Genomic DNA, 144,179 nt, shown 5'->3' with positions numbered 1-144,179 from the left:
GTACAGCTCTCCTGCTCCAGACACACAGAGCCCTGCCCCCAAGGAGTACAGCTCTCCTGCTCCAGACACACAGAGCCCTGCCCCCAAGGAGTACAGCTCTCCTGCTCCAGACACACAGAGCCCCGCCCCCAGTGTACAGCTCTCCTGCTCCAGACACACAGAGCCCCGCCCCAGTGTACAGCTCTCCTGCTCCAGACACACAGAGCCCCGCCCCAGTGTACAGCTCTCCTGCTCCAGACACACAGAGCCCTGCCCCCAAGGACTACAGCTCTCCTGCTCCAGACACACAGAGCCCCGCCCCAGTGTACAGCTCTCCTGCTCCAGACACACAGAGCCCTGCCCCCAAGGAGTACAGCTCTCCTGCTCCAGACACACAGAGCCCTGCCCCCAAGGAGTACAGCTCTCCTGCTCCAGACACACAGAGCCCCGCCCCAGTGTACAGCTCTCCTGCTCCAGACACACAGAGCCCTGCCCCCAAGGAGTACAGCTCTCCTGCTCCAGACACACAGAGCCCTGCCCCCAAGGAGTACAGCTCTCCTGCTCCAGACACACAGAGCCCTGCCCCCAAGGAGTACAGCTCTCCTGCTCCAGACACACAGAGCCCTGCCCCCAAGGAGTACAGCTCTCCTGCTCCAGACACACAGAGCCCCGCCCCAGTGTACAGCTCTCCTGCTCCAGACACACAGAGCCCTGCCCCCAAGGAGTACAGCTCTCCTGCTCCAGACACACAGAGCCCCGCCCCAGTGTACAGCTCTCCTGCTCCAGACACACAGAGCCCCGCCCCAGTGTACAGCTCTCCTGCTCCAGACACACAGAGCCCCGCCCCAGTGTACAGCTCTCCTGCTCCAGACACACAGAGCCCCGCCCCAGTGTACAGCTCTCCTGCTCCAGACACACAGAGCCCTGCCCCCAAGGAGTACAGCTCTCCTGCTCCAGACACACAGAGCCCCGCCCCAGTGTACAGCTCTCCTGCTCCAGACACACAGAGCCCCGCCCCAGTGTACAGCTCTCCTGCTCCAGACACACAGAGCCCTGCCCCCAAGGAGTACAGCTCTCCTGCTCCAGACACACAGAGCCCTGCCCCCAAGGAGTACAGCTCTCCTGCTCCAGACACACAGAGCCCCGCCCCCAGTGTACAGCTCTCCTGCTCCAGACACACAGAGCCCCGCCCCAGTGTACAGCTCTCCTGCTCCAGACACACAGAGCCCCGCCCCAGTGTACAGCTCTCCTGCTCCAGACACACAGAGCCCTGCCCCCAAGGAGTACAGCATTCTTTCTGCTCCAGACACACAGAGCCCCGCCCCAGTGTACAGCTCTCCTGCTCCAGACACACAGAGCCCTGCCCCCAAGGAGTACAGCTCTCCTGCTCCAGACACACAGAGCCCTGCCCCCAAGGAGTACAGCTCTCCTGCTCCAGACACACAGAGCCCCGCCCCAGTGTACAGCTCTCCTGCTCCAGACACACAGAGCCCTGCCCCCAAGGAGTACAGCTCTCCTGCTCCAGACACACAGAGCCCCGCCCCAGTGTACAGCTCTCCTGCTCCAGACACACAGAGCCCTGCCCCCAAGGAGTACAGCTCTCCTGCTCCAGACACACAGAGCCCTGCCCCCAAGGAGTACAGCTCTCCTGCTCCAGACACACAGAGCCCTGCCCCCAAGGAGTACAGCTCTCCTGCTCCAGACACACAGAGCCCCGCCCCAGTGTACAGCTCTCCTGCTCCAGACACACAGAGCCCTGCCCCCAAGGAGTACAGCTCTCCTGCTCCAGACACACAGAGCCCCGCCCCAGTGTACAGCTCTCCTGCTCCAGACACACAGAGCCCCGCCCCAGTGTACAGCTCTCCTGCTCCAGACACACAGAGCCCCGCCCCAGTGTACAGCTCTCCTGCTCCAGACACACAGAGCCCCGCCCCAGTGTACAGCTCTCCTGCTCCAGACACACAGAGCCCTGCCCCCAAGGAGTACAGCTCTCCTGCTAAATAGGACCCTGTCTATGCCATTCCCAATCACTAATGGGACGCGTCAGGGATGTCCTCTTTCCCCCTTTTTATTTCTGTTAGTGATGGAACCTTTTGGAGAAATGATTAGAATGTCAAGTGACGTTAGAGGAATTCCGACTGGTCATAGACAGCATAAAATAGGTCTCTGCGGATGATGTAATTTTGACTCTCTCAGATCCCCTAACATCCCTGAGAACAGCTATGAGCATTATCCAATCGTTTGGAGAACTCTCTTATTATAAAATAAATGAGAACAAGTCTCAAATTCTAGCCATTAAGATCCCGCCGTCGCTGAGGGAGGTGCTCAGAGGAGAATTTCCTTTCCAATGGGCTGCATCCTCTGTGACCTACCTAGGGGTTCAATTATGTTTCCCACTTTCAAAGCTCCTGTCCTGCAACTATGACGTCCTGCTCAAATCCCTTCAGTCGGAACTTGATAAATATTCCAAAATAGAGCTATCATGGCTAGGTCGTATAACGATATACAAAATGATGGTGCTACCGAAACTTTTATATTATTTCCGCACTCTAACGCTTCCTACCCCATACACAATACTGCAGAAATTTAAAAGGCAAATGCTCTTATATATTTGGGGGAATAACAGTCATAGAGTAGCTGCCTCTATCTTATATTCACATAAGGAAAATGGTGGACTGGGAGTACCAAATCTCCAAGCATACTATGAGACGATCCTCTTTAAACAGTTAAGGCACTGGTGTAGACGCGAGCCTGGCCTAGGGTGGATTGGAATAGAAAGGGACCTTAACTCAGGCAAGTCCCTTGAAGCCCTTCTCTTAACCCACGTTATCGACCCGAACGCCCTCTGCCTCCAACCCTTCCTCTAAAAGCCTCGATCCAAGTATGGATATCAGTACTTAAGAAAACACAACATATAGAGGCTAAAAAAGAGATTCCCCTACCTTTAGAAGTCTTAGAATACATTATACCAGATCTATCTACGACAGTATGGAAAAGTAGAGGGATGCGCCTCCTCGAGGACTTTTATGATGGGAACGAGATGAGATCCTTTTCCTCTCTACAAACCATATATGATATCCCTGGGAATAAACAATTTGATTATCTCCGTATCTCCCAGGCATTGAAAAGCCTATCTACAAGAACGGTTTCTATCCCACTCCCCCTGTATACCTTTCTCTATCTGCCAGATGGTGATATGAAAATACCTACTAGAAGGATATACAGAGGCATTTTAGGAGATCTATCTTTCACAAAAAAAACACACATATTCAATTGGGAACGAGATCTCCGGCAGACCTATTCAAACTCAGAATAGCAAACACCGATAGAAAACTCCCTTCGGTCTACGGCTTGCTCAAACCTCCTGGAGGGATATCAGAAGTTGTTGACCAGAGGGTATTTTACCCCTGCCAGACTAAATCAATTTTTTCCGAATACAACCAATGAATGTTGGAGATGTAGTCGAGCCCCTGGTAACTTGCTTCCTATATTCTGGAGTTGTACTGCACTTTACTCCTACTGGTTAGACATAGAAAAACTCCTTCTTTCCGTGACAACGTTAAAAATCTAATTATCACCAGAACTAACTTTACTCTCCTTAGACAGGTTCCCACACTCTCCCCGAAAAATGATATGTCATATACTATTGTCTGCTAAACTCCTGATAGCTAGAAATTGGAAATCTACCCTAATCCCATCCATAGATAATGTCACTGACATGATTTCTGCTCATTGTGTTTACGAAAATCTCATTGCTTTCCGTAAAAACAATCTGAGCTCTTTCACGAAATTCTGGAGACCCTGGCTGACATTGATTCCACTACCACACTCTGACCTAAACTGAATGTATAAACTATGCTTGTGCACCTGTCATTAGTGATCTCCAGATCTGTTACATAGATATGTTCCTGTTACATTGTTTTACGTGACTACCTCTGGAACTTTCTATTATCTGTACTATCTGTAACTTACCTTGCTACCTTTCAAAAAAAAAAAGGTCATGCAACTTACCACCCAAATGAATTTTACCTCCTTTTCTTCTCACTAATAGAGCTTTCATTTGGTGGTATTTCATTGCTGCTGACATTTTTACTTTTTCTGTTATTAATCGAAATGTAACAATTGTTTTGCAAAAAAATGACATTTTTCACTTTCAGTTGTAAAATTTTGCAAAAAAAACGACATCCATATATAAATTTTTCTCAAAATTTATTGTTCTACATGTCTTTGATAAAAAAAAATGTTTGGGTAAAAGAAAAAATGGTTTGGGTAAAAGTTATAGCGTTTACAAACTATGGTACAAAAATGTGAATTTCCGCTTTTTGAAGCAGCTCTGACTTTCTGAGCACCTGTCATGTTTCCTGAGGTTCTACAATGGCCAGACAGTAGAAACACCCCACAAATGACCCCATTTCGGAAAGTAGACACCCTAAGGTATTCGCTGATGGGCATAGTGAGTTCATAGAAGTTTTAATTTTTTGTCACAAGTTAGCGGAAAATTATGATTTTTTTTTTCTTACAAAGTCTCATATTCCACTAACTTGTGACAAAAAATAAAAACTTCCATGAACTCACTATGCCCATCAGCGAATACCTTGGGGTGTCTTCTTTCCAAAATGGGGTCACTTGTGGGGTAGTTATACTGCCCTGGCATTTTAGGGGCCCTAATGTGTGGTAAGTAGTTTGAAATCAAAATCTGTAAAAAATGGCCGGTGAAATCCTAAAGGTGCTCTTTGGAATGTGGGCCCCTTTGCCCACCTAGGCTGCAAAAAAGTGTCACACATGTGGTATTTCCGTACTCAGGAGAAGTTGGGCAATGTGTTTTGGGGTGTCATTTTACATATACCCATGCTGGGTGAGATAAATATCTTGGTCAAATGCCAACTTTGTATAAAAAAATGGGAAAAGTTGTCTTTTGCCAAGATATTTCTCTCACCCAGCATGGGTATATGTAAAATGACACCCCAAAACACATTGCCCAACTTCTCCTGAGTACGGCGATACCAGATGTGTGACACTTTTTTGCAGCCTAGGTGGGCAAAGGGGCCCAAATTCCAAAGAGCACCTTTCGGATTTCACCGGCCATTTTTTACAGATTTTGATTTCAAACTACTTTGCACGCATTTGGGCCCCTAAAATGCCAGGGCAGTATAACTACCCCACAAGTGACCCCATTTTGGAAAGAAGACACCCCAAGGTATTTCGTGATGGGCATAGTGAGTTCATGGAAGTTTTTATTTTTTGTCACAAGTTAGTGGAATATGAGACTTTGCAAGAAAAAATAAAAAAAATAAAAAATCATCATTTTCCGCTAACTTGTGACAAAAAATAAAAAATTCGAGGAACTCGCCATGCCCCTCACGGAATACCTTGGGGTGTCTTCTTTCCAAAATGGGGTCACTTGTGGGGTAATTATACTGCCCTGGCATTTTAGGGGCCCTAATGTGTGGTAAGTAGTTTGAAATCAAAATGTGTAAAAAATGACCTGTGAAATCCTAAAGGTGCTCTTTGGAATTTGGGCCCCTTTGCCCACCTAGGCTGCAAAAAAGTGTCACACATCTGGTATCTCCGTACTCAGGAGAAGTTGGGCAATGTGTTTTGGGGTGTAATTTTACATATACCCATGCTGAGTGAGATAAATATCTCGGCAAAAGACAACTTTTCCCATTTTTTTTATACAAAGTTGGCATTTGACCGAGATATTTCTCTCACCCAGCATGGGTATATGTAAAATGACACCCCAAAACACATTCCCCAACTTCTCCTGAGTACGGCGATACCACATGTGTGACACTTTTTTGCAGCCTAGATGCGCAAAGGGGCCCACATTCCTTTTAGGAGGGCATTTTTAGACATTTGGATTCCAGACTTCTTCTCACGCTTTAGGGCCCCTAAAATGCCATGGCAGTATAAATACCCCACATGTGACCCCATTTTGGAAAGAAGACACCCCAAGGTATTCAATGAGGGGCATGGCGAGTTTATAGAATTTTTTTTTTTTTGCTACAAGTCTGGAATATAAATGTCTAAAAAATTTTACGCATTTGGATTCCGTGAGGGGTATGGTGAGTTCATGTGAGATTTAATTTTTTGACACAAGTTAGTGGAATATGAGACTTTGTAAGAAAAAAAAATAATTTCCGCTAACTTGGGCCAAAAAAATGTCTGAATGGAGCCTTACAGGGGGGTGATCAATGACAGGGGGGTGATCAATGACAGGGGGTGATCAGGGAGTCTATATGGGGTGATCACCCCCCTGTCATTGATCACCCCCCTGTAAGGCTCCATTCGGACGTCCGTATGTTTTTTACGGATCCACGGATACATGGATCGGATCCGCCAAACACGTACGGACATCTGAATGGAGCCTTACAGGGGGGTGATCAATGACAGGGGGGTGATCAGGGAGTCTATATGGGGTGATCACCCCCCTGTCATTGATCACCCCCCTGTAAGGCTCCATTCAGATGTCCGTATGTGTTTTGCGGATCCGATCCATGTATCCGTGGATCCGTAAAAAACATACGGACGTCTGAATAGAGCCTTACAGGGGGGTGAGCAATGACAGGGGGGTGATCAGGGAGTCTATATGGGGTGATCACCACAGTCATTGATCACCCCCCTGTAAGGCTCCATTCAGATGTCCGTATGTGTTTTGCGGATCCGATCCATGTATCCGTGGATCCGTAAAAATCATATGGACGTCTGAATGGAGCCTTACAGGGGGGTGATCAATGACAGGGGGGTGATTAATGACAGGGGGGTGATCAGGGAGTCTATATGGGGTGATCAGGGGTTAATAACGGGTTAATAAGTGACAGGGGGGGGGGTGTAGTGTAGTGGTGTTTGGTGCTACTTATTACAGAGCTGCCTGTGTCCTCTGGTGGTCGATCCAAGCAAAAGGGACCACCAGAGGACCAGGTAGCAGGTATATTAGACGCTGTTATCAAAACAGAGTCTAATATACCTGTTAGGGGTTAAAAAAATCGCATCTCCAGCCTGCCAGCGAACGATCGCCGCTGGCAGGCTGGAGATCCACTCGCTTACCTTCCGATCCTGTGAACGCGTGCGCCTGTGTGCGTCTCGCGAGAGGACGCGTATATGCGTCCAGGAGGAATGAATCGACCGCCTCCAGGACGCGTCGCTGCGTTCGGCGGTCCGGAGGCGGTTAAGCTAGAAATACAGCTATAATTTTCTGTGAAATTCAAGCGTTATATACTGCTGTCATATTCTGTTAGTAAAAAAAACACCCTTTTTGGGCGAAATACACAATTTTACAGCCTTTGCTGCATCTGCACGTGTGAAATTCATGCGTTATATACTGCTGTCATATTCTGTTAGTAAAAAGGAGGAGGAACCATGTCCACAGCAGGGTGGCACCCAGACCAGCTCATGGCCATCACCGGTGCGTGGCTGGGGGGATACAGAGGACACAGACGATACACCTCCCACAGAGGACAGCTTTTCGTTGCCTCTGGGCAGCCTGGCACACATGAGCGACTACATGCTGCAGTGTCTCCGCAACGACCGCCGAGTTGCACAGTGGAAGCACAAGACGAAGGCAGAGGAGGAGGAAGAGGTCGCCAACGCAGCTGGGGCACCGCCAGCACCTGAGAGCATGGCCAAAATGCGGAAAAGCTTTGTCAGCACGCTACAACAACCAGCACCACCAGCTGATATGGAGCGTGTTAGCAGGAGGCAGCATTTCACCAACATGGTGGAGCAGTAAGTGTGCACACGCCTACACGTACTGACTGACAGGGGTCTGCCCCTGCAACTTCTGGGTCTCCAAATTGGACACATGGCCTGAGCTTGCCCTTTACCCCTTGGAGGTGCTGGCCTGCCCTGCAGCCGGTGTATTGTCTGGACGTGTGTTTAGCACGGCAGGAGGCGCCATCACAGGTTATATTTCCCAATGTTTTGGGGTGTACCCTAATTTAAAAAAATATAAATACATTTAAAACCAAAAAGCAGTGTAGGCTACCTCCTCCTCCTCCTCCACCGCCACTTCCACCTACACCGCCACATCCACCGCCTCCTCAACCTCCTACTCCATATGGACCTCGTCCTCCTAGATCAAGATTATTATTTTTTATTTTTACGTATTTTATGTTATTTAAAGTCATTTCCCTATCCACATTTGTTTGCAGCGCACTTGCCATGCTCTTAACCACATTTTGATGACATTTGCAGCCCTCCAGCCCTTTCCATGACATTTTTACAGCCATTTTAGTGCTCAAAAGTTCGGGTCCCCATTGACTTCAATAGGGTTCAGGTTCGGGGTCAAGAACGGGTCCTTTTTGTGAAGTTCGACCGAACCCGAACATCCAGGTGTCCGCTCAACTCTAGTAACCAGGACACAACTCTAAATGCCCAACAATCCGCTGGTGCGCAAGCTTCATTCCCACCTGGTGAAGGTGCTGGTGGTGCAGTCATGGCCGTACCATTTAGTGAAGTCTGCTGCCCTAGTGGGGCTGTTGGTGTGCTCTCAGCCTCGCTAGAAGATACCTAGTCGACATTATTTCCCCCAAAAAGTCATCCCTGCCTTGTTCTCTCAGGTAGGCTGCTTCTTATGATTGTCACTGTGTGGCAAGGTTCACACCACGGTGGACGCCTGATGCAGCTCTTACAGCCAGGAACAGTACATTTCTTAATTAGCCCACTGGGTCATTGTTTTTGCGTTGAGCACCCCAGCAACAAGGCCAGGTCCTTTTGACCCATTCCTGACTGTGTCAGCCCGGCTCCCACTTATCCACCTCCTCCACATCCACGGTGTGGGGTTTTGCTCTGGTAGACAGGTTGGCGGACGCAGTACAGATTTAAGGAACCAGGTTGTAAATCAACGTCAGTGTTTTATTCACACTCAGCAAAAACATAACATAATAGTCTTTGTGCTTGTTCACAGCAAGACAAAACAATGGTCACCAGGAATCCTAGGTGTCAGTTCACACCCGGCTGAATGCTCAGCCACAGAAAAGTTCACTGGCCTCTTCCAGGCGGCCTGCACACCTGTTTGCAGTCTTCAGCCTTCAGCACAGAGGCTCCACAGCTTCACTGTCAGATGGAGGTAAAATCCACACAGCTGAGACTGCTGGCTGGGTTTTATATCCCTAGCCAAAACCCGGCCTGGAGCGTTGGGAACAGCCACCCACCCTGCACTTTGGCTGCTCCCAGTAAGAGCCGGCCCGGATCAGCTCTACAGCCACACTAAATAACCAATAGTGTCAGTCAGCACTAACTGCCGCTGACACTTAAAATTACCGGCTCTTACCTCACCGAGGCCAGGAACCTCGGTGACACATATTGTGGCGAAACCAACCTCGCCACTGGGTTTTGGAGGGGCCTGGTCCTAGCCTCTTGCCCCAGGATTATGGGCCCTCTCATCAGCCAGGCCTCATTTGTTCACAAAGGACTTAGACTAACTTGAACTCTCACCCCCACGAATTAGACCAGGGTTCAAGTTAGTCCATTACGTTTGGTAATTGTATTTTGTGGATTGCGTCTCAGACAATGCTCATTATGTTAGTTAATTGCGTCTCAGACAATGCTCATTGTATTTTGTTTATTGCGTTACAGACAGAGGGAAGGGGATTTTGTGTACAATTGCTGGGGAGGATTGAATACTGTAAATGCATGTGATTGGCTGTTTTTACAAAGCCCTGTGGGTGGTGGCCTTGTTGGAAGATGTGTATAAAATGCTTGTGTGTTAGAATAAAGTGGTTGCTTTTATACCTTCATGAAGTTTTGGCTCATGTTTGGGGAATGCGATAACTACACTCTTGGGGATTGCTATATCACAATACTCCCCTGAGTATAAGCTCTTGTAAGAGCTTGTTCATGGTTCCTGCTCTCTGGATGTAGGAGAGGTTCACCCACTGGAAGCTGAAGCCCAGTCTTGGGTCCAGCATGGGTGGAGGACGGTGAGACCCCAACCAAGCTGCGGCGGTTCGTGGGGTCTGCAGTGCGTACGGTGTCAAGTGGAGTGCTTGGAGTCCTCTGGAAGCACTAGGAGCATATATCGACGGAGGTACCCGGTCGGGGTGCTAGGCGTTCCGTTACACATATCTTCCGTCAATGACGGCCCCTTGCGCCTTCCTACAACAGATACGCTCCCGCCCCAACAGCAGAATGAAACAGCGTCGCTCTCACTCTCCCCGCTTCCTATCCATCACGTTATCTCAAGTGTTGCCCCGCTGTGTTGAAGCTGATCGGCCTGGGCAAGAGTAGCCACAATGGCGAGTTATTGCTACAGTACATCAAACAGCACACATCCCGCTGACTGTCACCCCACCAACTCCAACTGTGTAAGGTGGTCAGGGACTATGGATGCAACATCCTGGCTGCCCTGAATTTGGGGAAATAACTCATGCTCCCTGCCTGGCGTACGTCATCACCCTACTTGTAAATCCCTTTTTAAAAACGTACACTGACTGAATCTTCCTCTTAATCCATGGCGTTCCAAAAAGCTGGATTTTGACATTGCACGATCCTGAGCGTCTGCATGAGCACCGGAAAGCCGTGAATGATTTTTTTCAAGCACCAGACCTCCTCGGCAGCAGGGAGCATGTGAGGCACTGAGGTCAGGCAGTGGAAGCTCATCGAAGATGCCTGTCGGATGTTGAAATCCTTTGAAGAGGCCACAGAATTTGCCATCAGTGACAACTGTGGCATGAACAAGGAGCAGAAGAGGCCACGGCGGAAGAATAACATCTGACGCATCTTGCCGTCAGCCCTATATGGGAATCTGCCATGAAGGAGGATGAGGAAGATGAGAATGAGCTGCCACTGCAAGAGGAGGTGGAGGAGGAAGAGGATGATGATGGCACCAGCCACAACACCCAATCATCTCAGTGGGTGGGGGTGTGTGAAGGTGGAAAGAACTGGCTCCTCAGGCACGCTGACCAGAACGGCGACCTGTGGACTCGCTTGCTTACACAGTGACAGTCGGTTCGGAGCCATCAGGCAGTCTGAGGATTACTGGATAGCCATACTTTTACACACTCACCACCAGGGTAAAATGGGGGAACAGAAAGAGAGGACAAATTACTTTATTATCAGGAAGCACTGTATACGCAGCCTGCTGCCAGAAAGACACCCTCCTCCCGTCTCCACAAGCAGTCTCTTCCGCTTAATGGAGCCGTTTTTTCAGATGCTGCACCAGGCTGTGGGAAATGAGCAAATGGAGACCTCCTGCCTCAAGGCCCAGGACTACATACGCTCTGGTTCTGGTACATACCTGTTCTCTGACCCAATGGATTTCTGGGCAAGCAGACTGGAAGAGTGGCCCGAACTGGCACAGCGCCATCTCCTTTTTCTTCCTTGCCCAGTCCCCAGTGTCATCTCATAGAGGGTTTTCAGGGCGACAAGGGGTATGGCAACACCCAAAAGGACCAAGTTGTCCTCTGCCAGTGTCCAAAACATCACTTTTCTCATATGAACCAAGCCTGGAATCAGGAGGATTTTCTCACTCCGCCAGCTGAAAGAGCCCCATCTTGTTACTGTCTGTCTGCCAACATGTACCATATGGCTGCTGCTGCCACCACCGGTGCTACTCCATTCTACCAAACCCTACTGCCACCACCCATAGACAGCGACCTACTGCCTTGTATGTTCCATGTTCTGCTGCTGCTGCTACTATTGTGTCCATGTGCCTCTAATACTCTACCCTTTCCACATCCACGTTGCTGCTACAGCTACGACTACATCCATACCCTTTCCAAATCTCAACTGTAGCTACTACTTCCATACCCTTTTCCACATCCACACTACTACTACACTTATTACTACTGCTACCACCACTACATCCATACCCTTTCCACATCCAAACTGCTACTATTGCTGTTATTACTATTAGAGATATGCGAATCGAAGCCATCGAAGTGGAATTCGATCCGAAATTCAGAAAAAATTTGATTTGCACCGAAGCCGAATTTCCTCACGCTTTGTGGTAACGTGTGTGTGGACATGGAGAAAGGAACTCTGGGAAGGCGGGATCACCCACAATGTCATGCATGCAGCCAATCAGCAGCCAGCCAGCCCTGTGATGTCACAGCCCTATAAATAGCGGCAGCCATCTTGGATTCTGCCATTTTCCAGTGTATTTAGTGCAGGGAGAGACGTCAGCAGGCGCTAGGGACAGTGCGAGGAAAGACTTCATTGTGCTGAAAAGAGGGATAGATTATTCAAGGTGTAGGGAAAGGACAGGGAGGCATCATTCCACAGCATTTCTGTAGAACAGGGTTCAGTCGGGGAGGTCACAGCCTGGGGAACAGGAACAATCCTATTATACCTTGCTGCACTGACTGCGCGTCCACATTGCCAGTATACAGCTCTGTAATTCCAGCAAACCGTTCTTGTTATCGGGGTGCAGGTTCTGTGTGATACCGCCATTAACAGGGTTATTACAGGGAATATTTATACGTCTTATTTGCCCTTGTGCGGTGCAGTTATATGTTCTAAAGCAGTTTTTGGCTTTTATTAGTGGGGAAAAAAAGGGACTTATTAGCTGTTATGCGGTGAAGTGAGAAAATTAGACTTTTTTTGGAGTGTTTTAATTTCCTTTTTATTTATTTATTTGATCTAACAGTATGTCAGACAGAGAAGTGCCGGGCCCTGCACAGGGGATGGGGGGCAGAGGCCTCAATGTTTCTGGCGCAGGCAGAGGTCGCAGCAGAGTAAGGGGCCGTGGCAACAGGGGTCGCAGCGAGAGGCCTGAGCTCATATTGTCAGCTAGCGGTCATGTCTTGAATGTTTGTCAGACACAACCCTTAGTTGGCATGGCCCGGGAGCAGGCCTTGTGCCCTCAGCCAGAGAAGTATTATATGCTGTGGGCTCAGCCCCATTACAGCGAGGACGAGCTACTAGAGGACAGTCAGCATCTACTGGCCAGCCAAGCTTTGGAGGAGACATCCGCCGCTTCCTCCGCTAGGTGGGCAAGTAGTGATGAGGAGAGTGGCGTAGGAGGTAGTGTTGCGAGCGGTCAGGCTCCTGGCCCTAAGACAATTGAGGAGAACATCAGTGACGTGCAGACAGTACTCGATGATGAAGCCGATCGCACTTAGGAGCCGGTGACGAAGGGGCTTCATCATCATCGGGAGAAGAGGGTGGCAGCTTGTCCGTTAGGCAGCGGCTGAGCCAGCAAGTCGGTAGCGTGGCCGGGAGTCAGCAGGGTGGCACCAGTGGGAGGTCGGTAGCCAAACGTGCCCAGGGTAAACCACCCGCTTCGCAGGAGCCTACCTGCCCGGGAAGTAGCGGTGCACGGGCTCACTGAAGCAGCGGCGGTAGCAGTCAGTCAGTGCGGAGTGTTGGGGGTAAAATCACCTAATCAGTGGTGTGGCAGTTTTTTATTAAGCAGTCAGAGGAGGTGAACATAGCCATATGTAGAATCTGTGGGCAGAAGGTGAAGCATAGCCAGGGTGTCAATGTTGGCACTACAGCCCTGCGTCAATATATGCAGTGTCACCATAAAGTGGCCTGGGAGAACTGTGGCTTCGATGTGGTGGTCCAGCCTGCCACAGCAACCGCTGGATAACTCAGTGGCAGGCACCAGATTTCAGGCAGTCAAGGCTCCACCACCTCAGCCGAAGGGAGCCGTCTGTCCTCATCTTCTGCTGGTCCAGATACTCCTGCTCCTGGTCAGTCATTCAGTCAGCAATCGATCACCGAAGCAATTGCCAAGAGACAGCAGAATGCGTGCACGCATCCAACGGCGCAGAAGCTGAACGTGCTCCTGTCCAAGTTGCTGGTGCTGCAGTCCCTTCCTTTCCAAGTGGTGGACTCTGGGAAAGGAAGAGAACTGACGGCTTGTGCCGAGGTGGAGAGTCCCAAGCCGTTATTTCTGTGAAAAAAAAGGCAGTACCAGCCCTGCACACACATGTAGAACAGAAGGTGGGCCAGTTCTTGAGCCTGTCGGTGCCAGCCAAAGTACACGGCAGCGCCGACGTGTGGAGCATTAACTATGGTCAGGGACAATACATGTACTTTACGGCCCACTGGGTAAATGTGGTTCCTGCACAGCCACACCAGCAACTTGGCCAGGTGACGCCGCTTCCGCCTCCACATTGCCACGCTGTTGGTCCTGCAACAATGTTCACCTCTGCCTCCTCATCCTCCACCGTGTCCTCAGCCTCCACTGCAGGGACAATTTACAGTGCCTCTCCAGCATACCACATGTGCAGGGCACGGCGGTGTCTTGCTGTTCTGCACCTCGTTTGCCTGGGAGAATGGAGTCACACAGAGGAGGAACTGCTCCGTGTGATTCATCAAGAAATCGAATCCTGGCTTTCTCCCCGACAACTCAATATCGGAAGCATGGTGACCGACAATGGGAAGAACATGGTGTCGGCGCTGTGTAAAGGAGGGCTGAGCCATGCCTGAAGTCTTCCACCAATCTGCAAGACACCGCAAAGCACACCCTCCTTGAGCTGCAGAACGGCATCCCCAACATAGGCTGATATGTGATGTTTCCACCCGTTAGCATTCCACCCTCCATATGTTGGACCAACTATACCAGGGATGGCCAACCTGAGGCTCTCCAGCTGTTGCAAAACTACAACTCCCATCATGCCCGGACAGTCTACAGCTATCAGCCTACAGCAGGGCATGGTGGGAGTTGTAGTTTTACAACAGCTGGAGAGCCGCAGGTTGGCCATGCCTGGACTATACGAACAGAGAAAGGCAATCAACGATTTCTTGATGATCCAAGCGGACAGCAATACTCCCCTGTGTAACTTCGATCTCAGCCGGTGGTAGCTCATGCGTGACACCTGCCGTTTGCTCAGGCCCTTTGAGGAGGCCACGTTATTTGTCAGTCGCCAGGACTATGGGATGAACGACATCATTCCACTGCTTCATGTCCTGGAACAGATGCTGGTAACAATGGCTGGTCAGGGGAAAGGAGACGTGGTGACTACATCTCACGGACACATGAGCCCTGTGGGGGCTGAATTGGAGGAGGAGGACATTGGAGCACAGGCAATGTGTAGCGAAATGGGTGGTTTTTCTACTCAGGTGACAGGAGAGGAGGAGCAGGAGCAGCAGGGTGATGAGGAAGATGAGGCAGAGGACCCAGACACACCGTGGCAGTATGCAGTGGAGATGGAGGCAAGGAGTCCTTCCGAGTCACTTGCACAAATGGCCCGAAGCATGCTCACTTGCTTGTGTAGTTACAGCCAAATTGTCACCATTCGGGAGAGGGATGAATTCTGGCTCTTTACCTTGTTGGACCCTCACTACTGGTCCAAAATGAGGGCTCTACCATGGCTGCTGTGGAGGGGTGTGGGGTAGGAGCAGTTCCAGCTCCATCAGCAGCAACCTAAGTCTAGAGTCGCTGATGAGCAGCTTTCTTCACCCGCCAAGTGAATAATAAACTGGAGCAGATAAACCTACAAAACCTCTCTGTCTAACGCCGACAGCACTGCACTGCACTACACCTGAGACAACACACAATGTCATAGCAAAAATTCAGTGGGACCAAATAGCGAAAATTTATAACAACTTTATTTCAATTTCATATATTAAAATATGGAGAAAAAGGGCATAGAGATATTTGGTCTCACTGGTTTCTTGCTAAGACATAGAGCAGAACCTGAACCAGCAGGTGGTGGCATACTTGGACAGTACCCTGCCACCCCACATTGATTATCTGCTGGACTACTGGGCAGCCAAACTGGATTTGTGGCCGCAACTGGCAGTGTTTGCCCTGGAAAAGCTGACCGGCCTGGCCAGTAGTGTGGCATCAGAGCGGGTGTTTAGTGCGGCGGGGGCCATAGTTACCCCAAGGAAAACTCGCCTGCCCACCCAAAGTGTGGAGAGACTGACCTTTGTCAAGATGAATCAGGAGTGGATCAGCCAAGATTTCCACCCACCAATGCCTGATGCATCTGATTAGATCATCCACGGTGCCACACCCAAATCTTATTTAAAAAAAAAAAAGAGACCGGTTTCTTCGGGCTACCTGGGTCAGCTACTACTCTGATGCTGCCACCCGTCTGATGCCAATTCCTCCTTCTTTCACCCACCATCTTCAGCTGGTACTGGTATTGCCCCCCACCTCCCCACTCTGTGGTCTCCTGATGCTGCTGCCACCTCCAGACTGTCATAGGACCACTCTGTGGTCTCCTCATGCTGCTTCCTCCTCCACACTGTCATAGGTCCACTCTGTGGACTTCTCATGCTGTTCTCACCCACCCCACGACTGGGCCACTATTTTGCCTTTCGGCCTGGCTGACATCATTTATTTGAACTTTCTTCTGATCTGTCAGAAGGAAGGAAAAATGAGACGCACACCGGATCCTGTCTGTGTAGCAGCTGTAAGGCTTGTATGGTCCCATCAGAATTGGCTTGTGATGTGGTAGCTAAAAGCAGGAGTGGGTACAAAACACAGAAGACATGCAAATATCCCATTCACGTGTCATCTCTGTTTTAGATCCACTCCAGTTTTTTTGGCTTTAGCAATACTGATGGATTACTGACCAAATGCTGACCGAGTGAAGGCGGATGCTCCACAGACAGGATCCGTTTTTTGAAGGTTATTGTTCTGATAAATCAGAGGAAGGGCAAAATAATCAGTGACGTCACCACAACCTTACTGCTGACCCCCTCTCCACTCTGTCGGGGGCTCTACTTGTATAAGGGGTTAATAGAACAGGTTCTGTAGACCTCTATGTGGAATCAGCTGACGGCGGTGTAAAAGGAGTGCGCTTCTTCTTGCTATAGTAGGATCATAGGCCTCTGCACGGCTCTTTATACCTGCCGCTAACACTGACCTGTAAGGCTGAGTTCACTCAACCGTTGTCTCACCGTGGCTGTATTGCAGTCCGCATTCCGCATCATGGACGCGGAACCATTCACTTGAATGGGTCCGGAGATGCAGTGTGGAAGCACGGAAAGGAACCCCTCGGAATGTTTCCATGGGGTTCCGTGCTTCCGTTGCGCAAAAAAAATAAAAAAATAAAAATCTTTTTGTGGAACGGACGGATCGCAGAACCCATTCAAGTGAATAGGGTCGCGATCTGCATGCGGCTGGCCAACGGTCGGTGCCCATGCCTTGCGGGCCACAATTTGCGGTCCGCAGCACGGGCACAGCCAGCACACGGTCATGTGCAAGAGGCTTAAGACTGAGTTCACACTTGTTATTTGGTCAGTTTTGGCCCCGTGAAGGTGAATAAGTGAAGTGTGCAGTGATTGTAAGAGCGACGCCTGTCATCTGCATGTCATACGGACTCACAGTATTATTTCACTACCACAGCAGACTCCCTATGTGTGTTACTGCAAGGCACAGTGTTCTACGCCGCTATACAGGCACAGTGTTCTACGCCGCTATACAGGCACAGTGTTCTACGCCGCTATACAGGCACAGTGCTCTACGCCGCTATACAGGCACAGTGCTCTACGCCGCTATACAGGCACAGTGCTCTACGCCGCTATACAGGCACAGTGTTCTACACCGCTATACAGGCACAGTGCTCTACACCACTATACAGGCACAGTGCTCTACGCCGCTATACAGGCACAGTGCTCTACGCCGCTATACAGGCACAGTGCTCTACACCACTATACAGGCACAGTGCTCTACGCCGCTATACAGGCACAGTGCTCTACGCCGCTATACAGGCACAGTGCTCTACGCCGCTATACAGGCACAGTGCTCTACGCCGCTATACAGGCACAGTGCTCTACGCCGCTATACAGGCACAGTGCTCTACGCCGCTATACAGGCACAGTGCTCTACGCCGCTATACAGGCACAGTGCTCTACGCCGCTATACAGGCACAGTGCTCTACGCCGCTATACAGGCACAGTGCTCTACACCGCTATACAGGCACAGTGCTCTACACCGCTATACAGGCACAGTGCTCTACACCGCTATACAGGCACAGTGTTCTACACCCCTTTACAGGCACAGTGCTCTACACCGCTATACAGGCACAGTGTTCTACACCACTATAAAACGGCTATTTCCGGGCTGCAGTGAACCTGTATAACGAAATTCGCCGCAAATAAATTCGGATCAAAGCAAATTTTTTTCAAAAAATTCGGCAAACCGGCCAAATCAAATTTACTACCACTACATCCATACCATTTCCACATCCACACTGCACTACTACTATATTCGTATCCTTTCCACATCGACTCTGCACTGCTGCTACTACCACATCATCCGTACCCTTTCCACATCCACACTGAAATACTACACCTGTACCATTTCCATATCCACACTGCACCACTAATACTACATCCGTACCTTTTCCACATCCACACTGCACTACTACATCCACATCACACTACCACATCTTTACCCTTTCCACATCCAAACTCCACTACTACATCTGTATCCTTTGCACAGCCACACTGCACTATTACATCCATATCCTTTCCACATCCACACTGCACTACTACTGCTACATCCGTACCCTTTCCACATCCACTACTACCACTATTACTACATCCGTACCCTTTCCACATCTACACTGCACTACTACATCCGTACCCTTTCCACATCCACACTGCACTACTACCACATCCATACCCTTTCCACATCCACACTGCAGCTACTACATCCGTACCCTTTCCACATCCACACTGCACTACTACCACATCCATACTGCACTACTACATCCGTACCCTTTCCACATCCACACTGCACTACTACCACATCCATACCCTTTCCACATCCACACTGCAGCTACTATTACTGCTACTACCACTACTTCATCTGTACCCTGTCCACATTGCTGCTGCTACTATTACTTCTTCATCCGTATGCTTTCCACATCCACAGTGCTGCTGCTACTACTATATCAGTACCCTTTCCACATCCACACTGCTATAACTACTACTGCTACTACTACCACTACTATATCCATACCCTTTCCACATCCACACTGCACTACTACTAAATTCTGAGTCCTAGGAGGCTAGAGGTTATAGACCAACTACTTTCAGTGCAATTTAAGCAACTCTGCTTTGGGCAGAATCTATTCAGGTCCAAACCAAACTTTAAAAAATTAGGTGAACAAGACCTGAAACGAATCTCAAAAAGATTTACTCATTTCTACTGCAGACTGTGCGTGCATAATGGAGAGGATTCCAGGAGCAGTACTCGATGCATTCCATGGCCAGTCTGTGAGTGCAGTGATGGAGCGAGTGAAAACATAACCCATATGTGGCGAAACCAACCTCGCCACTGGGTTTTGGAGAGGCCTGTTTACCAGCCTCTTGCCCCAGGATTATGGCCCATACTAACTTTAAAGGAGCAGACAGACCGGCCGCACAGCTTAAATCTGTCTTTGCAATTGTATTTTGTTATGTGAGGGTACCCAGATAGCTAATTGTATTGTATTTGTGTATTCTGAGTGCCATTCACCTAATGATATGCCCTCAGACTTGAGCTATCTGGGGATATGTTAAATGTCTGTGTTTGCTGTGTGTGTGTGTGTGGGGGGGGGTGACATTGTGTGTTTGGATGGTGATTCCTGTCCTGTTGTCCCCACATGTGTATTGGCGATTTCCCTTTGTCTTGAGAGATAATTGGATTACTCATCGGGTGTCTCCAGGGCAGAGAGGAGGAAACCATGATGCATTGTGGGGATGTGTTGTGTCTGTGTATCCTGAATTGCTGCATATCTGTCCTGTGTCAGTCTTCCTTCTGGTCCACTAGGGGCGTGTCCACCAGATGGGGACCTTCATAAATACGGGCGGGTAGCCCTCAATAAAGTGTGCCTGTTTTATACCTTCATGAAGTCTTGGCTCATGTTTGGGGGATGGAATAACTACACTCTTGGGAATTGCTATATCCCAATACTCCCCTGAGTATAAGCTCTTGTAAGAGTTTGCTCCTGGTTCCTGTCTCTGGATTTAGGAGAGGTTCACCCACTGGAGCCTGGAGCCTTGTCGTAGGTCCAGGGTGGGTAGGAGATGGCGAGACCTCCACCAAGCTTCGGCGGTTCGTGGGGTCTGCAGTGCTGACGGTGTCAAGTGGAGTGCTTGGAGTCCTCTGGAAGCACTAGGAGCACCTATCGACGGAGGTACCCGGTCGGGGTGCTAGGCGTTCCGTTACATTGGTGGCAAGCAGTGGGATGGCGTCCTAGTGTGAGAAGCAGCTCGGAGACACCGTTCGTGGAGTATATTGAGGGCAACGCTAGTATCCGTACAGCGCCCCTGGCTACAGCAATATGGATGCCGTTGGTTCCTGCACAGTATTCCATGAGGAAGATCACCCGGATTACAGGGATGCCGAGCGGAAAGGCGTTTGGCACCAGGCCCTGGAGGACGTGCAGCGTCGGAGGGGTGAGAGTCTTCCCAGTGAGGAGCAGAGATTGCGAATGCGATTGACGCTGCGACTACCTCTACTGGGAGAGCTACCATTGACGGAGTGGGTGTCAGAGCTTGAGACACTGGTATGGGAGGAAACCTGGCTGGATGACGCTTACCAAGCACTATGGTGGGACACAGCACGACAATCTCCATGGATGGAGTACACCAAGCAAGAAGGTGAGGAATATAATTGCCCTGGGTTATTGTGGGAGTCTTTTGAAGACATTGACTTTGGGAGCACAGAAGAGTCTAGAGTTTGGGACATTACTGACTACAGGTGGGACTTGCACAATTGGCCTACAACTAGTGGGGTGAGGGCAGATCTGACCTTTCTGGTCCAAAGGCAGTTGGAGCTGGAGCAAGATTATCAACAGTTGTTTCGCTCCATTCAAGCCCAGCGCAAGATACAAGACAGTTGGATACCAGGCCCAGACCTGCAGCCCTTCCCCTGGCAAGTCACAGCTGAGGTATCCCCTACTTCCTCACCAACTGTGGAGGTAGGGGACTTCAAAGACTGGTACTGGGAGGAACCCCAGTCGGTAGGTGGAGATGGGACCGTAGTCACTCCACCGTCCCAACAGGGTGGCTGGGCAGGCGGCCCAGATCCCCAACTGCCACTGGGAGTACAGGGAGAGGAGATCGTCGGTCCCTCATCTCTGCAACAACCAGTATCACTGGTAGTGGAGACAGCCAGTCTCACTACCCAGCGGCAGTATACTCTACAGGGAGGGGAGACAGTTGGTCTCTCTTCCCAGCGGCAGATGGGGTATCCAGAGGAGAGGGTAAGTGATAGCACCCCCCTCCACAGCTCTCTCCCAGCCCAATACTGAGGGTAGTGGGTAAGGCTTTAAACCCCACTGACCCCTCTCCAGCAGAAGAGCTGAAGCGCTGGCATCAGGGCAGAGCGCTGCTGGCCTCTGCCCTCCCCTATCCTCTTCTCCAGAGCCGGACTTCCCACTGGCTACCCCAGCGGAAGAGCTGGCATCTGGGCAGAACGCAGTCGGCCTCTGCCCACCAACTACCTACAGCTCCAAGCTAGAGAACCACAAGGAAGAAAGGAGTCGCAGATGCCCCCTCAACAGCTGGGTACATACAGAACAGAGCCAGGCCCCAAAATTCAACAGGTCCAGTATTGGGTTGTGGTTGGACTGCCAGACTAACTCAGGTACTGACCGTGAGGTCAGGTATCTGGTTAGTCTTCCCTGGGAGGGGGGAGATGTGTGGCGAAACAAACCTCGCCACTGGGTTTTGGAGAGGCCTGTTTACCAGCCTCTTGCCTCAGGATTATGGCCCATACTAACCTTAAAGGAGAAGACAGACCGGCTGCACAGCTTAAATCTGTCTTTGCAATTGTATTTTGTTATTGTCACGGATGGTGTACAGGAAACAAGACAATACCATATAAACAATGTCTCTCTGGATCCACAACTAAGGAACAAAGGGAGACCCCTGCAATAGACCTGCCGCTCTCCCTCACTGCTCAGCCTATGCGAACACCCCAAAGGTGGATGGGCGCATATCCACGTTCCTCGGCTATCTATTACCTGAAGACCCTACAATAGTGAGGGGACACGACCACCGGCTCCCTACACTGACACGGAGGGAGTCAGGGTCACCTGGATCCAGAAAAGAGAAAATCATAAATACATAAACAGCACTTATCTTGCAGACGACTGACAGCTGAGGACTGGGAACAGCATGCACACACACTCCAGGAAGTTGTATCAGCCGCACACAACTACTGCATTATGGGGAGGAACTTAAAGGGCAGCAATCAGTCCGACTGCATGACAGCTGAGATAGACTAACGAGATGAGAAACTAAACCAAAACAAAGAAATTCAAGGAGGAGGATCTGAAAAGCTCCTGTGAGCGCTTCTCAGCTGTCTGGCTGTGACAGTACCCCTCCCTCTAGGAGTGGACTCCGGACACTCAGAGCCCACCTTCTCAGGATGGGACCTATGGAAAGCCCTGATGAGACGAGAGGCCTTAATGTCCGTCACTGGGACCCACATCCTCTCCTCAGGACCATAACCCTCCCAATGAACGAGGTACTGGAGGGAACCGCGGACAAGACGAGAATCCACAATCCTAGAGACCTGAAATTCAAGATTTCCATCAACTATAATCGGAGGAGGAGGCAAAGGCGAGGGTACAATAGGTTGAACATAAGGTTTCAATAAGGACTTATGAAAAACATTATGGATCTTCCAAGTCTGAGGAAGATCAAGACGGTAGGCAACAGGATTGATGACAGACAGGATCTTGTAAGGCCCAATAAACCTAGGACCCAACTTCCAGGAGGGAACCTTCAATTTGATATTCTTGGTAGACAACCACACCAGATCACCAACATTCAGGTCCGGACCAGGCACACGTCTCTTATCCGCCACACGCTTATATCTCTCACTCATGCTCTTTAGATTATCCTGAATCTTTTGCCAAATAGATGACAAAGACGAGGAGAATCTGTCCTCATCAGGCAAACCAGAAGAGCCCTCTCCCGAGAAAGTCCCAAACTGCGGATGAAACCCATATGCACCAAAAAATGGTGACTTATCAGAGGACTCCTGACGACGGTTATTTAAAGCAAACTCAGCAAGGGACAAAAAAGAACACCAATCCTCCTGATTCTCCGCCACAAAACAGCGCAGATATGTCTCCAGATTCTGATTGACGCGCTCTGTCTGGCCATTCGACTGCGGATGGAAAGCAGAAGAGAATGACAACCGAACCCCCAAGCGAGAACAGAAAGCCTTCCAGAATCTGGAAACAAACTGCGTGCCCCTATCAGAGACTTTGTCTGAAGGAATCCCATGCAATTTGACAATGTGGTCAATAAATGCCTGCGCCAGCGTCTTAGCATTGGGCAAACCAGGAAAAGGGATAAAATGCACCATTTTGCTAAAACGGTCCACCACCACCAGAATCACAGACTTCCCCGAGGAACGAGGCAAGTCCGTTATGAAGTCCATGGACAGATGTGTCCAAGGACGGGAAGGAATGGGCAAAGGAAGGAGAGGACCTGATGGCCGTGAATGAGGGACCTTGGCACGAGCGCAAGTCTCGCAAGCTGCCACAAAACCCTCAACCGACTTACGAAGCGCAGGCCACCAGAATCTCCGAGCAATGAGATCCAGTGTGGCTCTTACCCCCGGGTGCCCAGCAAGGACCGTATCGTGGTGTTCTTTAAAAATCTTGTGTCTCAAAGCGAGAGGCACAAACAACCTCCCAGGACGACAAAGATCAGGAGCTTCTGACTGGGCTGCCTGAACCTCTGCCTCCAATTCAGGAAAAAGAGCAGAGACCACCACACCTTCAGTCAAAATGGGAACCGGGTCTTCAAAATTCCCACCTCCCGGAAAACAACGTGACAGGGCATCTGCCTTCACATTCTTAACCCCAGGGCGGAACGTAACAACAAAATTAAACCTTGAAAAGAACAAAGACCATCTGGCCTGTCTCGGGTTCAGACGCTTGGCTGACTCCAAGTAGGCCAGATTTTTATGGTCAGTAAACACGGTAATAGGGTGTCTGGCTCCCTCTAGCCAATGGCGCCATTCCTCAAAAGCAAACTTGATGGCCAACAATTCCCTATCTCCCACATCATAATTTCTCTCTGCGGAGGAGAGTTTCTTTGAGAAAAAGGCACACGGTTGCCATTTGGCAGGAGAGGAACCCTGAGACAAGACCGCACCCACCCCTACCTCAGAAGCATCAACCACAACTATGAAGGGTAACGAAATATCAGGTTGTACTAGGATGGGAGCGGAAGCAAAACTCTCCTTGATATTAGAAAAGGCCATACGCGCCTCTACCGACCAGGAAGAAAAATCTACCCCCTTTCTGGTCATATCAGTGAGTGGTTTAACAACAGAGGAATAATTCAAAATAAATTTCCTGTAATAATTAGCAAAGCCCAAAAAACGCATCAGCGCCTTCTGATTCTCAGGAAGCTCCCACTCAAGCACAGCGCGGACCTTCTCGGGGTCCATGCGAAAACCAGAAGCGGAGACAAGAAACCCCAGAAATTGGATCTCTGGAACCGCAAACACACATTTTTCCAGTTTCGCGTATAATTTATTCTCCCGCAGGATGAGCAAGACCTGACGTAAGTGTTCCTTAGGAGTCTTGAAATCAGGAGAAAAAATCAAAATGTCATCCAAATACACTAATACAAATTTTCCCATTAAATGATAAAAAATGCTGTTGACGAAATGCTGAAAAACGGCTGGGGCATTCATCAAACCAAAAGGCATAACCAAATTCTCAAAATGGCCCTCAGGGGTATTGAAAGCCGTCTTCCATTCGTCTCCTTCTCTGACCCTAACCAGGTTGTATGCCCCTCTTAGATCTAATTTGGAAAAGACTTTAGCCCCAACAACCTGGTTAAACAGGTCCGGGATCAGAGGAAGCGGATAAGGATCACGAATAGTGATACTGTTCAGCTCCCTAAAATCCAGACAAGGTCTTAAAGAACCATCTTTTTTCTTAACAAAGAAAAAACCAGCGGCAACAGGTGACTTCGAGGGTCGTATGTGTCCTTTTCTCAGACTCTCAGAGATATAAGCCCGCATAGCGACCCTCTCAGGTTGGGAGAGATTGTATAAACGAGATTTAGGCAGCTTGGCGCCTGGGATGAGATTAATAGGGCAATCATACTCCCTGTGCGGGGGCAAACCCTGAACTCCACTCTCAGAGAAGACATCCAAAAATTCAGAGAGGAAAGGTGGTAGTCTTAGTAGAAACCTCAGAAACAGATGTTATGAGGCAATTCTCTCTGCAAAAGTCACTCCAACCATTTATTTGCCTCGCTTGCCAATCAATGGTGGGGTTATGTTTAGTGAGCCAGGGTAGCCCCAACACTAGAGGAGTAGGCAAACCGCTAAGGACGAAACATGACACATCCTCAACATGAGCATCACTCACAATTAAACGGATATTGTGAACTATGCCCTTTAATGATTTCTGAGAAAGTGGAGCTGAATCAATAGCAAAAACAGGAATATCCTTTCCCAAAGTGCATACCTGGAAACCATAAGTTATTGCAAATTGATTATCAATGAGGTTGACAGCTGCTCCACTATCCACAAAAATCTCACAAAAAATGCTCTTGCTCTCTAGGCAGGACAAAACGGGAACTACAAGCAAACGGAAAACCTTCAATTTCCGCCTCAACCCTGCCAATAGTAACAGACGGAACATTTTTAAAAGATTTTTTCCTTTTTGTCTCTTCATTACTCCCAGAAAACTGCCTGAATCTCCTAGAGGGACAAACATTTGCCAGATGATTTATACCTCCACAACAAAAACAAACCCTCCCCTGCAGGCTGAATCTTCTATTGTCAGAGGCAATCAACCCCAGCTGCATGGGCTCCTGCTCAGAAGGGGCTGACAGCGACTGAGACCCCTGTGCACAGAATGAGACCGCTGCACTGTCCCGGGACTGAGTATGACAGGAAGGAGAGATCTCTCCTCTCTCTCTAAGACGCCTGTCAATACGAACAGCCTGAGACATAGCAGAATCCAAGGAGGTAGGTCTTTCATGAAAGGGAAATGCATCTCTCAATCCCTCTGAAAGACCATAGCAAAATTGACTTCGGAGTGCAGCATCATTCCAACCCGTATCTGCTGCCCATCTCCAAAATTCTGAGCAGTATATCTCTGCGGATTGTTTACCCTGGCATAACAGACGTAGTCTAGACTCAGCCAGAGCAATACGATCCGGATCATCATATATCTGACCCAGGGCTAAAAAGAATTCATCCACTGAACGGAGGGGCCGTGCCCCCTCCGGCAGCGAAAAGGCCCAGGACTGAGCGTTACCCCTGAGCAGCGATATAATGATCCCCACCCTCCGTTCTTCATCACCAGAAGAATGGGGAAGAAGGCGAAAATGGAGTTTGCAAGCCTCTCTAAAACGCACAAAATTCTCACTACCCCCGGAGAACGTATCCGGGAGCGAGATCTTAGGCTCAGCACAAACTCCATGAACGCAAGCTGAACCGGTCACTTGAAACTGAGAAAAAGTCTTACGGAGATCAGCTACCTCCAAAGCAAGACCCTGAAAGCGTTCAGCCAAAAGTGAAACCGGATCCATGCTTGAGACGGTTTTGGCAGCTTATAATGTCACGGATGGTGTACAGGAAACAAGACAATACCATATAAACAATGTCTCTCTGGATCCACAACTAAGGAACAAAGGGAGACCCCTGCAATAGACCTGCCGCTCTCCCTCACTGCTCAGCCTATGCGAACACCCCAAAGGTGGATGGGCGCATATCCACGTTCCTCGGCTATCTATTACCTGAAGACCCTACAATAGTGAGGGGACACGACCACCGGCTCCCTACACTGACACGGAGGGAGTCAGGGTCACCTGGATCCAGAAAAGAGAAAATCATAAATACATAAACAGCACTTATCTTGCAGAACATAAACAGCACTTATCTTGCAGACGACTGACGGCTGAGGACTGGGAACAGCATGCACACACACTCCAGGAAGTTGTATCAGCCGCACACAACTACTGCATTATGGGGAGGAACTTAAAGGGCAGCAATCAGTCCGACTGCATGACAGCTGAGATAGACTAACGAGATGAGAAACTAAACCAAAACAAAGAAATTCAAGGAGGAGGATCTGAAAAGCTCCTGTGAGCGCTTCTCAGCTGTCTGGCTGTGACAGTTATGTGAGGGTACCCAGATAGAATACACAAATACAATAAAATTAGCCGAGTGCCATTCACCTAATGATATGCACTCAGACTTGAGCTATCTGGGGCTATGTTAAATGTCTGTGTTTGCTGTGGGGGTGTGACATTGTGTGTTTGGGTGGTGATTCCTGTCCTGTTGTATCCACATGTGTATTGGCGATTTCCCTTTGTCCTGAGAGATAATTGAATTGCTCCTCAGGTGTCTCCAGGGCAGAGAGGAGGAAACCATGATGCATTGTGGGGATGTGTTGTGTCTGTGTATCCTGAGTTGCTGCATATCTGTCCTGTGTCGCAGTCTTCCTTCTGGTCCCCTAGGGGCGTGTACACCAGATGGGGACCTGCATAAATACGGGCGGGTAGCCCTCAATAAAGAGTTCCTGTTTTATACCTTCATGAAGTCTTGGCTCATGTTTGGGGGATGGAATAACTACACTCTTGGGGATTGCTATATCACAATACTCCCCTGAGTATAAGCTCTTGTAAGAGCTTGCTCCTGGTTCCTGTCTCTGGATTTAGGAGAGGTTCACCCACTGGAGCCTTGTCATAGGTCCAGGGTGGGTAGGAGACGGCGAGACCTCCACCAAGCTTCGGCGGTTCGTGGGGTCTGCAGTGCTGACGGTGTCAAGTGGAGTGCTTGGAGTCCTCTGGAAGCACTAGGAGCATCTATCGACGGAGGTACCTGGTCGAGGTGCTAGGCGTTCCGTTACACCATAAAACTGTATAAATGTGGTATCACTGTAATCGTACTGACCCGGAGAATGAAGAGAACAGGTCAGTTTTATCTCATAGGGAATGCTGTAAAAACAAAACCTATAAAACGGTATAAATGTGGTATAACTGTAATCATACTGACCGGAGAATGAAGGGAACAGGTCAGCTTTATCTTATAATGAACGCTGTAAAAAACAAAACCCATAAAACTATATAAATGTGGTATCTCCTCTTCTTTCTCTCCTTTTTTGGAACAAGGGACACACTATCCGCTGCGCAACCGAAACCCCACGTTACAAAACGTGTAAGATCAGAGGACGACAGGCTAGTTATCAACCTGTCCTCTCGCCCCCTGACCACGAAGGAGAATAGCCTCCTGAGAAAGGGACTCTCCTTTGTTCCGACCCAAAAGTATGACGTTTTTCGCTGGGTCAAGGATCTCCACCTGTTTGCCAGGAAGCTGAAATGGCATAAGCACTTTAGAGCTAAAGATCATAAAGAAAGTCGCGATCTAGGCATCCCGGTGGATCTCCTATCTAATTTGGAGACGGTACCCGCTAACTTGGAGGGGAGAGGCCCCTTTACAAACCTTAAGAAGAAGAGTATAAAAATGCCCCCAGTAGGTGAAGTCTCATGTATAGACGTCTTCATTAAACAAACCGTAGCCAAACTCTGCTCTCTTGAATCTACTGCTACTCGGTTTAACTGTAGCAGAGAAGAAAGGGACATCATCAATTCACTTGAGGGTGATAAAAACAGTCATAAAACCCTCAGACAAGGGAGGAAACATTGTCCTTATGGACACCCTAGCATACAAATCTATGTGTTTGGCCATTTTGAACGACAAAGAGGGTTATGAAATCTTGCAGAATAACCCCACGCTGAGTTTCCAGGGTGAATTATGTACGATACTCGCTAGTGCCAAAACTGCCCAACTCATCAATGGAGATAAGTTTGAATTCTTATATTCCTCCCCCACCCGGTGACAGCAACGTTTTACTGTCTTCCTAAAGTCCACAAGGACACGACACCGATGAGGGGATGCCCCATCGTGTCAGGGGTGGGCAGCCTTTCGCAGAATGCGGGCATTCATATCGACCATCTCTTCAGCCCGTTTGTGCAAGCGTTGCCCTCCTATGTAAAGGACACTGGGGATCTTCTAACCAAACTAGAGCACATCTGCATTGAACCCGATTGGCTCTTGGCATCAATCGACGTTGAGGCACTATACTCCTCCATCCCTCACGACAAGGGCCTGGGGGCAGCCGCACACTTTTTAAGAGCAAGGGGGTGCCAGCATTTGGCACATAGCGACTTTGTACTGGAGCTCCTGCAATTTGTTCTTACCAGGAATTTTTTCCTATTCGATGGCCGCACGTACCACCAGCTCAGGGGCACGGCGATGGGCAGCTCTTGTGCGCCCTCGTATGCCAACCTGCTCCTGGGCTGGTGGGAGGAGACTGTTGTATTCGGGGACACGCTTAGCGAGTCCATTGGACACGTTGCCCTTTGGTCTCGCTACATAGATGACATATTCATCCTGTGGAGCGGGACCGAAGGGCAATTTGATAGCTTTGTCCAAGAGTTAAACACCAACTCTATTGGACTTAAGTTCACCTCCTCCATCATGAGGGATAACCTCCCCTTTTTAGATATCGCTATTTCTAGGGATGACGTGGGCGGGTTGAGGACAACGATATATCGTAAACCCACAGCCACAAACTCACTATTGAGGTGGGACAGTTGCCACCCTGCGCCACTCAAACGTGGAATCCCTTTCGGACAATATATCCGTCTCAGACGTAAATGTTCCGAACTCAGTGAATTCAAACAACAGGCATCCATCATGAGAGCTAGGTTCTTAGAACGTGGCTACCCAGATAGAATACTGAGACAAGCGTATCAAAAGGCTTTGGGACGCAGTAGGACTGCCCTTCTATATCCTACCATACGCCCCAACACAGACTCAGCAAAAACGATAAGGATAATTGGCACCTTCGACTCAGCCGCAACCCAAGTAAAAGGCATTCTGGGTCGCAACTGGGAGACACTTTTGATGGACCCCGACCTAGCCGAAATTCTGAGCCCGCACCCCTCGGTAACATTCAGAAGGGGGGCCAACCTAAGGGACAAGTTAGTACACAGCCATTTCAGTCCCGCTACGACCCAAGGGACATGGCTGGACAGAGACACTATAGGCTGCTACAAATGCGGCCACTGTAGTTTTTGTGATTGGTTGGTCAAGGGCAAATCCTTTGCGGCGAACCCCCGCGACAAAGCCCACACGATCAAGCAGTTTATTAACTGCCGCAGCGTAGGGGTGATTTACCTACTTAGCTGCGAGTGTGGTGAACGCTACGTGGGCAAAACCCGGAGGGAACTCCGTAAAAAGGATGAGCGAACACTTGGGAGACATCCGCAATGGGAGGGATACACCGGTATCCAGGCATGTTCTTTCGCTGCACGGTGGCCGCACATCAGCCATTAAGTTTATGGGAATCGAACGGGTGAAAAAAACCATTCCGGGGGGGTGATTGGGACAGACGGATCCTCCAGCGTGAATGCTGGTGGATCTTCAAACGTAATACATCCCACCCCCATGGCCTGAACGAACAACTACATTTTGGCTGTTATATATGAATGTCTCCTCCCCGTATATCACTGCATGGGTCATTGGCAGTTCTACCTTTAATGTCTCTCCCTATGTATTCTTATAGTTGGAGTTCACAATATAATGTCCTCTCTATCAACTGTCTGTCTTTTCCTCCTTAACCCCCCTCCCCCCCTCTCAGGCTAGCTAGTACTTTAACCTACCAAAATGTCCCACTAGGTCTAAATATTGAGGGGTCATTCTCTCCCCACCTGGGGAAGACTAGTGTAGTAGCCACTCGGACTGCACCTTTACTCTCGCCGTCTGGCTCCACCTGCCCGAATCTGCAGATCGCACTGCAAGTGGCGCCGCGTACTGGGGCGATCTGAGGCTTTCCACTCCTCCCCCCTGAGTTGCGCCCATCGGACGGCCCAGTAGGCGTGGTGAGGCGATCGCGTCATAAAAGTTGCCCCTGCCTTGGCCTTACCCGATAACGCCGTGCCTTATGGCGCACGCGCCCTGTTGGGACGCCGCACCCCCGTCTGGCCCGATCATGTGACTTGATCCGGTCACGTAGGTCGACGTCATACTGACGCATGCGCACTGACCGGCGACTCTCCCCTTCCTCCCATTTAAATACAGCGCGCCTCAGCTTATATGTCAGGCGTGCACCCTGTGATGGACGACATGCAGGTGAACCTCCATGCCGTCACTTCTGGACACTGAACGACACCGCTCCAGTAGTTATGTAAGTACCGGCTCGCACCCATCACTATGTGGACAGCATGGACACTTAGACATTCTTCTCATACTGTTTCTGTCTATGTCTTTCTATAGTATCACAGAAATATATAGCTACCTATTAAAATATAACTTTTAATTAATAATAATAAAAGAGCATCATTCCAATTATTTCTATGATATTGATTTATATGCCAGATTAGATTACAGGCAGACCTATCCTGAACATAAGGGTGAAAGATGTTCAATTGATATAATAGAAAGCAGAGACTCAACACTTACGTTTTGACGACTAACCCTTTACTTACCCCTACATGACCCTAATGCTTTCTCAAGTAGGCTGCTAGTATAAAGGACAAGATGGATTGTCCTGTGGATGGCGAATTCCGATAATGGAAAGTCCAAAAAGAAACGTCCCGACGCGTTTCCCCAAGTACAAAAGCTTGGTTCGTCAGGGGACTTTATTGATATTCCGTAGCCGAAGGATGGTGGCTACACGTTCTGGCGGTAACAGAGGCTGATGATACGCAACCTCTACTGCCTTCTGGCAGAGTTTAAATAGCAAGCCTTTTGGCGCCATCTGTATAGTAACGCCCCCTCTCGGTGGGTGTGTTGGTGTGCCGGTATTTTTATTGGTACATGAGCGCTGTCCCTCACGGGGTATAACACACCTGTTAGCCGGCCTCGCTATCCTCTGTATCTCCGATGCTCTACGTCATGTCCGGTCACATGATCGGGAGCCCTAGTCGTCACATGATCATGGTTTCCTGTCTGTGGAACGCAAATGCGTGCCATTGGTTGTTCATGACACGCATAGCCTACCACTGATCCTCCTTCTTCACATAGACGCTTGGGTATCGGAATGTTATTATCTTGTATTAACTATAAGTAGAGACTCTGCAACTAGAAGCCAGTAAGAGGAATTGCATTGGAATCGCAATATTTACTCAATATTTTAGAGATTGATAACTAGTAGTGAGATGTCTTTAGACTATTTGAGCCTATTCTGGCTCCGATAGCAGCTGGATTCATAGTCATATCTATTTTATTAGTGGATCCCATGTCTACGGTACAGAAAAAATAGAGGCATAACTGAAAAGAAAGGGAGAGATTGGTTTAGATGAAACATGTATATGAGATTTGTTCGTTCAATCCCAGGGGATGGATGGTTTTGAGTCTATAGATCCACTGGGCTTCCTTTCTTAAGATTCTGTTATCCCAATCTCCACCCCTAGGTGATTGCCTTACCACCTCCACCACTTGGAATTTCAAGGTTTTTGTATCCCCATTATGGTATTCATTTACATGACGTGCTATTGGTTTTTCTCGTTTATTCCTGATATCCCCCAGATGTTCACATACTCTTCTTCTAAATTCGCGTTTGGTTTTCCCAATGTAGTTCAATGGGCAGGTGCAGGAACACATGTATACTACTCCTTGGGTGCGGCAATTGGCAAAATCATAGTTTCGATATACTCTGCCCGTACTGGTACTAGAGAAGGAGTTGGATTTAAGTATATATGGGCAGCAGACACAGTTGTTGCCACATTTAAAAGTTCCTGGGGGTCTGTTTCCAAGCCAAGTAGGATCACTAGGTGGTTTTTGATAATGACTATGTGTTAGTCTATCCCGTAGTGACCTACCGCGTCTATATGTGATGGTAGGGGTGGTTGGTAAGAATTCAATTATATCAGGATCAGAGAGTAGGATATCCCAGTTGTTATTTAGGATATCTCTTACCCTCCGATTTTGCTTGTCATATGTGCCAACAATTCTAGTTTTGGTGTCAGTCTGACATTAAGGGAACCTTTTTCGCAAGTAAAGAATGCCTCTCTCTTTGGTCGGCATGCTGAAATGCCGCCCTTAATATCTGGTCGGGATAGCCTCGTTGTTGGAATCTGCCACGCAGATCTGCGGATTGTTTGTAGAAAGCGGAATGTGATGAACAATTCCTTTTCATCCGCAAATATTGGCCTCTGGGAATACCTTGTTTTAGGCTCGATGGATGGTAGCTATCCCATTGAAGCAGACTATTAGTGGAGGTGGCCTTCCTGTAGGTCTCAGTATGTAATACACCCATATGTTTAGTTATACGTACATCCAGGAATGCCAAAGTTTTATGGTCAATCTCAGATGTAAATTTCAGCCCTATCTCGTTGATGTTCAAATGTTTGACAAAGTCCAAGAACTCCTCTCTGCTACCGTCCCATAAGATGAACACGTCATCAATGTATCGGCCCCAATATAATATATTGGAGGCCCATTGACGAGACGACATGAATCATTAAATACCAGCGTATCCTCCCACCAGCCCAGGAACAGATTAGCGTAGCTGGGCGCACATGGGCTACCCATCGCTGTGCCCCTGAGCTGGTGGTAGAAACGTGTCTCGAATAGGAAGTAGTTGTGGGATAGAATAAACTCCAAAACTCTGATGACAAATTCAGAGTGACGCTTGTATTGGACACCACGTGTACTCAAAAAGTGTCTTGTCGCGGTAACCCCCCAATGGTGTGGAATGCTGGTGTATAGAGCCTCCACATCAATGGATGCCAAATAGATGGTATCCGCAACCTCGACACTCTCAATTTTGAGTAATAAATCTGTGGTGTCTCTAATATGGGACGGCAGAGAGAGCACAAACGGTCTCAGGACCCTGTCAACATACGAGCTGACACCATACGTGATGGAATTTATACCAGAGACAATCGGTCGTCCTTTTATAGGTGGGTAACCCTTGTGGATCTTGGGGAGTGCATAAAAGGTAGGGATTTGAGGATGGATTGATAACATATAACCCATTTCGTCCTTAGATATTAGTCTCTCATCGAGTGCCTCAATCAATATGGTCTCAAGTTCCATATTGAATTTGATCGTAGGATTTGCTGGTAAGGTGGCATAACATGTGGTGTCATTGAGTAGACACAAACACATGTCCCGATATGTACTGTGGTCCATTATGACCACATTACCACCATTATCAGATGATTTTAGTATAATGCTGGGATCCTTTTCCAACTTTCTAAGGGCCTGCATCTCGTTCTTACTTAGATTGCTGATTCTAGTACTTTGTACTGTCTCTAATTTGGTCTTTCTATAGGTACATCATCCTATATGCCTCACTCTGTCTATGGTCTACTTTGATATGGAGTCATTTGCTTGAGTGATTACTCCCTTATATTGTGATACACTGGAATACCTTATACAGTTGTAATAGTTAGACCGACAGGAGCCATAATACCTAACCCCGTGCCCCCTGATGATTTATGGGGCTTTAGGTTTAAGAATGTGGATTTAAGATATGTTACACTTATGAAACGCGTTGGGACACGCTCACATATCACTAAAAACACGCACCCTTCTTGTGCTTATTATTTAATTTTTTCACCTCATTGATTTTGAGATATACGTTACCTTAGATTATTTATATCTCAACCTGCCTTGATATACAGGACCCTGCCCTTAGTCACCCTGTGATAGAGTTACCTAGGGATTCCGCATTAGGGCAAGGTTCCAGACGGGGCACGGACCACGTGATAGGTCACTAGGGCCGGATAGGTCAAGTAGGGAGGTACTAGGGCGAGTTTCTTTTCCGAGGCTACTCTAATACCAGGCTGTATGGACACTTCGGACGTCCTTATCCCCTCCCTACATGAACATCTGTTGACGTACCTTCTGCCTGATTGTGACCACCTCCTGTACTAACCCATTATTTGGGGTTATTAAGTGAGGCCTTCTAAGAACTGGTAAGACCTTTCCATTTCTTATCTATTTTCTGATCCTAACATTACCTTAAGGGTTTCAGATACTAGGGATCACATGGTCCTTCCCTCATAGGCCCTTGTGTTAATATACCATAGGCCTAGGGAGGGCGACACCTGTGTGGGTGCGCAGCGCTACACACGCGGCATAACCCCCCAGGGGTCTTGTCTGTCTTTTTTGTTTGTAAGGGGTCTTTTACTCCCTACCCTGGGAGAATAGACATATTAAAAGCTATGTTTTAAAATGGTTACTGCTCCCCTTCTCTGCATAAATGTGGCATCACTGTAATCGTACTGACCGGAGAATGAAGAGAACAGGACAGTTTTATCTCATAGGGAACGCTGTAAAAACACCCATAAAACTATATAAATGTGGTATCACTGTAATCGTACTGACCCGGAGAATGAAGAGAACAGGTCAGTTTTATCTCATAGGGAACGCTGTAAACACAAAACCCATAAAACTATATAAATGTGGTATCACTGTAATCGTACTGACCGGAGAATGAAGAGAACAGGACAGTTTTATCTCATAGGGAACGCTGTAAAAACACCCATAAAACTATATAAATGTGGTATCGCTGTAATCGTACTGACCCGGAGAATGAAGAGAACAGGACAGTTTTATCTCATAGGGAACACTGTAAATACAAAACCCATAAAACTATATAAATGTGGTATCACTGTAATCGTACTGACCGGAGAATGAAGAGAACAGGTCAGTTTTATCTCATAGGGAACGCTGTAAAAACAAAACCCATAAAACTATATAAATGTGGTATCACTGTAATCGTACTGACCCGGAGAATGAAGAGAACAGGACAGTTTTATCTTAGAGGGAACGCTGTAAAAACAAAACCCATAAAACTATATAAATGTGGTATCACTGTAATCGTACTGACCCGGAGAATGAAGAGAACAGGTCAGTTTTATCTCACAGGGAACGCTGTAAACACAAAACCCATAAAACTATATAAATGTGGTATCACTGTAATCGTACTGACCGGAGAATGAAGAGAACAGGTCAGTTTTATCTCATAGGGAACGCCGTAAAAACAAAACCCATAAAACTATATAAATGTGGTATTACTGTAATCGTACTGACCCGGAGAATGAAGAGAACAGGTCAGTTTTATCTCATAGGGAACGCTGTAAACAGAAAACCCATAAAACTATATAAATGTGGTATCACTGTAATCGTACTGACCCGGAGAATGAGGGAACAGGTCAGTTTTATCTCATAGGGAACACTGTAAATACAAAACCTATAAAACTATATAAATGTGGTATCACTATAATCGTACTGACCCGGAGAATGAAGGGAACAGGTCAGTTTTATCTCATAGGGAACACTGTAAATACAAAACCTATAAAACTATATAAATGTGGTATCACTGTAATCGTACTGATCCGGAGAATGAAGAGAACAGGTCAGTTTTATCTCATAGGGAACGCTGTAAAAACAAAACCCATAAAACTATATAAATGTGGTATCACTGTAATCGTACTGACCGGAGAATGAAGAGAACAGGTCAGTTTTATCTCATAGGGAACGCTGTAAGAACAAAACCCATAAAACTATATAAATGTGGTATCACTGTAATCGTACTGACCCAGAGAATGAAGGGAACAGGTCAGTTTTATCTCATAGGGAACGCTGTAAATACAAAACCCATAAAACGATATAAATGTGGTATCACTGTAATCGTACTGACCCAGAGAATGAAGGGAACAGGTCAGTTTTATCTCATAGGGAACACTGTAAACACAACCCATAAAACTATATAAATGTGGTATCACTGTAATCGTACTGACCCAGAGAATGAAGGGAACAGGTCAGTTTTATCTCATAGGGAACGCTGTAAAAACAAAACCCATAAAACTATATAAATGTGGTATCACTGTAATCGTACTGACCGGAGAATGAAGAGAACAGGTCAGTTTTATCTCATAGGGAACGCTGTAAGAACAAAACCCATAAAACTATATAAATGTGGTATCACTGTAATCGTACTGACCCAGAGAATGAAGGGAACAGGTCAGTTTTATCTCATAGGGAACACTGTAAAAACACCTATAAAACTATATAAATGTGGTATCACTGTAATCGTACTGACCGGAGAATGAAGAGAACAGGTCAGTTTTATCTCATAGAGAACGCTGTAAAAACAAAACCCATAAAACTATATAAATGTGGTATCACTGTAATCGTACTGACCGGAGAATGAAGAGAACAGGTCAGTTTTATCTCATAGGGAACGCTGTAAATACAAAACCCATAAAACTATATAAATGTGGTATTACTGTAATCGTACTGACCCGGAGAATGAAGGGAACAGATCAGTTTTATCTCATAGGGAACGCTGTAAAAACAAAACCCATAAAACTATATAAATGTGGTATTACTGTAATCGTACTGACCCGGAGAATGAAGGGAACAGATCAGTTTTATCTCATAGGGAACGCTGTAAAAACAAAACCCATAAAACTATATAAATGTGGTATCACTGTAATCGTACTGACCCGGAGAATGAAGGGAACAGGTCAGTTTTATCTCATAGGGAACACTGTAAATACAAACCCATAAAACTATATAAATGTGGTATCACTGTAATCGTACTGACTCGGAGAATGAAGAGAACAGGTCAGTTTTATCTCATAGGGAACACTGTAAATACAAAACCTATAAAACTATATAAATGTGGTATCACTGTAATCGTACTGATCCGGAGAATGAAGAGAACAGGTCAGTTTTATCTCATAGGGAACGCTGTAAAAACAAAACCCATAAAACTATATAAATGTGGTATCACTGTAATCGTACTGACCGGAGAATGAAGAGAACAGGTCAGTTTTATCTCATAGGGAACGCTGTAAGAACAAAACCCATAAAACTATATAAATGTGGTATCACTGTAATCGTACTGACCCAGAGAATGAAGGGAACAGGTCAGTTTTATCTCATAGGGAACGCTGTAAATACAAAACCCATAAAACGATATAAATGTGGTATCACTGTAATCGTACTGACCCAGAGAATGAAGGGAACAGGTCAGTTTTATCTCATAGGGAACACTGTAAACACAACCCATAAAACTATATAAATGTGGTATCACTGTAATCGTACTGACCGGAGAATGAAGAGAACAGGTCAGTTTTATCTCATAGGGAACGCTGTAAATACAAAACCCATAAAACTATATAAATGTGGTATTACTGTAATCGTACTGACCCGGAGAATGAAGGGAACAGATCAGTTTTATCTCATAGGGAACGCTGTAAAAACAAAACCCATAAAACTATATAAATGTGGTATTACTGTAATCGTACTGACCCGGAGAATGAAGGGAACAGATCAGTTTTATCTCATAGGGAACGCTGTAAAAACAAAACCCATAAAACTATATAAATGTGGTATCACTGTAATCGTACTGACCCGGAGAATGAAGGGAACAGGTCAGTTTTATCTCATAGGGAACACTGTAAATACAAACCCATAAAACTATATAAATGTGGTATCACTGTAATCGTACTGACTCGGAGAATGAAGGGAACAGGTCAGTTTTATCTCATAGGGAACACTGTAAATACAAACCCATAAAACTATATAAATGTGGTATCACTGTAATCGTACTGACTCGGAGAATGAAGAGAACAGGTCAGTTTTATCTCATAGGGAACGCTGTAAATACAAAACCCATAAAACTATATAAATGTGGTATCACTGTAATCTTACTGACCGGAGAATGAAGAGAACAGGTCCTTTTTATCTCATAGAGAACACTGTAAAAACAAAACCCATAAAACTATATAAATGTGGTATCACTGTAATCCTACTGACCCAGAGAATGAAGAGAACAGGTCAGTTTTATCTCATAGGGAACGCTGTAAATACAAAACCCATAAAACTATATAAATGTGGTATCTCTGTAATTGTACTGACCCGGAGAATGACGGGAACAGGTCAGTTTTAAAGCCTCTTCTGTAGAAAGTCTTCTGGAATGTAGGTTTTATGAGAAGCTCCTGCAAATAACTCCATTCTAGTCAACTCACTATTTTAGTGTCTACAGTGCACTAGCTGTACGAAGGATCTGCCAGGAGCTGCTCCATTCTAGATGCAACCAAGATAAGAGTAATGACCTACTGAGGAGGAGAGCAGCAATCAGAGGAGAACAGGACATGAAACACTGACCCAAACTGATCACCTCTTTCTCCACAAAGATTGTAAGCTCTTGTGATCAGGTCCTCACTCCTCTTGTGTCTCCTCAGAGTGTAAGCTCTTGTGGTCACTGTGGATTTGTTGAGGCAGGAGATGAGGAGACACTCACAGACTGAACAGCTCGTCCTCCTCAGCTGTGTGCACGGCGGTCATCATGGTAAGGGTGTATATCTCTAGGTGCCCCAGCTGGAGCGGCAGATGACATTAACCCTCTGTGTCCAATAGGTAAGCTGTTTCTATAAGTCTCCATGTGACACCGGAAAGAGGGCGCCCCCTAGGAGTCAGATGCTGTGACCCAAGTTCATCAGAGTATACCACCGATCAGAGCTGTATTGATCAGGAGACGAGGCAAGCAAAGAAAGAGGGGTGCAGCGGAGGGGGATGCACAGCAGGCCGAGGCAATGTGGAGCAGCGGAAGGCAGAGCGGGAGGGGCAGCACAGAGAGAGGGGGGGGCAATGTGGAGCAGAGGAGGAGGAGGGCAGAGCTGGAGGGGCAGCACAGAGAGAGGGGGGCAATGTGGAGCAGAGGAGGAGGAGGGCAGAGCTGGAGGGGCAGCACAGAGAGAGGGGGGGCAATGTGGAGCAGAGGAGGAGGAGGGCAGAGCTGGAGGGGCAGCACAGAGAGAGGGGGGGCAATGTGGAGCAGAGGAGGAGGAGGGCAGAACGGGAGGGGCAGCACAGAGAGGGGGGGGGCAATGTGGAGCAGAGGAGGAGGAGGGCAGAGCTGGAGGGGAAGCACAGTGGGGGGGGGGTCAATGTGGAGCAGAGGAGAAGGGAAGAGCGGCAGGGGCAGCACAGAGAGAGGGGGGGCAATGTGGAGCAGAGGAGGAGGAGGGCAGAACGGGAGGGGCAGCACAGAGAGGGGGGGGGGGCAATGTGGAGCAGAGGAGGAGGAGGGCAGAACGGGAGGGGCAGCACAGAGAGAGGGGGGGCAATGTGGAGCAGAGGAGGAGGAGGGCAGAACGGGAGGGGCAGCACAGAGAGAGGGGGGGGCAATGTGGAGCAGAGGAGGAGGAGGGCAGAGCTGGAGGGGCAGCACAGAGAGAGGGGGGGCAATGTGGAGCAGAGAAGGAGGAGGGCAGAACGGGAGGGGCAGCACAGAGAGGGGGGGGGCAATGTGGAGCAGAGGAGGAGGAGGGCAGAACGGGAGGGGCAGCACAGAGAGAGGGGGGGGCAATGTGGAGCAGAGGAGGAGGAGGGCAGAGCTGGAGGGGCAGCACAGAGAGAGGGGGGGCAATGTGGAGCAGAGAAGGAGGAGGGCAGAACGGGAGGGGCAGCACAGAGAGGGGGGGGGCAATGTGGAGCAGAGGAGGAGGAGGGCAGAGCTGGAGGGGCAGCACAGAGAGAGGGGGGTCAATGTGGAGCAGAGGAGAAGGGAAGAGCGGCAGGGGCAGCACAGAGAGAGGGGGGGGCAATGTGGAGCAGAGGAGGAGGAGGGCAGAACGGGAGGGGCAGCACAGAGAGGGGGGGGGGCAATGTGGAGCAGAGGAGGAGGAGGGCAGAGCTGGAGGGGAAGCACAGTGGGGGGGGTCAATGTGGAGCAGAGGAGAAGGGAAGAGCGGCAGGGGCAGCACAGAGAGAGGGGGGGCAATGTGGAGCAGAGGAGGAGGAGGGCAGAACGGGAGGGGCAGCACAGAGAGAGAGGGGGGCAATGTGGAGCAGAGGAGGGCAGATCTGGAGGGGAAGCACAGTGGGGGGGGTCAATGTGGAGCAGAGGAGAAGGGCAGAACGGTAGGGGCAGCACAGAGAGAGGGGGGGCAATGTGGAGCAGAGGAGGAGGAGGGCAGAACGGGAGGGGCAGCACAGAGAGGGGGGGGGCAATGTGGAGCAGAGGAGGAGGAGGGCAGAACGGGAGGGGCAGCACAGAGAGAGGGGGGGGCAATGTGGAGCAGAGGAGGAGGAGGGCAGAGCTGGAGGGGCAGCACAGAGAGAGGGGGGGCAATGTGGAGCAGAGAAGGAGGAGGGCAGAACGGGAGGGGCAGCACAGAGAGGGGGGGGGGCAATGTGGAGCAGAGGAGGAGGAGGGCAGAGCTGGAGGGGCAGCACAGAGAGAGGGGGGGCAATGTGGAGCAGAGAAGGAGGAGGGCAGAGCTGGAGGGGCAGCACAGAGAGAGGGGGGTCAATGTGGAGCAGAGGAGAAGGGAAGAGCGGCAGGGGCAGCACAGAGAGAGGGGGGGGCAATGTGGAGCAGAGGAGGAGGAGGGCAGAACGGGAGGGGCAGCACAGAGAGGGGGGGGGGCAATGTGGAGCAGAGGAGGAGGAGGGCAGAGCTGGAGGGGAAGCACAGTGGGGGGGGGGAATGTGGAGCAGAGGAGAAGGGAAGAGCGGCAGGGGCAGCACAGAGAGAGGGGGGGCAATGTGGAGCAGAGGAGGAGGAGGGCAGAACGGGAGGGGCAGCACAGAGAGAGAGGGGGGCAATGTGGAGCAGAGGAGGGCAGATCTGGAGGGGAAGCACAGTGGGGGGGGGCAATGTGGAGCAGAGGAGAAGGGCAGAACGGTAGGGGCAGCACAGAGAGAGGGGGGGCAATGTGGAGCAGAGGAGGAGGAGGGCAGAACGGGAGGGGCAGCACAGAGAGGGGGGGGGCAATGTGGAGCAGAGGAGGAGGAGGGCAGAACGGGAGGGGCAGCACAGAGAGGGGGGGGCAATGTGGAGCAGAGGAGGAGGAGGAGGGCAGAACGGGAGGGGCAGCAGAGAGAGAGGGGGGGGGGGCAATGTGGAGCAGAGGAGGAGGAGGGCAGAGCTGGAGGGGCAGCACAGTGGGGGGGGGGGGGGCAATTTGGAGCAGAGGAGAAGGGCAAAGCGGCAGGGGCAGCACAGTAAGGGGGGGCAGCAGTCAGAATTACACTTTATTTTATATAAAATATGCTCATTATTTACAGTAATCCCGGGACAGCGGTCAGACACTCCCACTACAACTCTCATCATCACAAACCAGCAGCAGAGGAAGCAACATGACCCCATACAGGTGTCTGTAAGAGGAACCCCAGACATGGCTCCAGTTCCCCCCCACGTGTGGCTGCCAGCTCTGGGGCCCCGGATCTCCCCACGTGTGGCTGCCAGCTCTGGGGCCCCGGATCTCCCCACGTGTGGCTGCCAGCTCTGGGGCCCCGGATCTCCCCACGTGTGGCTGCCAGCTCTGGGGCCCCGGATCTCCCCACGTGTGGCTGCCAGCTCTGGGGCCCCGGATCTCCCCACGTGTGGCTGCCAGCTCTGGGGCCCCGGATCTCCCCACGTGTGGCTGCCAGCTCTGGGGCCCCAGATCTCCCCACGTGTGGCTGCCAGCTCTGGGGCCCCGGATCTCCCCACGTGTGGCTGCCAGCTCTGGGGCCCCGGATCTCCCCACGTGTGGCTGCCAGCTCTGGGGCCCCGGATCTCCCCACGTGTGGCTGCCAGCTCTGGGGCCCCAGATCTCCCCACGTGTGGCTGCCAGCTCTGGGGCCCCGGATCCCCCCACGTGTGGCTGCCAGCTCTGGGGCCCCGGATCCCCCCACGTGTGGCTGCCAGCTCTGGGGCCCCGGTACTAGTCCTCCCCCCCCACCGCTCATTATTGTATGACCCAAGCCCCCTCCCGAGCCCCACGTTCCTATCAATCGCTCTTCTTCTTGGCTGCAGCGACTCCTCCATACTTCTCCAGGTACCTCCTGCAAGAGACACAGAGGCAGCATGAGCCGGTGGCCCCTGGGTACCCTGCGTGCCCCCGAGTACCCTCAATACTCACCTCCGAGCACAGTCATACAGCACCTCCTTCCGCTCCTGTAACGACAAGTGTCTGTCCTCTGGTCTCCGGGCAAATCCCCTGGGTATCAGCTGAGCATGAAAAACAGTGAAGATCAGCAGCGAAACGCTCAAAAGTACTACAGACCCCACCCAGGGTACCGGATTATTACTCCACAACTCACAGTCACACTCCGCACCTACACCCCATATAAAGTACTAGAACTGCCCCCAAGTGGCACTACTACTTCATGTACAAAGTACCCGCCAGAAACACTACCACTCCCAGTCTCCACAGACTTCCCACATTACTACTCCTGACCACAAAGTACTCCTCAATCCTAATGTATTACTACACACAGTACTACTCCCCATACTAAGGGCAGGATGATGAGGGTTGTAGTTACCTTGTTGTTCGCGGCACGCCCCGGCTCCTCACTCCCAGCAGATTCTGCTTCAGGTTCAAAAGGGACTCGTCCTTCTATAAGGTTTGTGATTGTGGCGTCTACACAACCGGTCAGAGCTGAGAACAGCAGAGGATTCTCAACGTCACAGTGTATCAGCGAAGCCAGACAGTGAGTACGACATAAGGGAGGCCACGATATACACAGCAGACCGCTATACGTACACCCGTCATGTGATCTACACGTACACAGCAGACCGCTATACGTACACCCGTCATGTGATCTATACGTACACAGCAGAGCGCTATACGTACACCCGTCATGTGATCTATACGTACACAGCAGAGCGCTATACGTACACCCGTCATGTGATCTACAGGTACACAGCAGACCGCTATACGTACACCCGTCATGTGATCTACACGTACACCCGTCATGTGATCTACACGTACACAGCAGACCGCTATACGTACACCCGTCATGTGATCTACACGTACACCCGTCATGTGATCTACACGTACACAGCAGACCGCTATACGTACACCCGTCATGTGATCTACAGGTACAGTACACAGCAGAGCGCTATACGTACACCCGTCATGTGATCTATACGTACACAGCAGACCGCTATACGTACACCCGTCATGTGATCTACAGGTACACAGCAGACCGCTATACGTACACCCGTCATGTGATCTACACGTACACAGCAGACCGCTATACGTACACCCGTCATGTGATCTACACCTACACAGCAGACCGCTATACGTACACCCGTCATGTGATCTACACGTACACAGCAGAGCGCTATACGTACACCTGTCATGTGATCCACACGTACACAGCAGACCGCTATACGTACACCCGTCATGTGATCTACACGTACACAGCAGAGCGCTATACGTACACCCGTCATGTGATCTACACGTACACAGCAGAGCGCTATACGTACACCCGTCATGTGATCTACACGTACACAGCAGAGCGCTATACGTACACCCGTCATGTGATCTACACGTACACAGCAGAGCGCTATACGTACACCCGTCATGTGATCTACACGTACAGTACACAGCAGAGCGCTATACGTACACCCGTCATGTGATCTACACGTACACAGCAGACCGCTATACGTACACCCGTCATGTGATCTACAGGTACACAGCAGACCGCTATACGTACACCCGTCATGTGATCTACACGTACACAGCAGAGCGCTATACGTACACCCGTCATGTGATCTACACGTACAGTACACAGCAGACCGCTATACGTACACCCGTCATGTGATCTACACGTACAGTACACAGCAGAGCGCTATACGTACACCCGTCATGTGATCTACACGTACACAGCAGAGCGCTATACGTACACCCGTCATGTGATCTACACGTACAGTACACAGCAGACCGCTATACGTACACCCGTCATGTGATCTACACGTACAGTACACAGCAGACCGCTATACGTACACCCGTCATGTGATCTACACGTACAGTACACAGCAGAGCGCTATACGTACACCCGTCATGTGATCTACACGTACAGTACACAGCAGACCGCTATACGTACACCCGTCATGTGATCTACACGTACACAGCAGAGCGCTATACGTACACCCGTCATGTGATCTACACGTACAGTACACAGCAGAGCGCTATACGTACACCCGTCATGTGATCTACACCTACACAGCAGACCGCTATACGTACACCCGTCATGTGATCTACACGTACAGTACACAGCAGAGCGCTATACGTACACCCGTCATGTGATCTACACGTACACAGCAGACCGCTATACGTACACCCGTCATGTGATCTACACGTACAGTACACAGCAGAGCGCTATACGTACACCCGTCATGTGATCTACACGTACACAGCAGACCGCTATACGTACACCCGTCATGTGATCTACAGGTACACAGCAGAGCGCTATACGTACACCCGTCATGTGATCTACAGGTACACAGCAGACCGCTATACGTACACCCGTCATGTGATCTACACGTACACAGCAGAGCGCTATACGTACACCCGTCATGTGATCTACACGTACAGTACACAGCAGACCGCTATACGTACACCCGTCATGTGATCTACACGTACAGTACACAGCAGAGCGCTACACGTACACCCGTCATGTGATCTACACGTACACAGCAGAGCGCTATACGTACACCCGTCATGTGATCTACACGTACAGTACACAGCAGACCGCTATACGTACACCCGTCATGTGATCTACACGTACAGTACACAGCAGACCGCTATACGTACACCCGTCATGTGATCTACACGTACACAGCAGACCGCTATACGTACACCCGTCATGTGATCTATACGTACACAGCAGACCGCTATACGTACACCCGTCATGTGATCCACACGTACACAGCAGACCGCTATACGTACACCCGTCATGTGATCTATACGTACACAGCAGACCGCTATACGTACACCCGTCATGTGATCTACACGTACACAGCAGAGCGCTATACGTACACCCGTCATGTGATCTACACGTACAGTACACAGCAGAGCGCTATACGTACACCCGTCATGTGATCTACACCTACACAGCAGACCGCTATACGTACACCCGTCATGTGATCTACACGTACAGTACACAGCAGACCGCTATACGTACACCCGTCATGTGATCTACACGTACAGTACACAGCAGAGCGCTATACGTACACCCGTCATGTGATCTACACGTACACAGCAGACCGCTATACGTACACCCGTCATGTGATCTACACGTACAGTACACAGCAGACCGCTATACGTACACCCGTCATGTGATCTACAGGTACAGTACACAGCAGACCGTTCTATACACCATCATGTGACCCATGCGCAGATACGGACACTTACCCAGGTCCTGGTGAATTACAGAGAGCGGCACTTGGGGTAACACTTCTTTCACGCGCTGCGCCATGTGACTTGCGGCTGTAGACGCGGTGGGCGGGTTGTGGCGGCTGCGGGGTGGGGGCTCTTTCCTCCTCCTCTTCATATGTTCTGCTCTATCTGCAGCCGTGTGCTTTGTGCCATGGACACCAAGTGAATGCGCCAACAGCTGTGGAGAGAAGATGGCAGGTGATGGTGGCGATGGCGGGCGGCACGTCACTGGCGGCAGGCCCTCCTCCGCTTACCTTCTGAACACGGGAGGCAAAGTCTTCATCTGACTCTCTGGGTGCACGGTACACGGGCAGCAACCATCTGTAATCAGAGAGAGGGGTGGGAAGAGTCCTTCTGTATGAGAGGGGAATAGAACACGCCCCCGGAGACCACCCCCTCACTAGGATGATGATACACCTAGAACATAGGATGTAGGGGGAAAGTAACGGAAGACGTCCCCCGGAGACCACACCCTAACTAAGACGACGAGACACCTAGAACATAGGATGTAGGGGTAGAGAAATGGAAGACGTCCCCCGGAGACCACCCCCTAACTAAGACGATGAGACACCTAGAACATAGGATGTAGGGGGAAAGTAATAGAAGACGTGCCCCGGAAACCTCCCCCTCACTAGGATGATGATACACCGAGAACATAGGATGTAGGGGGGCAAGTAATGGAAGACGTGCCCCGGAGACCACCCCCTAACTAGGATGATGAGACACCTAGAACATAGGATGTAGGGGGGAAAGTAATGGAAGACGTCCCCCGGAGACCACCCCCTAACTAAGACGATGAGACACCTAGAACATAGGATGTAGGGGGGCAAGTAATGGAAGATGTGCCCCGGAGACCACCCCCTCACTAGGATGATGATACACCTAGAACATAGGATGTAGGGGGAAAGTAATGGAAGACGTCCCCCGGAGACCACCCCCTAACTAAGACGACGAGACACCTAGAACATAGGATGTAGGGGTAGAGAAATGGAAGACGTCCCCCTGGAGACCATCCCCTAACTAAGACGATGAGACACCTAGAACATAGGATGTAGGGGGAAAGTAATGGAAGACGTGCCCTGGAGAGCACCCCCTCACTAGGATGATGATATACCGAGAACATAGGATGTAGGGGGGCAAGTAATGGAAGACGTGCCCCGGAGACCACCACCTCACTGGGATGATGATGATACACCTAGAACATAGGATGTAGGGGTAGAGTAATGGAAGACGTCCCCCGGAGACCACCACCTCACTGGGATGATGATGATGATGATGATACACCTAGAACATAGGATTTAGGGGTAGAGAAATGGAAGACGTCCCCCGGAGACCACCCCCTCACAACACTACACAAGACCCCATATAGATCACAAGAAAGATGCACCTAGAACATAGGATGTAGGGGGGGAAGTTATCGAAGACGTTCCACGAAGACCACCCCCTCACTAGGATGATGAGACACCTAGTACATACGATGTAGGGGGGAAAGTAATGGAAGACGTCCCCCGGAGACCACCCCCTCACTAGGATGATGATACACCGAGAACATAGGATGTAGGGGGGCAAGTAATGGAAGACATGCCCCGGAGACCACCCCCTTACTAGAATGATGATACACCTAGAACATAGGATGTAGGGGGGGAAGTAATGGAAGAAGTCCCCTGGCGACCACCCCCTCACAACACTAGACAAGACCCCATATAGATCACAAGGATGATGCACCTAGAACATAGGACGTGGGGGGGGAAGGGGGGAGGTAATGGAAGACGTTCCACAAAGACCACCCCCTCACTAGGATGATGATACACCTAGAACATAGGATGTAGGGGGGAAAGTAATGGAAGACGTCCCTTGGAGACCACCCACTCACTAGGATGATGATACACCTAGAACATAGGATGTAGGGGGGGAAAGTAATGGAAGACGTGCCCCGGAGACCACCCCCTCACATCACTAGACAAGACCTCATATACATCACAAGGATAATGCACCTAGAACATAGGATGTAGGGGTAAAAGTAATGGACGACGTTCCACGAAGACCACCCACTCACTAGGAAGATGATACACATAGGATGTAGGGGGGAAAGTAATGGAAGACGTGCCCCGGAGACCACCCCCTAACAACACTAGACAAGACCCCATATAGATCACAAGGATGATGCACCTAGAACATAGGACGTGGGGGAGGTAAGAGTAATGAAACATGCCCCTGGAGTCCACCAGTACCAGACAAGACCCCATAACTCTCTAGGATGATACACCTATAACATAGGGGCAGAGTAATAAAAGACATTCCCCGGAGACCACCCCCTCACAGTACTAGACAAGACCCCATCTAGATCACTAGGATGATGACACACCTAGAACATAGGATGTAGGGGGAAGGTAATATAAGACATATCCCTGAGACCACCATGAACAGAGAAATGCGGTCAGTACCTTACATGATAAACTGTGTACAGGGAGAAGAGCGTCCAGAACAACTCAACGCACCAGGGCGAGCCAGGCACCGCCTGCAAGAGACACACATGTGAGAATGAGAGAGGCCAGACCCCAGCAGAGGAGGACACGTGTGCAGTATAATTACAGGACTCACCACAGGTACGAGGGGTCGGCTCACCCGCAGGGCCACAGGCTGCACAGAGTCCGACAGCGAGAACGCCCACGAGCTGAAAGACAGTCATCGATAAGAACAGTACCTGGTACAGTCCAGCGAGCGCGCCCTGAGTGCCCGACCACCATGAGCACTCTCGAGGTGGTGCATACGCCGATTATCTGATCCCTATACACAGGACACACACGTCGGGTACCTGAAGTGCAGAAGGCCGGCTCTGCCGTTAGTCGTCTCCTCCTCGGGGAACAGCAGGAGCGGAGGACTCCCCGTCTGAGAGAGAAAATGCTTCAGAGACTCCTGCAGTTGAGTTTGGCTCCCAGGGGCCCCAAGTTCCAGGAATCCTCGAGCCCAGCAGAGAAACCCAGGAGGACAGGACACCGATGGCTGCAAAATTAAGAAGATGAGATGTGAAATATTGGACTAATACGAGGGACAGTGGCGCCCCCAATAGGTCATGTGACTTACGGTGGTGCACGAAGTGAGGAGACTAAGGACGTTGTGGTCAATAAAGGTTAAGTGATTGGAGACGAAAATCTTCCGAGCGCGATCCGGTTCTCCAGACTGAGAGACGAGGACCCCGAGCACCGAGCACATGACCCGCACCAGGAACCTGACACCAGGGGACAAAACACAGCATGTGAGGGGGGCACAGAGGACCCCAGACAGAGACGAGGGCCCCGAGCACATGACCCGCACCAGGAACCTGACACCAGATGACAAAACACAGCATGTGAGGGGGGCACAGAGGACCCCAGACAGACGAGGGCCCCGAGCACCGAGCACATGACCCGCACCAGGAACCTGACACCAGGGGACAAAACACAGCATGTGAGGGGGGCACAGAGGACCCCAGACAGACGAGGACCCTGAGCACCGAGCTCATGACCAGCACCAGGGACCTGACACCAGGGGACAAAACACAGCATGTGAGGGGGGCACAGAGGACCCCAGACTGAGACGAGGGCCCCGAGCACCGAGCTCATGACCAGCACCAAGAACCTGACACCAGGGGACAAAACACAGCATGTGAGGGGGGCACAGAGGACCCCAGACTGAGACGAGGGCCCCGAGCACCGAGCACATGACCCGCACCAGGAACCTGACACCAGATGACAAAACACAGCATGTGAGGGGGGCACAGAGGACCCCAGACAGAGACGAGGGCCCCGAGCACCGAGCACATGACCAGCACCAGGAACCTGACACCAGGGGACAAAACACAGCATGTGAGGGGGGCACAGAGGACCCCAGACAGAGACGAGGGCCCCGAGCACCGAGCTCATGACCAGCACCAGGAACCTGACACCAGATGACAAAACACAGCATGTGAGGGGGGCACAGAGGACCCCAGACAGAGACGAGGGCCCCGAGCACATGACCAGCACCAGGAACCTGACACCAGATGACAAAACACAGCATGTGAGGGGGGCACAGAGGACCCCAGACAGACGAGGACCCCGAGCACCGAGCACATGACCAGCACCAGGAACCTGACACCAGGGGACAGAACACAGCATGTGAGGGGGGCACAGAGGACCCCAGACAGAGACGAGGGCCCCGAGCACCGAGCACATGACCAGCACCAGGAACCTGACAGCAGGGGACAAAACACAGCATGTGAGGGGGGCACAGAGGACCCCAGACTGAGACGAGGACCCCGAGCACCGAGCACATGACCAGCACCAGGAACCTGACACCAGATGACAAAACACAGCATGTGAGGGGGGCACAGAGGACCCCAGACAGAGACGAGGACCCCGAGCACCGAGCACATGACCAGCACCAGGAACCTGACACCAGGGGACAAAACACAGCATGTGAGGGGGGCACAGAGGACCCCAGACTGAGACGAGGGCCCCGAGCACCGAGCACATGACCCGCACCAGGAACCTGACACCAGATGACAAAACACAGCATGTGAGGGGGGCACAGAGGACCCCAGACAGAGACGAGGACCCCGAGCACCGAGCACATGACCAGCACCAGGAACCTGACACCAGGGGACAAAACACAGCATGTGAGGGGGGCACAGAGGACCCCAGACAGAGACGAGGGCCCCGAGCACCGAGCACACGACCAGCACCAGGAACCTGACACCAGGGAACAAAACACAGCATGTGAGGGGGGCACAGAGGACCCCAGACAGACGAGGACCCCGAGCACCGAGCACATGACCCGCACCAGGAACCTGACACCAGGGAACAAAACACAGCATGTGAGGGGGGCACAGAGGACCCCAGACAGAGACGAGGGCCCCGAGCACCGAGCACATGACCAGCACCAGGAACCTGACACCAGGGGACAAAACACAGCATGTGAGGGGGGCACAGAGGACCCCAGACAGAGACGAGGACCCCGAGCACCGAGCACATGACCCGCACCAGGAACCTGACACCAGGGGACAAAACACAGCATGTGAGGGGGGCACAGAGGACCCCAGACAGAGACGAGGGCCCCGAGCACATGACCAGCACCAGGAACCTGACACCAGGGGACAAAACACAGCATGTGAGGGGGGCACAGAGGACCCCAGACAGACGAGGGCCCCGAGCACATGACCAGCACCAGGAACCTGACACCAGGGGACAAAACACAGCATGTGAGGGGGGCACAGAGGACCCCAGACAGACGAGGACCCCGAGCACCGAGCACATGACCAGCACCAGGGACCTGACACCAGAGGACAAAACACAGCATGTGAGGGGGGCACAGAGGACCCCAGACAGACGAGGACCCCGAGCACCGAGCTCATGACCAGCACCAGGGACCTGACACCAGAGGACAAAACACAGCATGTGAGGGGGGCACAGAGGACCCCAGACAGAGACGAGGACCCCGAGCACCGAGCACATGACCAGCACCAGGAACCTGACACCAGGGGACAAAACACAGCATGTGAGGGGGGCACAGAGGACCCCAGACTGAGAGACGAGGGCCCCGAGCACATGACCAGCACCAGGAACCTGACACCAGGGGACAAAACACAGCATGTGAGGGGGGCACAGAGGACCCCAGACAGACGAGGGCCCCTAGCACCGAGCACATGACCAGCACCAGGAACCTGACACCAGAGGACAAAACACAGCATGTGAGGGGGGCACAGAGGACCCCAGACAGACGAGGACCCCGAGCACCGAGCACATGACCAGCACCAGGAACCTGACACCAGGGGACAAAACACAGCATGTGAGGGGGGCACAGAGGACCCCAGACAGACGAGGGCCCCGAGCACCGAGCACATGACCAGCACCAGGAACCTGACACCAGGGGACAAAACACAGCATGTGAGGGGGGCACAGAGGACCCCAGACAGAGACGAGGGCCCCGAGCACATGACCAGCACCAGGAACCTGACACCAGGGGACAAAACACAGCATGTGAGGGGGGCACAGAGGACCCCAGACAGACGAGGGCCCCGAGCACATGACCAGCACCAGGAACCTTACACCAGGGGACAAAACACAGCATGTGAGGGGGGCACAGAGGACCCCAGACAGACAAGGGCCCCGAGCACATGACCAGCACCAGGGACCTGACACCAGGGGACAAAACACAGCATGTGAGGGGGGCACAGAGGACCCCAGACAGAGACGAGGGCCCCGAGCACCGAGCACATGACCAGCACCAGGGGACAAAACACAGCATGTGAGGGGGGCACAGAGGACCCCAGACAGACGAGGACCCCGAGCACCGAGCACATGACCAGCACCAGGAACCTGACACCAGGGGACAAAACACAGCATGTGAGGGGGGCACAGAGGACCCCAGACAGACGAGGGCCCCGAGCACATGACCAGCACCAGGGACCTGACACCAGGGGACAAAACACAGCATGTGAGGGGGGCACAGAGGACCCCAGACAGAGACGAGGACCCCGAGCACCGAGCACATGACCCGCACCAAGAACCTGACACCAGGGGACAAAACACAGCATGTGAGGGGGGCACAGAGGACCCCAGACAGACGAGGGCCCCGAGCACCGAGCACATGACCAGCACCAGGAACCTGACACCAGGGGACAAAACACAGCATGTGAGGGGGGCACAGAGGACCCCAGACAGACGAGGACCCCGAGCACCGAGCTCATGACCAGCACCAGGGACCTGACACCAGGGGACAAAACACAGCATGTGAGGGGGGCACAGAGGACCCCAGACAGACGAGGACCCCGAGCACCGAGCACATGACCAGCACCAGGAACCTGACACCAGGGGACAAAACACAGCATGTGAGGGGGGCACAGAGGACCCCAGACAGACGAGGACCCCGAGCACCGAGCACATGACCAGCACCAGGAACCTGACACCAGGGGACAAAACACAGCATGTGAGGGGGGCACAGAGGACCCCAGACAGACGAGGGCCCCGAGCACATGACCAGCACCAGGGACCTGACACCAGGGGACAAAACACAGCATGTGAGGGGGGCACAGAGGACCCCAGACAGAGACGAGGACCCCGAGCACCGAGCACATGACCAGCACCAGGAACCTGACACCAGAGGACAAAACACAGCATGTGAGGGGGGCACAGAGGACCCCAGACAGACGAGGACCCCGAGCACCGAGCACATGACCAGCACCAGGAACCTGACACCAGGGGACAAAACACAGCATGTGAGGGGGGCACAGAGGACCCCAGACAGACGAGGGCCCCGAGCACATGACCAGCACCAGGGACCTGACACCAGGGGACAAAACACAGCATGTGAGGGGGGCACAGAGGACCCCAGACAGACGAGGGCCCCGAGCACCGAGCACATGACCAGCACCAGGAACCTTACACCAGGGGACAAAACACAGCATGTGAGGGGGGCACAGAGGACCCCAGACAGACGAGGGCCCCGAGCACATGACCAGCACCAGGGACCTGACACCAGGGGACAAAACACAGCATGTGAGGGGGGCACAGAGGACCCCAGACAGAGACGAGGACCCCGAGCACCGAGCACATGACCCGCACCAAGAACCTGACACCAGAGGACAAAACACAGCATGTGAGGGGGGCACAGAGGACCCCAGACAGAGACGAGGACCCCGAGCACCGAGCACATGACCCGCACCAGGAACCTGACACCAGGGGACAAAACACAGCATGTGAGGGGGGCACAGAGGACCCCAGACAGACGAGGGCCCCGAGCACCGAGCACATGACCAGCACCAGGAACCTGACACCAGGGGACAAAACACAGCATGTGAGGGGGGCACAGAGGACCCCAGACAGACGAGGACCCCGAGCACCGAGCTCATGACCAGCACCAGGGACCTGACACCAGGGGACAAAACACAGCATGTGAGGGGGGCACAGAGGACCCCAGACAGACGAGGACCCCGAGCACATGACCAGCACCAGGAACCTGACACCAGGGGACAAAACACAGCATGTGAGGGGGGCACAGAGGACCCCAGACAGACGAGGACCCCGAGCACCGAGCACATGACCAGCACCAGGAACCTGACACCAGGGGACAAAACACAGCATGTGAGGGGGGCACAGAGGACCCCAGACAGACGAGGGCCCCGAGCACATGACCAGCACCAGGGACCTGACACCAGGGGACAAAACACAGCATGTGAGGGGGGCACAGAGGACCCCAGACAGAGACGAGGACCCCGAGCACCGAGCTCATGACCAGCACCAGGAACCTGACACCAGGGGACAAAACACAGCATGTGAGGGGGGCACAGAGGACCCCAGACAGAGACGAGGGCCCCGAGCACATGACCAGCACCAGGAACCTGACACCAGGGGACAAAACACAGCATGTGAGGGGGGGCACAGAGGACCCCAGACAGAGACGAGGACCCCGAGCACCGAGCACATGACCAGCACCAGGAACCTGACACCAGAGGACAAAACACAGCATGTGAGGGGGGCACAGAGGACCCCAGACAGACGAGGGCCCCGAGCACATGACCAGCACCAGGAACCTTACACCAGGGGACAAAACACAGCATGTGAGGGGGGCACAGAGGACCCCAGACAGACGAGGGCCCCGAGCACATGACCAGCACCAGGGACCTGACACCAGGGGACAAAACACAGCATGTGAGGGGGGCACAGAGGACCCCAGACAGAGACGAGGACCCCGAGCACCGAGCACATGACCAGCACCAGGAACCTGACACCAGAGGACAAAACACAGCATGTGAGGGGGGCACAGAGGACCCCAGACAGACGAGGGCCCCGAGCACCGAGCACATGACCAGCACCAGGAACCTTACACCAGGGGACAAAACACAGCATGTGAGGGGGGCACAGAGGACCCCAGACAGACGAGGGCCCCGAGCACATGACCAGCACCAGGGACCTGACACCAGGGGACAAAACACAGCATGTGAGGGGGGCACAGAGGACCCCAGACAGAGACGAGGACCCCGAGCACCGAGCACATGACCAGCACCAGGAACCTGACACCAGGGGACAAAACACAGCATGTGAGGGGGGCACAGAGGACCCCAGACAGAGACGAGGACCCCGAGCACCGAGCACATGACCCGCACCAGGAACCTGACACCAGATGACAAAACACAGCATGTGAGGGGGGCACAGAGGACCCCAGACAGAGACGAGGGCCCCGAGCACCGAGCACATGACCAGCACCAAGAACCTGACACCAGGGAACAAAACACAGCATGTGAGGGGGGCACAGAGGACCCCAGACAGACGAGGACCCCGAGCACCGAGCACATGACCAGCACCAGGAACCTGACACCAGGGGACAAAACACAGCATGTGAGGGGGGCACAGAGGACCCCAGACAGACGAGGACCCCGAGCACCGAGCACATGACCTGCACCAGGGGACAAAACACAGCATGTGAGGGGGGCACAGAGGACCCCAGACAGACGAGGACCCCGAGCACATGACCAGCACCAGGAACCTGACACCAGGGGACAAAACACAGCATGTGAGGGGGGCACAGAGGACCCCAGACAGACGAGGACCCCGAGCACCGAGCTCATGACCAGCACCAGGGACCTGACACCAGGGAACAAAACACAGCATGTGAGGGGGGCACAGAGGACCCCAGACAGACGAGGGCCCCGAGCACCGAGCTCATGACCAGCACCAGGAACCTGACACCAGGGGACAAAACACAGCATGTGAGGGGGGCACAGAGGACCCCAGACAGAGACGAGGGCCCCGAGCACCGAGCACATGACCAGCACCAGGAACCTGACACCAGGGGACAAAACACAGCATGTGAGGGGGGCACAGAGGACCCCAGACAGAGACGAGGACCACGAGCACCGAGCTCATGACCAGCACCAGGAACCTGACACCAGGGGACAAAACACAGCATGTGAGGGGGGCACAGAGGACCCCAGACAGACGAGGACCCCGAGCACATGACCCGCACCAGGAACCTGACACCAGGGAACAAAACACAGCATGTGAGGGGGGCACAGAGGACCCCAGACAGAGACGAGGACCCCGAGCACATGACCCGCACCAGGAACCTGACACCAGGGAACAAAACACAGCATGTGAGGGGGGCACAGAGGACCCCAGACAGACGAGGACCCCGAGCACCGAGCACATGACCAGCACCAGGAACCTGACACCAGAGGACAAAACACAGCATGTGAGGGGGGCACAGAGGACCCCAGACAGACGAGGGCCCCGAGCACCGAGCACATGACCCGCACCAGGAACCTGACACCAGGGGACAAAACACAGCATGTGAGGGGGGCACAGAGGACCCCAGACAGAGACGAGGGCCCCGAGCACCGAGCACATGACCCGCACCAGGAACCTGACACCAGGGGACAAAACACAGCATGTGAGGGGGGCACAGAGGACCCCAGACAGAGACGAGGACCCCGAGCACCGAGCACATGACCCGCACCAGGAACCTGACACCAGGGGACAAAACACAGCATGTGAGGGGGGCACAGAGGACCCCAGACTGAGAGACGAGGGCCCCGAGCACCGAGCACATGACCAGCACCAGGAACCTGACACCAGGGGACAGAACACAGCATGTGAGGGGGGCACAGAGGACCCCAGACAGACGAGGGCCCCGAGCACCGAGCACATGACCAGCACCAGGAACCTGACACCAGGGGACAGAACACAGCATGTGAGGGGGGCACAGAGGACCCCAGACAGACGAGGGCCCCGAGCACCGAGCACATGACCAGCACCAGGGACCTGACACCAGGGGACAAAACACAGCATGTGAGGGGGGGCACAGAGGACCCCAGACAGACGAGGGCCCCGAGCACCGAGCACATGACCAGCACCAGGAACCTGACACCAGGGAACAAAACACAGCATGTGAGGGGGGCACAGAGGACCCCAGACAGAGACGAGGACCCCGAGCACCGAGCACATGACCAGCACCAGGAACCTGACACCAGGGGACAAAACACAGCATGTGAGGGGGGCACAGAGGACCCCAGACAGAGACGAGGGCCCCGAGCACCGAGCACATGACCCGCACCAGGAACCTGACACCAGGGGACAAAACAGCATGTGAGGGGGGCACAGAGGACCCCAGACAGAGACGAGGGCCCCGAGCACCGAGCACATGACCAGCACCAGGGGACAAAACACAGCATGTGAGGGGGGGCACAGAGGACCCCAGACAGAGACGAGGACCCCGAGCACCGAGCACATGACCAGCACCAGGAACCTGACACCAGGGGACAAAACACAGCATGTGAGGGGGGCACAGAGGACCCCAGACAGAGACGAGGACCCCGAGCACCAGGAACCTGACACCAGGGGACAAAACACAGCATGTGAGGCGGGCACAGAGGACCCCAGACAGACGAGGACCCCGAGCACCGAGCACATGACCAGCACCAGGAACCTGACACCAGAGGACAAAACACAGCATGTGAGGGGGGCACAGAGGACCCCAGACAGAGACGAGGACCCCGAGCACCGAGCACATGACCCGCACCAGGAACCTGACACCAGGGGACAAAACACAGCATGTGAGGGGGGCACAGAGGACCCCAGACAGAGACGAGGGCCCCGAGCACCGAGCTCATGACCAGCACCAGGAACCTGACACCAGGGGACAAAACACAGCATGTGAGGGGGGCACAGAGGACCCCAGACAGAGACGAGGGCCCCGAGCACCGAGCACCGAGCACATGACCAGCACCAGGAACCTGACACCAGGGGACAAAACACAGCATGTGAGGGGGGCACAGAGGACCCCAGACAGACGAGGACCCCGAGCACCAGGAACCTGACAGAGTTGGTGGGGGGCGAGATATGAAATACACCTCCATCTTCTCATTTTCCAGGCATATTGTGAGGTCTCAGCAAGGACCACCCTAGTAAGATGCCTCCCCGGTAACCCAGGGTGTAATACACAGACAGACCTTCTGATGGCGCAGTCGGGCAGGACGCAGCTGACCAGAAACACATGGGCTCCAATGAAGAGACGCAGCAAGAAGAGGCAGAGCCCGAGGGGAGCGTACAGGAGGAGCAGACCTCGGGACAGCAGCTCCACCGGAAACCTGCAGGAGGAGACGAAGCACAACCTCAGAGGAGGAGAAGACCCGACGACATCCGACACCCCCAATGCTACCCCTCCCCCACTCACCGCTGCCCATCCAGCATTTGCTCCAGCCCAGGTTGCTCCATGTGGGATGATGAGAGTAGTAGTGACGTTCTCTATACTGCCAGAACTAACCTGCAGGGAGCAGAAGAGTCATCACAAACCCCAAGCCGTAATGTGACCCCCCCCCAATCTCCACCCTCCTCCATGTAAACCACACTAATCACAAGAGCTTACAATCTATGAGGAGATGGAGGAGGAGCCAGGACCTGACCACAAGAGCTTACAATCTATGAGGAGATGGAGGAGGAGCGAGGACCTGACCACAAGAGCTTACAATCTATGAGGAGATGGAGGAGGAGCGAGGACCTGACCACAAGAGCTTACAATCTATGAGGAGATGGAGGAGGAGCCAGGACCTGATCACAAGAGCTTACAATCTATGAGGAGAGAGGACCCGATCACAAGAGCTTACAATCTATGAGGAGATGGAGGAGGAGCCAGGACCTGACCACAAGAGCTTACAATCTATGAGGAGATGGAGGAGGAGCCAGGACCTGATCACAAGAGCTTACAATCTATGAGGAGAGAGGACCCGATCACAAGAGCTTACAATCTATGAGGAGATGGAGGAGGAGCGAGGACCTGATCACAAGAGCTTACAATCTATGAGGAGATGGAGGAGCGAGGACCTGATCACAAGAGCTTACAATCTATGAGGAGGAGGAGGAGCCAGGACCTGACCACAAGAGCTTACAATCTATGAGGAGATGGAGGAGGAGCCAGGACCTGATCACAAGAGCTTACAATCTATGAGGAGATGGAGGAGGAGCCAGGACCTGACCACAAGAGCTTACAATCTATGAGGAGAGAGGACCCGATCACAAGAGCTTACAATCTATGAGGAGATGGAGGAGGAGCCAGGACCTGACCACAAGAGCTTACAATCTATGAGGAGATGGAGGAGGAGCCAGGACCTGATCACAAGAGCTTACAATCTATGAGGAGATGGAGGAGGAGCGAGGACCTGACCACAAGAGCTTACAATCTATGAGGAGATGGAGGAGCCAGGACCTGATCACAAGAGCTTACAATCTATGAGGAGGAGGAGGAGCCAGGACCTGACCACAAGAGCTTACAATCTATGAGGAGATGGAGGAGGAGCGAGGACCTGATCACAAGAGCTTACAATCTATGAGGAGATGGAGGAGGAGCCAGGACCTGATCACAAGAGCTTACAATCTATGAGGAGATGGAGGAGCGAGGACCTGATCACAAGAGCTTACAATCTATGAGGAGATGGAGGAGGAGCGAGGACCTGACCACAAGAGCTTACAATCTATGAGGAGATGGAGGAGGAGCCAGGACCCGACCACAAGAGCTTACAATCTATGAGGAGATGGAGGAGGAGCGAGGACCCGACCACAAGAGCTTACAATCTATGAGGAGATGGAGGAGGAGCCAGGACCCGACCACAAGAGCTTACAATCTATGAGGAGATGGAGGAGGAGCCAGGACCTGACCACAAGAGCTTACAATCTATGAGGAGATGGAGGAGGAGTCAGGACCTGACTACAAGAGCTTACAATCTATGAGAAGATGGAGGAGCGAGGACCTGATCACAAGAGCTTACAATCTATGAGGAGATGGAGGAGGAGCGAGGACCTGACCACAAGAGCTTACAATCTATGAGGAGATGGAGGAGCCAGGACCTGATCACAAGAGCTTACAATCTATGAGGAGGAGGAGGAGCCAGGACCTGATCACAAGAGCTTACAATCTATGAGGAGATGGAGGAGCGAGGACCTGACTACAAGAGCTTACAATCTATGAGGAGATGGAGGAGGAGCCAGGACCTGACCACAAGAGCTTACAATCTATGAGGAGATGGAGGAGGAGCCAGGACCTGACCACAAGAGCTTACAATCTATGAGGAGATGGAGGAGGAGCCAGGACCCGACCACAAGAGCTTACAATCTATGAGGAGATGGAGGAGGAGCCAGGACCTGACCACAAGAGCTTACAGTCTATGAGGAGATGGAGGAGGAGCCAGGACCTGACCACAAGAGCTTACAATCTATGAGGAGATGGAGGAGGAGCGAGGACCTGATCACAAGAGCTTACAATCTATGAGGAGATGGAGGAGGAGCCAGGACCTGACCACAAGAGCTTACAATCTATGAGGAGATGGAGGAGGAGCCAGGACCTGACCACAAGAGCTTACAATCTATGAGGAGATGGAGGAGGAGCGAGGACCTGACCACAAGAGCTTACAATCTATGAGGAGATGGAGGAGGAGCGAGGACCTGACCACAAGAGCTTACAATCTATGAGGAGATGGAGGAGGAGCCAGGACCTGACCACAAGAGCTTACAATCTATGAGGAGATGGAGGAGGAGCCAGGACCTGACCACAAGAGTTTACAATCTATGAGGAGATGGAGGAGCGAGGACCTGACCACAAGAGCTTACAATCTATGAGGAGATGGAGGAGGAGCCAGGACCTGACCACAAGAGCTTACAATCTATAGGGAGATGGAGGAGGAGCCAGGACCTGACCACAAGAGCTTACAATCTATGAGGAGATGGAGGAGGAGCCAGGACCCGACCACAAGAGCTTACAATCTATGAGGAGATGGAGGAGGAGCCAGGACCTGACCACAAGAGCTTACAATCTATGAGGAGATGGAGGAGGAGCGAGGACCTGACCACAAGAGCTTACAGTCTATGAGGAGATGGAGGAGGAGCGAGGACCTGACCACAAGAGCTTACAATCTATGAGGAGATGGAGGAGGAGCGAGGACCTGACCACAAGAGCTTACAATCTATGAGGAGATGGAGGAGGAGCCAGGACCTGACCACAAGAGCTTACAATCTATGAGGAGATGGAGGAGGAGCCAGGACCTGACCACAAGAGCTTACAATCTATGAGGAGATGGAGGAGGAGCGAGGACCTGATCACAAGAGCTTACAATCTATGAGGAGATGGAGGAGCGAGGACCTGACCACAAGAGCTTACAATCTATGAGGAGATGGAGGAGGAGCCTAATCTGTTACACCTGTCTGATGACATCATCCAGCACAGTACTGACGTCAGTGAACTCTCCTCCGCCTTCACAGTTGAGGCGCCCCCACTTCTTTCCGCTCCTAAATAGTAGCTGTGGCCCCGCTCTCACAGGGGCCCCCGCCAGCGGTCACAGGTACTCACTCGTCCGCTCTCGGCACACGGGCTCCGCCATGTTTATGGCCGACGTGAAGCGCTGTGACTGGTGCGCAGAGGATGCTGGGAATACACTGGAAGCACTAGAGGTCGCACTGTCCCCCCCTGCTGGTGGGGTAATACCAGGAGCACCACAGCGGGAGATCACAGACTACAATAAGATGGCGGTTGCCGGAAGTCCTGTGTTCCTTCATAATATGTCCCCCGACGTGCTGCCTAAACAGAACGCTCCTTCTAACTGCATTGTGAAAGCTGTCTGCTGTATTAATGATGGGGGTTATAGTACAGTGAAGGTCTCTAATCTGAGATAAATATTCATGCCCCTACACTCTGCAGAGGAAAAGTCAGTGACCCCTCTTCTTCCACCTAAAGGGGCTCTTCTGATCTCAGGGATCAATATGGAGTCCTCCTCCTCCTGAGAAGGTCCCCCCTTTGCTTCTCTGAGAAGACTATCTACCAGATTTTGGAGGGCGTCTGTGGGATTTTCACCCCTTCATCCATGAGACCATTTATAAGGTCAGACCCTGATGTTGGAGGAGAGGGCCCGGCTCGTCGTCTCCGTCCTGAATGGGGTTGAGGTCGGGGCAGTATGCGGCCGGTCAGGTTCTTCCAGACCACCTAACCATGTCTTCATGGAGGAGCAAATCTCCACCAGACTGTCCACCATAAAGACCCCCATAGCATTACCCCTCCTCCACCAGACTGTACACCATAAAGACCCCCATAGCATTACCCCTCCTCCACCAGACTGTACACCATAAAGACCCCCATAGCATTACCCCTCCTCCACCAGACTGTACACCCTGAAGACCCCCATAGCATTACCCCTCCTCCACCAGACTGTACACCATAAAGACCCCCATAGCATTACCCCTCCTCCACCAGACTGTACACCATAAAGACCCCCATAGCATTACCCCTCCTCCACCAGACTGTACACCATAAAGACCCCCATAGAATTACCTCTCCTCCAACAGACTGTACACCCTGAAGACCCCCATAGCATTACGTCTCCTCCACCAGACTGTACACCATGAAGACCCTCATAGCATTACCCCTCCTCCACCAGACTGTACACCCTGAAGACCCCCATAGCATTACCCCTCCTCCACCAGACTGTACACCATAAAGACCCCCATAGCATTACCCCTCCTCCACCAGACTGTACACCCTGAAGACCCCCATAGCATTACCCCTCCTCCACCAGACTGTACACCCTGAAGACCCCCATAGCATTACCTCTCTTCCACCAGACTGTACACCCTGAAGACCCCCATAGCATGACCCCTCTTCCACCAGACTGTACACCCTGAAGACCCCATAGCATTACCCCTCCTCCACCAGACTGTACACCCTGAAGACCCCCATAGCATTACCTCTACTCCACCAGACTGTACTCCCTGAAGACCCCCATAGCATTACCTCTCCTCCACCAGACTGTACACCCTGAAGACCCCCATAGCATTACCTCTCCTCCACCAGACTGTACACCCTTAAGACCCCCATAGCATTACCCCTCCTCCACCAGACTGTACACCCTTTAGACCCTTATAGCATTACCCCTCCTCCACCAGACTGTACACCCTGAAGACCCCCATAGCATTACCCCTCTTCCACTAGACTGTACACCCTGAAGACCCCATAGCCTTACCCTCCTCCACCAGACTGTACACCCTGAAGACCCCCATAGCCTTACCTCTCCTCCACCAGACTGTACACCCTGAAGACCCCCATAGCATTACCTCTACTCCACCAGACTGTACTCCCTGAAGACCCCCATAGCATTACCTCTCCTCCACCAGACTGTACACCCTGAAGACCCCCATAGCATTACCTCTCCTCCACCAGACTGTACACCCTTAAGACCCCCATAGCATTACCCCTCCTCCACCAGACTGTACACCCTTTAGTTTAGACCCTTATAGCATTACCCCTCCTCCACCAGACTGTACACCCTGAAGACCCCCATAGCATTACCCCTCTTCCACTAGACTGTACACCCTGAAGACCCCATAGCCTTACCCTCCTCCACCAGACTGTACACCCTGAAGACCCCCATAGCCTTACCTCTCCTCCACCAGACTGTACACCCTGAAGACCCCCATAGCATTACCCCTCTTCCACCAGACTGTACACCCTGAAGACCCCCATAGCATTACCCCTCCTCCACCAGACTGTACACCCTGAAGACCCCCATAGCATTACGTCTCCTCCACCAGACTGTACACCCTGAAGACCCCCATAGCATTACCTCTCCTCCACCAGACTGTACACCCTGAAGACCCCCATAGCATTACCTCTCCTCCACCAGACTGTACACCCTGAAGACCCCCATAGCATTACCCCTCCTCCACCCGACTGTACACCCTGAAGACCCCCATAGTATTACCTCTCCTCCACCAGACTGTACACCCTGAAGACCCCCATAGCATTACCCCTCCTCCAACAGACTGTACACCCTGAAGACCCCTATAGCATTACCCCTCCTCCACCAGACTGTACACCATGAAGACCCTCATAGCCTTACCTCTCCTCCACCAGACTGTACACCCTGAAGACCCCCATAGCATTACCCCTCCTCCACCAGACTGTACACCCTGAAGACCCCCATAGCATGACCCCTCTTCCACCAGACTGTACACCCTGAAGACCCCCATAGCATTACCCCTCCTCCACCAGACTGTACACCCTGAAGACCCCCCATAGCATTACCCCTCCTCCACCAGACTGTACACCCTGAAGACCCCCATAGCATTACGTCTCCTCCACCAGACTGTACACCCTGAAGACCCCCATAGCATTACCTCTCCTCCACCAGACTGTACACCCTGAAGACCCCCATAGCATTACCTCTCCTCCACCAGACTGTACACCCTGAAGACCCCCAAAGCATTACCCCTCCTCCACCAGACTGTACACCCTGAAGACCCCCATAGCATTACCTCTCTTCCACCATAAAGGCTGGATGTTATGCACTGTGGTAATGATAGATTGCACGGATAGAGGCTGTATGTTATACACTGTGGTAATGGCAGACTGTATGGCTAGAGGCTGGATGTTATACACTGTGGTAATGGTAGACTGTATGGCTAGAGGCTAGATGTTATACACTGTGGTAATGGTAGACTGTATGGCTAGAGGCTAGATGTTATACACTGTGGTAATGGTAGACTGCATGGCTAGAGGCTGGATGTTATACACTGTGGTAATGGCAGACTGCATGGCTAGAGGCTGGATGTTATACACTGTGGTAATGGTAGACTGCCTGGCTAGAGGCTGGATGTTATACACTGTGGTAATGGTAGACTGCCTGGCTAGAGGCTGGATGTTATACACTGTGGTAATGGTAGACTGCATGGCTAGAGACTGGATGTTATACACTGTGGTAATGGTAGACTGTATGGCTAGAGGCTGGATGTTATACACTGTGGTAATGGTAGACTGCAGGGCTAGAGGCTGGATGTAATACACTGTGGTAATGGTAGACTGCATGGCTAGAGGCTGGATGTTATACACTGTGGTAATGGCAGACTGCACGGCTAGAGGCTGGATGTTATACACTGTGGTAATGGTAGACTGCAGGGCTAGAGGCTGGATGTTATACACTGTGGTAATGGCAGACTGCACGGATGGAGGCTGTATGTTATACACTGTGGTAATGGTAGACTGCATGGCTAGAGGCTGGATTTTATACACTGTGGTAATGGTGGACTCCATGGCTAGATGCTGGATGTTATACACTGTGGTAATGGTAGACTGCATGGCTAGAGGCTGGATGTTATACACTGTGGTAATGGTAGATTGCATGGCTAGAGGCTGGATGTTATACACCTGTGGTAATGGTAGACTGCCTGGCTAGAGGCTGGATGTTATACACTGTGGTAATGGTAGACTGCACGGCTAGAGGGTGGATGTTATACACTGTGGTAATGGCAGACTGCATGGCTAGAGGCTGGATGTTATACACTGTGGTAATGGTAGACTGCCTGGCTAGAGGCTGGATGTTATACACTGTGGTAATGGTAGACTGCACGGCTAGAGGCTGGATGTTATACACTGTGGTAATGGCAGACTGCATGGCTAGAGGCTGGATGTTATACACTGTGGTAATGGTAGACTGCATGGCTAGAGGCTGGATGTTATACACTGTGGTAATGGTAGACTGCATGGCTAGAGGCTGGATGTTATACACTGTGGTCATGGTAGACTGCATGGCTAGAGGCTGGATGCTATACACTGTGGTAATGGTAGACTGTATGGCTAGAGGCTGGATGTTATACACCTGTGGTAATGGTAGACTGTATGGCTAGAGGCTGGATGTTATACACCTGTGGTAATGGTAGACTGTATGGCTAGAGGCTGGATGTTATACACTGTGGTAATGGTAGACTGCATGGTTAGAGGCTGGATGTTATACACTGTGGTAATGGTAGACTGCATGGCTAGAGGGTGGATGTTATACACTGTGGTAATGGCAGACTGCATGGTTAGAGGCTGGATGTTATACACTGTGGTAATGGTAGACTGCATGGTTAGACGCTGGATGTTATACACCTGTGGTAATGGCAGACTGCATGGTTAGAGGCTGGATGTTATACACTGTGGTAATGGTAGACTGCATGGTTAGACGCTGGATGTTATACACTGTGGTAATGGTAGACTGCATGGCTGGAGGCTGGATGTTATACACTGTGGTAATGGTAGACTGCATGGCTGGAGGCTGGATGTTATACACTGTGGTAATGGTAGACTGCATGGCTAGAGGCTGGATGTTATACACTGTGGTAATGGTAGACTGCATGGTTAGAGGCTGGATGTTATACACTGTGGTAATGGTAGACTGCATGGCTAGAGGGTGGATGTTATACACTGTGGTAATGGCAGACTGCATGGTTAGAGGCTGGATGTTATACACTGTGGTAATGGTAGACTGCATGGTTAGATGCTGGATGTTATACACCTGTGGTAATGGCAGACTGCATGGTTAGAGGCTGGATGTTATACACTGTGGTAATGGTAGACTGCATGGTTAGACGCTGGATGTTATACACTGTGGTAATGGTAGACTGCATGGCTAGAGGCTGGATGTTATACACTGTGGTAATGGTAGACTGCATGGCTAGAGGCTGGATGTTATACACTGTGGTAATGGTAGACTGCACGGCTAGAGGCTGGATGTTATACACTGTGGTAATGGTAGACTGCATGGCTAGAGGCTGGATGTTATACACTGTGGTAATGGTAGACTGCATGGCTAGAGGCTGGATGTTATACACTGTGGTAATGGTAGACTGCAAGGCTAGAGGCTGGATGTTATACACTGTGGTAATGGTAGACTGCAGGGCTAGAGGCTGGATGTTATACACTGTGGTAATGGTAGACTGCATGGCTAGAGGCTGTATGTTATACACTGTGGTAATGGTAGACTGCATGGCTAGAGGCTGGATGTTATACACTGTGGTAATGGTAGACTGCATGGCTAGAGGCTGGATGTTATACACTGTGGTAATGGTAGACTGCAAGGCTAGAGGCTGGATGTTATACACTGTGGTAATGGTAGACTGCAGGGCTAGAGGCTGGATGTTATACACTGTGGTAATGGTAGACTGCATGGCTAGAGGCTGGATGTTATACACTGTGGTAATGGTAGACTGCATGGCTAGAGGCTGGATGTTATACACTGTGGTAATGGTAGACTGCAAGGCTAGAGGCTGGATGTTATACACTGTGGTAATGGTAGACTGCAGGGCTAGAGGCTGGATGTTATACACTGTGGTAATGGTAGACTGCATGGCTAGAGGCTGGATGTTATACACTGTGGTAATGGTAGACTGCAGGGCTAGAGGCTGGATATTATACACTGTGGTAATGGGGTACCATAGGGACCTCCATATTAAGCAGTCAGATCTCAGACTTGTTCTCCCTTGTGGTATCTAATCCCACTTTATTATAAAAAGGTCTGGTAGGTTAGTGACAACCTGCTGACACTGGTGATACAGTCCGCGGCTGCTTTATATAGGTCTGTTATACTGTAGTGGTGGCGAGGAGTCAGGTGATGAAGGGGTTAATTTGTGGGCGGGACCCGGGGGTAGTGGGTCACAGAGTGTGCGCTTTCAGTAAAACCCCGGTGCATGCTGGGAAATGTGGGCGGAAGTCATTGTTAAAGTGTCGGATTGTGTCGGAAGTGACGTCAGCAGAGATCGGCAGCTGGAAAGTGAGGGCGGAAGTAAGCGGAGGTGCGGGCGGAACCGATGAACCATCGTCTGCTAGAGTCAGCTAGAGGTGAGACCCCGGGATGAACGTGCTGACGGCTGTGTGTGAATAGCCTCCTGTACAGTGCGTGCGGCATCTCGTCACCGTGCGCTTCACTGTCACCTGATACACCTAACATGTCAACTACTCCTCCTGACGTGCGACCGCACACAGCTCCTCCTGACGTGCCACCGCACACAGCTCCTCCTGACGTGCCACCGCACACCGCTCCTCCTGACGTGCCACCGCACACAGCTCCTCCTGACGTGCCACCGCACACCGCTCCTCCTGACGTGCGACCGCACACCGCTCCTCCTGACGTGCCACCGCACACCGCTCCTCCTGACGTGCGACCGCACACCGCTCCTCCTGACGTGCCACCGCACACCGCTCCTCCTGACGTGCCACCGCACACAGCTCCTCCTGACGTGCCACCGCACACAGCTCCTCCTGACGTGCCACCGCACACAGCTCCTCCTGACGTGCCACCGCACACCGCTCCTCCTGACGTGCCACCGCACACCGCTCCTCCTGACGTGCCACCGCACGCCGCTACTCCTGACGTGCCACCGCACACCGCTCCTCCTGACGTGCCACCGCTCGCCGCTCCTCCTGACGTGCCACCGCTCGCCGCTCCTCCTGACGTGCCACCGCACACCGCTCCTCCTGACGTGCCACCGCACTCCGCTCCTCCTGACGTGCCACCGCACTCCGCTCCTCCTGACGTGCCACCGCACTCCGCTCCTCCTGACGTGTCACCGCACACCGCTCCTCCTGACGTGCCACCGCACACAGCTCCTCCTGACCTGTCCCCGCTCGCCGCTCCTCCTGACGTGCCACCGCACGCCGCTCCTCCTGACGTGCCACCGCACGCCGCTCCTCCTGACGTGCCACCGCACGCCGCTCCTCCTGACGTGCCACCGCACGCCGCTCCTCCTGACGTGCCACCGCTAGCCGCTCCTCCTGACGTGCGACCGAACGTGCTCCTCCTGACGTGCCACCGCTCGCCGCTCCTCCTGACGTGCCACCGCTCGCCGCTCCTCCTGACGTGCCACCGCATGCCGCTCCTCCTGACGTGCCACCGCTCGCCGCTCCTCCTGACGTGCGGCCGCTCCTCCTGACGTGCCACCGCTAGCCGCTCCTCCTGACGTGCCACCGCTCGCCGCTCCTCCTGACGTGCCACCGCATGCCGCTCCTCCTGACGTGCCACCGCTCGCCGCTCCTCCTGACGTGCGGCCGCTACTCCTGACGTGCCACCGCACACCGCTCCTCCTGACGTGTCACCGCACACCGCTCCTCCTGACGTGCCACCGCACACCGCTCCTCCTGACGTGCCACCGCACACCGCTCCTCCTGACGTGCCACCGCACTCCGCTCCTCCTGACGTGCCACCGCACTCCGCTCCTCCTGACGTGCCACCGCACTCCGCTCCTCCTGACGTGTCACCGCACACCGCTCCTCCTGACGTGCCACCGCACACAGCTCCTCCTGACCTGTCCCCGCTCGCCGCTCCTCCTGACGTGCCACCGCACGCCGCTCCTCCTGACGTGCCACCGCACGCCGCTCCTCCTGACGTGCCACCGCACGCCGCTCCTCCTGACGTGCCACCGCACGCCGCTCCTCCTGACGTGCCACCGCTAGCCGCTCCTCCTGACGTGCGACCGAACGTGCTCCTCCTGACGTGCCACCGCTCGCCGCTCCTCCTGACGTGCCACCGCATGCCGCTCCTCCTGACGTGCCACCGCTCGCCGCTCCTCCTGACGTGCGGCCGCTCCTCCTGACGTGCCACCGCTAGCCGCTCCTCCTGACGTGCGACCGCACGTGCTCCTCCTGACGTGCCAACGCTCACCGCTCCTCCTGACGTGCCACCGCATGCCGCTCCTCCTGACGTGCGACCGCACGCGCTCCTCCTGACGTGCCACCGCTCGCCGCTCCTCCTGACGTGCGGCCGCTCCTCCTGACGTGCCACCGCACCCCGGCAGTCAGTGAGGTACACGGTCACTCACTTATTATCTGTGTTTTTAGGCCTTGGTCTATCTCGGCTTGTATGGAGTCGTCAGACGTCTCTTCAGAGGAGCGGCAGCTGGTAGAAGAGGACACTGTTCTTTTGGATGACCTGGAGCAGAACCCCTTTGATGGTCTCCCGTTTTCCTCGCGCTATTATCAGCTGCTCGCCGGACGGCGGTCTTTGTCTATATGGAGCGTGAAATACCAGTTCCTGGAAAGTCTGCAGAACAGTAACATCGTCCTGGTGTGTGCAGAGCCCGGCGCCGGCAAAAGTACCCAGGTGAGCACTGACCCATGATGTCTCTAGTCACACTCAAAGCTGCAGTCACAGAAATTCTGGCATTCAGGCTAAAGGAAGCCATAGCTCTCTGCTGCCTGCAGTTGTGTCAGACTCTGAGCAGTGCATGCTGTAGTACATGATAGTAGATGTGGTGTTCACACTGATAGTGGTCGTGTTGTTACATCTCTGCTGCCTGCAGTAGTGTCAGACCCTGAGCAGAGCACGCTGTAGTACATCATAGTAGATGTGGTGTTCACACTGATAGTGGTCATGTTGTTACATCTCTGCTGCCAGCAGTAGTGTCAGACTCTGAGCAGAGCATGCTGTAGTACATCATTGTAGATGTGGTGTTCACACTGATAGTGTTGTTACATCTCTGCTGCCTGCAGTAGTGTCAGACTCTGAGCAGTGCATGCTGTAGTACATGATAGTAGATGTGGTGTTCACACTGATAGTGTTGTTACATCTCTGCTGCCTGCAGTAGTGTCAGACTCTGAGCAGAGCATGCTGTAGTACATTATGGTAGATGTGGTGTTCACACTGATAGTGGTCGTGTTGTTACATCTCTGCTGCCTGCAGTAGTGTCAGACTCTGAGCAGAGCATGCTGTAGTACATTATGGTAGATGTGGTGTTCACACTGATAGTGTTGTTACATCTCTGCTGCCTGCAGTAGTGTCAGACTCTGAGCAGTGCATGCTGTAGTACATGATAGTAGATGTGGTGTTCACACTGATAGTGTTGTTACATCTCTGCTGCCTGCAGTAGTGTCAGACTCTGAGCAGAGCATGCTGTAGTACATTATGGTAGATGTGGTGTTCACACTGATAGTGGTCGTGTTGTTACATCTCTGCTGCCTGCAGTAGTGTCAGACTCTGAGCAGAACATGCTGTAGTACATGATAGTAGATTTGGTGTTCACACTGATAGTGGTCGTGTTGTTACATCTCTGCTGCCTGCAGTAGTGTCAGACTCTGAGCAGAGCACGCTGTAGTACACTATGGTAGATGTGGTGTTCACACTGATAGTGGTCGTGTTGTTACATCTCTGCTGCCTGCAGTAGTGTCAGACTCTGAGCAGAGCACGCTGTAGTACATCATAGTAGATGTGGTGTTCACACTGATAGTGGTCATGTTGTTACATCTCTGCTGCCTGCAGTAGTGTCAGACTCTGAGCAGAGCATGCTGTAGTACACTATGGTAGATGTGGTGTTCACACTGATAGTGGTCGTGTTGTTACATCTCTGCTGCCTGCAGTAGTGTCAGACTCTGAGCAGAGCATGCTGTAGTACATGATAGTAGATGTGGTGTTCACACTGATAGTGGTCGTGTTGTTACATCTCTGCTGCCTGCAGTAGTGTCAGACTCTGAGCAGAGCATGCTGTAGTACACTATGGTAGATGTGGTGTTCACACTGATAGTGGTCGTGTTGTTACATCTCTGCTGCCTGCAGTAGTGTCAGACTCTGAGCAGTGCACGCTGTAGTACATCATAGTAGATGTGGTGTTCACACTGATAGTGGTCATGTTGTTACATCTCTGCTGCCTGCAGTAGTGTCAGACTCTGAGCAGAGCATGCTGTAGTACACTATGGTAGATGTGGTGTTCACACTGATAATGTTGTTACATCTCTGCTGCCTGCAGTAGTGTCAGACTCTGAGCAGAACATGCTGTAGTACATTATGGTAGATGTGGTGTTCACACTGATAGTGTTGTTACATCTCTGCTGCCTGCAGTAGTGTCAGACTCTGAGCAGAGCACGCTGTAGTACACTATGGTAGATGTGGTGTTCACACTGATAGTGGTCGTGTTGTTACATCTCTGCTGCCTGCAGTAGTGTCAGACTCTGAGCAGAGCATGCTGTAGTACACTATGGTAGATGTGGTGTTCACACTGATAGTGGTCGTGTTGTTACATCTCTGCTGCCTGCAGTAGTGTCAGACTCTGAGCAGAGCACTCTGTAGTACATGATAGTAGATGTGGTGTTCACACTGATAGTGGTCGTGTTGTTACATCTCTGCTGCCTGCAGTAGTGTCAGACTCTGAGCAGTGCATGCTGTAGTACATTTTGGTAGATGTGGTGTTCACACTGATAGTGTTGTTACATTTCTGCTGCCTGCAGTAGTGTCAGACTCTGAGCAGTGCATGCTGTAGTACATCATAGTAGATGTGGTGTTCACACTGATAGTGTTGTTACATCTCTGCTGCCTGCAGTAGTGTCAGACTCCTAGCAGAGCACTCTGTAGTACACTATGGTAGATGTGGTGTTCACACTGATAGTGGTCGTGTTGTTACATCTCTGCTGCCTGCAGTATTGTCAGACTCTGAGCAGAACATGCTGTAGTACATGATAGTAGATGTGGTGTTCACACTGATAGTGGTCATGTTGTTACATCTCTGCTGCCTGCAGTAGTGTCAGACTCTGAGCAGTGCATGCTGTAGTACACTATGGTAGATGTGGTGTTCACACTGATAGTGGTCGTGTTGTTACATCTCTGCTGCCTGCAGTAGTGTCAGACTCTGAGCAGTGCATGCTGTAGTACATCATAGTAGATGTGGTGTTCACACTGATAGTGGTCGTGTTGTTACATCTCTGCTGCCTGCAGTAGTGTCAGACTCTGAGCAGTGCACGCTGTAGTACACTATGGTAGATGTGGTGTTCACACTGATAGTGGTCGTGTTGTTATATCTTTGCTGCCTGCAGTAGTGTCAGACTCTGAGCAGAGCACTCTGTAGTACATCATTGTACAGTCATGTGAAAAAATTAGGACACCCTTTGAAAGCATGTGGTTTTTTGTAACATTTTTAATAAATGGTTATTTCATCTCCGTTTCAACAATACAGAGAGATTAAAGTAATCCAACTAAACAAAGAAAACTGAAGAAAAGTCTTTTCAAGATCTTCTGTAAATGTCATTCTACAAAAATGCCTATTCTAACTGAGGAAAAAGATAGGACACCCTCACATGTATTCCCTCTTAAATTGGCTCAGATCTCACACAGGTATATCACACCAGGTGCACATAATTAGTAGATCGTTACTCTGCATGTTGAATGAGGCTTGCCCTATTTAAACCTCAGACATTTAGTTTGGTGTGCTCCTGACTGTTGAAGTGAGAGTGAGCACCATGGTGAGAGCAAAAGAGCTGTCAGAGGACTTCAGAAAAAAGATTGTAGCAGCCTATGAGTCTGGGAAGGGATTTAAAAAGATCTCAAAAGATTTTGAAATCAGCCATTCCACTGTCCGGAAGATAGTCTACAAGTGGAGGGCTTTCAAAACAACTGCCAACATGCCCAGGACTGGTCGCCCCAGCAAGTTCACCCCAAGAGCAGACCGCAAGATGCTAAAAGAGGTATCCAAAAACCCTAAAGTGTCATCTCGAGAACTACAGCAGGCTCTGGCTACTGTTGATGTAGAAGTACATGCCTCTACAATCAGAAAGAGACTGTACAAGTTTAACTTGCATGGGAGGTGTGCAAGGAGGAAACCTTTGCTTTCCAAGAGAAACATCGAGGCCAGACTGACATTTGCCAGCGATAAAGTTGACAAAGACCAGGACTTCTGGAATAATGTTCTTTGGACAGATGAGTCCAAAATTGAATTATTTGGACACAACAGCAGAGGACATGTTTGGCGTAAACCAAACACAGCATTCCAAGAAAAGAACCTCATACCAACTGTGAAGCATGGAGGTGGAAGTGTCATGGTTTGGGGCTGCTTTGCTGCAGCAGGACCTGGTCAGCTCACCATCATAGAATCCACGATGAATTCTACTGTGTATCAGAAGGTGCTTGAAGAACATGTGAGACCATCAGTTAGAAAATTAAAGCTGAAGCGGAACTGGACCATGCAACATGACAATGACCCAAAACATACTAGTAAATCAACCAAAGATTGGCTGAAAAAGAAGAAATGGAGAGTCCTGGAATGGCCAAGTCAAAGTCCAGATTTGAATCCCATTGAGATGCTGTGGGGTGACTTGAAAAGGGCTGTACGTGCAAGAAACCCCTCAAACATCTCACAGCTGAAAAAGTTCTGCATTGAGGAGTGGGGTAAAATTTCCTCAGACCAATGTCGAAGACTGGTAGATGGCTACAAGACCCGTCTCACTGCAGTTATTTCGCCCAAAGGAGGTAACACTCGCTATTAGGGGCAAGGGTGTCCTATCTTTTTCCTCAGTTAGAATAGGCATTTTTGTAGAATGACATTTACAGAAGATCTTGAAAAGACTTTTCTTCAGTTTTCTTTGTTTAGTCGGATTACTTTAATCTCTCTGTATTGTTGAAACGGAGATGAAATAACCATTTATTAAAAATGTTACAAAAAACCACATGCTTTCAAAGGGTGTCCTAATTTTTTCACAAGACTGTAGATGTGGTGTTCACACTGATAGTGTTGTTACATCTCTGCTGCCTGCAGTAGTGTCAGACTCTGAGCAGAGGACTCTGTAGTACACTATGATAGGTGTGGTGTTCACACTGATAGTGTTGTTACATCTCTGCTGCCTGCAGTAGTGTCAGACTCTGAGCAGAGCACGCTGTAGTACATTATGGTAGATGTGGTGTTCACACTGATAGTGGTCGGGTTGTTACATCTCTGCTGCCTGCAGTAGTGTCAGACTCTGAGCAGAGCACGCTGTAGTACATGATAGTAGATGTGGTGTTCACACTGATAGTGTTGTTACATCTTTGCTGCCTGCAGTAGTGTCAGACTCTGAGCAGAGCATGCTGTAGTACACTATGGTAGATGTGGTGTTCGCACTGATAGTGGTCGTGTTGTTACATCTCTGCTGCCTGCAGTAGTGTCAGACTCTGAGCAGTGCACGCTGTAGTACACTCTGGTAGGTGTGGTGTTCACACTGATAGTGGTCGTGTTGTTACATCTCTGCTGCCTGCAGTAGTGTCAGACTCTGAGCAGAGCACGCTGTAGTACACTATGGTAGGTGTGGTGTTCACACTGATAGTGTTCGTGTTGTTACATCTCTGCTGCCTGCAGTAGTGTCAGACTCTGAGCAGAGCATGCTGTAGTACACTATGGTAGATGTGGTGTTCACACTGATAGTGGTCGTGTTGTTACATCTCTGCTGCCTGCAGTGGTGTCGGACTCTGAGCAGTGCACGCTGTAGTACATCATAGTAGATGTGGTGTTCACACTGATAGTGGTCGTGTTGTTATATCTTTGCTGCCTGCAGTAGTGTCAGACTCTGAGCAGAGCACTCTGTAGTACATCATTGTAGATGTGGTGTTCACACTGATAGTGTTGTTACATCTCTGCTGCCTGCAGTAGTGTCAGACTCTGAGCAGAGGACTCTGTAGTACACTATGATAGGTGTGGTGTTCACACTGATAGTGTTGTTACATCTCTGCTGCCTGCAGTAGTGTCAGACTCTGAGCAGAGCACGCTGTAGTACATGATAGTAGATGTGGTGTTCACACTGATAGTGGTCGGTTTGTTACATCTCTGCTGCCTGCAGTAGTGTCAGACTCTGAGCAGAGCATGCTGTAGTACATCATAGTAGATGTGGTGTTCACACTGATAGTGGTCGGGTTGTTACATCTTTGCTGCCTGCAGTAGTGTCAGACTCTGAGCAGAGCATGCTGTAGTACACTATGGTAGATGTGGTGTTCGCACTGATAGTGGTCGTGTTGTTACATCTCTGCTGCCTCTAGTAGTGTCAGACTCTGAGCAGAACACGCTGTTGTACATGATAGTAGATGTGGTGTTCACACTGATAGTGTTGTTACATCTCTGCTGCCTGCAGTAGTGTCAGACTCTGAGCAGTGCACGCTGTAGTACACTCTGGTAGGTGTGGTGTTCACACTGATAGTGGTCGTGTTGTTACATCTCTGCTGCCTGCAGTAGTGTCAGACTCTGAGCAGTGCATGCTGTAGTACATTTTGGTAGATGTGGTGTTCACACTGATAGTGTTGTTACATCTCTGCTGCCTGCAGTAGTGTCAGACTCTGAGCAGTGCATGCTGTAGTACATCATAGTAGATGTGGTGTTCACACTGATAGTGTTGTTACATCTCTGCTGCCTGCAGTAGTGTCAGACTCTGAGCAGAGCATGCTGTAGTACATGATAGTAGATGTGGTGTTCACACTGATAGTGGTCGTGTTGTTACATTTCTGCTGCCTGCAGTAGTGTCAGACTCTGAGCAGTGCATGCTGTAGTACACGATAGTAGATGTGGTGTTCACACTGATAGTGTTGTTACATCTCTGCTGCCTGCAGTAGTGTCAGACTCTGAGCAGTGCATGCTGTAGTACACGATAGTATATGTGGTGTGTACACTGATAGTGGTCGTGTTGTTACATCTCTGCTGCCTGCAGTAGTGTCAGACTCTGAGCAGTGCATGCTGTAGTACACGATAGTATATGTGGTGTGTACACTGATAGTGGTCGTGTTGTTACATCTCTGCTGCCTGCAGTAGTGTCAGACTCTGAGCAGAGCACTCTGTAGTACACTATGGTAGATGTGGTGTTCACACTGATAGTAGTCATGTTGTTACATCTCTGCTGCCTGCAGTAGTGTCAGACTCTGAGCAGAACATGCTGTAGTACATGATAGTAGATGTGGTGTTCACACTGATAGTGTTGTTACATCTCTGCTGCCTGCAGTAGTGTCAGACTCTGAGCAGTGCATGCTGTAGTACATCATAGTAGATGTGGTGTTCACACTGATAGTGTTGTTACATCTCTGCTGCCTGCAGTAGTGTCAGACTCTGAGCAGAGCATGCTGTAGTACACTATGGTAGATGTGGTGTTCACACTGATAGTGGTCGGGTTGTTACATCTCTGCTGCCTGCAGTAGTGTCAGACTCTGAGCAGTGCATGCTGTAGTACACTATGGTAGATGTGGTGTTCACACTGATAGTGGTCGTGTTGTTACATCTCTGCTGCCTGCAGTAGTGTCAGACTCTGAGCAGTGCATGCTGTAGTACATTTTGGTAGATGTGGTGTTCACACTGATAGTGTTGTTACATCTCTGCTGCCTGCAGTAGTGTCAGACTCTGAGCAGTGCATGCTGTAGTACACTATGGTAGATGTGGTGTTCACACTGATAGTGTTGTTACATCTCTGCTGCCTGCAGTAGTGTCAGACTCTGAGCAGTGCATGCTGTAGTACACGATAGTAGATGTGGTGTTCACACTGATAGTGGTCGTGTTGTTACATCTCTGCTGCCTGCAGTAGTGTCAAACTCTGAGCAGAACACTCTGTAGTACATGATAGTAGATGTGGTGTTCACACTGATAGTGTTGTTACAGCTCTGCTGCCTGCAGTAGTGTCAGACTCTGAGCAGTGCATGCTGTAGTACACGATAGTATATGTGGTGTGTACACTGATAGTGGTCGTGTTGTTACATCTCTGCTGCCTGCAGTAGTGTCAGACTCTGAGCAGAGCACGCTGTAGTACACTATGGTAGATGTAGTGTTCACACTGATAGTGGTCGTGTTGTTACATCTCTGCTGCCTGCAGTAGTGTCAGACTCTGAGCAGTGCATGCTGTAGTACACGATAGTATATGTGGTGTGTACACTGATAGTGGTCGTGTTGTTACATCTCTGCTGCCTGCAGTAGTGTCAGACTCTGAGCAGAACATGCTGTAGTACATGATAGTAGATGTGGTGTTCACACTGATAGTGTTGTTACATCTCTGCTGCCTGCAGTAGTGTCAGACTCTGAGCAGAGCACGCTGTAGTACATTATGGTAGATGTGGTGTTCACACTGATAGTGGTCGGGTTGTTACATCTCTGCTGCCTGCATTAGTGTCAGACTCTGAGCAGAGCACGCTGTAGTACATGATAGTAGATGTGGTGTTCACACTGATAGTGGTCGGTTTGTTACATCTCTGCTGCCTGCAGTAGTGTCAGACTCTGAGCAGAGCATGCTGTAGTACATCATAGTAGATGTGGTGTTCACACTGATAGTGGTCGGGTTGTTACATCTTTGCTGCCTGCAGTAGTGTCAGACTCTGAGCAGAGCACGCTGTAGTACACTATGGTAGATGTAGTGTTCACACTGATAGTGGTCGTGTTACATCTCTGCCGCCTGCAGTAGTGTCAGACTCTGAGCAGTGCATGCTGTAGTACACGATAGTAGATGTGGTGTTCACACTGATAGTGTTGTTACATCTTTGCTGCCTGCAGTAGTATCAGACTCTGAGCAGAGCATGCTGTAGTACACTATGGTAGGTGTGGTGTTCACACTGATAGTGTTCGTGTTGTTACATCTCTGCTGCCTGCAGTAGTGTCAGACTCTGAGCAGAGCATGCTGTAGTACACTATGGTAGATGTGGTGTTCACACTGATAGTGGTCGTGTTGTTACATCTCTGCTGCCTGCAGTAGTGTCGGACTCTGAGCAGAGCACGCTGTAGTACACTATGGTAGATGTGGTGTTTACACTGATAGTGGTCGTGTTGTTACATCTCTGCTGCCTGCAGTAGTGTCAGACTCTGAGCAGTGCACGCTGTAGTACATCATAGTAGATGTGGTGTTCACACTGATAGTGGTCGTGTTGTTATATCTTTGCTGCCTGCAGTAGTGTCAGACTCTGAGCAGAGCACTCTGTAGTACATCATTGTACAGTCATGTGAAAAAATTAGGACACCCTTTGAAAGCATGTGGTTTTTTGTAACATTTTTAATAAATGGTTATTTCATCTCCGTTTCAACAATACAGAGAGATTAAAGTAATCCAACTAAACAAAGAAAACTGAAGAAAAGTCTTTTCAAGATCTTCTGTAAATGTCATTCTACAAAAATGCCTATTCTAACTGAGGAAAAAGATAGGACACCCTCACATGTATTCCCTCTTAAATTGGCTCAGATCTCACACAGGTATATCACACCAGGTGCACATAATTAGTAGATCGTTACTCTGCATGTTGAATGAGGCTTGCCCTATTTAAACCTCAGACATTTAGTTTGGTGTGCTCCTGACTGTTGAAGTGAGAGTGAGCACCATGGTGAGAGCAAAAGAGCTGTCAGAGGACTTCAGAAAAAAGATTGTAGCAGCCTATGAGTCTGGGAAGGGATTTAAAAAGATCTCAAAAGATTTTGAAATCAGCCATTCCACTGTCCGGAAGATAGTCTACAAGTGGAGGGCTTTCAAAACAACTGCCAACATGCCCAGGACTGGTCGCCCCAGCAAGTTCACACCAAGAGCAGACCGCAAGATGCTAAAAGAGGTATCCAAAAACCCTAAAGTGTCATCTCGAGAACTACAGCAGGCTCTGGCTACTGTTGATGTAGAAGTACATGCCTCTACAATCAGAAAGAGACTGTACAAGTTTAACTTGCATGGGAGGTGTGCAAGGAGGAAACCTTTGCTTTCCAAGAGAAACATCGAGGCCAGACTGACATTTGCCAGCGATAAAGTTGACAAAGACCAGGACTTCTGGAATAATGTTCTTTGGACAGATGAGTCCAAAATTGAATTATTTGGACACAACAGCAGAGGACATGTTTGGCGTAAACCAAACACAGCATTCCAAGAAAAGAACCTCATACCAACTGTGAAGCATGGAGGTGGAAGTGTCATGGTTTGGGGCTGCTTTGCTGCAGCAGGACCTGGTCAGCTCACCATCATAGAATCCACGATGAATTCTACTGTGTATCAGAAGGTGCTTGAAGAACATGTGAGACCATCAGTTAGAAAATTAAAGCTGAAGCGGAACTGGACCATGCAACATGACAATGACCCAAAACATACTAGTAAATCAACCAAAGATTGGCTGAAAAAGAAGAAATGGAGAGTCCTGGAATGGCCAAGTCAAAGTCCAGATTTGAATCCCATTGAGATGCTGTGGGGTGACTTGAAAAGGGCTGTACGTGCAAGAAACCCCTCAAACATCTCACAGCTGAAAAAGTTCTGCATTGAGGAGTGGGGTAAAATTTCCTCAGACCGATGTCGAAGACTGGTAGATGGCTACAAGACCCGTCTCACTGCAGTTATTTCAGCCAAAGGAGGTAACACTCGCTATTAGGGGCAAGGGTGTCCTATCTTTTTCCTCAGTTAGAATAGGCATTTTTGTAGAATGACATTTACAGAAGATCTTGAAAAGACTTTTCTTCAGTTTTCTTTGTTTAGTCGGATTACTTTAATCTCTCTGTATTGTTGAAACGGAGATGAAATAACCATTTATTAAAAATGTTACAAAAAACCACATGCTTTCAAAGGGTGTCCTAATTTTTTCACAAGACTGTAGATGTGGTGTTCACACTGATAGTGTTGTTACATCTCTGCTGCCTGCAGTAGTGTCAGACTCTGAGCAGAGGACTCTGTAGTACACTATGATAGGTGTGGTGTTCACACTGATAGTGTTGTTACATCTCTGCTGCCTGCAGTAGTGTCAGACTCTGAGCAGAGGACTCTGTAGTACACTATGATAGGTGTGGTGTTCACACTGATAGTGTTGTTACATCTCTGCTGCCTGCAGTAGTGTCAGACTCTGAGCAGAGCACGCTGTAGTACATTATGGTAGATGTGGTGTTCACACTGATAGTGGTCGGGTTGTTACATCTCTGCTGCTTGCAGTAGTGTCAGACTCTGAGCAGAGCACGCTGTAGTACATGATAGTAGATGTGGTGTTCACACTGATAGTGGTCGGTTTGTTACATCTCTGCTGCCTGCAGTAGTGTCAGACTCTGAGCAGAGCATGCTGTAGTACATCATAGTAGATGTGGTGTTCACACTGATAGTGGTCGGGTTGTTACATCTTTGCTGCCTGCAGTAGTGTCAGACTCTGAGCAGTGCACGCTGTAGTACACTATGGTAGGTGTGGTGTTCGCACTGATAGTGGTCGTGTTGTTACATCTCTGCCGCCTGCAGTAGTGTCAGACTCTGAGCAGTGCATGCTGTAGTACACGATAGTAGATGTGGTGTTCACACTGATAGTGTTGTTACATCTTTGCTGCCTGCAGTAGTGTCAGACTCTGAGCAGAGCATGCTGTAGTACACTATGGTAGATGTGGTGTTCGCACTGATAGTGGTCGTGTTGTTACATCTCTGCTGCCTGCAGTAGTGTCAGACTCTGAGCAGAACACGCTGTTGTACATGATAGTAGATGTGGTGTTCACACTGATAGTGTTGTTACATCTCTGCTGCCTGCAGTAGTGTCAGACTCTGAGCAGTGCACGCTGTAGTACACTCTGGTAGGTGTGGTGTTCACACTGATAGTGGTCGTGTTGTTACATCTCTGCTGCCTGCAGTAGTGTCAGACTCTGAGCAGAGCACGCTGTAGTACACTATGGTAGGTGTGGTGTTCACACTGATAGTGTTCGTGTTGTTACATCTCTGCTGCCTGCAGTAGTGTCAGACTCTGAGCAGAGCATGCTGTAGTACACTATGGTAGATGTGGTGTTCACACTGATAGTGGTCGTGTTGTTACATCTCTGCTGCCTGCAGTAGTGTCGGACTCTGAGCAGAGCATGCTGTAGTACACTATGGTAGATGTGGTGTGTACACTGATAGTGGTCGTGTTGTTACATCTCTGCTGCCTGCAGTAGTGTCAGACTCTGAGCAGAGCACTCTGTAGTACACTATGGTAGATGTGGTGTTCACACTGATAGTAGTCATGTTGTTACATCTCTGCTGCCTGCAGTAGTGTCAGACTCTGAGCAGAACATGCTGTAGTACATGATAGTAGATGTGGTGTTCACACTGATAGTGGTCGTGTTGTTACATCTCTGCTGCCTGCAGTAGTGTCAGACTCTGAGCAGAACATGCTGTAGTACATGATAGTAGATGTGGTGTTCACACTGATAGTGTTGTTACATCTCTGCTGCCTGCAGTAGTGTCAGACTCTGAGCAGTGCATGCTGTAGTACATCATAGTAGATGTGGTGTTCACACTGATAGTGTTGTTACATCTCTGCTGCCTGCAGTAGTGTCAGACTCTGAGCAGAGCATGCTGTAGTACACTATGGTAGATGTGGTGTTCACACTGATAGTGGTCGGGTTGTTACATCTCTGCTGCCTGCAGTAGTGTCAGACTCTGAGCAGAGCACGCTGTAGTACATGATAGTAGATGTGGTGTTCACACTGATAGTGGTCGGTTTGTTACATCTCTGCTGCCTGCAGTAGTGTCAGACTCTGAGCAGAGCATGCTGTAGTACATCATAGTAGATGTGGTGTTCACACTGATAGTGGTCGGGTTGTTACATCTTTGCTGCCTGCAGTAGTGTCAGACTCTGAGCAGTGCACGCTGTAGTACACTATGGTAGGTGTGGTGTTCGCACTGATAGTGGTCGTGTTGTTACATCTCTGCTGCCTGCAGTTGTGTCAGACTCTGAGCAGAGCATGCTGTAGTACATTATGGTAGATGTGGTGTTCGCACTGATAGTGGTCGTGTTGTTACATCTCTGCTGCCTGCAGTAGTGTCAGACTCTGAGCAGAACACGCTGTAGTACACTATGGTAGGTGTGGTGTTCACACTGATAGTGGTCGTGTTGTTACATCTTTGCTGCCTGCAGTAGTGTCAGACTCTGAGCAGAGCATGCTGTAGTACACTATGGTAGATGTAGTGTTCACACTGATAGTGGTCGTGTTGTTACATCTCTGCGGCCTGCAGTAGTGTCAGACTCTGAGCGGTGCACGCTGTAGTACATCATAGTAGCTGTAGTGTTTACACTGATAGTGTTGTTACATCTCTGCTGCCTGCAGTAGTGTCAGACTCTGAGCAGAGCATGCTGTAGTACACTATGGTAGATGTGGTGTTCACACTGATAGTGGTCGTGTTGTTACATCTCTGCTGCCTGCAGTAGTGTCGGACTCTGAGCAGAGCACGCTGTAGTACACTATGGTAGATGTGGTGTTCACACTGATAGTGGTCGTGTTGTTATATCTTTGCTGCCTGCAGTAGTGTCAGACTCTGAGCAGAGCACTCTGTAGTACATCATTGTAGATGTGGTGTTCACACTGATAGTGTTGTTACATCTCTGCTGCCTGCAGTAGTGTCAGACTCTGAGCAGAGGACTCTGTAGTACACTATGATAGGTGTGGTGTTCACACTGATAGTGTTGTTACATCTCTGCTGCCTGCAGTAGTGTCAGACTCTGAGCAGAACATGCTGTAGTACACTATGGTAGGTGTGGTGTTCACACTGATAGTGGTCATGTTGTTACATCTCTGCTGCCTGCAGTAGTGTCAGACTCTGAGCAGAACATGCTGTAGTACACTATGGTAGGTGTGGTGTTCACACTGATAGTGTTGTTACATCTCTGCTGCCTGCAGTAGTGTCAGACTCTGAGCAGAGCACGCTGTAGTACATTATGGTAGATGTGGTGTTCGCACTGATAGTGGTCGTGTTGTTAAATCTCTGCTGCCTGCAGTAGTGTCAGACTCTGAGCAGAGCACTCTGTAGTACATCATTGTAGATGTGGTGTTCACACTGATAGTGTTGTTACATCTCTGCTGCCTGCAGTAGTGTCAGACTCTGAGCAGTGCACGCTGTAGTACATCATAGTAGATGTGGTGTTCACACTGATAGTGGTCGTGTTGTTACATCTTTTCTGCCTGCAGTAGTGTCAGACTCTGAGCAGAGCACTCTGTAGTACATCATTGTAGGTGTGGTGTTCACACTGATAGTGGTCGTGTTGCTACATCTCTGCTGCCTGCAGTAGTGTCAGACTCTGAGCAGAGCACGCTGTAGTACATGATAGTAGATGTGGTGTTCGCACTGATAGTGGTCGTTTTGTTACATCTCTGCTGCCTGCAGTAGTGTCAGACTCTGAGCAGAGCATGCTGTAGTACACTATGGTAGGTGTGGTGTTCACACTGATAGTGGTCGTGTTGTTACATCTCTGCTGCCTGCAGTAGTGTCAGACTCTGAGCAGAACATGCTGTAGTACACTATGGTAGGTGTGGTGTTCACACTGATAGTGTTGTTATCTCTGCTGCCTGCAGTAGTGTCAGACTCTGAGCAGAGCATGCTGTAGTACACTATGGTAGATGTGGTGTTCGCACTGATAGTGGTCGTGTTGTTACATCTCTGCTGCCTGCAGTAGTGTCAGACTCTGAGCAGAGCACGCTGTAGTACACTATGGTAGTTGTGGTGTACACACTGATAGTGGTCGTGTTGTTACATCTCTGCTGCCTGCAGTAGTGTCAGACTCTGAGCAGTGCATGCTGTAGTACACTATGATAGATGTCGTGTTCACCCTGATAGTGGTCGTGTTGTTACATCTCTGCTGCCTGCAGTAGTGTCAGACTCTGAGCAGTGCATGCTGTAGTACACTATGGTAGATGTGGTGTTCGCACTGATAGTGGTCGTGTTGTTAATGCTATCACAGAGTCGCTGCAGATCCCAATGCTTACACAATCTGCAGCTCTGAATGTGACTGGAGCTGCCCTGAGATGATCCCTGTGCAGGTGGGTGTGCTCTGAGTATTCATCGGTCGGGCCCAATGCCCCGGTGTCCACTGCTGCTCTGGTTTTCTTCTGCCTTTATTGGCAGGGTATCATTGTTGTATATTTTGTGCCCTCTAGTGCTCAGTTATATCGCAGTATATTCTGTATCCTCGTAGGTGCCACAATGGTGCGCAGAATATGCCCTCTCCCAGCAGTACCGTGAGGGTTCTGTCGTCTGCTCCCAGCCCTACCCCACCGCTGCCTTCAGCCTGGCCCTCAGAGTGGCGGATGAGATGGACCTGAATGTGGGCCATGAAGTCGGGTTCTCCATTCCACACGAGGACTGCTCCTCTGCTAACACTGTCCTGAGGTATGGAGGGAGGTCACCCACACTGGCCAATGGTGGTCTGCAAGTTGTCAGAGGCCAGTGAGATGGTGGGAGAGGGTCAGCATGTAGGGTAGAGAAGAGTGAATAATTATTGGTTAGTGTGTAGGGTAACAGTCATTAGGTAAGGTTAAGCCTGTTGTGTGGTTTTTGGTTCAGTTGGTAATGTAGAGGTCACTATGTAGGTCAAGGGTCAGTGGGACAACTAGAGGGTCAGGGTAAGGGTCAGTCAAGATCAGTGTGCTGGGTAAAAGTCACGGTAAGGGTCATTTGAGGTCATTTCCTTATCCCTCTCTGCAGGTAGTCCATTACTTGGTCTCTGTTGTCCACCAGGTTCTGCTGGGATTCCCTTCTGCTCCAAGAGCTGACCTCTGACCCTCTGATGCAGACCATTGGTGTGGTTGTACTTGATGAAGTAGATGAGCGTACAGTGGCCACTGACCTTCTGCTGGGCCTCCTGAAGGACATGACACTTCAGAGACCGTTCCTTCGCTTGGTGGTGATCACATCACCCGGGTTTCGTCAGCGTATGGTGGACTACTTAGGTGCAGACGTCTCCGTAGTGAATGTTCCAGTGCGAGAACACCTGCCAAATGTTGTTTACCGCCCATCAGTGCCACATGACCACATCATGGCTGCATGTCACATGGTCCTAGATGTTCACCGCAGGAATGAGCCGGGGGATGTGTTGGTGTTTTTGGCCAGTGAAGAGGTAAGATGTTGCTGGAGTTTGCAGTTTCTTGGATCTGCAGAGCAACAGCTTTTATGTTATTTTGTGCCCTGCAGGAAGTTCTCCGGTGTTGCTCCGCTCTTCTCACAGAGTCCGTGTCTTTGAGTCCCAGTTTGGGGTCGCTATCGCCTGTGTCTCTGATGGCCAGTGCTGGTAATGGGTTGCAGTCAGTGTACGAGGCTGAATCCACAGACGAGCGGCGAATTTACCTCTCGGGTTCACTGACAGAACTTTCCTTCTCTCTCCCGGGGATTCGTTACGTCATCGATACAGGGCACGAGCTGCAGACTGTGAGTATGGCATCTGTGGGGTCATGTATGTCTGCATGACATGGTGGGAGGAAACTGGAGGGCAGCCCCTGTGCTGACGGGAGGAAACTGGAAGGGCAGCCCCTGTGCTGACGGGAGGAAACTGGAAGGGCAGCCCCTGTGCTGACGGGAGGAAACTGGAAGGGCAGCCCCTGTGCTGACGGGAGGAAACTGGAAGGGCAGCCCCTGTGCTGACGGGAGGAAACTGGAAGGGCAGCCCCTGTGCTGACGGGAGGAAACTGGAAGGGCAGCTCACGTGCTGTCAGGATTAAGTAATTAGGTCTCTATTTCCTCTGCAGGTTTACAATCCCCGGATCCGGGCAGATTCTCAGCTTCTCCGAGTAATCAGTAAAAGCCGAGCTGAGATCCGCAGGATGAGAGTGCAGGCCCCTGATGGTGAGTGACCACCAGAAGGAGGAGACACTGGACTCCTGAAGAGCAGTGGGTGATCCTTGTGGTGAACCATTCAATCACTCCATTCCGATGTCCATCCTCATTCTTTCCTCTCACTGATGTTTATCCCTGTCATGTTCTTCTTTAGTCCAAGCGGATGGTTTCTTCCCACTTCTCGTGTTGTCCATTTCTCTGTTGTCCACCCTAATGGTTTCTTCTTACTTCTCGTGTTGTCCTTTTCTCTGTTGTGCACCTTAATGGTTTCTTCTCACTTCTCGTGTTGTCCTTTTCTCTGTTGTCTACCTGATGGTTTCTTCTCACTTCTCGTGTTGTCCTTTTCTCTGTTGTCTACCTGATGGTTTCTTCTCACTTCTCGTGTTGTCTCCTCTCTGTTGTCTACTGTGGGGTTTTGCTCTGGTAGACAGGATTAGCGGACGCAGTACAGAGGCAACAACAAGTTCTTTGGATCAAACAGTTCAGTGTTTTATTCACACTTTAGGCAAGTGACAAAACAAACAGTCATATTCAAACAAAAAGTCACCTTGCGGTGTTGGTGGTAATTCACACCATGCAGCAATTCTGCCTCAAAGAGTCCTTGACCATAGCAGCACCAACCTGTTTTCACGGCAAACAGATAGCAAGCCTTCATCCAGGCACAAGGCTCCCAGATCCCAACACATAGACATGGCTTCTGAGCATATTTAAGGACAGCCAGGTGCTGCCAAAACCTGGACCGGCACTTAAAATCCAGTCCGGTATTTGACCTCACCTGGCTGTAAATCCGCCCAGCAGCACATGCTGGGAGTAAAATACATGTTTTCCCAGACAAAACCTCTCACTGTGTCACACTACCCAGATGGTTTCTTCCCACTTCTCATGTTGTCTCCTCTCTTTTGCCTACCCTGATGGTTTCTTCTCACGTCTCAGGTTGTTCTCCTCTCTGTTGTCCACCCTGATGGTTTCTTCTCACTTCTTGGGTTGTTCTCCTTTCTGTTGTCCACCCTGATGGTTTCTTCTCACTTCTCAGGTTGTTCTCCTCTCTGTTGTCCACCCTGATGGTTTATTCTCACTTCTCAGGTTGTTCTCCTCTCTGTTGTCCACCCTGATGGTTTATTCTCACTTCTCAGGTTGTTCTCCTCCTTTCTGTTGTCCATCCTGATGGTTTCTTCTCACCTCTCGTGTTAGGCTCCTCTCTGGTGTCCACCCTGATGGTTTATTCTCACTTCTCGTGTTAGGCTCCTCTCTGGTGTCCTCCCTGATGGTTTCTTCTGATGTCTCATGTTGTGCTCTTTTTTAGTCTTTGTCAATGCTGATGGTTTCCTTCAACTGCTGTGTATCCTAGTGTGCTCCAGTCAATGTACTGCCTGATGGTTTCCTCTCCCTTTATTTTTACCTCAGGGGTGTGTTATCGATTGTACTCAGAAAACGTCTTTGAGACTCAGATGCCGGAGTTTTCCCCTCCTCGAGTTCTGGAGGACAACCTGAGCCGCATGGTCCTGCTGCTGAAGAGACTGGACATTGCGGACCTCGGCCAGTGTGACTTCCTAGAGCGACCTGGTAATAAATGACATGAGTGCCCCCCTTCCCCCCTCCCCGCAGGCCATGCAGCTTATCTCGCATGATCCAGGAATGTCCACTACACTCCTCATCCTCCTAGTCCTCAATCATACCTTCTCCTCATCTCACCCATTTTAGCAAACTACTCTCCCCATCCTCCTAGTTCTCACTCCCACCATCTCCTCATCTAATCTGGTGTTGTGCACTACTCTCCCCTTCCTCCTAGTCCTTAATCATACCTTCTCATCTCACCCAGTTTAGTGAACTACTCTCCCCATCCTAGTCCTTATTCATACCTTCTCCTCATCTCATCCAGTGGTGTGCACTACTCTCCCCACCTCTGTTGCGCTGGCTCTTTTTCATGTTCACTCTTCATTTTCCCTCTTCCTCCAGCCCCGGAGGCCCTCATGCAGGCTCTAGAGGATTTGGATTACCTGGCGGCACTGGACGATGATGGGAACCTGTCTGAGGTCGGCATCGTCATGTCGGAGTTTCCACTGGATCCTCAGATCTCCAAGTCCCTCCTGGCGGCCTGCGAGTTCCAGTGTGTCAGCGAGATGCTCACATTGGCAGCAATGCTTACTGGTACCTCGAGAGGAGGGGTTATTTTGGGGTGGTCGTTATATGGAGTGGGAGGAGTCTTTAAAAAGGACAGCATTATGTAGAGAATACACAGTGGAGTCCCATTTTTCTGACCATTTCCTACTCTTGACATCTGCAGTGTGTAGATCATGAAGGAAGTCACGTGAGCTGAGCTAGCTAGGTGGGTATAGTATATATGGTGTGTAATAGGTTGCCTGCACACGTATCCCTCGGTGGGTTTATAAGGGGTGTGATAGGCTGTCTGCACACACATCTCTCGGTGGGTATATAAGGTGTGATGGGCTGTCTGCACACATATCCCTCGGTGGTATGTTAGAGGTGTGATAGGCTGTCTGCACACATATCCATCGGTGGGTATATAAGGTGTGATGGACTGTCTGCACACATATCCCTCGGTGGGTATATAAGGTGTGATAGGCCGTCTGCACACATATCCCTCGGTGGGTATATAAGGTGTGATAGGCTGTCTGCACACATATCCCTTGGTGGGAATATAAGGGGTGTGATAGGCTGTCTGCACACATATCCCTCGGTGGGTATATAAGGTGTGATAGGCTGTCTGCACACACATCTCTCGGTGGGTATATAAGGTGTGATGGGCTGTCTGCACACATATCCCTCGGTGGGTATATAAGATGTGTGATAGGCTGTCTGCACACATATCCCTCTGTGGGTATATAAGGTGTGATAGGCTGTCTGCACACATATCCCTCGGTGGGTATATAAGGTGTGATAGGCTGTCTGCACACATATCCCTCGGTGGGTATATAAGATGTGATAGGCTGTCTGCACACATATCCCTTGGTGGGTATGTAAGGTGTGTTATAGGCTGTCTGCACACATATCCCTCGGTGGGTATATAAGGTGTGATAGGCTGTCTGCACACATATTCCTCGGTGGGTATATAAGGTGTGATAGGCTGTCTGCACACGTATCCCTCGGTGGGTATATAAGGTGTGATGGGCTGTCTGCACACATATCCCTCGGTGGGTATATAAGGTGTGATAGGCCGTCTGCACACATATCCCTCGGTGGGTATATAAGGTGTGATAGGCTGTCTGCACACATATCCCTCGGTGGATATATAGGGTGTGTGATAGGCTGTCTGCACACATATCCCTTGGTGGGAATATAAGGGGTGTGATAGGCTGTCTGCACACACATCTCTCGGTGGGTATATAAGGTGTGATGGGCTGTCTGCACACATATCCCTCGGTGGGTATATAAGATGTGATAGGCTGTCTGCACACATATCCCTCGGTGGGTATGTAAGGTGTGTGATAGGCTGTCTGCACACATATCCCTCGGTGGGTATATAAGGTGTGATAGGCTGTCTGCACACATATCCCTCGGTGGGTATATAAGATGTGATAGGCTGTCTGCACACATATCCCTCGGTGGGTATGTAAGGTGTGTTATAGGCTGTCTGCACACATATCCCTCGGTGGGTATATAAGGTGTGTGATAGGCTGTCTGCACACATATCCCTCGGTGGGTATATAAGGTGTGTGAAGTGCTGTCTGCACACATATCCCTCGGTGGGTATATAAGGTGTGATAGGCTGTCTGCACACATATCCCTCGGTGGGTATATAAGGGGTGTGATAGGCTGTCTGCACACATGTACCTTGGTGGGTATATAAGGTGTGATAGGCGGTCTGCACACATATCCCTCGGTGGGTATATAAGGTGTGATAGGCTGTCTGCACACATATCCCTCGGTGGATATATAAGGTGTGATAGGCTGTCTGCACACATATCCCTCGGTGGGTATATAAGGGGTGTGATAGGCTGTCTGCACACATATCCCTCGGTGGGTATATAAGGGGTGTGATAGGCTGTCTGCACACATATCCCTCGGTGGGTATATAAGGGGTGTGATAGGCTGTCTGCACACATATCTCTCGGTGGGTATATAAGGTGTGATGGGTTGTCTGCACACATATCCCTCGGTGGTATGTTAGAGGTGTGATAGGCTGTCTGCACACATATTCCTCGGTGGGTATATAAGGTGTGATAGGCTGTCTGCACACGTATCCCTCGGTGGGTATATAAGGTGTGATGGGCTGTCTGCACACATATCCCTCGGTGGGTATATAAGGTGTGATAGGCTGTCTGCACACATATCCCTCGGTGGATATATAGGGTGTGTGATAGGCTGTCTGCACACATATCCCTTGGTTGGAATATAAGGGGTGTGATAGGCTGTCTGCACACACATCTCTCGGTGGGTATATAAGGTGTGATGGGCTGTCTGCACACATATCCCTCGGTGGTATGTTAGAGGTGTGATAGGCTGTCTGCACACATATTCCTCGGTGGGTATATAAGGTGTGATAGGCTGTCTGCACACGTATCCCTCGGTGGGTATATAAGGTGTGATGGGCTGTCTGCACACATATCCCTCGGTGGGTATATAAGATGTGATAGGCTGTCTGCACACATATCCCTCGGTGGGTATGTAAGGTGTGTGATAGGCTGTCTGCACACATATCCCTCGGTGGGTATATAAGATGTGATAGGCTGTCTGCACACATATCCCTTGGTGGGTATGTAAGGTGTGATAGGCTGTCTGCACACATATCCCTCGGTGGGTATATAAGGTGTGTGAAGTGCTGTCTGCACACATATCCCTCGGTGGGTATATAAGGTGTGATAGGCTGTCTGCACACATATCCCTCAGTGGATATATAAGGTGTGATAGGCTGTCTGCACACATATCCCTCGGTGGGTATATAAGGGATGTGATAGCCTGTCTGCACACATATACCTCGGTGGGTATATAAGGTGTGATAGGCTGTCTGCACACATATCCCTCGGTGGGTATATAAGGGGTGTGATAGGCTGTCTGCACATATATACCTCGGTGGGTATATAAGGTGTGATAGGCTGTCTGCACACATATCCCTCGGTGGATATATAAGGTGTGATAGGCTGTCTGCACACATATCCCTCGTGGGTATATAAAGGGTGTGATAGGCTGTCTGCACACATATCCCTCGGTGGGTATATAAGGGGTGTGATAGGCTGTCTGCACACATATCCCTCGGTGGGTATATAAGGGGTGTGATAGGCTGTCTGCACACATATCCCTCGGTGGGTATATAAGGGGTGTGATAGGCTGTCTGCACACATAACCCTCGGTGGGTATATAAGGTGTGATAGGTTGTCTGCACACATTTCCTTCGGTGGGTATATAAGGTGTGATAGGTTGTCTGCACACATATCCCTCGGTGGGTATATAAGGGTTGATAGGCTGTCTGCACACATATTTCTCGGTGGGTATATAAGGTGTGTGATAGGCTGTCTGCACACATATCCCTCGGTGGGTATATAAGGTGTGATAGGCTGTTTGCACACATATCCCTCGGTGGGTATATAAGGTGTGATAGGCTGTCTGCACACATATCCCTCGGTGGGTATATAAGGGGTGTGATAGGCTGTCTGCACACATATCCCTCAGTGGATATATAGGAGGTGTGATAGGCTGTCTGCACACATATCCCTCGGTGGGTATATAAGGTGTGTGATAGGCTGTCTGCACAGATATCCATCAGTGGGTATATAAGGTATGTGATAGGCTGTCTGCACACATATCCCTCGGTGGGTATATAAGGTGTGTGATAGGCTGTCTGCACACATATCCATCAGTGGGTATATAAGGTATGTGATAGGCTGTCTGCACACATATCCCTCAGTGGGTATATAAGGAGTGTGATATTGTCACTGCCTGCCCTGTGAGAGATCTGAGAAGATCGGATAGACTTGCAGCACATGGGTCTATCTGACAGGTCTTTCTGTGTTTCCTTTCTGTTTGTTCTTGTGGGTAGGATCCCACTTTTCCACAGTTTCTGCTCGTTAACTGTTTAAGAGGCTCAAATTAAGTCCGCCTATTACTGCTGACTTTGCGGTTGATATTTTCCTTCTGAAGTTCTATACTGGTAGTTTGTGGATCCTCTACTTCCCGCTCGTCTCAAGCTAAGTCCTCCTGTTTTCTCCTTTTGTGCTTGTGTTGCTGCTAGGTCTCAGGGAGACGCTGGTCCCTTCACTGTGGAAGGTACCGGCTGTCTCATTCCCCTCTCCCTAACTTAGGGTTGCTACAGTGTCAGCAGGACTTAGGTTCCAGCGTATGAGTTCGTTCACCATCAGGACTTGCTCATACTGTCAGCAGTCAGGGAGAGGCTCAGGGATTGTTAGGAGGTTACCATTCCCTCCTCCCTTGCGTTGGGGTCTAGTCTGTTTACCTGTTGCTGTTTGTTTACTTGGTGTTCCTCTTATCCCCAATTGCCGTGACAGACTGTCTGCACACATATCCCTTGGTGGATATATAAGGTGTGTGATAGGCTGTCTGAACACGTATCCCTCGGTGGGTATATAAATTGTGTGATAGGCTGTCTGCACACATATCCCTTGGTGGATATATAAGGTGTGATAGGCTGTCTGAACACGTATCCCTCGGTGGGTATATAAATTGTGTGATAGGCTGTCTGCACACATATCCCTCGGTGGGTATATAAGGGGTGTGATAGGCTGTCTGCACACATATCCCTCGGTGGGTATATAAGGTGTGTAATAGACTGTCTGCACACATATCCCTTGTGGGTATATAAGGTCTGATAGGCTGTCTGCACACATATCCCTCGGTGGGTATATAAGGTGTGATAGGCAGTCTGCACACATATCCCTCGATGGGTATATAAGAGGTGTGATAGGCTGTCTGCACACATATCCCTCGGTGGGTATATAAGGTGTGATAGGCTGTCTGCACACATATCCCTCGGTGGGTATATAAGGTGTGATAGGCTGTCTGCACACATATCCCTCGGTGGGTATATAAGGTGTGATAGGCTGTCTGCACACATATCCCTCGGTGGATATATAAGGTGTGATAGGCTGTCTGCACACACATCCCTTGTGGGTATATAAGATGTGATAGGCTGTCTGCACAAGTATCCCTCGGTGGGTATATAAGGTGTGATAGGCTGTCTGCACACATATTCCTCGGTGGTATATAAGGTGTGATAGGCTTTCTGCACACATATCCCTCGGTGGGTATATAAGGTGTGATAGGCTGTCTGCAAACGTATCCCTCAGTGGGTATATAAGGTGTGATAGGCTGTCTGCACACATATCCCTCGGTGGGTATATAAGATGTGATAGGCTGTCTGCACACATATCCCTCGGTGGGTATATAAGGTGTGATAGGCTGTCTGCACACATATCCCTCGGTGGGTATATAAGATGTGATAGGCTGTCTGCACACATATCCCTTGGTGGGTATATAAGGTGTGTGATAGGCTGTCTGAACACATATTCCTCGGTGGGTATATAAGGTGTGATAGGCTGTCTGCACACATATCCCTCAGTGGGTATATAAGATGTGTGATAGGCTGTCTGCACACCTATCCCTCCGTGGGTATATAAGGTGTGATAGGCTGTCTGCACACCTATCCCTCGGTGGGTATATAAGATGTGTGATAGGCTGTCTGCACACATATCCCTCGGTGGGTATATAAGGTGTGATAGGCTGTCTGCACACCTATCCCTCGGTGGGTATATAAGGTGTGATAGGCTGTCTGCACACATATCCCTCGGTGGGTATATAAAGGGTGTGATAGGCTGTCTGCACACATATCCCTCTGTGGGTATATAAGATGTGTGATAGGCTGTCTGCACACCTATCCCTCTGTGGGTATATAAGGTGTGATAGGCTGTCTGCACACATTTCCCTCATCATGGGTAAAATGAGCGATTTTTCAGAGTTGCCGGAAAGGCTTTCTAGTCCCATGTGGCGGTATTTCTGAACTTGCACAGTGTGAACTGTTCATGTGCTGCTGTGGTGAAAGTGTATCGGGAGTGGACATATGGCACCATTGTGAATAAGAGACCACATGCTACTGATGTGAGAAGTGAACGTTGGCTACAAAGGCGCACGAGAGCGGAATGACACTACAGTGGAGCATCTCACGGTCAAAATGTACCACGGCAGCACCAGGCACGAAACATCAGAGAGCAAACACCCTGCAACCATTGTCGGAAGATCACAAGCTGGAGGTGGCAGGGTTGTTGTCTGGGGAAGGTTTTCCTGGCATTCTCTGGGCCCACTCATCTATGTGGAAGGCACTCCACCGATTTGGGAATTAATCTATCCCTGCAGATCACATACACCCATACATGCTGATTGTCTCCACTGGGGCGGATTTTCTAGCAAGACAATATGACATGTCACAGAAATAGAAATGTCTGACATTAGTTGGAAGAGCATTAGCAAGACTTCCAAGTGCCTCCTAAATAGCCTGACTTGAACCCAAATGAACACCTTAATGGTGGTGTCCACTCTATGGATTCTCCCCCCTTCCCCCACACACACCCCCTCTAGCAGCTGTGGGACCACCTCGATGGTTGTTTTCTCTCTATGGATCCCCTCCCAACGCACCCTCCAGCAGCTGTGGGACCCCCTCGATGGTCATGTTCTCTTTATGGATCCTCCTCCACAACATCTCCAGCAGCTGTAGGACCACTTTGATTGTCGTATCCTCTCTTTGGATCCACCCACATCCCCTCCAGCTCCTGTGTGACCACCTCAATGGTTGTGTTCTCTCTATGGATCCTCCCCCACATCCCCTCCAGCAGCTGTGGGACCACCTCGATGGTTGTGTTCTCTCTATGGATCCTCCCCCACATCCCCTCCAGCAGCTGTGGGACCACCTCGATGGGCGTGTTCACTTTATGAATCCCCTCCCCCCACATCGCCTCCAGCAGCTTTGGGACCACCTTGATGGTTGTGTTTGCTCTATGGATCCCCTCCAGCAGCTGTGGGACCACCTTGATGGTCGTGTTTGCTCTATGGATCTTCCCCCATGCCCCCTCCAGCAGCTGGGGGACCACCTCGACAGTCATGTAGTTGGAAGAGCTGGTGTGTTGTCCTCATCTGAGTTCCTGCTCATCCATTTTCTATTTAAGATAAGTGTACTTCTCTTTGTATTCTGTTGCTCTCATTTGCTCGTTGTTTACTAGGCCTCAGGGAGACGCTGGTTCGTTCATCTGGGAAGGAACCAGTAGTCTCAGACATGTCACCAATCCTAGAGCATTTCAGGGTTTCTAAGGCCTAGGTTTCCGGTGTATGAATATTCCCACCTTCAGGGTCTATTCATACTGACAGGAGTTAGGGCTAGGTTTAGGGTTTCCGTAGGTGGTCATCATTTCCCTGTCCCCAGCCTTGAGGCCTAGTTCTTGGTCATTTTCCTTCTGTTGTCTTTCTGGTGCTCCTCCCCTCCCCTAACACTGTTCTCTCTATGGATCCTTCTTCAGACCCCCGCCAACAGCTGTGGGACCACCTCAATGGTTTTGTTTGCTCTATGGATCTTCCCCCACACCGCCTCCAGCAGCTGTGGGACACCCTCGATTGTCATGTTGGCTCTGTGAATCCTGCCACGCCCCCTCCAGCAGCTGTGGGACCACCTTGATTGTCATGTTGGCTCTATCGATCCCCCTGCGTCCCCTCCAGCAGCTGTGGGACCACCTCGATGGTAGTGTTCTCTCATGGATCCCCCCCACACCCCCTCCAGCAGCTGTGCGTCGACGTACATGGTCATGTTGGTTCTATCGATTCCCCCCACGCTCCCTCCAGCAGCTGTAGGACCACCTCGATTGTCATGTTGGCTCTATGGATCCTCTCCCTCTCCAGCAGCTGTAGGACCACCTCGATTGTCATGTTGGCTCTATAAATCCTCCCCCACTCCCTCTCCAGCAGCTGTAGGACCACCTTGATTGTCATGTTGACTCTGTGAATCCCCCTGCACCCCCTCCAGCAGCTGTAGGACCATCTCGATGGTCGTGTTCACTCTATGGATCCCCCTGCACCCCCTTCAGCAGCTGTAGGACCATCTCGATGGTCATGTTCACTCTATGGATCCCCCCACGCCCCCTCCAGCAGCTGTGGGACCACCTCGATTCTCATGTTGGCTCTATGAATCCTCCCCCACTCCCTCTCCAGCAGCTGTAGGACCACCTCGATTGTCATGTTGACTCTGTGAATCCCCCTGCACCCCCTCCAGCAGCTGTAGGACCATCTCGATGGTCGTGTTCACTCTATGGATCCCCCTGCACCCCCTCCAGCAGCTGTAGGACCATCTCGATGGTCATGTTCACTCTATGGATACCCCTGCACCCCCTCCAGCAGCTGTAGGACCACCTGCACCCCCGCACCCCCTCCAGAAGCTGTAGGACCATCTCGATGGTCGTGTTCACTCTATGGATCCCCCTGCACCCCCTCCAGCAGCTGTAGGACCATCTTGATGGTCGTGTTCACTCTATGGATCCCCCTGCACCCCCTCCAGCAGCTGTAGGACCATCTGGATGGTCGTGTTCACTCTATGGATCCCCCTGCACCCCCTCCAGCAGCTGTAGGACCATCTGGATGGTCGTGTTCACTCTATGGATCCCCCTGCACCCCCTTCAGCAGCTGTAGGACCATCTCGATGGTCATGTTCACTCTATGGATCCCTCTGCACCCCCTCCAGAAGCTGTAGGTCCACCTGCAACCCCTCCAGCAGCTGTAGGACCATCTCGATGGTCGTGTTCACTCTATGGATCCCCTTGCACCCCCTCCAGCAGCTGTAGGACCTTCTCGATGGTCGTGTTCACTCTATGGATCCCCCTGCACCCCCTCCAGCAGCTGTGGGACCACCTCGATGGTCGTGTTCACTCTATGGATCCCCCTGCACCCCCTTCAGCAGCTGTAGGACCATCTCGATGGTCATGTTCACTCTATGGATCCCTCTGCACCCCCTCCAGCAGCTGTAGGACCACCTGCACCCCCTCCAGCAGCTGTAGGACCATCTCGATGGTCGTGTTCACTCTATGGATCCCCTTGCACCCCCTCCAGCAGCTGTAGGACCATTTCGATGGTCGTGTTCACTCTATGGATCCCCCTGCACCCCCTCCAGCAGCTGTGGGACCACCTCGATGGTCGTGTTCACTCTATGGATCACCCTGCACCCCCTCCAGAAGCTGTGGGATGCACTGCAGTCAGCATGGCTCCAGATAGCTGTGACGACCTACCAGGACCTTACGTAGTCCCTCCAGGCCAGTCTAGCTGTGGTTACTCTAGAGATCAGCTGCTGGTCAGAACAATGGGACTGGACTGTGTATTATGAGTTAGGGAGGAGTTATATGGAGTTGGAGGGGTCAGTAGAAAGTTCAGGTTATGTGGAGAACATTCGGAGGTATGGAAGGGGAGGGGGGGGGGGTACCTGGAGTATAATAGTTATGTAGTAGTTGGATTGTTGGATTTAGAAGGGGAGGTCATGTATGTAGTTATAATGGGGGTCTTCTTATCTGGAGAATGGGGGTTGTCATGAGAGGTTCTCTAGTTTTTACCCTTCTCCCACCTTTTGTCTCCTTCTGCCCCAGTCGCCCCCTGCTGTTTTCTGCCCCCTCCACATAGCGCTCCTGTGCTGAGTTCTCGTCGTGCTCTGCAGCGCCCTGAGGGTGATCACATGACCCTCATCCACATCTACAACCACTATAAGGAGCGTGAGTATTCCTCATTGCTTATGGTTCCCATGTTCTGTTCCCTCCTGACATATACTGGAATGGTCCTCCGTTTGCTCTCCTAGACGGTGACGCTTGGTGCTCTGATGCGGCGCTGTGCCCGCGCTCCTTGCACCAGGCTGACGTGCTGCGCGCAGAGCTCCTGGACATCATGCAGAGAATTGAGCTGCCGGTCTCTGCCCCCATGTTTCCCGATGAGGAGTGTATCCTGAACGTCACCCGGGCTCTGCTATCTGGAGGATTCCTCAAGGTGAGATGACGAGACCTAAGACCTCATGTAACAAGGCCGAGTGGATCCCCTCATTAACCCCTTGTAATTCCACCAGGTGGCCCGGGACGTGGACGGACAAGGAAATTATGTGATGCTGACTCACAAGCACGTGGCCCACCTGCACCCGTCCTCTGTGTACTACGGCCAGATGCCACTGCCCACTTGGGTCTTGTACCATGACTTCAGCATCTCCCAGGACAACTGCATCAGCGTAGCCACAGAAATCCTCCCCGAGATGTGAGCTCCTCTTAAATCTAACCCGCTGGCGGTGTACTGCTCCCCGTCCGCTTCTCCTCCATGTTGTACACCTACCGGGGTCGTATTGGCCAGCACTGATTAAAAATGGAGGCATTTGCTCCATTTTTTGTTATGTTTTGGTCAGTTTTGCAACATTTTGACATACGTGAACAGTTGGCAATTATTAAATTAAATGAACAAAGCGGGAGACGTGCAAGGAATCACGCCATCTACACGGAAAATGATTAAACCACCAGTAGTGAGTAAGATGCGCCAAGCCTACTAAGAGGCGCCGCTTACCAAATGTGCTGCATCTTGTGGCGTCCGCGTGACAGAACCACAAATCTGCAACAGCTTTATTTATAGTAAATATGTCTGGAAGCCACTCCCCTCTGATAAGCCCCACCCCTTTAAAACATTGTTGGAAGAGTAGTTTATAAAAAAAGTTGCAAATTGTTGCACTAATATGGAGTGTGCCAAAATCTGGAAGTTTTTACATGCCAGAAAAGTGGCGTACATTGAGGTTAGGTGGGATCGGGCAGGACCCGCAGAGATTAGGGTGTGCGCCTCTTAGTAAATATGTGACACGTTTTGCTCCAGCTTTTGAGACTGGAGATCCGATCTTATACATTCCGCAGATCGGGGTCATTTTGGCCAATTCTATGGGAAGGCACTGGCGCAAAAGTAAAAAAAAAAATGTCCTGCTCTGATCAGATGTAGATTTGAACCGCAATTTGCACCATTTTCTGTCATTTGTTGCACCTCTAAGGGGCTGCTCCATTGAGTGCACTCCACATTGTAATCTAACCACTGACACGATGTTGGAGATGGCACACGGGCAGCTGCTACACGGCCACACGCCGCCTCATCTCTGCTCCGTTTCTTCTTGCAGGTTGCTGGAGTTCGCCCCTCAATATTACTTGAGTAATCTCCCTTTAAGCGAGAGTCGCGATCTACTTATGGAACTGCGAGATCAACTTCAAGACCAAGATACGTTTACTGCACAGAGAGAGGAGGACTCCCTGAAGGAGGCAGAGGAGAAGGACACGTGCTGTCTACAATGAGGGGTCTACTCTTTACTGGAACGTGCACTTTACTCTGAGCCAAGGAGAGCCACCATCTCCAGACACTACAGGCCACGGCAAGGGCCAGGGCCGACATTATCCTGCCAAGACCCAGATGTGAGGGGGCAAACCTGCAGTACCCGGGTAACCCCTACCGTCTGGGCTGCTCCGGAGCTTAGTATGTAAAGTAGTTGTATATGAAATTCTCTATGACAGATGCTATAATTTATCAATCAGGGAGAGATCAAGACACATAATGGACAAGAGGGATAAGTGCTCCTGCTCTCCTCCATCTTTCCATCGTGAGGTTACTGTATGATGTGGCGCTCTCGGCAGGACACTTGGTTCTGTATATGATAAATGTCTGATGATTGACGTCTGACTGACGAGTGCTCCTGCTCTCCTCCATCTTTCCATCGTGAGGTTACTGTATGATGTGGCGCTCTCGGCAGGACACTTGGTTCTGTATATGATAAATGTCTGATGATTGACGTCTGACTGACGAGTGCTCCTGCTCTCCTCCATCTTTCCATAGTGAGGTTACTGTATGATGTGGCGCTCTCGGCAGGACACTTGGTTCGGTATATGATAAATGTCTGATTGACGTCTGACTGACGAGTGCTCCTGCTCTCCTCCATCTTTCCATCGTGAGGTTACTGTATGATGTGGTGCTCTCGGCAGGACACTTGGTTCTGTATATGATAAATGTCTGATGATTGACGTCTGACTGACGAGTGCTCCTGCTCTCCTCCATCTTTCCATAGTGAGGTTACGGTATGATGTGGTGCTCTCGGCAGGACACTTGGTTCTGTATATGATAAATGTCTGATTGACGTCTGACTGACGAGTGCTCCTGCTCTCCTCCATCTTTCCATAGTGAGGTTACTGTATGATGTGGTGCTCTCGGCAGGACATTTGGTTCTGTATATGATAAATGTCTGATGATTGACGTCTGACTGACGAGTGCTCCTGCTCTCCTCCATCTTTCCATCGTGAGGTTACTGTATGATGTGGCGCTCTCGGCAGGACACTTGGTTCTGTATATGATAAATGTCTGATTGACGTCTGACTGACGAGTGCTCCTGCTCTCCTCCATCTTTCCATCGTGAGGTTACTGTATGATGTGGCGCTCTCGGCAGGACACTTGGTTCTGTATATGATAAATGTCTGATGATTGACGTCTGACTGACGAGTGCTCCTGCTCTCCTCCATCTTTCCATCGTGAGGTTACTGTATGATGTGGCGCTCTCGGCAGGACACTTGGTTCTGTATATGATAAATGTCTGATTGACGTCTGACTGACGAGTGCTCCTGCTCTCCTCCATCTTTCCATCGTGAGGTTACTGTATGATGTGGCGCTCTCGGCAGGACACTTGGTTCTGTATATGATAAATGTCTGATGATTGACGTCTGACTGACGAGTGCTCCTGCTCTCCTCCATCTTTCCATCGTGAGGTTACTGTATGATGTGGCGCTCTCGGCAGGACACTTGGTTCTGTATATGATAAATGTCTGATTGACGTCTGACTGACGAGTGCTCCTGCTCTCCTCCATCTTTCCATAGTGAGGTTACTGTATGATGTGGCGCTCTCGGCAGGACACTTGGTTCTGTATATGATAAATGTCTGATTGACGTCTGAATGACGAGTGCTCCTGCTCTCCTCCATCTTTCCATCGTGAGGTTACTGTATGATGTGGCGCTCTCGGCAGGACACTTGTTTCTGTATATGATAAATGTCTGATGATTGACGTCTGACTGACGAGTGCTCCTGCTCTCCTCCATCTTTCCATCGTGAGGTTACTGTATGATGTGGCGCTCTCGGCAGGACACTTGGTTCTGTATATGATAAATGTCTGATGATTGACGTCTGACTGACGAGTGCTCCTGCTCTCCTCCATCTTTCCATAGTGAGGTTACGGTATGATGTGGCGCTCTCGGCAGGACACTTGGTTCTGTATATGATAAATGTCTGATGATTGACGTCTGACTGACGAGTGCTCCTGCTCTCCTCCATCTTTCCATCGTGAGGTTACTGTATGATGTGGCGCTCTCGGCAGGACACTTGGTTCTGTATATGATAAATGTCTGATGATTGACGTCTGACTGACGAGTGCTCCTGCTCTCCTCCATCTTTCCATCGTGAGGTTACTGTATGATGTGGCGCTCTCGGCAGGACACTTGGTTCTGTATATGATAAATGTCTGATGATTGACGTCTGACTGACGAGTGCTCCTGCTCTCCTCCATCTTTCCATAGTGAGGTTACTGTATGATGTGGCGCTCTCGGCAGGACACTTGGTTCTGTATATGATAAATGTCTGATGATTGACGTCTGACTGACGAGTGCTCCTGCTCTCCTCCATCTTTCCATAGTGAGGTTACTGTATGATGTGGCGCTCTCGGCAGGACACTTGGTTCTGTATATGATAAATGTCTGATGATTGACGTCTGACTGACCAGTGCTCCTGCTCTCCTCCATCTTTCCATCGTGAGGTTACTGTATGATGTGGCGCTCTCGGCAGGACACTTGTTTCTGTATATGATAAATGTCTGATGATTGACGTCTGACTGACGAGTGCTCCTGCTCTCCTCCATCTTTCCATAGGGAGGTTACTGTATGATGTGGCGCTCTCAGAAAGATATATTTGTAGGAGGCAGTGGGATTTCACTTGAATTGTGCTAGATATAGACTTGCAACATTGATAACACTATTCATAGTTTTAAAGAAATACAGAACATTTTAAGATATTTTTAAAGTTGATCCTCTTTAGCATTTTCTTAATGCACTTTTGTTTGTCCTTTTGAAAGTCTTTCATGCCTGACAACCAGTTGTTTACAAATGTACAGTAATGATGGGTCTACTCCTCGGGTTACTGTCCAGCAGCTTCATGAAGTCTACTGGTCTATGTACAGTAATGATGGGTCTACTCCTCGGGTTATGTCCAGCAGCTTCATGGGGTCTACTGGTCTGTGTACAGTAATGATGGGTCTACTCCTCGGGTTACTGTCCAGCAGCTTCATGGGGTCTACTGGTCTGTGTACAGTAATGATGGGTCTACTCCTCGGGTTATGTCCAGCAGCTTCATGAGGTCTACTGGTCTATGTACAGTAATGATGGGTCTACTCCTCGGGTTACTGTTCAGCAGTTTCATGAGGTCTACTGGTCCATGTACAGTAATGATGGGTCTACTTCCCAGGTTACTGTTCAGGAGATTCATGAGGTCTACTGGTCCGTGTACACTAATGATGGGTCTGCTTCGCACGATACCGTTCAGCAGTTTCATGAGGTCTACTGGTCTATGTACAGAGATGATGGGTCTACTCCTCAGGTTACTGTCCAGCAGCTTCATGAAGTCTACTGGTCTATGTACAGTAATAATGGGTCTACTCCTCGGGTTACTGTCCAGCAGCTTCATGAAGTCTACTGGTCTATGTACAGTAATGATGGGTCTACTCCTCGGGTTACTGTCCAGCAGCTTCATGGGGTCTGTTTCTCTAACATGTGGCTCGGGGCAGTGACTCATCGGTACTGCGCATTGTGTTGTAGGATGGTACGCTCTGCTATGCTGTGTAATCTGAGAACGTGTTTGCTTGGTTGGGGGTTATGAAGAAGGACACTCCTGTCCCTCTGGGACTTCCTCTGGTGAGTGGGTCTGTGCAATAACTGAAAGTGACCATAAGTCTGGCTGCTGTCTGTGTGACCATGGTCATCATCTCTGCTCTCACTGTGCTGTGTAGAGGCTGCATGTGGAGCCCCCACCATCACAATAAATCCGTTGTGTGCACAGCCGCTTGGCTCTCGTGTCCTTCCTGATTGTACGTGCCGTCGTCTTCTCAACAGCTTTACATTACCGATTTGTGGCCATTTTATCTCTAAAGTAACAGGAAACCTTGAATCAAAAAATAAAAGCCAAAAACATCGCTGAATGTGACCGAGGTCCTATCAGAACAGTGCCGTGGGGAAGGGCTCCTGCTGTTGCCATTTGCCTTACAGCCAGAGACAAGTTTGTGGGAAGTGAGGGGAGGAAATGGGTAAAACCCCTGGACACAAAGGGCAAAATATTTTAGCTATCAAGTCTGATCGGTTGGGCAGAGAAGGACTTTCCCTTCTAGATGTAATGGGAGGAGTAGTGACTAGCGCATGGATGGGGCTGATAGGACAAGCGGGGAAGGACTCTGCGCTGTAGATCTGATGGGAGGACAGTCCAGATTATGGAGGAGGCAGGGATGAGAGTGAGCCAAATTCACACAATAAAACGAGAAGAAATACATTAAAAACCAACATAAAAATATTTTTAAAAGTTTTTATCATGAATCAAGTTTCTTAGGTCGGAGTGTCCCCGACGACACTGAATTGTCAGCAATTTTGTGGATTTTACAAGGAAAACTCAGCACTTATGAAATATGTTGCACAGTGACCTACAGAAGATTTATAGGTGTGAAAGCTGAAGCGGGAAACGTCCCTGACTACAATTGTGTCCGAGCCCTGTGGGCTCCGCGCTGGTGTCTGAGACACAGAGACCACTTCAGGAGGCAGCAACCTGGTGGTTCCCCTGCAGTCAACTCCAGATACCTCTATAGGGTTAAAGGGTGACAACCAAGGGACCACCAGGATAACGTCCAAGGGACCACCAGGATAATGCCCTTAGGTTTATCCCAAAGTCAAATCTGTTGGTGGACACAGTGGTTCCACGTCCACTGCTGTGACACCAGTAATCAGACTGAAGCGTCTATGTATAGATTGTCGTCCTCATCACGATCATTGCAGCACTTATACGTAATGCTATAATTGTCAACACCTTGAAAACAGATCGCTGAGGTTTATTCCCTTCTGTGCTGCTTATTGGTCCTAACTTTGAGGGAAATCTCAGAGCTTCTGGACAACATTGTAAAGGTCAGGTGGAGACGGAGGAGTTTGTTGTCATCACAATGATCCCAGCATCTCCCCAACACCAGTAAAATGTCAGTGGAAACCACATCTCCATGACTCAGAGCCGAACACGGCAGAAAAGAGGAAGATGTGATGAGCTACAATCAGATATTTTCCTGGGCAGAATGTGGAAGTGGTTGGATGAGCAGCGTGCGGGGACATTTCACTGCTGGGGCGTCTTCTATGCACTTCTCTGATGAAAGAAGCCTAAATGTTACAAAGCAGGAAATAACCTGAAGGAGTTAAGTTTTAGTTATAATGACCTGGGGGCACGAGACATGGCTCCACCAAATAGTAGGAAGTACTGGACTCCTGCATGAAGAGTGCTCCCACATCCAGCACAATCTCTGCGGTTATTCTAGCGCTATTGTCACCTTTCTGCCATCTGGGAACGCCGCCATGCACTTACGGTGCACCATAAAGGTTGGGTGTGCGGTAATTAATCCCACAGGATTCATCCCTGCAGGCTGAGGCTTGCTTCAGCTGCACCCATAGGGTGCGCTCACTCGCTGTAATGACTGGCGTCACGCAAAGGGAGGGAAAAGGGAAGGCCCTGTCCAAGGGGGAGGGAAAGGTGGTGACCCCTGACTCATAGAATGTGTCGGCAGATAAGAACCATTTGGCCCATCTAGTCTGCCCAATATACTGAATACTATGGATAGCCCCGGCCCTATCTTATATGAAGGATGGCCTTATGCCTATCCCATGCATGCTTAAACTCCTCCACTGTATTTGCAGCTACCACTTCTGCAGGAAGGCTATTCCATGCATCCACTACTCTCTCAGTAAAGTAATACTTCCTGATATTACTTTTAAACCTTTGCCCCTCTAATTTAAAACTATGTCCTCTTGTAGCAGTTTTTCTTCTTGTAAATCTTCTCTCCTCTTTTACCTTGTTGATTCCCTTTATGTATTTAGCAGTTTCTCTCATCTCCCCTCTGTCTCGTCTTTCTTCCAAGCTCTACATGTTAAGGTCCTTTAATCTTTCCTGGTAAGTTTTATCCTGCAATCCATGGACCAGTTTAGTAGCTCTTCTCTGAACTCTCTCCAAAGTATCAATATCCTTCTGGAGATATGGTCTCCAGTACTGAGCACAATACTCCAGATGAGGTCTCACTAGTGCTCTGTAGAGCGGCATGAGCGCCTCCCTCTTTCTACTGGTAATGCCTCTCCCTGTACACCCAAGCATTCTGCTAGCATCTCCTGCTGCTCTATGACATGGTCTGCCTACCTTTAAGTCTTCTGAAATAATGATCCCTAAATCCCTTTCCTCAGATACTGAGGTTAGGACTGTATCACTGATTGTATATTCTGCTCTTGGGTTTTTACACCCCAGGTGCATTATCTTGCACTTATCAACATTACATTTTGGTTGCCAGATTTTTGACCATTCCTCTAGTTTTCCTAAGTCCTTTTCCATTTGGTGTATCCCTCCAGGAACATCAACCCTGTTACAAATCTTTGTGTCATCAGCAAAAAGACACACCTTACCATCGAGGCCTTCTGCAATGTCGCTGATAAAGATATTAAACAATATGGGTCCCAGAACAGATCCCTGAGGTACCCCACTGGTAACATTACCTTGTTTTGAATGTTCTCCATTGACTACAACCCTCTGCTGTCTGTCCCTCAGCCACTGCCTAATCCATTCAACAATATGGGAGTCCAAGCCCAATGACTGCACTTTATTGATAAGCCTTCTATGTGGGACAGTATCAAAAGCCTTACTAAAGTCTAGATAAGCGATGTCTACTGCACCTCCTCCATCTATTATTTTAGTCACCCAATCAAAAAAATCTATAAGATTAGTTTGACATGATCTCCCTGAAGTAAACCCATGCTGTTTTCCATCTTTCAATCCATGGGATTTTAGATGGTCCACAATCCTCTCCTTAAAGAGGACCTTTCACCTATTCTTACTCTATGAACTAAGTATACATACATGTGGAGCGGCGCCCGGGGATCTCTCTGCACTTACTATTATCCCCAGGCGCCGCTCCGTTCTCCTGCTATGCCCTCCGGTATCTCCGTTCCCTAAGTTATGGTAGGCGGAGTCTGCCCTAGCGCTGGCCAATCGCATTGTAGAGCTCACAGCCTGGGAGAAAATAACCTCACAGGCTGTGAGCTCTGCGCTGCGATTGGCCAGCGCTAGGGCAGACTCCGCCTACCATAACTTAGGGACTGGTATCTCCGCCTACTATAACTTAGGGAACGGAGATACCGGAGGGCATAGCGGCAGAACGGAGCGGCGCCTGGGGATAATAGTAAGTGCAGTGAGATCCCCGGGCGCCGCTCCACATGGCTGTATACTTAGTTCATAGGGTAAGAATAGGTGAAAGGTCCTCTTTAAGTATGGTTTCCATTAATTTCCCCACTATTGATGTCAGGCTTGCTGGCCTATAGTTGCCCGATTCCTCCCTACTACCTTTCTTGTGAATGGGCACAACATTTGCTAATTTCCAATCTTCTGGGACGACTCCTGTTGCCAGTGATTGGTTAAATAAATCTGTTAATGGTTTTGCTAGTTTACCGCTGAGCTCTTCTAATAGCTTTGGGTGTATCCCATCAGGCCCCTGTGACTTATTTGTATTAATTTTAGACAGTTGACTTAGAACCTCTTCCTCTGTAAAGACACATGCGTCAAAACATTCATTAGTCTTCTTTCCCAACTGAGGTCCTTCTCCTTCATTTTCCTTTGTAAAAACTGAACAGAAGTATTTATTGAGGCAGTCAGCTAGTTTTTTATCTTCTTCCATATACCTTCCTTCTTTAGTTTTTAATTTGGTAATTCCTTGTTTTAGTTTCCTTTTTTCAATTATGTATCTGAAGAATGCCTTATCGCCTTTTTTCCCTGACTGAGCTAATTTCTCTTCTGCCTGTGCTTTAGAAGCTCTTATAACTTGTTTGGCCTCTCTCTGCCTAATCTTATAAATTTCCCTGTCATCCTCGTTTTTTGTTTTTTTTATAATTCCTAAATGCTATCTTTTTGTTTTTAATGATTTTGGCCACTTCTGCTGAGTACGACAGTGGTCTCTTCCTTTTTTTGCTTTTACTGACAAGCCTAATGCAATTTTCTGTTGCCTTCAATAGTGCCACTTTTAAGTAGTCCCATTTCTCCTGGACTCCAATGAAACTGTTCCAATCTGATAGGGACTCGTATACCACTAATCTAATTTTAGAAAAGTCTGTTTTTCTAAAATCTAAAACTTTTGTTTTTGTGTGGTGTGACTTAGTCACTGTACTTATAGTAAACCACACTGACTGGTGATCACTACATCCCAAGCTTTCCCCTACAGTAATATCAGATACCAAATTCCCATTTGTGAATACTAAATCTAAAATGGCCTCCCTCCGGGTTGGCTCCTCCACTACTTGCTGTAGAGATAATCCCAGTAAGGAATTTAGAATATCTGTACTCCTGGCAGAACTAGCTATTTTGGTTTTCCAGTTTACATCAGGAAGATTGAAGTCTCCCATAATGATAACTTCCCCCTTCAATGTCATTTTAGCTATTTCCTCAACTAGTAGATCATCTAATTCTTTGACTTGGGTAGGTGGTCTATATATCACACCTACACGAGTTACCTTATGATTATCAAGCTGCAAGGTAACCCAAACTGACTCTAAATTGTTCTCGCTAACTTGTTTCAAATTAGATTTTATGCTATCTTTCACATACAGGGCCACCCCCCCCCCCTTCTTGCCTTCTCTGTCTTTCCTGTATAGAGAGAACCCTGGTATTGATATATCCCTGTCATTACTCCCCTTGAACCACGTCTCAGTAACAGCCACTACATCTATATTCTCAGATGCCATTATAGCCTCAAGCTCATTGATCTTATTCCCTAGACTGCGAGCATTTGTAGACAAGACTCTGAGCTTGTCATTTCTTAACCTTTGTGCTACTGGCATCTTCTGGCATTGTTCCGGGGGGCAGTCGGACTGCTGGATTATCACTCTTTTGCCCCCCTTTCCTAGTTTAAATACTTCTTAGCAAATACTTGGAACTGTTCACCGAGGACATTCGTTCCCTTGAGAGAAAGATGCAAACCATCTTTCTTGTACAGTTCTTTTCCATTCCAACAAGAGCTATCATGAGACACAAAGCCAAACCCTTGGTTCAGACACCATTCACCAAGCCATACATTGAATTCTTTAATGCGTATCTTCCTGTCATGCTGAAGGTTATGCACAGGCAAAACTGCAGAGAATGAAACAGTTTATGCAACCTCCCGTATATCCTTTCCAAGTGTGTGAAAAGCTTCTTTCACCTTTGAAACCTCATTGCAAGCCAGATCGTTTGTCCCAAGATGGAGAATAACATCCACTTCCCTTTCCTGCTTTGCTTGCCTAACAATATTTAGGATCCGTCGTCTATCCCTGCTAGCGGTAGCACCAGGGAGACATCTCACAACACCTCCTCAAACTTCACACCTCTTATGATGGAATCGCCAACCAACAGCTGCTTACTATCAATCCTCACCTTCTCCTTTTTGTCTTTGGCTGCAGTCTTACATACTTTAGGCATGGGAGATGATTGTTTCTCACCCACTGTGCTTGAGCCATCCTCCATGTTGCTCTTGCGCTCTGAAAGTGCTGCAAATGAATTATGGAGAGCCACAGACTGTGGGACATGCCTTCTATCCACAACTCTCAGTCTACCTGAACCTACAGTAACCCATCTTCCATTATTAGGGGGCCTCTGTGGCAGTGGCATTGCAATGTTCTCAGCCTGAGTTTGTTTAGTGGTTAATTTAAAAATCTCATATTTCAAAAAGGTAATTTCCTGCTGCATTATGGAGAGCTGTCTACAGATCAGACAGTATCCAAACCTTTGAAGAGTGGAGCCTGAAATAAAAGCACAACAATTCCTGCACAGAACCAGATCTGCCATTGTAAAGAGGGGAAAGATTTTAAACAAACAAATCTTACTTGTTTAGATTGTATCACCTCCAGATTACCTCCTGAGTATCTCCAATGCACTTATAACAGCAGCACTTGACATAGCAGCCTTGGAAAAGCAGCAAGCTATGATTAGCAAGCTAATACTGTGTGGATATATATATATACACACACTCCCACAAAGGCTCCTCCCCCAACATCAAATTAACACCTTACTTGCCTATGCTCATTTGCAATCAGACAATAGAGATACTGTGTCTAGCAAATTCCTTACTTCTTTTGAAACACAGTGTCTGAGTATTCACCAGAAACACCACTGAAGATCTGCTACAGTGGAAAAACTCTGAGTTAGACTGTTAGTCTCCTGAATATCTCCAATGCACTTATAACAGCAGCACTTGAAATAGCAGCCTTGGAAAAGCAGCAAGACTCACCTTGCGGCTGGCACCTGACGTCCCTAGACGGGTTCCTCACCCGTACGCCGATCACGTGCCTAAACCCTGGCTTTCCCTAAGATGAGCCCTGTGTAGTGAACAGGGCGGTGGGATCACTAGTCCGCACCACTGACACTAAGAGGAAAACACCAAGGAGAGGACAGACAATACAGACAAACACATAATCCCAGGTGGGCGACAACAGCAGACCACCAAGGCCCAACAGGGATCCGGAGGGTAACATTCTGGAACAACAACCAGGGAACACAGCTCCAGTGGGTCATTATCGAAGTCCAGGCAGGAAGCTCTATATCTGGCAACCAGAGAAGTGGGAGATGGGAATATAAGGAGGTTGGAAATGCTGGACAAGAAACAGCTGAGGAGGAGAAGCTACGGATCCCTGAGTGAGCCAAAAAGGATTGCAAGGCAAACCCAGAAAGCTACCATTACGAAACAGCACTGTCTTTGTACACCGAACGCGCAGCCACCCGCTGCTACTTCCTGACCCCGGGTATAACGGAGTCAGACGTGGCTCTTGACACCCTCGTGACAGTACCCCCCCTTCCACAAGGGGCCTCCGGACACTCAGGACTAGGTCTCTCAGGATGAGAGGCATGAAAAACCCGAACTAACCTGTCGGCGTTTACCTCAGATGCTGGAACCCACATTCTTTCCTCGGGACCGTAACCCCTCCAATGCACCAGATATTGAAGAGAGCGGCGGACCGGTGGCAGCGGTGATGGTTCTAGAGGTGGAACATACTTCTTGAGTAACGACTTATGGAAGACGTTATGGATTTTAAAAGTCTAAAGTAGCTCCAGGCGAAAAGCCACGGGGTTAATGATGGCTACTATTTTGTAAGGACCAATGAACCTAGGACCCAGTTTCCAAGAGGGAACCTTTAATTTAATATTCCTAGTAGATAACCACACATAGTCATTCACTCCTAGGTCGGGACCTGGCGACCGTTTCTTATCAGCCATGCATTTATATTTACCTCCCATATTTTTCAAATTAGCTTGCACTTTCTGCCATACAGATGAAAGAGACGACGAAAACCGTTCCTCTTCGGGAACCCCAGAAGACCCCCCCTCTTTGAAAGTACAGAATTGGGGGTGAAAACCATATGCACCAAGAAATGGTGACTTGCCAGTAGATTCCTGACGGCGATTATTTATGGCAAACTCGGCTAACGGTAAATATGATGACCACAACTCTTGGTTTTCAGACACAAAACATCTTAGATATGTCTCAAGGTTTTGGTTGGTACGCTCAGTCTGTCCATTCGACTGAGGATGGAAAGCTGAGGAAAAGGACAAGTGTACCCCCAAACGGGAACAAAAAGCTTTCCAAAATTTAGAAATAAACTGGGTTCCCCGATCCGAAACAACATCGGAGGGGACCTCGTGAAGCTTCACGATTTCACTGATGAATACCTGAGCAAGAGTCTTAGCATTAGGTAGTGCGGGTAACTCAATGAAGTGTACCATTTTGCTAAACCTCTCCACTACTACCAAGATAACTGTTTTACCCGCAGACAAAGGTAAGTCAGTGATAAAATCCATTGACAGATGTGTCCATGGCCTATTGGGAATGACAAGTGGCAATAAAGACCCTGCAGGACGTGTATGAAAGACTTTCGCGCGCGCACAAGTAGAACAAGAAGACACAAAATCCATTACATCCTGACGCAACCTTGGCCACCAAAAACGACGAGATAAAAGCTCCAAGGTTGCTTTACTACCCGGGTGCCCAGCAAGTGCCGAATTATGATGTTCCTTTAATAATTCGAGACGCAGGTTCAACGGTACAAACAATTTCTCTGAGGGGAAAGAGACCGGGGCATCCCCCTGAGCCTCTAACACCTTTCCCTCCAGAGCAGAGTGTACCGCAGAGACAACCACTCCTCTTTGTAGAATGGGTACCGGATCACTCACATTACCCCCTCCAGGGAAACAACGAGATAATGCATCTGCCTTGGTATTTTTTGCCCCAGGACGATAGGTAATAACAAAGTTAAACCTGGTAAAAAATAGCGACCACCTAGCCTGTCTAGGGGTGAGACGCTTAGCTGATTCGAGGTACAGAAGGTTTTTGTGGTCCGTAATCACAGTGACGGGGTGGATTGCCCCCTCTAAAAAGTGACGCCATTCTTCAAACGCAAGTTTAATAGCTAATAGTTCCCTATTGCCAATATCATAGTTCTTCTCCGCTGCAGATAGTTTTTTTAGAAAAGAAAGCACAAGGACGCCATTTGCCAGAAGACGGACCCTGAGACAGCACAGCCCCCACTCCCACCTCTGACGCATCTACTTCAACAATAAAAGGCTGGGAGACATCAGGTTGGACCAGTACAGGTGCCGAGGTAAACCTCTCTTTTAGAGAGGAAAAAGCAATTTTAGCGGCGTCAGACCATTTAGAAAAATCAGTCCCCTTCCTAGTCATGTCAGTAAGCGGTTTAACAATCACCCAATAATTTTTTATGAATTTTCTATAGAAATTTGCGAAGCCCAAGAACCGTTGCAGTGCTTTGAGGTTCTCAGGAAGATCCCAATCTAAAATTGCCTGGACCTTCCCCGGATCCATACGGAAGCCTGAAGCAGATAATAAATAACCTAGGAATTGTATTTCCTGAACGGCGAAAACACACTTTTCAATTTTAGCATATAATTTATTCGTCCGTAGGACCTGCAGTACTTGTCTGACATGCACCTCATGTGTTCTCAGATCAGACGAATAAATTAAAATATCATCTAGGTATATGACTACAAACCTGCCGATGAGATGACTAAAAATGTCATTAACGAAATGTTGGAAGACAGTAGGAGCATTGGTCAGACCGAAAGGCATAACTAGATTTTCATAATGCCCCTCAGGGGTGTTAAAGGCTGTCTTCCACTCATCCCCTTCCTTGATACGAATCAGATTGTAGGCCCCCCTAAGATCAAGTTTGGAGAACCACCTAGCACCCGCAATCTGATTTAAACAGGTCAGGAATGAGAGGAAGAGGGTATGGGTCTCGGATGGTTATCCGGTTTATTTCGCAAAAATCTAGGCAAGGACGCAGGCCCCCATCTTTCTTTTTAACGAAGAAAAACCCTGCAGCCACGGGTGAAGAAGAGGGTCTGATGTGTCCCTTAGCCAAGCTCTCGGAGATATAATCTTTCATGGCTTGTCTCTCTGGACCCGAAAGATTATATAACCTGGTCTTGGGTAATTTTGCACCGGGAATCAGGTTAACCGGGCAATCATAAGGACGATGAGGTGGTAACTTCTGACAACCCTTTTCAGAAAAAAACATCCTCAAAGTCCGAAATAAATGTAGGTAGGGTAGTTATGGAGGCGACTAAGCAATTGCTATTTAAGCAATTTTCTCTGCACTGCTCACTCCACTCCAATATCTCCCTGGCCTGCCAATCCACCACTGGATTGTGCGCTACCAACCAGGGAAGACCCAACACCACCGGAGTGGGAAGCCCCTCCAGAACATAACATGAAAGCAACTCGTTATGGTGGTCCCCTACCCGAAGGTGTAAGGCTACTTTCACATTAGCGTTCGGGGCTCCGCTTGTGAGTTCCGTTTGAAGGCTCTCACAAGCGGCCCCGAACGGATCCGTCCAGCCCTAATGCATTCTGAGTGGAGGCGGATCCGCTCAGAATGCATCAGTCTGGCTCCGTTTGTCCTCCGCTCCGCTCAGCAGGCGGACACCTGAACGCAGCTTGCAGCGTTCGGGTGTCCGCCTGGCCGTGCGGAGGCAAACGGATCCATCCAGACTTACAATGCAAGTCAATGGGGACGGATCCGTTTGAAGTTGACACAGTATGGCTCAATTTTCAAACGGATCCGTCCCCCATTGACTTTCAATGTAAAGTCAAAACGGATCCGTTTGCATTATCATGAACAAAAAAAAAAAAAAAAAAAATGTTTTTTTTTTTTGTTAATGGTAATGCAAACGGATCCGTTCTGAACGGATCCAAGCGTTTGCATTATAGGTGCGGATCCGTCTGTGCAGATACCAGACGGATCCGCACCAAACGCAGGTGTGAAAGTAGCCTTAGTTATGGACAATGTGCGTGAGGTTTCTCTGAGACAGAGGAGCAGAATCAATAGCAAATACGGGAATAGGTCTCTGTAGCGTACAGAGAGACAAACCCATAGTGTGGGCAAAATGGGCATCTATCAAATTTACCCCTGCTCCACTGTCTAGAAAAACAGAAATAGACTCCGTCTTAACACCAAAAACAATGACCGCTGGTAACACAAATTGAGATGTTCGTATGGAGGAAACGTATACCCCCCGGCTGACATCCTCCACACAGCCTGGGGTTAGTAGTTTTCCAACGGTCTTTTGTTTTTGAGGAAGGAAGGACAGACATTAATGAAATGACCCTTCTCCCCACAAAAAAAACAAGCCCCCCCCCCTACGGCGAGCCTCGGGAGGACGGACCTGACGAGTAGTTCCGCCTAGCTGCATAGGCTCATCTAAGTCCGTACAGGCTGACTGTTGCTTGGGAGAGGTAACCAATTGCTCAGGAATTTTCAATCTGTCCCTAAGACGTCTATCTATTCTGATAGAAAGGGACATCACCGCATCAAGGGAAAAGGGGGTCTCATATAATGCAAGCGCATCCTTAACCCTTTCGGATAACCCAGAGCAGAACTGACTCCTGAGAGCCGGGTCGTTCCATTGGGTATCCGTAGCCCACCTACGGAAGTCAGAGCAATACTCCTCTACCGGCTGCTCTCCTTGTAAGAGTCTCCGTAATCTTGATTCAGCCAGATATGCAGACAAATGACCAGGCTTGCTTGGTTAAAGCAGAAAATAGTCTCTTTTTTTACTAAGTGCATGATGGGTGTCACAGTACACGTAATGGGCATAGTTCTCAGATATACCACCTCCCATACATGAGCTTTGTGCATCCATGGTGAGGAACATTGTATGGTGGTGATCGGAGAGACATGCCCTAAGACAACTGCATCAGACAACACCATTTCACGTCCAGAATGGTAGGTTCTGTGTACAGACCGCAGGCCTGAACCACCTGTATACAGACCCCAGCCCTGAGTGCTGGAGGCCATATCAATCCCATGAACATCCACAACAAAAGATCTTTTCCTCCTGGGGTTGCTGCATATGTAGGCATGTCTTCTATAAGCTCTATGATGTTATTATGTGGACACTATGGATGATCCTATATTCTGTGGAAAGTATATAATATGGATCCTATAGCTTGTCCTATATCTATGTATGAAATGGTAAAATCCAGAATATGCCAATTACTTTTACCCCCAGAAGTGGAGAACAGTGCTTGTTTGTAAGACCCTACCACTATGGGTGGATTTTGGTGGGATCTGCTGACATCCAATTCATAATTTATCAGCACACATTGACTATTAGGACAGAATTAGATCCAATCCTCAAGTCACCCATCCCTTTAATGGTGTCCACCTGGGATTGCATTTGTTTCACTTTCGTCACTATTGCGAAGAGCCCGGTCCTAATAAGTATTAGTAGAAGACCTTGATGTGAGGTTAGAGGCAGAAATAAGCATTATCATATTGTATGATCTCCTCTGGTGACGCTGCTTATTATTAGTCTTCTATAATGTTGCCACAGCGGTGTGTGTGACCTATTACACCAGGGCCCTCTACCCACGTGGTGTCTGTAATCATCATGTCACATCATAGGATCTCCTCACCCCTTGTGCATAGAAATAGGGCATTGCCAAATTCAAGGTGAGTACGGTGAAACTTTTCCAGATGATCACCTCTTTGAGAGGACCACCTTTCCAGAAGACCACCACTCTAGAAGATCACCTCTGTGAGAAGACCACATCAACAGAATACCATGTTAATGAGAAAACCACCTCTCCAGAAGATCACCTATGTGAGAAGAGCACCTCACCAAAATATCACGTCTGTCAGAAGACAATCGCTCTAGAATATCACATCTGTGAGACTATCAAGATCACCTCACCTGAATGGTATGTTGAGTGAGAGGATCACCTCTCCAGATAGCACATCTGTGAAAATGTCACCTGCTGAGAAGTAGAGATGGCCTTGCGGTTCGCCCAGCGGTCGTTTTGTGGCAAACTTTGCTTGTTCGAGATTCGCCAAACGGGCAAACATATGGCTATATTCGCGCCCGCCATATTCTTTTACATTGTGCAGAACTTTGACCCATGACACATCCATCAGGTGGTACAGGACAGCCAATGGAGACGTTTCAGCACATGGACATACCCCCTACCTTATAAATAAATCCGATCTGGCCGCTATTTTACATTCAGTGTTTTCCCAGTGTAGGGAGAGGTTGCTGTGTGGAGCAGGGACAGGCTGTTAGGGACACCAAACGCTGGATAATAGGGCCACAAAAGTCCTTGTAAGGACTGGTATAGGTGTGCTATCGATAGGTGTGATATACAGAGGGGTGCGATATACTTATAATATACTTTATAACATAGAAAGTATATTATAGTGCATGTGTATTGTGCAGCAGTTGTGTGCGGTTCTGCTGCGGTACCGCAGCTATACAGAGGGGCAAACGCTATTGAAACGGATAATTTCTACTGATGTGATTTACCAGTTGCCCCCCCCCAAAAAAACTGATTGAAGCAGGGGTGTTATATACCAGTAATATACCTTCTATATATAGTGCATTTAGGTAGTGCAGCATTTGTCTGCGCTTCTGCTGCGTTACCGCCATCTACACAGCGTGACAAACGCTATTGGAACCAATAATTGCATCTGTTGTGATTAGAGATGAGCGAATCGAAGCTGACGAAGTCGAATTTGTTCAGAATTTCCAGAAAAATTCGATTCTGAACGAATGCGAATTTCCTAGCGCTTTGTGGTAACGAATCACAATTTTTCCTAACATTGCGGCTAGCCGGCTAAAATGGCGGCTACACGTGTGAGGACATGGGGCAAGGAACTGTGGAAAGGCAGGATGACCCATAATGCCTTGCATGCAGCCAATCAGCAGCCAGCCAGCCCGGTGATGTCCCAGCCCTATAAATACGGCGGCCATCTTAGAGTCTGCCGTTCACTATCGTACTTTGTTCAGGGACAGACGTGTATGCAGGCGCTAGGGAGAGGGAGAGAAAAACGAATTGTTAAAAAGAAAAGGAAAGAAGCGATTTACTAGTGCAGAGAGAGGATGGTGAGAGGAATCATTTCACAGGCAGGGAGAGGCGTGCAGATGCCGGGGAGAGTCATCGGAAAATCCTGAAGCCTTTACTGGCTGTTATCTGTGGAAAAAAGAGAAATATAGACGCAGGTTAGGGTCTGATATCGTTTAGTGGCCTATTTCACTACAATACCAGAAATATATACGCAGGTCACACTTTGTGTTATTTGCGCTAAGATCATTTTCTTGTGAAAGAGCATAGGGCGGTATTTTAGTAATACACAAAACCTTTAAACGCACTGCACGGTTGCATTCATTTCTAGTTAAAGAGTATAGCGGCTTATTTTATTAAAAAAAATTTAAATACATCCGCACTGCTGGTGAAAGCGTATAGGGGTGTATTTCAGTACTACAAGAAATATATATTCCCAGGTCACTTCTGCAGTTATTTCTGGTAAAGGCGTATAGGGGTGTATTTCAGTACTACAAGAAATATATATTCCCAGGTCACTTCTGCAGTTATTTCTGGTGAAAGCGTATAGGGGCGTATTTCAGTCCAACAAGAAATATATATTCCCAGGTCACTTCTGCAGTTATTTCTGGTGAAAGCGTATAGGGGCGTATTTCAGTCCAACAAGAAATATATATTCCCAGGTTACTTCTGCAGTTATTTCTGGTGAAAGCGTATAGGGGCGTTTTCAGTCCAACAAGAAATATATATTCCCAGGTCACTTCTGCAGTTATTTCTGGTGAAAGCGTATAGGGGCGTTTTCAGTCCAACAAGAAATATATATTCCCAGGTCACTTCTGGAGTTATTTCTGGTGAAAGCGTATAGGGGCGTATTTCAGTACTACAAGAAATATATATTCCCAGGTCAATTCTGCAGTTATTTCTGGTGAAAGCGTATAGGGGCGTTTTCAGTCCAACAAGAAATATATATTCCCAGGTCACTTCTGGAGTTATTTCTGGTGAAAGCGTATAGGGGCGTATTTCAGTCCAACAAGAAGTATATATTCCCAGGTCACTTCTGGAGTTATTTCTGGTGAAAGCGTATAGGGGCGTATTTCAGTACTACAAGAAATATATATTCCCAGGTCACTTCTGCAGTTATTTCTGGTGAAAGCGTATAGGGGCGTTTTCAGTCCAACAAGAAATATATACTCCCAGGTCACTTCTGGAGTTATTTCTGGTGAAAGCGTATAGGGGCGTATTTCAGTACTACAAGAAATATATATTCCCAGGTCACTTCTGCAGTTATTTCTGGTGAAAGCGTATAGGGGCGTTTTCAGTCCAACAAGAAATATATATTCCCAGGTCACTTCTGCAGTTATTTCTGGTGAAAGCGTATAGGGGCGTATTTCAGTACTACAAGAAATATATATTCCCAGGTCACTTCTGCAGTTATTTCTGGTGAAAGCGTATAGGGGCGTATTTCAGTCCAACAAGAAGTATATATTTCCAGGTCACTTCTGCAGTTATTTCTGGTGAAAGCGTATAGGGGCGTATTTCAGTCCAACAAGAAATATATATTCCCAGGTCACTTCTGGAGTTATTTCTGGTGAAAGCGTATAGGGGCGTATTTCAGTCAAACAAGAAATATATATTCCCAGGTCACTTCTGGAGTTATTTCTGGTGAAAGCGTATAGGGGCGTATTTCAGTCCAACAAGAAATATATATTCCCAGGTCACTTCTGGAGTTATTTCTGGTGAAAGCGTATAGGGGCGTATTTCAGTCCAACAAGAAATATATACTCCCAGGTCACTTCTGGAGTTATTTCTGGTGAAAGCGTATAGGGGCGTATTTCAGTCCAACAAGAAATATATATTCCCAGGTCACTTCTGGAGTTATTTCTGGTGAAAGCGTATAGGGGCGTATTTCAGTACTACAAGAAATATATATTCCCAGGTCACTTCTGCAGTTATTTCTGGTGAAAGCGTATAGGGGCGTTTTCAGTCCAACAAGAAATATATATTCCCAGGTCACTTCTGGAGTTATTTCTGGTGAAAGCGTATAGGGGCATATTTCAGTACTACAAGAAATATATATTCCCAGGTCACTTCTGCAGTTATTTCTGGTGAAAGCGTATAGGGGCGTTTTCAGTCCAACAAGAAATATATATTCCCAGGTCACTTCTGGAGTTATTTCTGGTGAAAGCGTATAGGGGCGTATTTCAGTACTACAAGAAATATATATTCCCAGGTCACTTCTGCAGTTATTTCTGGTGAAAGCGTATAGGGGCGTTTTCAGTCCAACAAGAAATATATATTCCCAGGTCACTTCTGGAGTTATTTCTGGTGAAAGCGTATAGGGGCGTATTTCAGTACTACAAGAAATATATATTCCCAGGTCACTTCTGGAGTTATTTCTGGTGAAAGCGTATAGGGGCGTATTTCAGTACTACAAGAAATATATATTCCCAGGTCACTTCTGCAGTTATTTCTGGTGAAAGCGTATAGGGGCGTTTTCAGTCCAACAAGAAATATATATTCCCAGGTCACTTCTGGAGTTATTTCTGGTGAAAGCGTATAGGGGCGTATTTCAGTACTACAAGAAATATACACTGCTCAAAAAAATAAAGGGAACACAAAAATAATACATCCTAGATCTGAATTAATTAAATATTCTTCTGAAATACTTTGTTCTTTACATAGTTGAATGTGCTGACCACAAAATCACACAAAAATAAAAAAATGGAAATCCAATTTTTTAACCCATGGAGGTCTGGATTTTGAGTCACACTCAAAATTAAAGTGGAAAAACACACTACAGGCTGATCCAACTTTGATGTAATGTCCTTAAAACAAGTCAAAATGAGGCTCAGTAGTGTGTGTGGCCTCCACGTGCCTGTATGACCTCCCTACAACGCCTGTGCATGCTCCTGATGAGGTGACGGACGGTCTCCTGAGGGATCTCCTCCTAGACCTGGACTAAAGCATCTGCCAACTCCTGGACAGTCTGTGGTGCAACGTGACGTTGGTGGATAGAGCGAGACATGATGTCCCAGATGTGCTCAATTGGATTCAGGTCTGGGGAACGGGCGGGCCAGTCCATAGCATCAATGCCTTCGTCTTGCAGGAACTGCTGACACACTCCAGCCACATGAGGTCTAGCATTGTCTTGCATTAGGAGGAACCCAGGGCCAACCACACCAGCATATGGTCTTACAAGGGGTCTGAGGATCTCATCTCGGTACCTAATGGCAGTCAGGCTACCTCTGGCGAGCACATGGATGGCTGTACGGCCCTCCAAAGAAATGCCACCCCACACCATTACTGACCCAATGCTAAACTGGTCATGCTGGAGGATGTTGCAAGCAGCAGAACGTTCTCCACGGCGTCTCCAGACTCTGTCACGTCTGTCACATGTGCTCAGTGTGAACCTGCTTTCATCTGTGAAGAGCACAGGACACCAGTGGCGAATTTGCCAATCTTGGTGTTCTCTGGCAAATGCAAACGTCCTGCACGGTGTTGGGCTGTAAGCACAACCCCCACCTGTGGATGTCGGGCCCTCATATCACCCTCATGGAGTCTGTTTCTGACCGTTTGAGCAGACACATGCACATTTGTGGCCTGCTGAAGGTCATTTTGCAGGGCTCTGGCAGTGCTCCTCCTGTTCCTCCTTGCACAAAGGCGGAGGTAGCGGTCCTGCTGCTGGGTTGTTGCCCTCCTACGGCCTCCTCCACGTCTCCTGATGTACTGGCCTGTCTCCTGGTAGCGCCTCCATGCTCTGGACACTACGCTGACAGACACAGCAAACCTTCTTGCCACAGCTCGCATTGATGTGCCATCCTGGATAAGCTGCACTACCTGAGCCACTTGTGTGAGTTGTAGACTCCGTCTCATGCTACCACTAGAGTGAAAGCACCGCCAGCATTCAAAAGTGACCAAAACATCAGTCAGGAAGCATAGGAACTGAGAAGTGGTCTATGGTTACCACCTGCAGAACCACTCCTTTATTGGGGGTGTCTTGCTAATTGCCTATAATTTCCACCTGTTGTCTATCCCATTTGCTCAACAGCATGTGAAATTGATTGTCACTCGGTGTTGCTTCCTAAGTGGACAGTTTGATTTCTCAGAAGTGTGATTGACTTGGAGTTACATTGTGTTGTTTAAGTGTTCCCTTTATTTTTTTGAGCAGTGTATATTCCCAGGTCACTTCTGCAGTTATTTCTGGTGAAAGCGTATAGGGGCGTATTTCAGTACTACAAGAAATATATATTCCCAGGTCACTTCTGCAGTTATTTCTGGTAAAGACTTAACTGGCGTATAGCAGTAGAAAAATAAATATACATTTGCCATTCGCTGCTGCACTTATATCTTGAAAAACATTTATTGACGTATATCAGTAGAAAAATAGAAATATATTCAGCTTTCACTGTTGCAGTTATATGAGGTAAAGCCTTTAGTGGCGTAATTCTGTACAAAAATCAAGATATGTTCAGCTCTGCAATTATATGTGGGAAAGTCCTTTTTGCGATATGGCCTGAATTACGTTGTGTTAAAATTTTGTATTTACCTTTCACACACTGCGCACTTGCGTGACGACGTCTATAAGAGCGGCGCACCAATACAGGTGAATACACTATGCACTAACCCTGCACAAAAATGCTAAATAATTCGCCCCAGCCCGCATCTATCTACGGTATTGCTTACTGGACACTACGGGGACTTTTCACAGTGCAGCACAGAAACCGCATGAGGTCCGCGTCTCGCTCTTCCAGCGCGGACCTACTTCCTCCGCTACGTCCCATTAACTTCAGAAATAATCTTGCATTAAGCGCTGCACTGATATGTGCTAAAATATCTTTTGTGAATTATTTCAGTGGAAATAAAAATTTCCACCTCCTCCATTAACTTCCTCATCTCTTCATTAACATCGGACACACTAACTTTACCCCCCCCCCCCCCCCAGCTATATATCTAAGTGGTTCCTGCACCACCTAGGAGCGAATAAAGGTACATGACACTGCCTGCCTGTTAAAGGGAACTACAGCACAATACCACAATACATCTGATGTGACATTTAGCAAGAGTTTAAAGTGCTCACATATAGCACATAGTGGGACACTGTATCAAGATGAATCATACGTGGATCAGCCAGGATTCCGACACACCAATGGCTGATGCATCAGACTAGATCATCCATGGTGCCACAGCAACATTTTGACAAAAGAGACTGGTTTCTTCTGGCTACCTGCCTCAGCTACTATTCTGATGTTGTCACCTGCCTGATGCCACACATCTGATCAAGTGCTCCTTCTTACACCCACCATCTTCAGCGAGTACTGGTATTGCCACCCACCTCCACACTATGTCACCTGGCCACTCACTGGCCTCTTCATACTGCTGCCAACTACATACTCTGTGATTGTGCCACTCGGTGGCCTCCTGATGCTGCTGCCACCTCCACACTGTCATTGTGCCACTCTGTGGTCTCCTCATGCTGCTTCCACCTCACCACTATGTCCTTGGTCCACTCTGTGGACTTCTCATGCTGTTCTCATCCTCCCCACTCCATAGCCACTATTTTGCCTTTCGGCCTGGATGACATCATCATTTATTTGACCTTTCTTCTGATCGGTCAGAAGGAAAGAAAAAATGAGACGCACATCGGATCCTGTCTGTGTAGCAGCTGTAAGGCCTGTACGGTCCCATCAGAATTGGCTTGTGATTTGGTAGCCAAAAGCAGGAGTGGGTACAAAACACAGGAGACATGCAAATATTCCATTCACGTGTCATCTCTGTTTTGGATCCACTCCAGTTTTTTTAGGCTTTACCAATACTGATGGATTACTGACCAAATGCTGACCGAGTGAAGGCGGATGCTGCACAGACAGGATCCGTTTTTTGTGGGTTATTGTTCTGATGGATCAGAGGGCAAATAATCAGTGACTGTAACGGATCTCCTGGCACCCTGACTGGGTACCTCCATTGATGGATGCTCCTAGTGCTTCCTGAGGGCTCCAAGCACTCCACTTGACACCGTAATCACAGCCGACCCCACGAACCGCCGCAGCTTGGTTGGGATCTCGCCGTCTTCCACCCACCCTGGTCCCAAGACCAGGATCCAACTTCCAGTGGGTAGAACCGTGTTGTAATCCCAGGGGAATATAATACCGATAGCAATCCCCAGAGTAAATATAGCTGTTCCCCCACACATGAGACGAGGCTCTATGTTGAGGATAAAACAAGAACTCCCTTTATTGAAGATCAACTCAGTATATATTCAGTTCAAGAAGTCTAACAACATAAATCAATCAACCATGAACAACATGCAAACAGACATCTTCACCCCCTCCATAATGAATGAATAGGGAGAGAAGAGACACGTGTGATGGGATTATCTCCTGAGTGTATCATAGGGTGATCTACTCATCTACACCGGAGTCAGCTGCTCCTAGAGTCAGCTATCTTAATCCCATCACTAACACAATCAGTGGGAGTCTCAGTGCAGAGTTAACCCTTTTTGTGTTGCTGAATCCACACCATGCCTTTTTAATGGGCAATAGGAAATATGTGGCACATAAATTCCACACATAAATCATAGTTCCTTGTAACCCCAAAAGGTCTGAGGGGGTCTCCATAGTTCTGGGTCCATAGTCAATAGTAAGGAGGCTAGCCCTCAGGCTTCTCCAGCAGCCCCAGTGACGGTTCAGTCCGTCACAGTGACGTCCCCACAACCTTACTGCTGACCCCCTCTCCACTCTGTCGGGGGCTCTACTTGTATAAGGGGTTAATAGAACAGGTTCTGTAGACATCTATGTGGAATCAGCTGACGGCCGTGTAAAAGGAGTGCGCTTCTTCTTGGCGCTAACATCGACCTGTAAGGCTGAGTTCACACTGGAGTTATTTGGTCAGTTTTGGCCCCGTGACTGCCCAAATAAGTGCAGTGTGCAGTGATTGTAAGAGCGACGCCTGTCATCTGCATGTCATACGGACTCACAGTATTATTTCACTACCACAGCAGACTCCCTATGTGTGTTACTGCAAGGCACAGTGCTCTACACCGCTATACAGGCACAGTGTTCTACACCGCTATACAGACACAGTGTTCTACACCGCTATACAGGCACAGTGTTCTACACCGCTGTACAGGCACAGTGTTCTACACCGCTATACAGGCACAGTGTTCTACACCGCTATACAGACACAGTGCTCTACACCACTATACAGACACAGTGTTCTACACCGCTATACAGACACAGTGTTCTACACCGCTATACAGGCACAGTGTTCTACACCACTATACAGACACAGTGTTCTACACCACTATACAGACACAGTGTTCTACACCACTATACAGGCACAGTGCTCTACACCACTATACAGGCACAGTGCTCTACACCGCTATACAGGCACCGTGTGCTACACCGCTATACAGGCACAGTGTTCTACACCGCTATACAGGCACAGTGTTCTACACCGCTATACAGGCACAGTGTTCTACACCGCTATACAGGCACAGTGCTCTACACCACTATACAGGCACAGTGCTCTACACCGCTATACAGGCACCGTGTGCTACACCGCTATACAGGCACAGTGTTCCACACTGCTATACAGGCACAGTGCTCTACACCGCTATACAGTCACAGTGCTCTACACCACTATACAGGCACAGTGTTCTACACCGCTATACAGGCATAGTGTTCTACACCACTATACAGGCACAGTGCTCTACACCGCTATACAGGCACAGTGTTCTACACCGCTATACAGGCACAGCGCTCTACACCCCTATACAGGCACAGCGCTCTACACCCCTATACAGGGACAGTGTTCTACACCACTATACAGGCACAGTGTTCTACACCGATATACAGGCACAGTGCTCTACACCGCTATATAGGCTCAGTGTTCTACACCGCTATACAGGCACAGTGTTCTACACCGCTATACAGGCACAGTGTTCTACACCGCTATACAGGCACAGTGTTCTACACCGCTATACAGGAACAGTGTTCTACACCGATATACAGGCACAGTGTTCTACACCGCTATACAGGCACAGTGTTCTACACCGCTATACAGGCACAGTGTTCTACACCCCTATACAGGCACAGTGCTCTACACCGCTATACAGGCACAGTGTTCTACACCGCTATACAGGCACAGTGTTCTACACCGCTATACATGCACAGTGTTCTACACCGCTATACAGGCACAGTGCTCTACACCGATATACAGGCACAGTGTTCTACACCGCTATACAGGCACAGTGTTCTACACCGCTATACAGGCACAGTGCTCTACACCGCTATACAGGCACAGTGTTCTACACCCCTATACAGGCACCGTGTTCTACACCGCTATACAGGCACAGTGTTCTACACCACTATACAGGCACAGTGTTCTACACCGCTATACAGGCACAGTGTTCTACACCGCTATACAGGCACAGTGCTCTACACCGCTATACAGGCACAGTGTTCTACACCCCTATACAGGCACAGTGTTCTACACCGCTATACAGGCACAGTGTTCTACACCGCTATACAGGCACAGTGTTCTACACCGCTATACAGGCACAGTGTTCTACACCGCTATACAGGCACAGTGTTCTACACCGCTATACAGGCACAGTGTTCTACACCGCTATACAGGCACAGTGTTCTACACCGCTATACAGGCACAGTGTTCTACACCGCTATACAGGCACAGTGTTCTACACCGCTATACAGGCATTGTGTTCTACACCGCTATACAGGCACAGTGTTCTACACCGCTATACAGGCACAGTGTTCTACACCCCTATACAGGCTCTCTGCAGCCAGGAAATAGATGTTTTTTAACGTGATTCGCCGCAAATAAATTTGGATCGAAGCAAATTTTTTCAGAAAATTCGTCGAATCAGCCGAATCACATTTTTTAGAAATTCACTCATCTCTAGTTGTGATATACCAGTTGCCCCCCAAAAAAACTGATTAAGGCAGGGGTGTGATATACCTATAATATCATTTATATATAATGCATGTGCAGCAGTTGTGTGCGGTTCTGCTGAGATACTGCAGCTATACAGAGGGACAAACGACATTGGAATAACTAATTGCAACTGGTGTGATTTACCTGTTGCCCCCAAAACTGATTGAGGCAGGGGTGTGATATACCTTCTTCCACAAATACTGCTCTTCTCTAGAGACTTTTGTCACAGGGTCATTTTGAAAATGACAGGCAGAGGAAGAGGCCGGCCATCCCGCAGGGGTGGTAGGGGTCGGGCAGGTGCACCAGGCCGGAGCCTAAGTGGGAAGTTGGAGATGGTGCGTGCGATTACGTCAAAGGACGCACCAGAGTTGGTTAAGTGGCTCACTCAGCCTTCTGCTTCTGCACCCTCCTCATCCTCTCTATCTGCACCCCTCTCATCCTCTGTATCTGCACCCCCAAAGACACCACCACCACCACCATAGCCCCTCCGCTCGAGTCAGAGGAATTATTTTCCCATCCATTCCCAGACATTACCGATGCGCATTCTTGGCATCGGATGAGGAAGAGGAGGTAGCAACGGCCGCCAGTCACCAGTCTGACGACAGGACCCAGATCAGCCCAAGGACGGAGGTCCCCGCTGTTGCTACCTACTCCGAGATCTCAAATGTCAGTGGTGGTGAAGGTGAGGATGATGACGTGTCGATGGATGTCACATGGGTGCCCAAAAGAGAGGAAGAGGAGGGGAGTTTAGAGGGAGAGACGGAGCAGCAGAGAGGGAGGAGAAGGAGGAGAAGCAGGCAGAGCTCACAGTGCACAGGAGGCAAAAAGCAGACTGCAAATGTATCTGGAGCGAGCCATCCACCATGCACGGTCACATCTGGCGCTCCCAGGACGCCGGCACATGGCTCCGCAGTGTGGGCTTTTTTTTAACCTGTCAGCTGCTGACAATAGTGTTGCCATCTGCAGCCTGTGCTGTCAACGCATAAGTCGCGGTAAGTCCAACACTCACCTAGGGAGGACCGCCTTAAGAAGGCTCCTGGCCTCCCATCACCGAGCCCAGTGGGAGCAACGCCGTCAGAACCCACAAAGCCACACTCCCGGCGCTCCACGTCCTGCCTCTTCTCCTTCTCCTCCCATTTGTCCTCCACTCCACCTTCCACTGTGCCGTCCTCACGTTCATTTGGAAGAATATGTGATGAAGTAGAGACCCGCACTCTATTCGACAGGCTCTGGTGCCAATCAAGGGCTGAAAACAGCCAATATACATATAGTGAGATTGAGGCACACAGGTTTTAAGTATTGCAATTCAAAGTGTATATTTAATTATACAGTAGTTTCATCCAGTTGCCCAATATTTGTATCCAAAGGCATAAACAGAATCTCTAGACCGGACCACGGCAAGACTATTACACAACCACTCTAATTTGGATAATACACAACAATTTCTGTTTGGTGACACTTACTATGGCCACAGAAGGGGTACCGCGATGGGGTCAAACGTGGCCCCGCCTTATGCAAATGCCTTTATGATCGCGTTGGAGGAGGATCACGTCTATACAAATCCTTTATTTCAGCAATGCGCTGATGTTTGGTACCGTTTTATAGACAACATTTTTTGCATCTGGAGGGGACCAATGTCCACTGTACACAGGTTTGTAGAGGATTTAAACCAGATATACAATGAACTTGGCTTCACCTCCCACACCAGTAAAGAAGAGATTAGCTTCCTTGATACACTTGTCCAAATTGACCAAACAGGAACATTATCTATAGATTTGTACAACAAACAGTCTCCTCCACTACAAAAGCTGCTACAGAAAAATCTTTACCCCGGTCACAGTACACACGGGTTGACCGAATTGTCAACGACTTGACACTATGACCAAGAAACTTTTTAATAGGGGTTATCCTGAGACCGTTTTAACAATGCTCTACAAAACCTAAAAGAGACCCCCAAGTCACGACCCATACCCAATAACCAAAACAGAATAGCATGTGTAACCACATAACATCCTTTAATGCCAAAAATACAACAGACTCTTAAACAACATTGGCCACTTTTAGCTAAAGCCTATCCCAATATGAAAGAATTCAATCAACCCCTCCTGTCGTGCTACAAAAGATCTCCCATTATCAGGGACAAATTGGTCAAGCCGAAACAGACTTTTTTACGGAGTAGACGACAAGGTACATATCCTTGTTTGCCTTGTGGCCAGTGCTCGAGCGTAATAAAAGGTGAATATGCCACGCATCCACGTACTGGACAGATCTTTCCAATCCGAGGATTCTATACCCGTGACTCCAGTTTCGTGGTTTATTTAATAAAATGCCCGTGCAGACTCACATATGTGGGGGAGACAACGCAACATATTCGGGATCAAATAAGTAAGCACAAGACTCAAGGCCACTTGACTTGGATCGACTATTAGACTTGGCCACACTTTCTTACCAATACCATACCATTTTTCGGACAAGAAACATCAAATCTCGCAACTCAGTTTTCAGATTTTGGAACAAATTGATCCACCCAGGAGAGGAAGCAACCGGACACTCCTCCTAAAACCAAGGGAGGCATTCTGGATTCATAAATTAGGGACACTTTCACCTAACGGTCTGAATCGCGAATGTGACTTCTTTATTAATGTATAATCATAGATGATATCTATATGGTCTAAACATTGTTCTATTTTACACAGACCCGCTGAAAATAAATGTTATCTGCATCGGGTGAGATGACCCTTTCCCCCCATTTTCCCTTTAATTCTCCCTTTAAGTTTATTTTTCTCCCATGCTGTATCATGCTCTTTTATGTACATTTAGACTCAGAAGGCTTCCTTATATTTGCTATATGCTGTCCCCTCATTAATACTGATTATATTTTGCCCCTAAGTTCACATATTAGCGCAACTGCTAGAGTGTACAATGGTGGAACGCACACCCGGATCTTCACCGCTCACGTGACGTCCCTGTGGAACGCACACTTGCTTCCCAGGCGCCACATGACCGGAACTACTAGGAGCCCGTACATTTTAACCATGGCAGGCGCGATTCAGACGCTGCATATCCAATGCCCTGAGACCAACTATTCCCGCCAGATCGACTAATCCTTTTATTTTTCACAGGTGCCCAGTGTATCCAGCGTCCTCCATTTGCTACATGCTGCATAATACAATTTAGTCAGCGGTTCCCACTTGGGGGGACATTATAGCATTTATTAGATAGAATATGTGTATTCAGCAGCTCTCAGGCTAATTCTGTACATTGAGCATTTCTCCTTATATACCGTCTGCAATTAATATGCTTATATACACTCACCTAAAGAATTATTAGGAACACCTGTTCTATTTCTCATTAATGCAATTATCTAGTCAACCAATCACATGGCAGTTGCTTCGATGCATTTAGGGGGGTGCTCCTGGTCAAGACAATCTCCTGAACTCCAAACTGAATGTCAGAATGGGAAAGAAAGGTGATTTAAGCCATTTTGAGCGTGGCATGGTTGTTGGTGCCAGACGGGCCGGTCTGAGTATTTCACAATCTGCTCAGTTACTGGGATTTTCACGCACAACCATTTCTAGGGTTTACAAAGAATGATGTGAAAAGGGAAAAACATCCAGTATGCGGCAGTCCTGTGGGCAAAAATGCCTTGTGAATGCTAGAGGTCAGAGGAGAATGGGCCGACTGATTCAAGCTGATAGAAGAGCAACGTTGACTGAAATAACCACTCGTTACAACCGAGGTCTGCAGCAAAGCATTTGTGAAGCCACAACACGCACAACCTTGAGGCGGATGGGCTACAACAGCAGAAGACCCCACCGGGTACCACTCATCTCCACTACAAATAGGAAAAAGAGGCTACAATCTGCACGAGCTCACCAAAATTGGACTGTTGAAGACTGGAAAAATGTTGCCTGGTCTGATGAGTCTCGATTTCTGTTGAGACATTCAAATGGTAGAGTCGGAATTTGGCGTAAACAGAATGAGAACATGTATCCATCATGCCTTGTTACCACTGTGCAGGCTGGTGGTGGTGGTGTAATGGTGTGGGGGATGTTTTCTGGGCACACTTTAGGCCCCTTACTGCCAATTGGGCATCGTTTAAATGCCACGGGCTACCTGAGCATTGTTTCTGACCATGTCCATCCCTTCATGACCACCATATACCCATCCTCGGATGGCTACTTCCAGCAGGATAATGCACCATGTCACAAAGCTCCAATCATTTCACATTGGTTTCTTGAACATGACAATGAGTTAACTGGACTAAAATGGCCCCACAGTCACCAGATCTCAACCCAATAGAGCATCTTTGGGATGTGGTGGAACGGGAGCTTCGTGCCCCGGATGTGCATCCCTCAAATCTCCATCAACTGCAAGATGCTATCCTATCAATATGGGCCAACATTTCTAAAGAATGCTATCAGCACCTTGTTGAATCAATGCCACGTAGAATTAAGGCAGTTCTGAAGGCAAAAGGGGGTCCAACACCGTATTAGTATGGGGGCACTAATAATTCTTTAGGTGAGTGTATGTGCCCAATGTTTATAGCAAATAGACCCATTATGTGAGGGTTTGCTGATTATGTATACCCGGCATTATCTTCTATATACTTACCTTTATATCCAAATAACTTTCATTTTAATGAGTCTGAATCTATATTAATGGCACTTTATGAATTATACAAAATCCAGATCAAGCCTTAATATAATTCAATTCCATGGACTTTGTGGATTCTCCATGATGTCGTATCTCCTGTATATTTAGCAACGTCTTGGATTGATGTATTTCTAGATTATTGAATGTATATACCGCCATCTCTTCAGTGTTTCTAGTCCAGCTCATTTCTATTATTCTATATTATTTCAGATAAAATGTGACCACTGATGAAGGTCTAATGGGACCGAAACGTCCGGTCTAGACATTCTGTTTATACCCTTGGATACAAATATTGGGCAATTGGATGAAACTACTGTATAATCAAATAAACACTTTGAATTGTAATACTTAAAATCTGTGTGCCTCAATCTCACTACATGTTCATCTGGCAGAAGGCAGGCTTCCGTGGCCCAAATGTTCATGCGTTAAAAAAAATGATGACCGCGGATAACCCTCTTGCCCAACGGCTGACCGCTGGCTTGTCAGAACTGCTAGCCCGCCAACTACTGCCATATAAACTCTTGGACTCGTAAGCCTTTAGAAAATTTGTGGCCATTGGCACACCGCAATGGAAGGTCCCCGAAGGAAATTTTTCTCCCAGAAGAACATCCCATAGCTGTATGGTCACGTTCAGCGGCAAGTGAATGTATCTCTGGCACACAGTGTCAGTGCCAAGATACATCTGACCACAGACACGTGGTCTAGCAAACACGGGCAGGGAAGGTACATAACTTTTACTGCCCACTGGGTGAACCTTCTGATGGCTGTCAAGCATGTAACCCGTGGCTCCCGTGTAGATTTGGTGTTACCGCCACGGATCGCATGCAGGCCTGCCTCTCCTCCTTCTACTCCATCCTCCTTTTCCGCTGCTACCGCCTCTTCCGCTGCGCCCCCCAAGATCCCCAGAACCTATTAGACGTGCCAGGTGAGACGTTGCTGTACTGCGGCTGTGCCTGGAAGCCAAGAGCCACACCGGTCCTGCACTGCTTTCAGCTCTGCGGTCACAGGCCGATCAGTGGCCGACCCCGCTCAATTTGACAGTTGGTAAAGTGTTGTGCGACAACGGTGCCAATCTGCTGAGCGCGCTGAAACAGGGCAAAATGACACACGTGCCGTGCATGGCACACGTCCTGAACTTAGTCGTGCAGCGATTCGTTGCCAAATACCCCGGGTCCAGGACGTCTTGCGGCAGGCCAGGAAAATCTCTGCCCATTTTAGAAGATCTTACACGTCCATGGCTCGCCTGGCTGACATTCAGCGGCGACACCACCTGCCCGTCAGATGTCTGATTTGTGACTGCCTGACGCGAGGGAACTCCACCTTGTATATGCTTGATAGGCTGCTCCAGCAGAAACGTGCCGTTAACGACTACCTGTACGAACTCTGCGGCAGGACAGGTTCTGGGAGCTTGGTTTCTTTTCACCGCGCCAGTGGCTGCTCATGAGCGACGCATGCAGACTTCTGCGGCCATTTGATGAGATCACCAAACTGGTCAGTCGCAGCCAGGGCGCCATCAGTGACATTGTACCTTACGCCTTCTTTCTGGAGCGTGCATTGCGTTGTGTCATTGATCAAGCCGTCGAGGAGCAGGAAGATGAGGAAGTCACAATGCTGGATGAATTCCCAGGAGGGGCTACTCCATCTGAGACAAGTCAGCAGGAGTCTGAAGAGGAGTCAGAGGAGGATGGTGCCTGGGAGAGGAGGAGGAGGAAGAGCAGGCTTTAAACAATTCTGGGATCCCTGGTGTTGTCTGTGGATGGGGGGAGGAGAATGAGGACGACATTATCCTGGATGATGAGCAGGAGCCAGGCCGCTCCACCGGTTCCAGTTTAGTGCAAATGGGGGCCTTCATGCTCCAGTGTTTGAAGAGGGACCCCCTTATAAAAATGGTCCTTGTCTTAGGTAAATACAGCGGCATAAAAGGCCTTTTCTGTCCGGTGAATGCCTAATTGTTAGGGCCTCGGAGGCATTCAACACCTGTGACAACCACGTGTTATCGAATTTCAACTATTATCATTTGGGGGGTTTTCAAGAGGGGGGTTTCCTTAGCCATGTTTTAATTCCAATTTTATATTTTTTGTTCTTTTAAACATATGTATTTGACCTGTATTTGTACTGGCCTGCTGTAAAATTGATATCCATTGACCGTCTAATATACCTCCAGCCACATAATCACTTGATGTTTACTGTTCGATGAATGAATAACTTTTAGGGCCTGTAATCTTACTGGCCAACAGTAAAATTGTTATATGGTGACCGTCTAATGTACCTCCAGCCACATAATCACTTGATGTTTTCTGTCCGGTGAATGCCTAATGTTTGGGGCCCATACTCCCGTGGCCTAAAATAAAAATTTCTGAGAGTTTCCCTTTAAGACGCATAAAAATGGCCCCTGATTAAAATACATATTTTTTGTGGGAATTTTTGCCATTGATCCCCCTCTGGTATGTCACTGTCTATGTTGTGGGACTATTTGTGCACTAAGTATTTGGTGGCTGCAAATATGACATGAAGGTTTTTCAGGTTCGCCAGCCATTCCGCAAACTTGCGGTTCGCGAACATTAGATCGTGTTTGCGCGGCTGATGTTCGACCCGGCTGATGTTCATCCATTACTACTGAGAAGATCACCTCTGAGAGAAGACCACCTCTCCAAAAGATGATAACATCAGTGAGAAGCCCATCTTTCCAGAGGACCAACTATCTAGATCACCTCTATGAGAAGGCCATCTCACTTGATGTCATGTCTGATATCCTATCCTGATATCCTATCTGTGAGAATGTCACCTCTCTAGAAGATCACATCTGTGAACAGGCAACCTCTCCAGAAGATGAAAACTACCTATCTGAAGCAGGATCACTTCTGTGAGAACACTACCTGTCCTGAAGATCACACCTGGTAGAAAATTACTTCTATGAAGATCACCCTTTCAGAAGATCACCTCCCCAGAAAAATACATCTGGTTGAGAACTACATCTATGAAGGTAAACCTCTACAGAAGATCACCTCTGTGAGAAGATTACCTCTTCAGAAGACCACATCTGGTAGAGAAGTACATCTATGAAGATCACCTCTGTGGGAAGACCATGTCTCCAAAATATTACATCTAGTAGGAAACTACTTCTATGAAGATCACCTCTGTGAGAAAACCGCAAGATCTCATAAGACTTCAGGCGTGTAATGGAACAGATTGGGCGTGAGGCTAGGCGGGGACTCACTGAGACTGGGGTGGCCATGTTGGATGTGGGTAAGGATAGGGGAAAAGGTGGAAATCATTGTAGTGAATGTGGTAATGGTGTGAAACTGGTGGACGGTATGTGAGTGTGAGGAAAGAGGGGGAGGAGGAGAGCAGGAAAACATGGGGGAAAATGTGTGTAGTGGTGTATGTGTGGGAGGCAGGGAAAGGGGGAGAGAGAAAAGGAGGAGAAAATAGGGGGAAGGAAGGGGGAAAGAGGAGGGTGGGAGTGAAAAAATGTGAGTGAAGGACTAAGTGAGAAGAAGGGAGTGGAAAAAAGAGGCAGAAGTATAGACGAAGGAGGAACAAAGGAAAAAATAAAACAGAAACAAAGAATAAAATGTATATAAAAATAAAAGTGAAAATATAGATATCAAAAATAAAATTAAAATAAAAATAATGAAAAACAAAAATAAAAATGTTATATTTATTTTTATTCTTTATTTCTGTTAGATTTTTCCCATTTTTTCCTTTGTTCCTCCTTTGTTTATACTTCTGCCCCTTTTTTCCACTCCTTTGACGTCTATGAGAAGAGCATATCTCCAGAACACCACCGTATATTTACCATATATTGGTTCCTGTAAACACTATGCACACTGACCTGTGCACTCACCATAGAGGAGACCACCCCCACTGCTATGCCCCCCAATGATGTAAATACATGAGGTGCCTCCAGGATATGACTGTTTTAGAGAGTCTACGTTTAATTTATAGAAGAATTAAGAGAATTCTGTGTACGATGTGAGGGGCCCAGGGGTGTGGAGGCTCAGACTTGAGAGGCTGTGACCTCCATTACAATCCTAGACTTGATGTACGTGTCACCTCTGTAATCTCATTATCGGCCATTCAGTCAGATTAGAACACGGGGACAGTGCTCGGTCTGCTTCATGTGTCATGGAGTGGAGGACTCTGGTTCCCAGAGAAGAGAGGGGCCATAGAGATGAAGGTAGTGTCCAAACATGGTCAATATGAAGGCTACAGGACCATCTTGAAGGGGTGGACCTCCCTGTGACCAGGAGGTCCAGGGGTTCTGTGTGTTTCTCTGACGTTTCTTAAAGTAGTTATACCCACTGATTGCAGAATTATTCACTGTCTTACAGTCTAGTTTCAGGCATCTCCGTGACTGGAGTGGCCCTGAGCCTGCTAAATCAGGGTCCTCCTGTAGACTACAGCTGTTTCCTCCAGGACTTCCATGTTGTTTGCAGAGACTCATGTGGGACATCACAGAGTCTGGGCTGCATCTCCACGAATCAAAATAAAAGAACCTGAGTATGGTGGATTTCAGCCTGTCCAGGGAGTAATGTGGCCACCAGCCTAGCCAGTATTACCAGCTGGAGGCTGATACCGGTATTGAATTTGTACTGGATCCATTATGTGCCAGTCATTTTCTCCGTCTGTATAGCAGCTAGAGATATGGACCAATCTGCAATTCTCACTCCCGACCTGGCTGATATCTCTAGCTGCTATATGACCCGTAAAAAAACCAAATAGTAACAGCAGCACAGTGCAAAGAAGTAGTTAGGGTGCAAAATGTTTCGCCACATATCTCCCCCTCCCAGGGAAGACTAACCAGATACCTGACCTCATGCCGGTCGGTATCTGAGTTAGTCTGGCAGTCCACCCACAACCCAATACTGGACCTGTTGAATTTTGGGGCCTGGCTCTGTTCTGTATGTCCCCAGCCATTGAGGGGGCATCTGCTACTCCTTGCTTCCTTGTTGCTCTCTAGCTTGGAGCTGTAGGTACTTGGTGGGCAGAGGCCGACTGCGCTCTGCCCCGATGCCAGCTCTTCCGCTGGGGTAGCCTGTGGAAAGTCAGCCTCTGGAGAAGAGGATAGAGGAGGGCAGAGGCCGACTGCACTCTTCCCAGATGCCAGCTCTTCTGCTGGGGTAGCCTGTGGAAATTCAGCCTCTGGAGAAGAGGATAGAGGAGGGCAGAGGCCGACTGCGCTCTGCCCAGAAGCCAGCTCTTCCGCTGGGGTAGCCTGTGGGAAGTCCGGCTCTAGAGAAGAGGATAGGGGAGGGCAGAGGCCGACTGCGCTCTGCCCAGATGCCAGCTCTTCCGCTGGGGTAGCCTGTGGAAAGTCAGCCTCTGGAGAAGAGGATAGAGGAGGGCAGAGGCCAACTGCGCTCTGCCCAGATGCCAGCTCTTCCGCTGGAGTAGCCTGTGGGATGTCCGGCTCTGGAGAAGAGGATAGGGGAGGGCAGAGGCCGACTGCGCTCTGCCCAGATGCCAGCTCTTCTGCTGGGGTAGCCTGTGGGGAGTCAGGCTCTGGATAAGAGGATAGGGGAGGCCAGAAGCCGACTGCGCTCTGCCCAGATGCCAGCTCTTCCGCTTGGATGTGGTCAGGGAATCCTATCCCCAGGACCTTGTTGCAGATCGGCTGTGGAGAGGAGGAATCGCTTACCTCCTCCTGGCATTCCTGCAGGGTTGGTGGGGGATCTGAACCGGCCGTCCAGCATCCCGGTAGGCCTGGTGCAGAGACCGCGGTCCCATCTGCACCATCGGAGTTAGGGGTGCTGTCCCCCTGTGGTTGGGGAGAGAGATCGGTTGTCTCTTCTCTCTTTACAACACACTGCTGCTGGGGAGTCAGACCAACTGTCTCAACTCTCTGAAACTCTGGCTGCCGTTTGGGATCTGGGCCGACTGCCCAGCATCTCTGTAGGGCCAGTGGAGAGACCTCGGTCCCATCTCCACCTGCCATCGGGAGGTCTTCCCAGAACCAGTCGATAAAGTTCCCTACTTTGGGAGTTGGTAGGGAAGCAGGGGGTATCGCCGGCAAGTCTTCCCAGTTGTAGGAGGGCAGATCTGGCTCTGCTTGTCGAGTAGGTTGGGGATGAATGGAGCTGAGCAGGTGTTGGTAGGTCTGCTTCAGCTCCCACTCCCTTGTTACCAGGTGGGTCATGTCTTTGCTCACCTCCCTTCCGTCAACATAAACATGCATGCCCATCCGGTATTCGTAGATGTCCCAAAACCTAGACTCCTCCGTGCTGCCAAGATCAATGTCCTCCTCCAAGGTATCCCATAGTAACCCAGGTCCATCATAATCCTCACCCTCGGGTCTGTCGTGCTCAGCCATCCAGGGGGAATGTTGAATGACATGCCACCTTAGGGCCTGGTAAGCATCCTCTAGCCAAAGCTCCTTACATACCAGGTTCTGGAGCTCTGTTACCCAGTCATCCAGGGGCTGCTCTCCCAAGAGACCCATCCGCATCGCCACACGCTTCTGTAGCCGCTGCTCATAACTGGGGAGACTCTCACCTCGCCGCCGCTGGGCATTTTCCAGGGCATCATACCAGACTTCCTTTCTGTCTGCATCCCTGTAGTCTGCAGCTGCCTCCTCCTCCTCGTCATAGAACGCTGTCCGAAGACTAGCCGATTCCATCCTGCTGTAGCCAGGGGCGCTGTACGGATACTAGCATTGCCCTCAATTTAGTAAATCCACGAACGGTGTCTCCGAGCTGCTTCTCCTCGCACTAAGACGCCATCCCACTGCTTTCCACCAAATGTAACGGATCTCCTAGCACCCCGACCGGGTACCTCCGTTGATAGATGCTCCTAGTGCTTCCCGAGGACTCCAAGCACTCCACTTGACACCGTACGCACTGCAGACCCCACGAACCGCCGAAGCTTGGTTGAGGTCTCACCGTCTCCTACCCACCCTGGACCTACGACAAGGCTCCAGGCTCCAGTGGGTGAACCTCTCCTAAAACCAGAGAGCAGGAACAGCTCTTACAAGAGCTAGTAGTAAAGCCAGGGGAGTATAGCAAATCTCCCAGCGTATAGCAATCCCCCAGTGTTGATCAGTTACCCAAACACCAGCCTCAACATGATGAAGGATAAAACAGGAACACTTTATTGAGGGCTACCCGCCCGTATTTATTCAGGTCCCCCATCTGGTGTACACGCCCCTAGGGGACCAGAAGGAAGACTGTGACACAGGACAGATATGTAGCACTCAGGATACACAGACACAACACATCCCCACAATGCATCATGGTTTCCTCCTCTCTGCCCTGGAGACACCCAAGGAGAAATTCAATTATCTCTCAGGACAAAGGGAAATCGCCAATACACATGTGGGGACAACAGGACAGAAATCACCATTTAAACAAACAATGTCACAACCCTTACAGTAAACACAGACATTTAACATATCCCAGATAGCTCAAGTCTGAGTGCATATCATTAGGTGAATGGCACTCAGAATACACAATTAGCTATCTGGGTACCCTCACATAACAAAATACAATTCCAAAGACAGATTTAAGCTGTGCGGCCGGTCTGTCTTCTCCTTTAAAGTTAGTATGGGCCATAATCCTGAGGCAAGAGGCTGGTAGCCAGGCCCCTCCGAAACCCAGTGGCGAGGTTGGTTTCGCCACAGTACCATTAGAGGATCGGTGTGTCCGCATGGAGTCGGCGTTCCCCTGTAGCCACTGTGCAGGCGCAAAGTCAATAGAATCCATCCCCTCCCACGGACGCTGCGGTGCCACCCCCAGCAGCGTCCACATGGCAGAGGACGCGCCGTCAGAGGGAGAGGACGAGTCACATGACTACGGCCCGGCCAATCAGAGACAGGGGTGTGTCAGTCACGGGCGCTGAATATATTGTAAAGACTATGCCATCAATGGAGTCGCCTGTCCGTGTATACAAATAGGGTCAATATAGACAGGACTTGACATGCGATGCATCAAGGGCTCCACGGGGCTCAGTGAAACCCAATAGTGAAGCGTCACCCCACACGTCAGCAACACATGTGTCCTCCCCAAGAATTCACAATTATCAAGTGTAGGACCAAATGGACTAAATAGTGGCACAAGTGTAGCCTAAGACAGGACAATCGATCCAACGCAGATGTCTCTGCCGGTGACAAGACGCGCTAGTGTCCCATCAATACCGTCCACGTACAAACCGGTCCCAAGTCCCTAGAAGTCCTGTACTGGAAAAACACAATGTAGACAATATTAAATCAGTAACTGATAAACAGACGAATCCACTGATGCACAGTCAGTCCAGAGGGATGATTGAAGCAGCCAAACCATACGGACATCAGGAACCTCCTCAGACACGCTGAATGGACATGACAAAGTGCATCCATGTAAAAGGAGAGACAAAGAAACAAAAACATGTTACATGTTTGTATTAGAAGCACAATAACCTATTGACACTAATGTACCTTCATATACACAAGCAGTTCAGAGCCTAGAGCAGACAACCCCCATCTATCATATAACCCCCATCTGAATTCAGTATTTAACCCTTGCAGTATTAAAGTATGTAAGCGATAGATCCATACCAATTATCTGCGTTTCAATGTTTCCTCTCTATTACCACCTCTAATAAGAGGAGGAATGTGATCAATTATCATAAATTTCAGGTCCTTCTCTCTATGCCCAGCTTCAGCAAAATGTTTGGATACAGGTAAGTCTAGCTTTTTCTGTCGAATAGTGAACCTGTGCTGATTCAGACGTGTCTTTAGGTCAAGAGTGGCTTCTCCCACGTATAATAGGTCACATGGACACTGGAGCAGATAGATAACAAACGAACTATCGCATGTCAAGAAATGGCGAATATCCTGTGTTGTGTGTCGAGTCGGGTGTACAAACCATCTACCTGCAGTTCACACAGTTTAGGCAAGGAAAGCCACCTCTCCTTCTGGTGCCAATATAGGATTGACTAGGACCTCTGGATGTCATTTCAGTTTTGACAAGTTTATTCCGTAGATTCTCCTATACGACATAAGGGGGGGGGGGGCTGTAATTCTCTCACAGCGTGTAGATTACCGCGCAGGACGGGTCAATGTTTCTTAATGACCGCAGCTATTTGACTACTGCGCCCCGTAGAGATAAACGGTACGCGTGTCTCTGTCTCCCTATTGGTCACTGGATTATCTGTTCCCACGTTATCTAAATGTGTCTGGATCAGCTGTCAGGGATATGCCCTGTGTATAAATGTGCTAGCCATAGCTTGCAGTCTCTTAATGTGCGTTACAGGATCCTTAACGATCCGCTGTACGCGTAGAAGTTGACTTCTTGGGAGGGACTTCACCATTGCCCGTGGATGACAGCTGTCACAATGTATCAGAGTGTTACAATCTGAACAGATCCGTGGTGAGGGATCCCCCTTGTGTCCTAACTATAGTGTCTAGAAGCTGGCCTTGCGGTGTACAGTGGGTGAGAGTAAACCTGACCTCAGGATCCATAGTGTCCAGAAGCTGGCCTTGCGGTGTACAGTGGGTGAGAGTAAACCTGATCTCAGGATCCATAGTGTCTAGAAGCTGGCCTTGCGGTGTAGAGTGGGTGAGAGTAAACCTGACCTCAGGATTCATAGTGTCTAGAAGCTGGCCTTGCTGTGTAGAGCGGGTGAGAGTAAACCTGATCTCAGGATCCATAGTGTCTAGAAGCTGGACTTGCTGTGTAGAGCGGGTGAGAGTAAACCTGACCTCAGGATCCATAGTGTCTAGAAGCTGGCCTTACTGTGTAGAGTGGGTGAGAGTAAACCTGACCTCAGGATCCATAGTGTCTAGAAGCTGACCTTGCTGTGTAGAGCGGGTGAGAGTAAACCTGATCTCAGGATCCATAGTGTCTAGAAGCTGGCCTTGCTGTGTAGAGTGGGTGAGAGTAAACCTGACCTCCGGATCCATAGTGTCTAGAAGCTGGCCTTGCGGTGTAGAGCGGGTGAGAGTAAACCTGATCTCAGGATCCATAGTGTCTAGAAGCTGGCCTTGCTGTGTAGAGCGGGTGAGAGTAAACCTGACCTCAGGATCCATAGTGTCCAGAAGCTGGACTTGCTGTGTAGAGTGGGTGAGGGTAAACCTGACCTCAGGATCCATAGTGTCTAGAAGCTGGCCTTGCGGTGTAGAGTGAGTGAGAGTAAACCTGACCTCAGGATCCATAGTGTCTAGAAGCTGGCCTTGCGGTGTAGAGTGGGTGAGAGTAAACCTGACCTCAGGATCCATAGTGTCTAGAAGCTGACCTTGCTGTGTAGAGCGGGTGAGAGTAAACCTGATCTCAGGATCCATAGTGTCTAGAAGCTGGCCTTGCTGTGTAGAGCGGGTGAGAGTAAACCTGACCTCAGGATCCATAGTGTCCAGAAGCTGGACTTGCTGTGTAGAGTGGGTGAGGGTAAACCTGACCTCAGGATCCATAGTGTCTAGAAGCTGGCCTTGCGGTGTAGAGTGAGTGAGAGTAAACCTGACCTCAGGATCCATAGTGTCTAGAAGCTGGCCTTGCGGTGTAGAGTGGGTGAGAGTAAACCTGACCTCAGGATCCATAGTGTCTAGAAGCTGGCCTTGCTGTGTAGAGTGGGTGAGAGTAAACCTGACCTCAGGATCCATAGTGTCTAGAAGCTGGCCTTGCGGTGTAGAGTGGGTGAGAGTAAACCTGATCTCAGGATCCATAGTGTCTAGAAGCTGGCCTTGCTGTGTAGAGCGGGTGAGAGTAAACCTGACCTCAGGATCCATAGTGTCTAGAAGCTGGCTTTGCTGTGTAGAGTGGGTGAGAGTAAACCGTATCTCAGGATCCATAGTGTCTAGAAGCTGGCCTTGCGGTGTAGAGTGGGTGAGAGTAAACCTGATCTCAGGATCCATAGTGTCTAGAAGCTGGCATTGCGGTGTAGAGTGGGTGAGAGTAAACCTGACCTCAGGATCCATAGTGTCTAGAAGCTGGCCTTGCGGTGTAGAGTGGGTGAGAGTAAACCTGATCTCAGGATCCATAGTGTCTAGAAGCTGGCCTTGCGGTGTAGAGTGGGTGAGAGTAAACCTGACCTCAGGATCCATAGTGTCTAGAAGCTGGCCTTGCGGTGTAGAGTGGGTGAGAGTAAACCTGACCTCAGGATCCATAGTGTCTAGAAGCTGGCCTTGCGGTGTACAGTGGGTGAGAGTAAACCTGACCTCAGGATCCATAGTGTCTAGAAGCTGGCCTTGCTGTGTAGAGTGGGTGAGAGTAAACCTGATCTCAGGATCCATAGTGTCTAGAAGCTGGCCTTGCGGTGTAGAGTGGGTGAGAGTAAACCTGATCTCAGGATCCATAGTGTCTAGAAGCTGGCCTTGCGGTGTAGAGTGGGTGAGAGTAAACCTGACCTCAGGATCCATAGTGTCTACAAGCTGGCCTTGCGGTGTAGAGTGGGTGAGAGTAAACCTGACCTCAGGATCCATAGTGTCTAGAAGCTGGCCTTGCTGTGTAGAGTGGGTGAGAGTAAACCTGACCTCAGGATCCATAGTGTCTAGAAGCTGGCCTTGCGGTGTAGAGTGGGTGAGAGTAAACCTGATCTCAGGATCCATAGTGTCTAGAAGCTGGCCTTGCTGTGTAGGGCGGGTGAGAGTAAACCTGACCTCAGGATCCATAGTGTCTAGAAGCTGGCCTTGCTGTGTAGAGTGGGTGAGAGTAAACCTGATCTCAGGATCCATAGTGTCTAGAAGCTGGCCTTGCGGTGTAGAGTGGGTGAGAGTAAACCTGATCTCAGGATCCATAGTGTCTAGAAGCTGGCATTGCGGTGTAGAGTGGGTGAGAGTAAACCTGACCTCAGGATCCATAGTGTCTGGAAGCTGGCCGGTGTAGAGTGGGTGAGAGTAAACCTGACCTCAGGATCCATAGTGTCTAGAAGCTGTCCTTGCGGTGTACAGTGGGTGAGAGTAAACCTGACCTCAGGATCCATAGTGTCTAGAAGCTGGCCTTGCGGTGTAGAGTGGGTGAGAGTAAACCTGATCTCAGGATCCATAGTGTCTAGAAGCTGGACTTGCTGTGTAGAGCGGGTGAGAGTAAATCTGATCTCAGGATCCATAGTGTCTAGAAGCTGGCCTTGCTGTGTAGAGTGGGTGAGAGTAAACCTGATCTCAGGATCCATAGTGTCTAGAAGCTGGCTTTGCGGTGTAGAGTGGGTGAGAGTAAACCTGATCTCAGGATCCATAGTGTCCAGAAGCTGGCCTTGCTGTGTAGAGTGGGTGAGGGTAAACCTGATCTCAGGATCCATAGTGTCTAGAATCTGGCCTTGCTGTGTAGAGTGGGTGAGGGTAAACCTGCCCTCAGGATCCATAGTGTCTAGAAGCTGGCCTTGCGGTGTAGAGTGGGTGAGAGTAAACCTGATCTCAGGATCCATAGTGTCTAGAAGCTGGCCTTGCAGTGTAGAGTGGTTGAGAGTAAACCTGACCTCAGGATCCATAGTGTCTAGAAGCTGGCATTGCGGTGTAGAGTGGGTGAGAGTAAACCTGACCTCAGGATCCATAGTGTCTAGAAGCTGGCCTTGCGGTGTACAGTGGGTGAGAGTAAACCTGACCTCAGGATCCATAGTGTCTAGAAGCTGGCCTTGCTGTGTAGAGTGGGTGAGAGTAAACCTGATCTCAGGATCCATAGTGTCTAGAAGCTGGCCTTGCGGTGTAGAGTGGGTGAGAGTAAACCTGATCTCAGGATCCATAGTGTCTAGAAGCTGGCCTTGCGGTGTAGAGTGGGTGAGAGTAAACCTGACCTCAGGATCCATAGTGTCTACAAGCTGGCCTTGCGGTGTAGAGTGGGTGAGAGTAAACCTGACCTCAGGATCCATAGTGTCTAGAAGCTGGCCTTGCTGTGTAGAGTGGGTGAGAGTAAACCTGACCTCAGGATCCATAGTGTCTAGAAGCTGGCCTTGCGGTGTAGAGTGGGTGAGAGTAAACCTGATCTCAGGATCCATAGTGTCTAGAAGCTGGCCTTGCTGTGTAGAGCGGGTGAGAGTAAACCTGACCTCAGGATCCATAGTGTCTAGAAGCTGGCTTTGCTGTGTAGAGTGGGTGAGAGTAAACCTGATCTCAGGATCCATAGTGTCTAGAAGCTGGCCTTGCGGTGTAGAGTGGGTGAGAGTAAACCTGATCTCAGGATCCATAGTATCTAGAAGCTGGCCTTGCGGTGTAGAGTGGGTGAGAGTAAACCTGACCTCAGGATCCATAGTGTCTGGAAGCTGGCCGGTGTAGAGTGGGTGAGAGTAAACCTGACCTCAGGATCCATAGTGTCTAGAAGCTGTCCTTGCGGTGTACAGTGGGTGAGAGTAAACCTGACCTCAGGATCCATAGTGTCTAGAAGCTGGCCTTGCGGTGTAGAGTGGGTGAGAGTAAACCTGATCTCAGGATCCATAGTGTCTAGAAGCTGGACTTGCTGTGTAGAGCGGGTGAGAGTAAACCTGATCTCAGGATCCATAGTGTCTAGAAGCTGGCCTTGCTGTGTAGAGTGGGTGAGAGTAAACCTGATCTCAGGATCCATAGTGTCTAGAAGCTGGCTTTGCGGTGTAGAGTGGGTGAGAGTAAACCTGATCTCAGGATCCATAGTGTCCAGAAGCTGGCCTTGCTGTGTAGAGTGGGTGAGGGTAAACCTGATCTCAGGATCCATAGTGTCTAGAATCTGGCCTTGCTGTGTAGAGTGGGTGAGGGTAAACCTGCCCTCAGGATCCATAGTGTCTAGAAGCTGGCCTTGCGGTGTAGAGTGGGTGAGAGTAAACCTGATCTCAGGATCCATAGTGTCTAGAAGCTGGCCTTGCGGTGTAGAGTGGTTGAGAGTAAACCTGACCTCAGGATCCATAGTGTCTAGAAGCTGGCCTTGCGGTGTA

General features: G+C 49.6%; 3 protein-coding genes across 15 annotated transcripts; 1 reads left to right on the top strand and 2 right to left on the bottom strand.

The window, feature by feature from the left end:
* Positions 1 to 41,865: 41,865 nt before the first annotated feature.
* On the bottom strand, positions 41,866 to 61,491 carry AUP1 (AUP1 lipid droplet regulating VLDL assembly factor). 2 transcript variants are annotated; one of them, XM_040419494.1, is made up of 12 exons: positions 61,405 to 61,491; positions 58,243 to 58,332; positions 58,019 to 58,156; positions 49,141 to 49,285; positions 48,872 to 49,059; positions 48,658 to 48,730; positions 48,501 to 48,574; positions 46,311 to 46,377; positions 46,033 to 46,234; positions 43,154 to 43,269; positions 42,751 to 42,839; positions 41,866 to 42,673 (listed from the first exon to the last, which is right to left on the bottom strand). In XM_040419494.1, the coding sequence occupies exons 2-12, from the start codon at positions 58,281 to 58,283 to the stop codon at positions 42,619 to 42,621; spliced, it is 1,188 nt and encodes a 395-aa protein (XP_040275428.1). In that variant the 5' UTR covers positions 58,284 to 58,332; positions 61,405 to 61,491; the 3' UTR covers positions 41,866 to 42,618. The 2 variants fall into 2 exon arrangements, with proteins under 2 accessions (XP_040275428.1, XP_040275429.1); XM_040419495.1 differs by lacking the exon at positions 61,405 to 61,491 and adding an exon at positions 61,256 to 61,388.
* Positions 53,855 to 55,624, bottom strand: LOC120990586. Its single transcript, XM_040419496.1, has 3 exons — positions 55,558 to 55,624; positions 54,985 to 55,184; positions 53,855 to 54,795 (listed from the first exon to the last, which is right to left on the bottom strand). The coding sequence occupies exons 2-3, from the start codon at positions 55,066 to 55,068 to the stop codon at positions 53,920 to 53,922; spliced, it is 960 nt and encodes a 319-aa protein (XP_040275430.1). The 5' UTR covers positions 55,069 to 55,184; positions 55,558 to 55,624; the 3' UTR covers positions 53,855 to 53,919.
* A 6,115-nt stretch (positions 61,492 to 67,606) lies between the features above and the next one.
* Positions 67,607 to 120,732, top strand: DQX1 (DEAQ-box RNA dependent ATPase 1). 12 transcript variants are annotated; one of them, XM_040419482.1, is made up of 15 exons: positions 67,607 to 67,698; positions 69,694 to 69,955; positions 84,476 to 84,669; positions 85,018 to 85,396; positions 85,471 to 85,704; positions 86,022 to 86,118; positions 87,514 to 87,672; positions 88,066 to 88,257; positions 97,689 to 97,811; positions 97,895 to 98,079; positions 98,156 to 98,337; positions 99,230 to 102,622; positions 102,689 to 102,890; positions 110,194 to 110,195; positions 120,719 to 120,732. In XM_040419482.1, exons 2-12 carry the CDS (start codon positions 69,716 to 69,718, stop codon positions 99,399 to 99,401), a joined length of 2,157 nt encoding a protein of 718 aa, XP_040275416.1. In that variant the 5' UTR covers positions 67,607 to 67,698; positions 69,694 to 69,715; the 3' UTR covers positions 99,402 to 102,622; positions 102,689 to 102,890; positions 110,194 to 110,195; positions 120,719 to 120,732. The 12 variants fall into 12 exon arrangements, with proteins under 12 accessions (XP_040275416.1, XP_040275421.1, XP_040275423.1 ...); XM_040419487.1 differs by lacking the exons at positions 110,194 to 110,195; positions 120,719 to 120,732 and having other exon boundaries at positions 99,230 to 102,294; positions 102,491 to 102,622; positions 102,689 to 103,191; XM_040419489.1 differs by lacking the exons at positions 110,194 to 110,195; positions 120,719 to 120,732 and having other exon boundaries at positions 99,230 to 102,359; positions 102,557 to 102,622; positions 102,689 to 103,191.
* Positions 120,733 to 144,179: the final 23,447 nt, after the last annotated feature.

The sequence above is a fragment of the Bufo bufo genome, chromosome 2, assembly GCF_905171765.1.
Source record: "Bufo bufo chromosome 2, aBufBuf1.1, whole genome shotgun sequence".
Classification (NCBI taxonomy): Eukaryota; Metazoa; Chordata; class Amphibia; order Anura; family Bufonidae; genus Bufo; species Bufo bufo.
Note: the sequence above shows the minus strand (reverse complement) of the source record. Positions and strands in the feature narration are given on the sequence as shown.

What these genes read in the sequence shown, in the direction of transcription:
- LOC120990586 (XM_040419496.1), bottom strand. Translation starts at nt 55,068, where the DNA reads ATGTGCTCGGTGCTCGGGGTCCTCGTCTCTGTCTGGGGTCCTCTGTGC. An exon ending in GTTTTGTCCCCTGGTGTCAG is followed by an intron (nt 54,796 to 54,984) that starts GTCCCTGGTGCT and finishes CTCTGGTGTCAG; the next exon opens with GTTCCTGGTGCTGGTCATGT.
- AUP1 (XM_040419494.1), bottom strand. Translation starts at nt 58,283, where the DNA reads ATGGAGCAACCTGGGCTGGAGCAAATGCTGGATGGGCAGCG. An exon ending in TCCTCACTTCGTGCACCACC is followed by an intron (nt 49,060 to 49,140) that starts GTAAGTCACATG and finishes TTAATTTTGCAG; the next exon opens with CCATCGGTGTCCTGTCCTCC. An exon ending in GCCGGCCTTCTGCACTTCAG is followed by an intron (nt 48,731 to 48,871) that starts GTACCCGACGTG and finishes ACTGTCTTTCAG; the next exon opens with CTCGTGGGCGTTCTCGCTGT.
- DQX1 (XM_040419482.1), top strand. Translation starts at nt 69,716, where the DNA reads ATGGAGTCGTCAGACGTCTCTTCAGAGGAGCGGCAGCTGGTAGAAGAG. An exon ending in ATTGGCAGCAATGCTTACTG is followed by an intron (nt 88,258 to 97,688) that starts GTACCTCGAGAG and finishes CTTCTGCCCCAG; the next exon opens with TCGCCCCCTGCTGTTTTCTG. An exon ending in TATCTGGAGGATTCCTCAAG is followed by an intron (nt 98,080 to 98,155) that starts GTGAGATGACGA and finishes TAATTCCACCAG; the next exon opens with GTGGCCCGGGACGTGGACGG.